Source organism: Colossoma macropomum, unplaced genomic scaffold (genome assembly GCF_904425465.1).
Source record: "Colossoma macropomum unplaced genomic scaffold, Colossoma_macropomum, whole genome shotgun sequence".
Lineage (NCBI taxonomy): Eukaryota > Metazoa > Chordata > Actinopteri > Characiformes > Serrasalmidae > Colossoma > Colossoma macropomum.
Window position 1 is genome coordinate 9,070,884 of NW_023494792.1, and position 143,463 is coordinate 9,214,346.

Consider the following 143,463-nt stretch of genomic DNA (forward strand, 5'->3'; position numbering starts at 1 on the left):
TCCTCCAGACCAAGGCCAAAAACAGAATGTAGTAAAAATTTTATATGCTCAAAAGCCTAAACCTGAGCTTTGTGCCCAAAAGAAACATGTTTGGTCTGACTGCACTTATCAAAAACATTTAAGGATAAGCTTAAATAGCGACACGCTATTCACTGTCAGATCCTAGAGTTCTGATGAGAAGCATAAATGTGTTTAGTTCCTGACTGGGCAACAGTGGCCTCTGTGGAATATGTGCTGTCTACATGGTAAATTGAATAAGAAACAGTCAAATTTGTACAGACCAAAATGTGAAAACACTACACAGATCTTTTCTCTCATGTTCCCTTCTGGTTTATAATGGCAAATGTCTTTTTAACGGCAAGGCAAAACATTGCAGAAAAACAGGCCTATTGTTTTAAAGGGTAAAACAGCCCTGTGGATTCCAACAGCAACAGAACACTCATCTGATTCTGTTAGTCCTTGGTCAGATACATAAATAACCTGCCAAGCCATTTATTCTGTTTAGCCTGAGCACCATATGATGTTTAATCACATTACAGATAGAGATCAGTTCTTTTTCATCTTTTTCCACACCCTCCAGGAGAAGTAGGTGGTAAGAAAGTATCAACAAGCTTATCTCACAGAATCGACAGACTGGTTATCTACATAGTGGTCTACATGTTCTAGACAGAACAGTCTACACACCTACAAACCAAGAGATCAAACAGCAAACTGTTTGGCTTCTTACAACACCAGGTCGAGGGCCTACAGAGAAAATAAAGGAACATTCACATGAACACAGGCCTCTGGAGAGAACAAGAATCCACTACCATCTCGATGTCAGAAACTTCTCAAAGCCCTCTTGAAATTCTCTCCATCATTTATTTTCCTTCAATGCCCCTGCATAAACCTCAACACATATTTATAGGCTTAGATATTTGGTGTGAGGTGCCAGATGACTTCTTCTTTCTTCCAGAGCCCTATTTTTGTGGGAACCTATCTCAAATTTAGACATTTCTTTTAACTCTATATGCTCAACAAAGAGAGGCATGAATGGAGATAATGCTGTCCTTGCCAGTGGTAGGCCAGATGTGATGTGCATCTTCCAGCCCTGAGCTTAATACATGAAATATTTACTCTCCTGATTAAAGAAAGGCATATTAAACAGATCAAACCCAGCAGTTTAAAGTTATTCTTGCCATTTCACATGTATGGTACTTGTTATGGCATATACTTTAAGGTAGGTATAGAACAATAGCTATCAGCTAAGTTAACAGGCTCCGGAACATATTTAAAGACAGGCTTTTTTATCTTTACTGAAAGAGTCAGAATAAATAATGTGTTACTTGAATACAAGCTTCAAATTTCTAAGTTTAATCTGGAGACCTGCTACAAAATGCAAATATTAACCACCGTTATCTTTATGCTAACATAACATTGAAATCTCCGTTATCTTAACACTTGGCAAAACAGATAAAACAGAGGTTTCTGTTTTAAACACTGCTGTGTAATCACATGCTCGGCTGGCACATGCTCAAGGTTTAGAGACTGTATCTGGCCCTCTCTGTAAACAAGTGTAAAAAGTTGAATGTATTTGGTCTCTCTAATACTAGCTCTGGTGCAGCCATTGTTGACCTCTTCAATACAGCGCAGTGACCACACTCTTTACCCTGCCCCCTTCCCTCAGACAGCCAATGAGAACAGTGGTCATTAGCATACAAAATCAACACTCAGAAAATTACTTTTTCTTGGCAGAGGAGAAAACGACAAGAAAAAACACATCAAACAATTGAATTGGTGTTAATTGCTCTATACTCTGCCCTGCGATGGACTGGCGACCTGTCCAGGGTGTATCCTGCCTTCCGCCCAATGACCACTGGGATAGGCTCCAGCACCCCCTCATGACCCAGAAGGATAAGTGTGTGTGTGTGTGTGTGTGTGTTCTGTACTCTTCCTGTTTTAACAAGAAGAACTATTTAATTGTATGCAAAAGTTTGGCCACGCCAGTCATAAAAAACTTTATTGTACATTTTACATTTCGTTTAATTTGCTCCAAATTATTAAGATTCAAATGAAGAGAAACTGTGCTCTTAAATTTGTTGAAAAGTGCCATATTTAAGTGTGTTCCCTGTAGAGGGTATGTACTTATTTTTACTAAGAAAAGTGTTGAGGTGTTCCTTTAAAGCACGAGTTTACACCTTTGGACTTCTATTCAGTCATTCATCTATTTTTCATAGGTATTATCTCAATACCAATACCAGCTTGAGAATATTAGGATAAGCAACCAGTAGAGGAGCAAGTCTGGAGCATGTTACACCAGATCAAATGATCTGAATCAGTACACCCTCTAGTGGCAAAATTGAGCAACAGGAGAGTGTTTGTGAATGAGCAATATCAGTCACTGGAAAATCAACCTATTAAATAATGCCTTCCAAAAAACTTAACACACACACATTCCTGGTCTGCGTGGTTGACGTAATTTCTGTCTGTGGGAAAACTGTGCCCCCCAAGCACAGCAGGACTAAATCCACAAGCAAGACGTTAACACAAGCCGACCTTCTCAGGACCCAGACAATAGCATACACGCACAAACCGGGTGACTTTACCCGAAAGAGCCTAAGGCAGACTGAGACTACTGACGATGATCTCATGCAGTCTGGGAAATGGCGGGTGTGCTGTGGTTAAGTGCGTAGGTTAACACAAGCTATTTCCACACTTCCTGTATGGCCTGCTCCATCGCTGGTGATAGCATCAGAGCACATGTTAAAACAGGCATTAGAAAGGGGCCTGTTGTCCCCTGAGGGAGCTCTACATGATTTTCGATAAGTTTTCAAGTCATGTAACACATATATGATATAGTAATGGTGTAAAATCATGAATGTTTTCCAGTTGAAGGCTTTTTCTGTTAGTTAAAACATATTTTACTAATGTAGTGTATACAGTAGTGTGCAAAAGTCAGAGACCACCCCTCATTTACTTAATTTCCAGTTGAAATGGCCATTAAGCCCAAGTTATTGATTTTGCATGAGCAAAATTAATATTAATCTTCTCTAGAGATCAGACATAAGTTAATCCACTTGCACAATGAAGGGGAAAGCCAAAGAAAAATGAGTGAAAAAACAGGAGTTTCCAAAACTGGAGTTTAATAACAAATAGACATAGAAAAGATGGGACTAAAATTTGTGCAAGAGCTGGTAGACCACCAAAACTGCCACCATCAGGTAAAAAGTACTTAAAGCGTTCATGTTTCAGATTTGAGAAAAGTGTTTCTGTCCATGCTTCCACTGAAATTACGGAGCCCCCGAGGGGACATGGTGATTATTTTTAATAAGGCCTGGCCATAAATTAATATATTGAGGCCACAAGTTAGGATTCTTGTGGCCATGAATTAATGTATTGGAGGCATAAGTTAAGTTTCTATTAATTTGTAGCCATGCCTTATTAAAAATAATCACCTTGTCACCTTATGGAAATAGACAAAAAAGAAAGAAAATGTATATATCAAACAAAGAAACTGCTTGTGTTTTCAAAACAAAGGACTGACCGTCACAGAGTACAGACCTCAACATCATTGAATGTGTTGTTTGTTTGTTTGCTTGTTTGTGGTTACGTGGATCAGAAAAAGCAGAAAATACAACTAACTTCTAAGACTGAACTTTGGAAATGTGGAAAAATATCCCTGCAGATTCCTTTGAAAATCTAAAAGCAAGTCTGCTGAAAAGAATGGAAGCTGTAATAAAGGTTAAAGGGTGGATACTGAACAATTTGACAATATATTTAGTTGTTGAGGTTTTTGTGTCATTTTCTGTAAATATATGTTTTTTTTTTAATAATGTGTACACAATGGCCGCTTTGAGTGCAAGTTAAATAACTGAAAGATGGTCTGTGGCTTTTTAGACAGTACTGTAAATGTAGTTCATATAAAACAGGGGTCATCAGTTTCAGTTCTGGACAGCTGAAGTCCAGGTCAATTTGGGGATTTTCCTGCTCAAATACAACTCATAAGCTAACCATGACAATTTGTGGATGTGTTTAAGCTCCAAAATGTGCAAAACTCTGCAGGACAGTTTTGTTTTTTGTTTCTGTTTCATAAGTTCACATCTAACAGTGAGTATCTGGCAAGTTCAAGTGGTTTGTCATAACAGATGTATAGAATGACTCTTTTGACTGTACAAGCTACAGCACTGTTACAACACTGAGACGGTGTAAAGATGACATACTGAGTCACATGAAACATTCTCTCTGTGCTACGTTTGACCAGATGGTGGTAGAACTGACCTGCTCAGTGAATCAGCGGGGAATTTATTAGCCCAGAGAGGCCATCCATTCAACACCCTGAGCCAGCACAGCCATTACAGCCAGCTATGAACACAGCTTACATTGCACTACTGTTTCTTTCCTTTATAAAAATGTCTCCCATGTTATTCAGGCTATGCCTGAATCCTTTGTGAACTTCAGTGTGTTTAATGTGTTGAAGACTTTAACATAATGATTCAGTGTAACAGCACCTCATAACTGCTGCTGCGCATGTACGTGTGTGCACGTCTGTAACGAGTGGGAGCAGATGTTTTGTTTTGCTAACGTTTATTTTCTCACACATTCAGGCTGAAAGAAGCCAGATTCTGCAGAGGGTCATGACATCATTGGTATAATAATGTGTTAGGCATTAGCAGGCCTGCCTGGCCACAAGAGCTGATTTATTATAACTCTTTTATTCCTTGAGATTTTTCAGTTACATCATTCCTCAAATATGGCACCTGGTGAAAAAAAATAGATATACATAGATTTTACTTTTTAGTGATAAAGAGTATATATGTAAATAATACTAATCCTACTACCAATTATAATACTAATATTTCTACTACCAATACTAATAATATATATATTATTTATTCAAATTAATAATTATATAAAGGATTTTATTCCAAAGTGTATCAAAAGCCAAAGATTTTTTTGTGGTATACATTGTTGAAAGTGGGCTTTGGACATACAAGAAATATCAATGCTATATTGTGATTAATAACACCTTTGTAAGAGAAATATAAATGTATTTTTGACAAAGTGTGTCATACATCAGCTGGTATTCCTTTCAAATGTCTTGTTAGATTGTTTAATTGTTCATACTAAACAAAAAATTTAAAAAATCAAATATTATTATGAATAAAAGTCAAAATTACATGTAATCAAAACAATCAAATGGGTACTATTAGATGATCATCCAAGATATAACAGTTTAATCGCTTTAGACCAATCAGAAGAAGTTCTGTTTTTGTGTCATCATACTAAATGTAGATGAATAGTTGAAAATTCACACTCAAACAAATTCACTCCTACAAAGTGGACACCACAGTTCCTTCACATTTCTAAAATGGCACCTCATCTATAACCTTGTTTTAAGGTTTGGTGAGTCTCAGTGCAAGTCTTGTGCTCCCAACATAGCTTGGTATCCTCTTGCATTCAGTGCTACAGGGTCAGGAGATATACTTAGCAGGTCAACTCATCTTGGTCCTACATTTGAGCTTCGAGAGGAAACCTAAGAGCGACAGACTCTGAACAAGTGGGCACAGCAGTGGCCATTAACTCCAGGCAACCCTCACCATACATGGAGGCGCCAGGTGTCTGAGTCCAATCGAGGGAGACTGACTGCCATGATGGGGTCTGAGAAAGTGTGTCTGGAATGGTTTTTACTTTCCGCAGTGAAAGGACTGGGTGTTTCTGGCACCAGGTTCAAACAGCTCATTTGGGAAGGACAGAGAATCACCATTTTCAGTACAGTGGAGGAAATGATTATGAGCAGAATCTGTGTAAATGAGGTCTTTTAAATATTCTGCACTCTGAAAGAGAGAACAATAGTTAAACTGACTTTTAAATAGTTTAAATAGCTTCTAATCCAACAAGATGCATGGTCTGGTGTCAGAAAATTTGATTCAGGCTGAACTAAGAAGTATTGTTCATGTTGAATTTAAAAGCAGAATATATGTTCTACTTTTTTCAGGAAGTAGACAAAGTATGACATCATCACGATTTTTTTGCTTCATTTCTGTCACTATGAAATGATAAATCCAGAAGATTAGCCCTAGCAGCAAAGACACACTTTCTTTATGATAAATCAGTTCTGAATAGACAGTCAAAAGGCACAGATTCGTATAACCATTAATGAATATATCATTAAAACATTGTAAATAGATTGCATATGCATGTTACATGAAGAAATTCACATAGTCAGAAGCGACAGGTACGTTTGCTCTCCTTTGATAGCTGCATTGCTTATTGATTCAACTTTAATGTGTAGTTGCATCATCAAATTATATGTATTCAGGCTGAGATAGGATGAAAATGGGCCTGCAAGATTAATGTTTATAAACCCCTTCACATTCAGGTTTAGTTTCCTTTTTCAAGAATATTTCTTAAATGATTAGTAAGTTCTTTATAGTAGAATTACAGAGAACTAAACACTAATTAGCTGTATTCACTTATGTCAAGGAAAATGGCACTAAATTTCACCTTGACAGAAAACTGTCATTATTTGATTAACCAGAATTGTATGTCTGGCTTGTCTTTGAAACATGTTTCTTTTCTTGAAATAGAAGGACTGATTCCATAGCTAGGGCTCTGTTTCTCTGAGTGCCTGCAAAATGAGGCTAAGCCCTACGTGTCACCAAAAACAGCTTCTCTAGAAGGATAAGCTGAAAAACCCAGAAAGATTCCAAGGATTTTAAAGATGTAGGCTACTTATGGTAAAGAGCAAGGACAGGAAGTTCTGTAGATGTATAAAATGTCATTGCCCTACAGACCATGACATCATGTTGTTGTTATTTTTGTTATGTAACCAACAGTCTCAGCCTCAGACTCTCCACAGAGGTAAGTCTGGCTTGTGAGACTATGTAACTGATGAACTGCAGTTTGTACTTGAGTGTTAGATATTTTTACAAATATGGAGTTTTCTAGAACTCCTGAGAGAAGAGGAGAATACAAGATATCCCTACTTGAAATGAATTCAAGCCATTCTAGTTTAGTGTAGGGTAGACTGACTGCAACGACAGCAGCGCATTTAAAAACTTTATACATCATTTGACAGATCATTAATTGTTGTTCTTTGACCACTTTTCAAAATTTTTGTCCTATTTTACTGAAATTTTACTGAAATATAAATAATGCTGGGATTTACTGAAATTGTGTTAGCAATATTTCTGAGTACATATCGCTGCTGTCGGAACAAAACCTTGTATTTCCATTTTTGTCATTTTTCAGTTTTTGACATAATTCAGTATTTGACATAAAAAGTCTGGTTACATTGAAGGTAAGGTGTTTTTTCCTTCTCCTGTAAAGTTACCATTTTGGAGAAATGAGGTTTTGTTCTGACAGCAGCGATTTAGTACTGTACAAACGTGTTTGTTTAAAAGCACTTACCTTGGCAATAAGTGTGTTTTTGTCAGTAAAACAACAAAAAACACTGTCACCAGAATAGATGCAAATAAGCAAAAAAAACAGTTAAGGACAACAAGAATTTCTTCTATCAACAAGAATTTCCTCTATCTATATTGATAAAAATAGTTGATATGAGATAGTTTAAAGAGCCAAGTTTGGTTCCAGATTTCTGCTGGATGCCCCAGCCATCACAGAGATTTGTCACATTCTATCACCAGCACACTTGAAATAACATAATCAAGCTCTGATTAGCCAAACCAGGTGTTGGATAGTAGCTATAAATACTACTGGGCTTCGTTGAGGAGAGGTTTGGCAAATATTAAAAACTTTGGCACATTGGCACACATAAAATTGCTATATATTGTATTTGTATTTATTCTAATTATTATGAGCAAATAAACACTCACTTTTGTCAGGAGTCTTATATACTAATAAACTGCACTTTATTTGTAACACTTCCTTGTTTATACACTCATTGTCTACATTTTTAGCTTCTCCTACTGTAGGTGCACTTTGTAGTTCTACAATTACAGCCTGTAGTCTGTTTCTCTGCATATTTTGTTAGCCTTCTTTTACCCTTTTCTATATAATAACATTGGAAAACAATGAAATATAAAATATAAAAGGTGAAATCTTAAGTGGATTTGATCTACTCATGACAGGCTTTTGCTTAAACTGGAGTAAAGCAAAAGAGGGGACATACCACATGTGTGTGTGTGTGTGTGTGCGTGTGTGCGTGCGTGCGTGCGTGTGTGTGTGTGTGTGTGTGTGTGTGTGTGTGTGTGTATAGAAGATGTGAATTTCAAAGAAGGGATATCTTCATCTTCTCAAATGCAGACTATATAATGTTTAGAAGCATTGCAAAAATTATGTTAAAGCTCAGTCTATGATGTACATTTTCTGTAAACTGACTTTAAGTGAACTAAATATATACTGCATTAAAATTCAGCCACATTCAGCTAATTCAACCAATTTAATAAATAATCATGATGTTATGTCTGCACCATTTTGTCCTGTAGAAACTTTAAGCTGTATTTAGTCATCTCACATGAGCCTTGTAGCATACAGCATTTCTAAAATATTCTACACGTCTTCTATTTTGGTCTAATCTAGTCAAATGCTTTTATCTGAAAGGTGTTTGTTTGAATATTTCATTTTTTTATTTCCATGGGCAAAAAAAATCATGTGCTTTGTATACAATATGCCATGACATTAAAGTGTGAAAAATATCCCAGAAAACCACCTTTATTGGAATGAGAGTGGGGGGCTAGGTTACAGAACTACTGCCAGAGAAAAATTAAGACCTATCAGAACACAATTGTCATCCATCTTAAGCCTCAGCCTCAAACATCTTCTTTCTGTCTGTCCTGTCCTCAATGTTCTTACGCCAGTCACCAACATCTGCAGTCTGTGGAAAATAAACCATGTGACACAAATGGAAAATTGTTAATGTTGTCAAAAGTAACAGATAATTTAACGTCCAAAGATGAAATGACCACATGTGATCAATACATGCTGCCTTGAAGCTTGACTTCATACACACCTCCTCTTTGACCTCCTTCTTCACTTGTTTCAGGTTAGCTCTCAGATCCAGAGACACCTTGTGCTTGGAGCCCAGCAGAGCCTGAAGCATCTGATCAGCAGACATACGCACTTTCCTCAACACAGGCTTCTTGAACTTGCCCTTCAGGTCCTGAACTTTAATCCTCAGGTCATCGATCTGTAAGGAAATGTCAAGTCAGAAACCATAGCTGATGTAAGATGATGTAATTAGATAATGTACCTTGTGAGTTATGGTCTTTACCTCCTTGTTTGTTTTAAGAACCTTGGCCTCCAAGTCATACCTTTCCTCATCAATCTTGTCGATGTTCTGTTGGAGCTTCTTCAGGTACTCCTAACAGAAGACCAGATATAGTTTTATATCCTTAGAGCATATATAGTACGATAACACAACATTATACATGTTCCATGCAAAACAAGCTACTAGAAATACTAGACAATGTAAAGACTCACTCAAAGAACCGTTTTTAAGTTTCTAGACAAATACAAATGCAGCACTATGTTTTAGTCCAGAGGTCTAAAAAGTCAGTGCTCATCTCTATAGTATTCAGGGATGTCTGCATGCTCTGTGCTTCCACTCTTTTTTTGTACAGACTTTAAAAGTCTGATATAGCTGTATCTTTTTGTCATCAACCAGCTTTGATGTCAGCTGTAAAGGAAAAGTAAAAAAAGAGCCTGCGTTGATGTCTTGGCACCTTAAAGTACAGGCTAAATTCTCAGAACAGCTCTGGATTATGTGTTTATCCTAGATTGAACTACGTTATGCTATTAGTGGGCCTATGGGTTAGGCTGGAGATGGACTAATTGTTCTTAAACCGATCTGGATCCATAACTAACTTTTGTTAATCCTGGGCTGAGCTTTGTTGGGTTCATACCTGCAGTTCCTGTGTGGATCCAGGGAGATCCAGGTCTGGGCAGTGCTCATTCATGTAAGCCTCCTTATCAGCCACAAGCTGCTTGGCTTCAGCCTCCAGCAATCCAGCAGCAATGGAGAGCAGCAAGCTCTGAAGAAGAGAGAAAGAGAGAGATGAGCAGGCATACACTTGTGGAAAGTGTATTTGGTTATGCTCCACTTTCACTACTTTACTTTCTCTTTTGATTCTTAAAATATTTCATTCATGCATTTTTAATTTGTTCCATTTCGGTCTTTTACCTTCAAGTTGTACCGGCGGGAGGATGTCATCTTTTTCCTGTTGGTGAAGGAATACGTAATATCACTTGCACTGAAGTAGTTAATCAATTGACACATTATATGTGAAAAATGGATCATTCAACTGATTAACTCAACTGAAAATAATAACAGATTAATTGCAAACCGAAGCAAAGTTAGAGCACTTACTCCGACATCTTGGCGGTTTATTGTGTCCACACCCTGTAAACCGAAAAGGAAAAAGGAAATATTAGCTTCGTTCCTATACAGTCTTGACTTCACACATAATGCGACACAGAGGTCTATTTTTCAAACCTTTACTATTTTTAAGGGTCTTTCTATATAAATCCCCACTGTCCCCCACCATAAGCTCGTACTGCACATGCCCCTAACATATGTCTGAGAAAGCCAAATTTAGCCAGGCAGTGTCAGATATCATCTTTTGCAAGAAGTAGCCTTCTCAAAGGTCAAAAACTTCTGAAACCATTCATAATAGATTATACAAAACAGTCCATCAAAACTAGAAATTTAAAGACGCTCAGAACTGATCATGAGCGTACGCTGATCTGTAGAAAGCAAAGGTTGCTCTGCAATAAAAAAAATATATATTTTCAGTAAAATGGTGAATTATTATTGAAAAATAAAATACATGTTAAGAACAATAAAAACAACAACAAAACTAAACAAATCTTTAGTTCAAGATTTCATTTCTTGAGATTTCTTGAGTTAAAGAGCAATTCTAAGGAGGTGGTTAGGGCTATTAAAACATTATTTTTTATAACTACTGAAGAGACTATTACATCAAAACATATTCACCATAAACAGAGAAGCCACTACAAAGATCATAGGTCAGTTTCATTTAAGGACTACTGTTGATAGTGCTTACTACTGTCAACATAGATGTCAAGCATTGCAGTAAAAATAATGGTGATAAATAAATATCTTAGATCTGCCATTGAAAAAGACTTGCAAGCTGTAGAACAGTTTCTTAAATGTGCAATCAACTAACTCCATTCAGTCAGAACTGTGAATGCACAACAACCAAGACTGTCTGTATACTAATGCCCAAAACTCTTAGAAGGCTCAGAATTGAGACATGATCAATGCCAAGAAATATAAATTACTTGTATGTCTTAACAACTTAATTGCCATACTGCATGGCAATTAATGAAGCAGCAAATCAGACAGTACTGGGCAGTAATTCAAATTTCCCAGTGACTCTTTTAGAATGGTACTGGTGTACCCCATGCAATGCTATAAGCAATAGGAAAGACACTTACCATAGGTGCAATAATGTTTTATTAATATAATTTATTTTTACATACCTGTGCACTGCTCCTTAAATCTCAAATACTTGCAAATACTTGCAGCAATGGTGTAATAAATGCTTTCTAAGTGTTCTTATCTTTATCTAATAAATTCTACAAGAGAGATGCTCACCTATACACGAGAACGAGGGCAGAACACCCTTGGCAAAAGGACAGGGAAGACTGGCAAGCCCCAGTGAGAGGAAAATTAAATAGGATATATATGGGTCCCTCTGATGGCTCAGCACAACCCAGTAGTCCTGTTTATGGAAGTGGATTCCTCCCCAGACCAATAGGCCAGCGAGCTCCTGAAATACTCCCAGCCCAACCTCGACACTCCTCGTAAATTTCCTTTCCTTGAGGAGGTGCTGGTGTCCTCCTTAAGCAGCACTGTCAAAAGAGTCAAAGCTCAATATACTAGGATGCAGTAAAACAATAAGAGAAAAGGGAAAGTCATCTTGAAATATGTTGTTTTTGCTTCTGCGTGAATGAAAAGTGCCAATAAAAAAATAATTTTAAGGAACCAATTTTCATGTTCAAGTAAAAAAAAAAAATAATTATATAATAATTGAAATTGGCTTACCCTTTTGTGTGTCAAAGCCAGTGGCCACCATTATAAGTCTAAAATACTTCTCGAACATGATTTAAAGAATGTTGGTGTCATTGTAAAGCAAAGCAGGATTCACACATGCATGATGAAAGAGGAGGTTTAAAGAGAGCCAGGAGTAAAGAAAAGGAGCGAAGATAAAGAAGATCGAAGTGGAAAGAAGCAAGGAATGTCTAGGATGGATCAGTAAGCTATGACCTCCAGAGGGCATGAGAGAGTTAATAAATGTTCAGACTGTTCCATAATAAACTTTACATGAGTCTTGTAGCCCAGAAGTGCAACCAAATGAAAGAAATGTAAACAAAACAAAACAAACATCATAACAGATTTCATCAAAAGTATTCATTTAATGGCAGTGACTCTGCAATAATATATACTGAATGAAACAAATGCAGCTATTAGGCATTGGCACCGGCATAAACAATGCAATTATTGCAAAAGGAGAGACACTACACAGCCCTGCAGCAGGATCAGAGTAAGTAATAAACAAGGAAATGTCCAGAGATTTAGGCCTCGCCCTCGAACATCTTCTTCTCTGCCATCGTGCCGGCCCTGTCCAATCGGCATCCATCTCAACCTTCAGTCTCAAACATCTTCTTTCTGTCTGTTCTGTCCTCAATGTTCTTACGCCAGTCACCAACATCAGTAGCCTAAAGGGAAACAGACAACGGCATGTGGTTGGGTCAAAAACTGTATGTCATATGAGGTCATACAGATGAGATATGTTAATGATATGTGATAATAAAAGTTCTGCAATACATTGAAAATGCTTTGCATTGAGTTTGAATTATCAACATTTTGCTGTCTTTCTGTCTGTCTTCCACAGTTATTACAGCGCTCACAAAATGGACTTGGAAAATGCAACATTTCTGTTCCCAGCTTTGTACAGTTTACATGTTATCCATTATGCAGTGTACACAAGACCCACCTCCTCTTTGACCTCCTTCTTCACTTGTTTCAGGTTGGCTCTCAGATCCAGAGACACCTTGTGCTTGGAGCCCAGCAGAGCTTGAAGCATTTGATCAGCAGACATACGCACTTTCCTCAGAGTGGGCTTCTTAAACTTGCCCTTCAGGTCCTGAACTTTAATCTTCAGATCCTCAATCTGCAGACACACAAACAAAGATGGGCTCAAACAAGGTTCGGGAGCCAGACATACCTACATAAACACATATACACAATCAAATTACCTCTTTGTCTGCCTTATGTACTTTGGCCTGCGTGTCGTATCTCTCCTCATCAGCCTTGTCAATGGTTTGATGCAGTTTCTTGCACAATTCCTACAGAAAAGTTTAATTAATCAGTTATTAAATTGTGAAAATGTAAATGAGAATATATGGTTCTTTATCATAGTCTAAGTGTTGCACTCCACTGTAACACTGTATGATTTCAACCGATGATTTCAATGATGACTTCAACACACTAATAGTTCTCCACACTGTACTCTAATTACTTAGACTAAACTCTGATAAACAGGATTTACAGAAGATGTGAAAAAGCGTATGAGAGTGTGGCATACCTGCAGTTCCTGCACTGAGCCAGGCAGGGACAGGGCAGGGCAGTGCTGTTCCAAGTGGGCAGCCTTGTCAGCTGCAACCTGAGCAGTCTCCTTCTCAAGCAAACTCTTAGCTATGCCCAGCATCAAACTCTGTGAGAAAGAAAACACACTCTAACTCAACTCACAATGACAATTTACTCAGACATCTGGTTTTAGGCATGTGAGACAATGAAAATTGAAAGATCTATTTATTTGGGCAAAAAGAATTTATTTACTCAGAAAGACACTGATAGCACAATAAATAAATTAAAATTAAATTATTATTTTTAGCTATCATCCAATACTGACTTTGGCTAAGCAATACTTTGTTAAGTTAATAGGCCCACATTATGGAAAAACAATGTTTCCCTGCTTGTTTGGAATAAAAGAGCTTGATGCAGCGCTGAAGTTTCAAAATGTATTAACTAAATTTTGAATTCACTGTTTTTGTGACGTCATGCAAAACCAAATTATTTACACATATCGACCTATTCGGCCTAACGACAATTTAGATGCGCCCATTCACAATGAAGTTATAAGATGTCTTTCAGCCTGGACTGATTTTTGAATAAGGCAAAATACAGGGCAGCCAATCAGAAGAGAGGTACAGTAACAAAAATGGCCCGTTTATTTCTAAGATATAAAGAGAAGTTGGAAAATGGTCATGTAAAAATGAATTAGGACAGTTTGTGGTACATAAGCCTTCACAAAACATGTGTGGAAAAAACAGATTGCAAGAAAAATGTAGGATATGGGCATGGAAATGAACAAATACATGCCTTGGGAAGAGGGCATTAAGGAGAATTCTGGAACCTGGAGTACTGTTCTTATAAGCATCTAAATAGCTCACAAGCTCAAAACAAAACAAAAAAAAAATCTTATATTTGAGATGATTACCTTGAGATGATGCTTCCGGCTTGAGGTCATCTTTTTTCTATATAAATCAAAATCAGAAACAGGCTTTACTAATCAAGTATGTTTGCACATTTAAGGAATTTGTCTTTGGTTACACAGGAGCTGAGTAGCTCACAGTTACTGAGCTAACTGACAGTATAAGTTTTACACTTGTACAGTAACATAGAAAAAATAATCCACAGATTAAAAAACAATGTAAGTTTGAAAACAGATTATGAATCAGAAAATGTAATAAAGAAAAACATTATACATACTCAGACATCTTGGTGGTTTCTTTTTATTCACCCCCTGTATATAACAAGAAAAAAAGGAATTTCACTTTATTAATATTTCAAGTGACCTGTTATTTTACTTGTTTATTTTAGTTAGTTTGTTGTTTTTTTTTGGTATAGTGGTCACTGTACTGACAAACTGAAAAGAATTAGATTTTGTTCACAGTGAAAGAATATGAGGTTATTCCTGATAGTCACTGATTGCTGTAAGTGATCTCTTTTGTTCACTAAAATCTAGTGGTAGATCTCACACAAGCAGTAGTCATATTCATTACTTCAGACATCCGTGTCTTCTTTAAAGGAATGAGAAGCAGCAATCTTAAATCAGCTGCTACAAGTCTTCCAAGTCTTCCGTTCGCCCCCCTGGCCCCCACCACCACCACCACCACCACCACACACACACACCCAAGCCAGGGAAATAAGTATGCATTTCACCTTCTGACATCTAATATCCCCCCTCAGCTTCTGGAACAATCTCTGGAAATGGCTACAACAGTGAAAGTATGACACCCCCACCCTACCTCCACCTCTATCACTATTACCAGCAGGCTAATGTTACTGTCCTACAAGTCATATTCAAGGAACATTTTCTGTGCCTTTCATATAGACTAAATACTTGTATGGTATCCACAGAGTTACAGGCAAATTGAACAGAACATCCAAAAACAGCTGAGAGTTCATATGCTGACACATTAGCAAGTCTGCGCAAATATGCATCACAAAATAATGTTAGAGAGTCATTCAAGCCCATTTTCACCCAGCAAGATATTCAGCATATACTGATAAGATTAAGCAAGACTGTAATCAATTAATGACAAAACAATTCTATTTATAATTCTTATTACTATGCAACTGTACAAATCTAAGCTAATGAATTGACACATTTTGTTCATGTAACACTGATAACACCACATTTTAAAAATTTACCACATTCAAACAGAATCTGATTAGAGGTGTGCTCAGTTTTTCTTTTTTTTTTTGACAGATGGGCAATCCTAAAGATTTTGTTGTTGTTCCACAAAAAAATATATCCAGAATTATTAGATCGAGAAAACAATATAGAAACCCAGAAAAACAACAACATTAGCAGGCCCTGATCTGAATAAAACTTCTTGTCTCATCGTTCTTTTGTATCCCCAAATAATCCATCAGCATAAGCAATGGCCACACAGCTTTTCAGAGCAAAGCAGTACAGAAAGCAAGCTTTGCAAAGTGCATAGTGACCCTTATTCTCACCTAAACGAGAAGTTGTGGCAGTGAGACTGGCTTGATGGAGGAATGGTTCAGGGAGGCGAGCCTCTGGCACCGAAACACTGGCCTTTAAGAGTTTATAAGGCTGGCATGGACCAGTAATAAAGAGTGCCTCCACCCCTGTTTATGGTCATGGTACCAAACACATTAGTCTGCCAGGCCCCAAAATATCTACTGCATCCAATCTCTTCCAATTACTTTGCTTTAAATAGATAAGACAGGGAAAATAAAATTTCCAGGTGTCTGCAAAATAAGATAATGATGTCTAGTGGGATGAATGTACATGAAGAGAATGGATTCCAACAACGATGGTATGGACCAAAAACAAGCTGTAAGGATATATTTTTAAAAAAAACACAGCTCATAAATCAGTTTGGCCTCATTGCGAATACATCTGCCTTCAGCACACTGTAGCCTACTGCCATGGCTAATATACCCCATGAGTGCACTACTTTTTATACAACCACGTACTATTGCTTTAAGGGAAGTATGTTTTAAAGTACATACACAGTGAGACCTTCATTTAAAAATTAATTTGGCACCCACTGAGTAATGCCTGGAATCCAACAAATCACTGACTGAGGCTTTAAAAAATGTTAGAGGGATGCCAGAGCATTTTATGGGTTTGTTGGAGTCAGAAAGCCTCAATGCAATGCTGCAAAAAATTCAATGCAATCTCAATGTAATTTTGCAAAAAAGTCCAAATAAAATGCAAAAACTGCAAAAACAAACAAACAAGTGAACAAATGGATGGATGGACGAATGGATGGACGAATGGATGGACGAATGGATGGACGAATGGATGGACAAATGGATGGACAAATGGATGGACAAATGGATGGACACTCTCCAACAATTCCTGAAAATGCTTCTAATATTAGTCTAGTACCGGATTGACATATGAGGCTCTCCTTTAAATGAACATATGTGCTCCTATTATGTGATTAGACAGTGTAATATTGTTCAATCACAGGGAGCACCTAGTGAAAGCATAAAACTGCCTATACAGGGGAATTAATTTACATTCTAGCTATTCACACATATTTATGCCTACATCCAGGGCTCAGTTTAAGAGGGCGATGAAAGTGGATGCGATCCTTAAAAATATTAAACTGCCAACCCATTTGAATTAGTCATTATATCATCTAGGATTTCCAATATCTATATATATAGTTCTAAATTCTATTCATATTTACACACCATTTTCCCTGTGATGAAATCCACTAAAAACACTCAAACTTATTGTTAAATTGTCATAATATGTTTAGATTCACAGTCAGCTGCTTAAGATAAAAAAAACACCTGATTATTGTCTAATCACAGTATAAAATGAGCAGTATTTGAAAAGGAATTTTCCTGCACTAAAAAAGAATATATATATATATATATATATATATATATATATATATATATATATATATATATATATATATATACCTACAGTTCATGACCACTACCCCACTATCCCCTCTGAATTTTTTTTTGGCCGCTGTCTACACCCTACACTCTACATGCCCACTCCTTTCCATGTCACTCACACGCATGCACGCCCACACATAAACACACACAGATGTACGCCCACACAGACTTGCCCACACAGACTTATCCACACACATACAAACACACACACATGCACAGATGAGTGGAAAGGAAGGTAAGAGTAAGTGAGACTGAGTGCTGCATGTTTTCTATAATGTTCTTCCAGTAGAACAGTCGAAGGTAGTAAAAGTCATATGTAATGCTGAATGTGGGAAAAGAGCTATAGGAGTAGTTAGAAAAAACAAAGTTAGAAAGCGAATCCACCAAACATTCTTAACAAGCGAAAACAACTAAATAAGCTTATTATTTTAGTGTTTTATTAAGACAGCTAGCTCGTTTTGTGAGGCTTGTGTTATTATGCTCCTGCCATTTTGGGTTATGCATGCTGGCTGCCCTCTTCCTGCCTGAGGTTTCCCTCTCTCTTGACCTGAAGAAGGCAATCCTCATGTTGCACTCAAAGGGTGAGTCTAAACCAGTGCACGGTAACCCAAAGCCAGTAAGTGTGGGGAGGTGGGAAGAGCTGTCTTTAAGGTGGGCCAAAACAGACCAAGCAAAGGAGCCTTGCAGTCACACGTTGATTTGTTTACCATGAATTTTCTTTGGGCCTGAACAATTGCTTCAAGCATGTTTCTTAAGCTGCTGTATTTGTGATCATTAGAATATAATAAATTTTTGTAACACTGTCAAAAAAATGTTTTAGAAAAAAGTGTTTTAAACTCAAATGTGAATCAAAAATCATAACACATTTTTTTCCATACTATGACATATTCCAGGCAGCATGCCCAACAGCAAGAAGGGCCTGGGTTCGATTCCCTGGCCGGGCAGCTAGGGTCCTTTCTGTGTGGAGTTTGCATGTTCTCCCTGTGTCTGCGTGGGTTTCCTCCCACAGTCCAATCACATACAGTCAGGCCAATTGTGTATGTCTGTGTGTCTGCCCTATGATGAACTGGCGACCTGTCAAGGGTGTTTACTGCCTTCCACCCAATGAGCACTGGGACAGGTTACAGCAACCCCTGCGACCCAGAAGGATAAGTGTCTTAGATAACACCTGTGTGTCCATATTTCCAAATGAAATGTGATACGAGGAGGGTCTATGACTTTGCTGAGTATTTTCTGTATTTTCACAGTGATAGGTAGGGACGTTGGGAGGGGAAAGTGAGACATGATATAATTGATTAATATTTTTTTTTCCCTGCCTCCTGATGCACTGTGCACTGTGTAATGTAATACAAACTCAGAGAATGTTTTCAATGTGGGCTAGAGTCATTGCACTTCAATCAAAAAATATGGGAAAATATCATTTTAAATGGTATTGAATTTTGTGTGTCCTGCTGAAGGCCAAAGTAGGCCGTAATGCATTCCCATGTGCTAATTTATACTTTTTATACTTCTTCAAAGACAGAGTGCCTAGGATTTGTCCTGGGACTTATTCTATATATCATTTTTTTCGGAATCTGCATCACCCCTGCCCAAGGAGCACCTGTCTTTTCATATTTTTTGTAACAAGGTCCAATTTTTTAAGGACAAGTGTTTGATTTTAGGTTTGACTTTAAAAATGCACCTGACAACTTCCACATAAGTACAACAATAAGTTGTACAATTTTGTGTTACAACCAGTGCATTATCTTATTTAACATAGGCAAAGTGGACAGTGGTTCTGTGGGCTTTGTGGGCACAAAAGGTATTTCATTTCATTTCTTCAATGACAGAAAACAACAAAAAAGATGCTGAGTTCATGTAATGCCGTGGAAGTATAGTGCAGTGAATAATACCTGCAGGTCCAGTGTTGACCAATAGATGTCAGAATTTCTCTGAATATCTTTGAATCTTCAAGCGTTGCATCATCAGCTTTTTTCCCAGATGTCTTCATCAGCTTCTGTGTAGGGATATCAAAACAGTGTGTTCATAAGACTTTTAAGACCAAACACCTTCTGAAAGTATATTTAGCTTCACTTGTGTTATCTGAGCTGCATGAAGTAGATGCTTCGTATAAGTGCTCCATCACAAGAAGACATTAGATTGATCGACGCTGGATTATGATCAGTAGTGTTAACATGCCATCAGTGATGACAGATGGGGGGGGACAGAGACAGAGAAGATGAACACAGACTCATAGCAAACTTACCTTGCAACTTGTTAAAATCTTCATTGAGTCTTCTTTAACTATGACACCATCTCAAAGTCATTGTGTATGATGTGTGACAAAGCAAACATAATTCTATAATAGGTTCAGGACACTGAATTTATCGCTACCCATGTTTTTCGCTGAATTTTGGTGAGACTGAGACTGAGAAAAGATCTACATGGATTACATTTACACTTAGTCCCCCTGCTGGACACACCTGCTTGTTTATTCTGGTCTGGTGCTGGTTTAGCTGGTCAACCACCACAACCATACCAGCATTCAAAACACAACATATGGGGTTTTGGTGGTGATAAGCATAACATCTTCTATTGCTGCTGACCAACATACCATCATCCAAATGTCCAGAAGAAACATTACTGCAAAAGGATAACTTTTCAGGAGAAGAAAAGAACATTCTTTACTTGTAATGGAAGTTTATTTAAAAGATTTTTTCCAAGTATTTTTGGACCTTTTCTGTTGGTCTGTTCCACATGAAATGTAAATCAAATGCAAAGAGTTATTGAAGCATTTAAACTGTGCAAAAAAAGTATGACAAAAATAAAGGCAAGGTTTGTGCACGACAGTGACGATGTGGTGGTTTTGCTGGTCTAATGCACTCTAATAACTCATAATCTGAGAACTTTCAAGCTAGGGCTGCAATGGGCTGTGATGATTAGAGCAGAAACACCCCGCTCAGAATAATATAAACACTAACAAAGAAGGGAAATATATGATTAAAAATCGATGGTCTAAAATCGAGAAAGGTGATAAGTTGGGGGGGGGTAGCCAGTAATTGATAAATGAAAAAGTAATATACAGTGTTGTTTTTTTCATATTATTAACTGTTTGGAGACTTTAGTATAATTTAAGCTTTCTTCTCTAACTATAATTTCTTGTATTCAGGTATACTTCTGACTCAGCAAGAGTTTTAACTGAGAAATAAACTGAACAGGAATTTAAACAAAAGCGAATTAATATTTCAATAGTGAATTTTCACATCAAGGTGCCAGGTACCATTATTTAAATATATTTCTCACAGAAACATATTTGAACAATCAAAACAAAGTTGATGGATTAACCGATTATAGAAAAATCGTTAGCTGCAGCCTTGGTTAGAATATGAAATCTGTTGCTTATATCAAAAACTCTGAAATGGCCGTAACACATTCAGACCCATCATACAGATTCAGACAAACTACGAGGATCATTAACATGCCTTTGATGTTTATTTAGATAAATTAATTTGATTCATGGTTGTACAATAATTGCTGCTCAGAGACAAAAATGAAACTGTTGTCTGTTTGCTTTGAAGAAAACTGACTTTAGTCAGAGAGTTAAAGGTCATAAACAAATCAATCATGACCTCTAATGTAAATGAAGTGCTATGACCAGGTGATTTAAGAGGAAGAGGACTGTCCTCTCTACCTTCAATTTGGAAACAAACAGCTGCATTATTCAGTGAGGTCATTTACGAGGTCTCAAACATCTTCTTCCTGCCACCCATGCCAGCCTTGTCATCAACAGTCTTACGCCAGTCACCCACAGTTTCCTTCATTCAAGGGAACAAAAACAGGAAAAAAAGAATAGAGAAACAGGTTTAACCAAAGGATCCAGATCCACAGGATCTTGCTTACCCCACTACACATAGATACAGCAAAACTTGTGTGTGAGCATCATGTATAAATGTATGAAAAGAGAAGTTTCATCTTGAATTTGCAAAAGATTTAATGTATTTGTTTTAAGTGGTGTTTATTCACCCCCTCTTTGACTTCTTTCTTCACCTGTTTGAGGTTGGCTCTTAAGTCTAAGCTCGCCTTCTGTGAGGAGCTCCACAAAGTTTGAAGCATTTGATCAGCAGACATTCACACTTTCTTCAAAGCTGGTTTCTTGAACTTGCCCTTCAGGTCAATCACTGACTTCTTCAGTTCCTCTATCTGTTACATGCAAACAGACCACAGAAGATATTTGCTACTGTAATAGCACTAATGCACAACAGCAGATTTTTCGAAAGTGCATTCTGTAACAGTATCCTACCGTACCTCCTGGTTATTTTTGGTCAGTTTGGCTGCCAAGTCATATCGTTCTTCATCTACTTTGTTGATCTTTGGGTGGAACTTTCTGCACAAATCCTGCAATTAATAATTTATGAAAATTACATATTCACAGGAACACTGACATCCCATGCAGTTTCACTCTACATTGGAGTTGAAGGTTTGCTTAGGTTTGACATGAGCCAGGAGACTCTCTAGCTGATTCAAAATGAAAATGTTCAGACAACAACAAAGACCATTTTACAAAGAATAATAATGCAAGTGCACCTGAAGATCTGCCATCGCTCCTGAGAGGTCAGGTTCAGGGCAATTTTCCTCTAAATAAGCCTTCTTTGCGGCCTCAGTTGCAGCTGTCTCAGCCTTCAGCAGCCTATCGCCAATGGACAGAATCAAGGTCTGCCAAACATGTATGAAACATTACAGTAATTTCATATAAATGGCCCTTAAAAGCACTGCAATTTTAGGGTGTAATGTGATAAAACGTTTACAATGCAAGCTGGTTAACCTTTATCTGATTCTTCCGACTCAAGGGCATCCTTTTCCTTATCAGTGGAGAAAACCAAAAGGAAATTTGTTAGAAAACAGCATATTGTGAAAAACACATTAAGCATCATGCCAGAAAGGCTACAGTCAGGGGCAAATAGAGGAAATGACTACCCAGGACCCCTAGATGGAGGAGGCCCTCAAGGGGCATGGACTAAAATGTTTGCCGCTCATGTAGAATATTGTACAATTAAGAGTTTCATTCTGAAATGCTGCATGTCTATTTGTCACAATTTCAGATGTAACAAGTTTGGAAAAGAATAACAGCTAGTGTTTGATGGAAAACAATCATAATACAGCACTGATTTCTATTGTGTAAATCTCACTCCCAGCAACATATATCATGAAAGAAGAAAACTGAAAGTGGTCTATAATGCATTTTGGAATGAAATCCTTCGATTTTAAATTTTTAACTAATTTGTGAAATAACCAATGTAACCAGTGTAACTAATATTGGCAAAATACATAGATCAAGCAACTAAGTATAAAAGAGTCAGACTTCAGTAATCAATAATGTATCCCACATAGAGTACTTACTCAGACATCTTGATTTCTTGTTTGCCTTAGATCCTGTAAAAAGGATGCACTTGTAAAAGCTCTAGAACTCACTGCACCACCACATATATTACACTTTCTGTTTTAGACACGTCTAGGTATTTAAGTATGGTTTGGAAAAAAGCTGTTGAAACAGACTACATAAAGGAAAAAATAATGACCAGGTAAGAACTTTATGGCTATTTTTGTTATCAGCAAATAGCTGCTCTAAAGATGTGTATGTTGAGATATTTGTCTTTTATTTCGGCAAATCACACTCTTCTTTTGATGAAACAACAAAACATGATGAACAACGTAGTTGCTCATTAAAAGGTATCATTATGTTTCACTCACAGGTACCCAATTAGATAAAGTCTAATGTTAGCGGTCTAAAGCATGTTTGTTCAAAACATAGTAACGAAGCACAAGAGTGGTCTAAAGAACTGAACTGGGGAAGGCGATATACACTACAGGAGGAAAGTCTTTTACAGACAGAAGGAAAATCACTTCTAAATTAAGTTAGGCAGTGTTAGGGGCCAGCTGTCCACTTTAAGTCTCTCTTCTGGGGATATGCTTGTCTTCAAGGACACATTACAAGCTAACGCCCCGGCATGTGCTACGAACCCTGATGTTTGAGATTCATCAGCCTTATTCAGGAGGCCACAAGAGACAAACACAAAGAAGCCTCAACCAACCCATGCAGGCATGGATTGTTTAGATTGGCTCTTGAAATAGCGCAAGATTGCTTTCATGAATGAACCTAACTGAAGGAAGACAGCTGTCTAAAACAACATATGAACTGCCATAGGAGAGTGGACATTGCAGATACTTTAACCATGTATTATATCTAGATCAATGTCACACTGCTATTTAAAACCTGTTAATGCTGTTAATAATTTCACTGTGAAGCATTAATCTATGGTTTTCCTTTCTCGATCTGGAAGATTCTCTGTAAACTGATAAGAAGCACATATGCTAAAAAGAACTTTTAAATAAGTACAACATGTAACATAAAGGGAACCATGTAATAACATTTGTCACGGAACTGTTCACACAGGAATTTCAGAACATCAAATCATCTCTTCACAAATCAAGGAGCGCAATGTCCTTCACGCTGCTACAGAACAACTTGTTGAACTGCAATGGTAAGGTGCTTTTAAAACATAAAAGTACCAATTCATATATTTTAAGTTACAGACAAAACCTCAAAACTATAGCTAAAGGGGAATTTTAATTAGAATGCATTTTTTTTTTACAAATTTCCACATTATTCAACTATTAAGATAAAAGTCATTCAGAGTGGCTTCATGTGAAATGTACCATTCTAGAATCAGAATTGTTAACAATAGCAGTGACAGGAAACAGACATTCAAAGTGTTTAATGGCTCTGAAAGCTCCCTTACAGGACGCTGTTACATGAAACCATTATAAATACATCATATATTTTTTTAAATGTCAAAATGGACATACATGGTTTTGTCCTGACAGTGACAAAATTATGCAAAAAAGTAAATTATTGTAATTCCTCTTTTAAAATAGCAGTGGTGTGTCACAAAATGTAACTCTTCACAGTGTCTACATCAGTAATTTCAGAAATTAAATACAGCCATTAATAAAAATCAGTCTCAGTAGTCATTAAACCAGCATCTCAAAGGCAATAATGGTCAATTAATTTGTACAAAGCTGGAACATCACACATGAGGATTTACAAGATTAACATTAGAAATGAACTGGCTTTGAATTATGTTCAAACTCTTGGCAATAATAAAGTTTCTAAATCTTCATTATTGCAGTGGCCACAACATAGTTACCAGATAACACCAGATAATGGAATATCAACTGGAATATAACATGTTTCCAGTATTAGACAAAACCCTGATATAAGGCACAATTTCTTTTCTTCTGCTACAGCAGAAGGAAAATCCTGACTGCAGGTGTTTGCCACAGATTCCGATCCATTAAAAAAGTGTCAAAAACCTTAAATTCCCTCTCTTGGAATCAGAGGAGACAGTTGAGTGGTTCTAACCTAGAAGAGAATGCAGCAAACAGGATCCAGATCCGAGACTCCCACAAGCTACTGAAATGTACTGAGAGGTTTAATATCATTCTGTGATGACTAAGCAAAACACTGCAATTCTCTTTATAGCGCTGGACCACCACACAGGATCTGAAACTCTACCCTCAGTACTGCTCCTCAATCTCTGTACAGACAAAAAGAAAGAACGAAAGGTCCCTGGCAAGTATTCAGTCATGAAATATTCTAATGCAGGACCTACCCTTATGCCAATAACCTACACCTGGACAGGATAAGGCCTACAAGAGCATCTAAATATTAGCACCAAGTATGTTGGATTATAACTGGAGCTAAATTATGGTGGGGAATAGATCTCCAGGAGCATGACTAGACACACCCTAGACGCAATAATATTGATGCATGCTGATGTATTACTCACCTCTGGTAAGCTGGAAAAGTTGTCTGAACATGAAGAAACATGCTCTGCATCTGTATAAAAATGGGAAAAAAGCCCTCAAATGATACATTAAACTGATCACAGATGTTGTTTCAGAAAGAAAATGGTGGATGTGGAACTTACCTTTCTCACAAAACCAACGACCAGCAAGCAAACAAGCAAAACAGATTTCGAGACATGCTGAAGGACTGTTAAATCTCCTGTTGCATTTAGAGTACGCCAGTGAAATCATTCACTAGTATTTTTTCATTGTCATAGAAGAGTATGTTTATTTGGTTAAGAAAATCACATCATCTTTGGGCTCATTTTAAAAAGGAGTGTCGTGAAAAGAACCACTGGATTCAGATGGTAATGCAACATTGGCTTGTACAGAGGCTAAAACATCTGCCTGAAGACAAATGGAAACTGTTCATGGTGTAGTTGACCTGTGAACAGTATAATAATAGGAAATCAATGGTGACAAGCCAACAGGCTCTGGTCCTTGCGCTCAAGCCTCTGACTCAAACATCTTTTTCCGTCCACCCATGCCAGCCTTGTCCTCAATGCTCTTACGCCAGTCACCAACATCGCGCAATTCCTTATCCTGTAAAGAAAGGAAAGGAATGATTACAGGTAGGTAGGACCACTGCAAAATAAAATAGATTCAGAACAGCTAACCAGCAAAGCAGGAATGTCTAAAGGCCAAAGCACACTCACAAACAACAAACACCAACAAACACCAACCTTCTAAAGTTATCTTAGAAACAGAACTGATAAACCAAATGAACTAGTGCTAAAGGGGGGGGGCTCTCTAGAACAATGGGAAAGAGGGAGAACATTCTAGAACAGAACTCCTAACTGAATAATCTTAAATACATTTTTTATCTAAAGACTTTTACTTAAATGCAAATGAAATTTGATTCTAAGACAAAAAAATTAATGTAGTTGAGCACTATGTACAAAATTATTTCCAAAACATTTTATATAAATAAATAAATAAATAAATAAATAAATTCAGACTGTTGTTGTGGTGTTGCTGTATTTTGTGTGTTGTGTATTTTTAAAAGTAAAGTGTTCCCTCTTGTAAATTGCATGATAAATTGAGGTTTAAGGGTCTGTCTGCATAAGCCAATCAGTGTAGCTGATGAATGTGGGCTAACCAATCAAAATTCATGTTTTACCCATGTGCTCATATTCAGCAATAAGCTGTTTAGAGGGCTAAGTAGCTTGGCTATGAAGGTCATTGTAGTGGTAAAAGGTAAGCTACGAAATGCAGCGATATGTTACTATTTGAAATGTGACCAACTAATTTAAAATAATGTGTTATGTGAGAAGCAGTTACTTACATTAACCTAGTGTTAATGTTAGCTAAAATCCCTCGCTAAAGTCACCTCTACAAAACAGAGAGCTAAGTAGGTTAACAAACTAAGAGCTGAGTTCAGGGAACACAGTTCATTGATTAGCTAATATGGTCACATTTGGAGGTTATTAGTTTGCTAATTTAGCCACATTGCTTATCTAGCTGGTGTTAGTTAGCCACCTAGCTAACTAATACAGGCTTAACTAGCTAGCTGTCTTGCCTAAACTGTGAAGCAACAAGCTAGTCTGCTACTTCAATAACAAAATTATCTCTGATTTAAGACGTGTGTATGTAGATCTTCATAATTCTTTGAAGTGCCAGTGATTTGACTATGTAATGATACCAACAAAAATGATACTTATTCAAAAGTCCAGTGCACATAAAAGTACATTTAAAACATTTCACTTCAAAAGTGCTGGGGGAACTAGAGTAAGACAGTCACAGTGAAGCAGAGGCACAAACAGCAGAGAGGAGAGGGCCACAACACAATATGTCTAATGTTAATATACTGCAGTCAGTACATTATTAAGAAATGAACATATTGAAGCCTCCCAACCCACACCCCCCAATGATGTAGCACAATATATTTATCCTGTCATCATCCTACTTCTCATATACATGTAGTGTACATAGTACAATAAATTAACTATCCCCATAGTACCAAATTTTCATACTGATGTTGTACAAAAGTCTCTCAGAACGTTGCAAGTTGTGAAGGATTTGTTTGAAACATTTCGCCTGTATAAGCTCATGAAGAAGAGGCAGATAAATAGATGTCAGGGTCGCCTGCGTAGTGTTGATGGAAGCTAAGTGGTGAGGTATTTTGTTAAGAAATTGGATCTTTCTGTGAGTCATGGGTCCAATAAAAATGTAAGAGGGTCTTGTTGCTGTAGGTCTCCTGGCCTGCGTCACGGGCCTCAGTGCAATGCATCCCCGTCTCCCCAGAACTGACACCCCTGAGTTCATCACATATTCTTCTGTCAGCACACACACCCAGAGCCATTAAGAGAACTCTTCAGAATAGACTTCTTATTTGAGCTAAAATTCAGGTGTGGGGGAGCTGGATCTGAGGATAATCTTTAAAAAAGACCCACCTCCTCTTTGACTTCTTTCTTCACTTGTTTCAGGTTGGCTCTCAGGTCCAGGTTCACCTTGTGCTTGGAGCCCAGCAGAGCCTGAAGCATAGCATCAGCCGACATGCGCACTTTCTTCAGAGGCGGTTTCTTGAACTTGCCCTTGAGATCCACAATCTTTATATTCAAGTCCTTAACCTGGAGACAGAGAAAAGCTATTCAAGAAGAGAAAAAGTGTATCAGTTAGGCAAGTGTCAAGTAAGAGAAAGCTTACCTCATCAACGACCATGTTGGCTTTGTGCTCAAGATTGTATCTCTCCTCATCAATTACAAAAATCTTTTCATGTAGTTCTCTGCAGAGTGCCTGATGGTATAAACATGTACACTCATAGTAAGACCAACTGTTCGCATTTAAATCTCAGCTATAGTGAAACTGTTAGTAATATGAATGGTGCTTTGACTAAATTTATGAATTCATGCATTTTGCTTAGTCTTTGTACACTAGACATTCAAAAGTTTGTAGACACCTGCTACAGTAACAGCCTCTATTCTTCTGGGAAGGCTTTACGCTATATTAGATTGTTGGAATATTGCTGTGAGATTAAGAACATTAATGAGGTAAAGTACTGATGTTGGATGATTAGTTCTGGATCACAAACCCCAGTACAACTCATTTCAAAGGTATTTCATGGTGTCATCAATTGCAATATGTGCACCTTAAAGTAGCTGAATTCACTAATTAGAAAGGGTGTCTGGATATATTTGGACATACTAGTGTATCACTAAACAAGAACAAGGTCATAGTGAGTTAGTGGCAAGTCTTTCTGTTCGGTTGATAAAGTTGCTGTGGGTTTTACCTGTAATTCGTCCTTGCTGCTGGGCAAAGAAAGAGGAGGGCAGTGCTCTTCCATGTACCTCTTCCTCTCCTGCACTTTCTCTATCTCCTCAGCCTCTAGCAACTCTTTTGCTACCTGGAGCATTAAGCTCTGAGGGCAGATATTGGAAAGTACATTAACAGTTTTGATTTATTCATGGGACAATGGGATAATCATCCCATTGTCAATGGAATGGCTACAACTATGTTTTAGCACATATACTATATTATTGCTGGATTATTATTATTCGTCTTTTTATTAGTTAAATTTTAATCTTTATTCAAAATATAAGATTTTTACACAGAGTTTTTACCTTCAGGTTGTGTTTTCGACTCATGGACATCCTTTTGCTTCTAATATAAATAAAAAAAGATGTTTGGTGTTTATTCATTCAATTTATTCTTTAGTTAAACAACTTTAAACTTATCTACATTCGATTTACTTTCTTGTAGTTCTAGTAATTCTAGTAGTTACATAATCATAAATTAAACAATGCTAATTATTAGCAAATGCTGAGAATCAGGCTCAGTTCTACTTACTCTGTCATGCTGGCGGTTTGTCTTTATTCCCTGGTGACAGTAACACAAAGAAGGAACCACATAAATGTTTGTGACATATTACTCTGGGTTTCTGTTAGTCAGAATGAAAGTTTTAAAGAAGGTATAGTGCTGTGTAAAAGTCACTGACCACCCTTCATGTATTTAATTTCTACTCAAAATGGCCTTAAAGTGCAAGTTATTCATTTTTTTAAGAGATATGTCTGAGGAAATTAGATTTAATTAGAAAGGGGAAAGTCCAAGAAAAATACACGAAAAACAGGAGTTTCCAAAACTGGAGTTCAAAAAATTATTAAAAGAAATACAGAAAATGAGACTCATAACACCCGTGCAAACCCCGGTAAAGCATCACTAGATAAACAATAATTAAAGCTTTCATCTTTGAGAGAGAGGAGAAAATCAAGCTCCACTCTTGCTTGAGATCTGAAAAATCCACAAGTGTTTCTGTCTGTTTTTCCAGTGTGAGAAGACAACTCAACACTGTGAGTCTGAAAGGATGTGTAGCTGTTAAAAAGCTGTTACTGAGAAATGAAAATGTGCAAAAAAAGAAAATTTGGAGATCAAACAAAGAAGCTGCTGGTGATCTTAGAACAACAGACAGGTCATGCAGAGTCCAGACTTAATCACTGAATGTGTTTGGGATTACTTCTATCATGAGAAGCAGAAAACGCAACCAACTTCCAAGATTGAACTTTGGAGGTGTGGAAAAATATTCACGTGCATTTCTTTGAAAAACTGAAATCAAGTCATTCAGCAAGAAAGGAAGCTGTAATAAATGGGTAAATAAAAGGGTAGATCCCTGCTCAGGCCAATTTGTTAGTCAGTGTAGTGACAAAATTTCTGAACTTGATCACAAAAAAACATAAAAATCATAAAATCTTCAACACTGTACTTGCAAAAGATAACGGAAAGTGAACAGTATATTCAAGATTATCTAACCTTGAACAAATTATAGCTTTAAATGTCACATGCAAATGACCAGAACAGTGATTCTAAATCTGAGTAGGCTATCTGCTCTCAAATCCCTTCTTGACCGACATCATAGGCTTTTCTCAGAGAGGTCAGTGCAACATGATACCACAAGTGGTAGACAAGCCCAAGAGACAAGCTAGCCTTATGGAACATCCCAAAGATGGCCAAGATGTTAGAGCACAGTTCTGAAATAACAACATGTCCTTTATTCCCTTCACAGCTGTGTACCATTACCAGACTTTCTTTATCCAGCTTGAGTTGTGCAGCAGACATACTGGCTAAGTGATAACCGAGTTACTAATTGACTGCTTTAGTGCCCTCAAACGCTCACCTCATTCCTTAACTACATGCTTAGAAAGCTGCGAAGACAGTTGCAAGGCTATACAAAGCCTTCCACTCCATTCTAAGAAGAAAATAGAGGCTATTCTTAGAAGCCTAAAGGTAGGCTGAGGAACATTAAGACATCATAAAATAAAACTAAAGCTATTACAAAACAGACATAGCTTAAAAATAAGGACAGCTTAAAAAACCCTCTGTCAGCTGTAGTCAGCTGGTTTAAGTTTATTAACAATCACTACACTTTACATGCCACTTTCCTGTCATTTTGATATTTTGTTTAAAGGTAAAGCAAGTCGTTTGGATGAGACACTATAGTAAACTGTCAATTACGCATGACTGGCTGTAGGTGTTGACAAGAAGAAAAACATTGGAGTATCATTTTCAAAATTTATTGGTGTAGGTGGTATTGCCTTTCAAGTGCCACATCGTCAGTTCATATGTCATGTAAGTGCTGTAGCCCTCCCTGACCACCATTCACTAAAGTAGCCAAATAGTTCCACTTCATCCCACCAATAAAGTTATGTTCCAAAAATCAGTTAAAAAACAACAAATATATGCACATAAGCCAATCCGTGCATTGCTGGTGCTGTGCACCCAAACATTGTTTGATTTAAAAAATCACTTAAAAACTCTACAATTTTGCAGTATTACAAGTACTAAGACCAGCAAACATAATTAATACACCTTCATACACAATTACTGTGTTTCTTAACCTGACAGCCTGACAGAATAAAGGAAGGAAAAGCTCTCACCTCACAGACAGAAGGAGGAACGAGGCTTTCTCTTGAAGATGGGCGACTCTTAGGCAGAGACACAGCTGAAGTGTAAAGAAGGTATATATTGCATTCTCTGATCGCTCTGTAAATCCTGCCTTTCTCTTTATGGAAATGGATTACTGACCAAACCAATGAGCTGACAAGGTCATGAAATACAGCACTATGGCTTCCTTCCCTGCTCCTCCAATATAAATAACCCATCCTTCAAGATAGTTGTTTAGGCTTTATTATCTTTTATTTAGCAGGCACTTTGGTCCTGCTTGGTGATAAAGGGCCCAACAGCTGCCTTAGAAATTGGCAAATAAACACCAATAAACAAAGGACAAACAGTAAAATCACATGAGTTCTCTGGAAATGATGTTTTTTTTAAATTATTTTTTCTGAATAATCATACAGACTGACTTCTCTTACCTTAGCCAGATGAATCTGTCCGAAGAGAAGTGGGGTGAAATGTCCAGAATGGCCATCTATCCGTTTAGTCATAATGAGTTATCTTGCAAAACATTAAAATGGAGTTAAAAACAGTATCATCACAACAAGGACTAACTTTGTATTGTTTCAATAAAGGAAGATCTTACCTTATACTGGAATTCAGAAGAATTATACAATCATTACATATGTATAGAGATAAATAATCTGCATTAAACAGGAATAAACATCAGGTTTGCTCACACTTTTACTCTGTTTATGCAGTTTTTTGGCTCCGCTATTTCATTTATTTCAGTAAGTGGTTATATATGGCTTTTAGATGTGGGTTTATATATGGCTATTTTGTCAGAGCTCTGAGCAAACAACTCCCTCAAACTTGGAGTGAATGAATGTCATATGTTATGTTTTGTCATTCAAAAAGAGAAGAATTAGGAACATGCTGTAAACCCATTGTAACCCCTGGACGGAAAAAAATATGAAAATAATGATGATATACCATAACTACTGTGTTTTCATACATTAAAATGGATTTCAATATAAATTAAGACACAAATAACACAAGTACTTTACATTTACATTGTTTATTCACACATTGGAAAAATACTTAAAACATACGTTGTGTGAAGTCCTTTATAAGCAGACAGAATATGACTGAAGATTTAGAATTCTAAACTTTTAACAGAAAATAATTGCAGTTTTGCTTGTACTTTCCTACATTTCTTATTGATGATTATGTCCATACGCTAAATTAAACTTGATGGTTTCATTCTGAGTATCTAGCAGCAGGCCACAATAGTGAATCCACAAAAGCACTGAAGAGTAGACTAAATCTGAATATTTAAGCCTCGGACTCAAACATCTTCTTCCTGCCATCCATACCAGCCTTGTCTTCAATGTTCTTGCGCCAGTCGCCAACATCACGCAGCTCCTTATCCTGTGACATAGAGAGAGAAACCATCATATCATGTCCAATAAATATGGGAATTTGGCTTATCACATCTGTCACTGGCAGTTTAGAGACCTGGTGAAGCCTGTTTTAATGATGGGTCAATGGCACCTGCCATTGCTATAAAGAAATATAGGAGGCTCACAAAAGGCCAAAGACAAGAAAAAGTGAAGTTTAGTGATGAAGATGTTGTAAAGATTAGATATCCAGCACCCACCTCCTCCTTGACCTCCTTCTTCACTTGTTTCAGGTTAGCTCTCAGATCCAGAGACACCTTGTGCTTGGAGCCCAGCAGAGCCTGAAGCATTTGATCAGCAGAGAGACGTACTTTCCTCAAAGCTGGCTTCTTAAACTTGCCCTTCAGGTCCTGAACTTTAATTTTCAGGTCCTCAATCTGGAGTGGACCAGAATAACAACCATTTCAACAGCAAATCAAGTCATGAATATTACACATTGAGGTGAGTTCACAGTTTGTTCATGTATAAGATCTTGGCTGTACCTCCTTTGAGCTTTTGCCGACTTTACTCTCCAAATCATATCTCTCCTCGTCAATCACATCAATCTTGTGGTGAAGCTCTCTGCACAGTTCCTGCAGACAAACATATAATTTCCACTTGACATTACAGAAAACAGGAATGTCTCTTCTACATACAGTACTGTACAAAAGTCAGAGCCCTTTCATTTATTTAATTTCCAGTCAAAAATCGCCATAAAGTACTTGTTATTCGTTTTTCCATGTCAGGAAAAAGCAGTAAACATATACAGTGGGGTTCAAAAGTCTGAGAGCACTAGTGAAAATAAAATGCATCTATTTTAAATGCACAGTTTTTCATTACACGTTATATTATCAGAAAAACACACATTTAAGCAAAAAGTACAATCTAACATGAATTTCTGTATTTCTTGTATAGTATGTCCCTCATTTGCTTTAATTTTTTAAGTGTGCACTCGAGCTAGCATAGACTCATCACACGTTTGTGCAAAAGCCTCTGATAAGTAGACAAAATCCACCTGACAGTCGTCTGAACACGAGCATCAAAGGAGGAGATAAGACTAAAGAAAATAACTGACCCTTTTGTACAAAGACCTTAACAAAACATGCTTCAGTTTCAAAAGTGCAGAATCTTGAATACTTCTTCTTTTTTTTTTTACTTGTCATATTTTTTTTTTAATTCTAAAACATTTAGTGTTTATTTCCTGACTTAAAAAATACAAGATTTTCAAGATGGTCTCAGACTTTGGGACCCCACTGTATTTTAACAGAAAATTATGTAGAAGCCTCAACAGCAATATATAGCAATATAATATAATTTGTGTCCGTATATAGTGTGTTCGCCTTTCGCTTATATTACAGTTTCCATTCTTTTCAGGAAACTTGTTTTGAGTTTTTCAAAGAAATTTGCAGGGGATATTTTTTATACTGGACCTCCAAAGTTCTTAGAAGTTGGTTGCAGTTGGTGCCAATCCAAGTAATCCCAATCACAAATTTAGACTCATCAGTCTATAAAACCTTACTCCACATGCCAAATGTCCAGTTTCAGTGTTCAGTGCAAATCCCTTTTTTCTCTCTTTCCTGTTCTCAGTAACAGCTTCTTGACAGCTACACATCCTTTCAGACTCAGAGTGTTGAGTTGTCTTCTCATAGTGGAAGGATGGAGAGAAACACCTGTGGGTTTTTTCTTAAGCAAGGGTGGAGCTTGATTTTCTCCTCTTTCTCAAAGATGAAAAATATTAGTCCTGTTTATATGATGGTAATAGTTGTGGTGGTCTGTCTGGTCTTGTTAGGAGTCACGTTTTCTCTTTTAATAATTTTTGAACTCCAGCTTTGGAGATGTCTACTCTTTTCCCCGCTTATTTGTTTTGGCTTTCTAGCGTCCTTAAAAATATCTCCAGAAAAAATAATACATTTTACAATATGGACATTTTGACTGAGGAGTGGTCTTTTGCTTTTGCACAGTACTGTGTGTGGCATGATAAAGCTAATACCAGATCAGAAGTTGTCTAACATTCTAATGTCAGTATTCTAAATTTGTATTATTGTAACATAAAAGGACACAATTAACCACAGTAACGTGTATTCTTGATCTACTTACTTATGTGTTATTTGTGCGTGTTTAAATCAGTACCTGTAAAGCTTGCATGCCTCCTGGCAGGGATAAAGCAGGGCATGTCTCTGCCATGTATCTTTTTCTCTCCTCCTCTCTCTCCCTTCCTTCCACCTCCAGTAAACCTTTAGCAATGGAGAGCATCAAGCTCTGCAGGAAAGACAGACTGAATTAGTTCCCAGAAAAGCTAGACAGTATCATAAAAAGTAGCGGACTCCTGCATCATAAAACACACAATTGTAAATCTCTTGATAATATGAAAATAAATAAATAAATAATAATAAATAAAAACAAATAAATGAATGAACGAAGGAATCAATGGAGAGAGAATTTAATATACCTTCAGATGATGCTTGCGACTCGATGACATCTTTTTCCTTAAGAGTTTGGATTGGAATGATGAGGAAATCCATGAAAATATCAGGTACATCATGTTTTACACATACACAGTGACAACTCAGACATTGCCTGTATTATAGTTTAATACATTTCCACTTACGCACACAAGGTAATGTAAACCCCTGCGAATTTGCTGTGTGAGATCCCATTATGAACATGCAACCACTGTTTATTTAAATTAACTGAGGGAACTGTAAAGCACACTTAGAACAGCATAAGTGTTTACTTACTCCGACATCTTGGCTGAGTTTTGTTTTCACACCCTGCAGTATAAAAGAACATGCAGTGAGTTCTACAGTAACGCCAATATGTAAAGAAATAAACATACGATAATGTACTGAAAAAGTAAATACAGAAAGGTAGCTTAGATGAGACAAAGTGTAACGGCAAGCCATCAAGCCTTATTAAAATGTTGCGTGACACTCGAAAAACCTGTATAGTCCTCGAGGCAGCTTCCCACAGATTGAGGCACCTTTTCACATCATGCATAAAGAATTTTGGGGAAAAAAACAAGTAGGAGCGATCGGTCATTACAAATTGCTTTTTAATTGATTCCTTAATTGTTACTGAATTATCCAAAATCTTCATGTTGTAATAGGGGAAACCTGGCAGTGGTGGTGTCAGGTCAAAGATAAGGGGCCAGGGCTGGGGGCTGAGACTGAGGGTTGGGGGCGGGGCTGAGACTAAGGGTTGGGGGGAATGGGGGGGCCAAATCAGCTTAAGAGAATCAGTGGCTATATTTGGGTGGGGGTGAAGTTCTTCAGCTGACAGGCTTGTGGGTCTCTGTTATGGTAAGCTTGTCACTGGATGATTATCAAAAAATATGACACCTCCTTAGTTTATGCCCACCCAGCCTTCTAGAACAGTCCCAACATGGTAAAGACATTACAGCGTATAGATCAGAAAGTGGCTTAAACTAAGAATTTATACAATAAGCCATTGTAAGTCTATGTGGTGTAGCGCAATATAATCTAACTGCATTTCATGCAGCTTTCTGCTAAGCAATCATTTTTAATCATTTCAAACATAGAAGAAAGATTTCTTATGTCAAAAAAGACAAAACCAAGTATGAAAAATTTGTCATATAAAAAAAGGAAACTGAGAAAGTAAGCCATGAACAAAAGGAAAATAAATGTAGAAAAGACTAGAAAAAACTTCTCTTCGTAATCCAAATTTGTAATGCGCAGAGAAAAAATCATCACCTCTCTCACAATGCCCCAAGGGAAAGAATCTAGCCAGCACAATGCACATGACAATGCCATGTCGTAAGTGTTTACTGGAATTAGTATGGTGATAATGTGGGCTAATCTTCTGTAATCTTCTTTTTCACTCTCACAAATCCCTTTGCACACACCTCTGCCTCGACCTATGATTCTGATGTCTTTGTGGCACTTTTAACATTACATACGTATCTGGAGTTCTATCTAAAACCCAACATTTACATATCAAGAATTTCACAGTGACAAGAAGATAAACATGGCCATATTACTTTTCAGAGCACCGCACCATGAGCAATTTAGGTTCAGTAAGTCATTTCAGTACGCAATCTATCAACCAGCAGAGATAGCAGGTATGAATATATATCTCTCACTACAGCCATTTGACCCTTGCAGTAAATATAAGGAATGTCTTTGGAACATCTATAAGGAACATCTTTGTATGGCATAAATGAGTCTATAAATGCAAATATGGTCAGAATTTGCAAATAATTAAATATTATAATTCAATATGTGTGTCAAAATAATAGTTCTCCAAGCAGGTTTCACAAATGCTAGCCTCTTCACATACATAGCACACCACAAATAGTGCCACACAGACACACAGAACATCTGTTTACTGCAAAGGACAACTTCAACACATTACAATCCTCCTCCTGTGCACAATAGACCAGACACAATTAGATCAGACAGGACAGTTCCCACTGCCAAGGTGCTAATCCAAAAGGTCAAACGCAGCACAAGGGCTTGGAAGACAGCAGCGACTGAGCAAAAAACAGAACAGAGGCTCTCACCTATGAGTGGAAGGAGGTGGAGTGGAGCGCACAGCCGGGAGAATGGGGGAAGACTGGGAGCGCTGCAGGCAGCTGGCATTATGTGAAGGTATATATTGCATTCCCCAATGGCCAAGGAAATCCCATCTTTCTCTTTATGGAAGTAGTTTCACTCCGAGGCCAATGGGCTAGCAAGCACCTGAAACATTATATCTTAGCCCCAACTCCTCCCTTCACCCCATCAATATAAATAACCCTTCCTTCAAGATTGTGATTCTTATTTTTAATTATTCACACAAACTGCATGCCTGTTATGGAGAGGGTGGGGCTGCACTGGGCCTACTAGGGCTGGTAGAAGTTGCTTTATTGCTGCAGGACTGTTGTTCTAGCTGGTTCTGATAGAAGAAGACATGAGCTGCAGCAGCTCTGGGTGGTGAAGTTGGGACACTGCTAAAGTAAACAGGGCAGTAGGTGCAGAGCTGTCATTGATGTGGCGGAGCACTAGGGACTTGGGGGACCGGCAGGAAGGAATCCAACTGCAGAAACAAGAGCTGAGGAGAGGACGAATGTGGATGTAATGGAATGGAAACTAAGAGCCTGATGGTATGCAGCAAAGGAAACAACCTGGGGAGCTGATTCAGAGCAACCCACCACAATGCATATCTCCAAAAACATGCAGCTTTCTTAAGCATGTAGCAAATTTAATGTTCTTTTGATTTTCTAGGCTTCTGGTGGTCCAGACATAAAGACAGCACAGACAGCATGATAACATGTTTTTTTTTCTGATGCTGATATTGAAACCTTGAGTATCAGCCAATACCACTGTAATATTTTTTTCAACTAAAACTACTGAGCTTTAAAATATGCCATTTTTAATTGAAGCACTTTACTCAAGATGAACGTCTAAAAATAGGCTATCATGCTTAAACTACTCAGTCCACTACCCCACAGGAAAAAAAATGTTTTCCCTTCGATATCCAATTCATATTCTAGATATCGGCCTGATAGCTGTTCTCATATGCCATCTCTAGTAGACAAGAAAAACGATCTCTCATCATTCCATCTGTTTTAAATGGATAGGGAAGAAAAGATGTTAGGGGTTTCTAGACTAACTGGAAGAACAGAAGCATTAGTGGAGATGGTACACTAAGCAAGAATTCTGAAGGGCATTAAGGGGGTGAAGCCTGAGAGTTATTATAACCTATGCACATACAAGTGCACACACGCAGAGTGTGCGTAATGGAGAGGGGAAAAGCTTTGGTTGGATTGGTCAGAGGTGTAAACTGTTGAATGACGACTCTCAACAGAGACACTTTAGCTGTTTCCTTAAAGAGAGGCAAGCAGTTAAGAATAAATAATGAAGTGCTGATATCTTGTCTGCAGTTACCTTTAAGGTCAACGTAACTGAAAAGGCTTGAGAACAACCCACTAATAATTAATTACTTGAAGCACCACGGCTTCCTGTAGTAAATGTTTTAATTACTGTTTAAGTACAAATAGAGTCACAAGTGAATTGATTTTTTTTCTTTAATATCTACATATACAAATGCATAAGACTTTAAAAACATGATACAGAAAATACATTGTCACATTATTGTGGTATCTAACTTAAACAGAGAGCATTATAGTCTAAGCCAATAAAGTTCACCTGAGATCAAGTTAGACCTTAAAAGTAGCATCCTTTAGAAATATACAACAACAGAAATCATTCTAGTTAAGCTCAATATAGTTTTAAATTTTGTTAATGTTTTTAGTGAACAGCAGACCTGTAGGGACTAAGAAATGACCACTCAGACTGAGATGCACTAGCCATCACCACACTGATTGAAAATACTGTCACTGTGCACGGAATGACCACTGCAACAAAACCTTTACGTAACTGTACAGAACTGTGCTCTGCCATACATCACAATGCGTTACTCACAGCAGAACAAAGAGTAGCATTTATACAGAACATTTCAGAGCGTAAAAAAATTGTCAGTGCCTGACAACTGCATACATAGTGTGTGAATGTCACAATACAATCACACGGGACGATTTTAAACAAAGGCACCAAAACCTCAGGAGCTTCTCTCCTCATCACACTGCTCACTAAATATCAAAATATAATAAGCACTGCTGACAAGTATAAGCAATACCACATAGTTCTGAGGGTTTGTTAGATTTTCCTAAAGGGCTAAGGAAAATACAATAGCAATCAATTAATCAGAACACAAGAACTATGTACCATAATAATCCAAAAAATAATGAATCTATTTGTGCTGAGCAATGAAGAACCAAAAGAAACGGGGTGTCATCTAATGAGCATTTCACTTGTGCAGTTTCTATACAACGTAGTGCAATACAAGGTCTTTGCAGTTGGACACTGCTTCACAATTCTGTCAAATCCATGAACACTAATGCTGACAATCCATCAAAGATACAGACGGGTCAGTTCCAGTTTTACTGCACACACAACAATACAACGATAGTCCACACTTCTCAAGCTCCAAAGCTAATTTTCGTCCAAAGACGATTTTCACATGACTGGAGAAGACAGTTGGTAAGTGACTGGGTTCCTCATGGAGGACAACTCTTACCTACATATTGTTTAGAATGTCCAATGACTCTGGAAAATGCAGAGATTTCAACATGTTTTAGACTATTAAACTGCAGGCAAAGTTTTTGTGTTTATGTTTACAATGGCAGCAGCCAATGACCTCACTAGACTGACACTCAATGAGTAGAGTCAGTGACCATTATTCACAGGCAGTCCAGTTGGAGAAGTTGAACACGTCTGCGTAGTAGTCGACCTCATCTCTGGTCAGCTTTATCATGTAGCCATGTTTGACATCATTGGGTCTCCTGAGATTTCCTTTCATGTTCCCCTGAAACATAAATTTATAGCTTGTGCTATGGCTGCAGACCCTCCCTCACACATACACACAAGACTTCAGCACCAAACTGAGAGTCTAATCATTAACCACAGGAGACATATCCTCAGAAAGCCCCCCATGTTTAGCAGCTATACAGTGCATTACTTCTGCTTGTTTTTTCCCCTCTCAAGTTTAGTCTGGAAGAGAACTGAGTTAAATTTTCAAGCTTTTTGAATTGGCCAGTGCACTGATAAAAAAATTAATTGTCAGAGCTAGAAGTTTTCTCCAACCTTGTAGCTCACTGCCGGATGCAAAAAGGCTGCCTTTCCCCAATCACAAAAGAAAACAAATGTATTAGATAGAAGCCAGAACATAAACGTGTAGTGTATTACAGTACAGTTAGGTCCATGCCACTTTGCGCGAGATGGCCTGTTTGAAGCACTCGGGGTCCGTGTTTCCCCCAGGCCGCAGGGCCCTCTCCAGGCTCACCAGCACATTCTGGTGGCACTCGCGAATGTTGACTGGGTGCTTGGCTCTCAGCAGCTCATAGGCAGCGATCAGCCTCATGTTCTGCTTGATCATGAGGTACTGGATGACGCAAGTGGGGGCGAGTGAGAAGCCATCACGGCAGTGCACCAGCACGCGTTTCCTCTTCTCTGTGGAGGCATCAATGCACTCGTTGATGTCCTCAAAGCAGCGCTGGCGCAGGGCCAGGCCATCCCGCGCCATGTCTGGCAGCTCGCTGATGTCCACCTTAAGTCGAGACCAACTGTGCTTGGCCCCCCGTGAGCAGGTGCAGGGAATCAAGCTTAAACAAGTTTCCCCCGGCAGGCTGCTCATGTCAATGATACTGTCAATGTTGTTGCGGCATAGTGTTCGACCGCTATAGGCCGCGTTTAGGTTCCCCACATAGATGTAGTCTGTCACCTTGGAGATAACAGGCTCTGAGTACTGGAAGTGCTCTGGGCCGCTCTGCTTGGGCTCCGGGGTCTCAGGTCCAGTCTTGACCCCGACAGGTCCTGCCCTGCGGCTGTAGTTGCGCAGTTTCTTGGACCCGGAGCGAGATGGGGGGTTGGAATCGGACTCCGAGCTACTGTTCCATGGCGGGGAAAAGAGAGAAAAGCGGCTCGACGACTTGCTTTTGGTGAGCAGTTCCACGGGGCTGGAGAGGCCCGAGCTGGAGGTGGTGGTGGAGCCAGAAGCACAAAAGAGTGATGCCCTCTCCAAAGAACCTGTGCTGCTGGCAGCCCCAGCACTGTGGGCCTGCTCCATCTGCAGAGCAAGCACATACACACACATAGCTGATGTAGCTGCCTCAGATCATAGTGCTCCAAATTTAACTGTCTTGATTCAGTATTGAACATACTGAAAAAAGCAATACCAAATAAAGACGTTATATGTGGTGCATTGGCTGGGTGAACTCTGGTGTAACACACCAGAGATGCGGACCCACTGCCCATACCTGAGCTTTGAGGTTGTTCTTCCATTCCTGGGTCTCCAGAGCTTTAAAGCGGCCATTGCTGTCAGAGGACACTGAAAGGCAGAGGGGGCGGTGGGTTCTGGGTGGCAGCTGTGGGGTCAGTGCCATGGGGACCGGTCGTGAGTCAGGCTGCTCATTCCTACTCATGATCAGATCTGGACAGGATCCTAACACAGGTAAGACAAGGAAAATAACAAGAAGGATAAGCAGTAGTATACAAGTTATCTATCTTTGTCTGACAGCGGATCAGACAAGCAAAAAATAGCCAGTGTCCCTAAGTGACTCTCCTTTATTGCTGTAGGCAGCGCTTTGGTTGGTTGGGGCTGCAACAGTTTCAAAAGACAAATATTTCAACACTGAATGCAGTTGTAAATGACTTGTTGCCTTGAAGGTTTACTCAAATTCTCACAATAATCAGGTAACTGTAGACAGCTAGTTACACAGATCCCATCCAAGAATGATGCCTCCTTAACATGAGCCAGCTAAATAGCTTATGACACACCACGTTTGAGCACAGGGAATTGCCCAAGAACCTAAAAATTTTGCATTATGCCTCATGAGGAAGAAATATGTTCAGGAACCTACATTAAAGTAATTGGTAAAGGTTAAACATTCTGAAAAAGAATGTTGGTGTGTTTGTGCTTCAGCTGAACTAAGCTTGCTTGGTCTTGTAAGATAAGATAATTCTAATGTCTAATGTCCCACAATGGGAAAATCACAAAAGTAAGAGCTCCCTCTTTATTCAAGCTCTGCCTTTCTTTTTAAAGCCAAGGCTCGTTTTTCATGTAAAAAAAAAAAACATAGGAACAGCAATTTAATTGCTAAAGCAAATTGAGTCCATGGACTGGTGAAAACACATACAATTTTCAACCAATTTACCCAGTTTTCCAATATTTCCAAATCTGATTCACCATTTTCCTTCAAAATAATGTAACTGAGCTGAGCCACCTCTCATTCTGAGAGGTGTTTCAGTCTAGACCCTTAGTGACAGGAATTAAAAGGCTAACTTGGAGCTGTTCTATGTGTATGTGTGTGAGCCACCTGTCTCAGAGGGGCCGTGGAAACCCTGTCTGCAGATCCTAGGAGGACACTCATTAAGGGAGTTGAAGGGTCTTTTTGATCCACTGCAACACGACGCAGGCATTAATACTCCCACATATCTCACTTCAGACTGCTGCTCAAACGCTTTATTGTTCAGCTGATTGACGACAAGCGCATTTGATAACAGAGTGCAATTTCAAATAGCTGTGGCAGCACAAAGCATTCGTGTCTGTGCACTCTTGTACATCAGCCTGTGCTGTACTAGGAAGTACACAAGACAGCCGCCCATATATCTTCAAGGAAAATTAGCTGGTTGTTTACTAGGAGAAATGGTGAAACAGCAAAACAAGTTCCACAGTTCCTCAGTTAGGGTATACATGGTATTTTATATACATTCTACACATTATGACAAATTCAAAATGGACTGACTTAATGGGTAAATACAGAAACACAGGAAAAGGTGTGTCTATGTCTGTGTTTGATAGTGTGCATCACTAAATGTAACTAATTAAAACACAGCTGAAAAAGCACCTTCTCAAAGCCTTTCATCAGACCATGTGGGAAATTCTTCAGCATGTGACTCGCCAAGCAAAATTGAAAAAAAGATTTCTTTTTAATAAGATGAGGAATACTGTCATGACAGTTTTGCAGCATCTTCTCTGCTATACAAAATACAGCTGACAATGCATTTGAAATCGCTGGAATTGACTGAAGTGGTTGCTATTACTTACCAGTAGCACATGCTGAACGAGAAATGGGCTGGAGCTGTAAATGGTTACGGATCTTGAGAGTGTTGAGGAGATTCTTGGCAATCATGCCTAGAAAACCAAAAGTTGAAATAAGTACTGAGATTCCTCAGACGTCAGCTATCAGTAGCTTACGTTCTGCAGTTCTCCAAGTGACAACGTCAGAGTACTTCTTACTTTGTATTCAAATTCTATTAGACACAAAATCTCTGCACTGTACAAAAAAAAAAACATTATAGATCACTTTCAAGATTTTTTTAAAATGATCTACATTGTTGGGAGTGGACTTTACACAAACCAGAAACACCAACGCTATTTTATAATCAACAAAATCAGTTGTCGGAGAAATAAAATGTGTTTTCCATTATAGGCCAACTGTTATTCTTTAAAAAAACTTCCAAAGCATCCAAAATTCCAACAAATGGATACACAGCATTTTGGAATAAAACTCCGCAAATATAGGTAGGCATAAGGGCCATCCTTCCTGAGTTATCACTGTGATATAATAGAAGCAAGTATGTGACAATGCCAATACATGTGTCAAGAAGATAGATTTAACATAAGGCCAAAATCTTAATTTGTGAACTAACATTAAAGAGCTTATCATATTTGTCCTCTTGTGACCAAATACTAGGCTTGATGATGAGGTTTTAAGCTATCTTACCATTTTGTTTGGAGTGGATTTTCTTATCCAGCTGGTTAAGTGAAATAAAATCATGGTTCCATGTTTTCACGGTTTCCATCTTCTGCCTCCTGTTGATAACACATGAATTACAACTGGATCCTATACTCTGTATGTGTGAGATTATATATATATATATATATATATATATATATATATATATTATATATATATATATAACGCATAGCTAGAAAGGACCTCTCTCTCTCTTTCCTTCTTTCTGCATACACAATAACTAACTTGATGGTAAGGAAGGGGAACACCCCCGCAACCCGCAACGTTGCATTCCATAACTGAGCGGTTGGGAAACACCAAAGTCTGAGCAGAAATATCACGTTAAACACAGCTCCTGCATCGTCCTACTGCGCCTGCATTTCAACTAATCCTTACGTAACTATCTAGTGCCGCAGACTGCGATCTGCTGGCTCGGGTAAAATCATTTGGAGCTCACTGCGGACCACCAATGTCCGTGTCTTGAGAGAGAGAAAGAGAGAGAGCACCTTTATCATCAACTGGCTGATTTCTGGCAGGCTGGCTGGCTGATGCAGCTGCCGTTATTTCCTGAGCCATGCATGCAAAATACTCCAAGAAACACGTTAAGAGGGTCGCGGAACAGCACAAGAAGACCACATCAAGCACGCTACGACGCATTATCTGCTGGAAATACCATTAAAGTGAGAAGGTTAGTGCACGAACCCGAGCCATTCACTCAGCCTTTACAGCGCTCAGCTGAATGGAGCTCACGTGGAAACGTGAGCTCACACAAGCGACGAGAGAGCACGACGGGAAATGTAGTACGACCTGTTTGTAGGCTCTCTGCAGTGGACTACCGCGCGCTGCTTATCGTTTGCTCCGCTTTCTAATACATTTCTTGTGTAATTTAAATCATACAATGAAATTGATACAGAATATTAATTTGGAGCCTCTCTACGATAAGTTTAGCAGAAAAGTACAAGTACTGGAAATATTATTTGACAGCTCTGAAATTATGTATAATCTTAGTCAAATACTTTTTATTGCTATTTTTCTTTACATTTATTTATTTTTTTATCAAAAAGCATAATTGAAAACTATGTCTTATAAAAGGAGCCAGCAAAAAAGAAACATGCAGTTGTTTTCGATCTTTTTCCAAATCTAAACGGTCACAGATGCTCACTTACCTGGTGATATTTACTTTCTTGCTGATGATGTGGGCCAAAGCTGTCAGGTGGCTGAGGGAGCTTAGCACTGTTTGTTATCTGCGTTAGGGACAATCAGACAGTGCAATCACTTCTGAGGCCCCTCTGCCTCCTATCACTGTTTGATTGGACTGCTTCAGCGCTCTCTGGGTTTCCAGGAAACCCTGCCTGACGATGATGTCACGCTCTGCTCTGTGGTGACTCTGCCCCAGCAATAACCTGCTCAAGCCTCCTCCAGTCCACATCCTACCTCTGACTTATTTGCTCACAGGGTAAACCTACAATGCGTGGAGGTAAATGGACCATATCCTGCATTTTGCTTGTATTGTATTTCTTCTTCAAGTCCATATTTGTCTGCATCATAATTCATTTTAACAGTATATTCTCTAACTATAAGAATAACTATTGACTATTAAGAATTAGCTATTTTTCTTTTGAAGGGGAATTCCACCATTTTTTAAAAGTTCTGCATAATTCAGTGGCTGAGATGTAAACAGATTCATTCAGAGTGGTTTGATGTGAAACGATTATTATAGAGAAACTTAAAGACTCAAATTTCTTTGCAGTGAGGGTGACAGGAACCAGGGGTCACAATGTCTACAACATCAATACAGCCATTTTATTTACTATCCAAAACCAGCAGTGAACCTATGCGTGTCTTCTGAGTTTTTATATGTAATGTTGATGATGGTAAAATAGCCATAAATCTGAAAAAAAAAAATTCTTTGGGGACTGTTTCGCCTTACAGCACCCTGCATGTACCCCTCCACCATGAATGAATTAAATTAAATTTGATTTAAATTTTAAGCCAAAACCTCATCACAAAACTGCCTCATCAGTTTTGTGATGTTATTAGGCAGTGTATTCATAACCATTTCATGTATTAACTTTCTGTGAAGGATCTTTTAGAGGTGGACGGCTGGTTGCTATCACCACCACTGTGAACAGTTCGGACTCAGTAGGTTTTCTAGAACAGAGCATTTCACACCAAACCACTCTGAATGACTTTGTTTACATCTCAACTATTTCATCATGTAGAATTTTTAAAAAATCAGTTTAAATAGGCTGTTTACATTAGTGACCTTTTAAAATATGTATGTAAATGACCTCTGTTCTGATTGTATTGCCTCATTTAAAAAGCACTCCAGGCTAAAACAGTCTTTTTAGCTTCATCATGAACAAGCAAGCCTAAACTTCTGTAGGCTGAATAGGTGGGTAAATGTGAATGTGATGTTTTTGTGACATTACAAAAACAGTGAATTCACAGCGGACTGTTCTTGCAGTTTACTTCCCATATGGACTGTGGAGTGAACAGTACATTTTTAAACTTTAACAACGTGTATATATTACATTAAACTCTTTTATTAAAAAAAAATGTACAGGCCCTTAAATGGGAGATTTGTATTATTGCACCATTAAAATACATCTTCATGGGTTCTGCAAAATAAGAGAATGAAATTTAATTAAACTAATAATTTCATAAACTAAAACTAAAACTGAGCTGTTGACACACAGGCTATGCTTTTTGATTTGAAGATTTTATTAATGCTAAATACAGAAAGGTTACAACACAAACTGCATATGATGTTAAGTAGACGTAGCGTTAATGGACCCTTACAGATGCATCATAAAGATGAAGATGTGGTCCACACCAGTGGGTTGTATGATTTACATTTCAAAGAGCTTTCCCTTGCTCTCTCGCATTCAGCTGCAGACAAGATGTGAATATCTTAAAACCACCACTCTCATAGGCCTGAGCACAATGAAGACAGTGGACAAACACACACACACACACACACACACACACACACACACACACACACACACGCACAAGTTTTCTGAACAGACAAGTGTGATTACCAGCATGTAAATAAGATTTACTTCATAAATTAGTGTGGGAGATAAATTAGATTAGATTAAAAACTCCTCACTCTGTGTTCCATCCATTTATGGTCATGCTGAAACACAAAGATCTGTAAAAGGGCAAAATGAAAAAAAACTTTCCATATATAGCAGAGAGATTACATCTATGTGAATAAATGAAGTCATCTTCAGTGATCGGCTGAAAGTCTAATATATTAGACTAGACTGCACGCAGGAAGGATATGTTACTCCCTAGATCATCCAAGCTTTGATTTGGTCTGCAGCCCCTATAGGCAGCTCAGTTGGACTTGTGTCAGCCTGTCAGTAGCCCTCTTAGCTGTCCATTTATCAGTGCTGTCCCTCTCTGAGGATCACAGCTCTGCAGTGTTCACAGCAGGGATAAGAAACGGCCTGAAGGTCACGCCTGCCGGATGGCTCTGATGCTACAGGGTACCCTTTTCTGTGCAGCTGAGAATGTTTTTATGGCGTTCATGGTTTCTCTTATGGTCAGCAAATACATATGGAGGTTCTGTGTGTTACTAATGTATCTCCACTAAAAATACTTTTGGACTCACATTCAGAAAATAGAGTGCTTAAATGTTAAGATTGGGATAGGGCTTCCAAAAAAGAAAAAAAAATAGTACCCGACCAACACACACGGCCTAATTAAGACCTATTTTCCATAAAATAATACACAGTTTGCTTGTCAACAAACTTTTATCAGCTCCACATAACTGTTTTAATTCCAGAGCTTAGAAAATGTCAGCTAAAGTAATAAATGATTGCTTTTACCATCACTTTAATGTATTATTAAAGTGAGCAATGGTAAGCAAACACGTATGTAGAACAACAAATTCTTCACTCTATATTAATCAGTGTGAAATTTCGTCAATGTTGTAGTTGTGTGCAGCCACAGAGGAGTTGAAATCTCATTAAAATGGCCTAATTAAACCAGATGTGTGCTGACACTGTGCATACAGACCCTAATCTATTATTGCCACCAGAGAAATCTGTTTGCGTGTGTGTACTGCCACCAGAGAAATCAACATGTATAGTGTACTGGAGAACATTCCCCAGGCTGATGCTGTGGTCTTTCCTGTAGAACCTACTAGAAGGTAACATGGAGGCAGAACAAGTTTTAAGTAAGATGTAAGTGGGATTTCTGTTTACCAAGGTTAGGGATTTATTTAATAGCAAAAAGACAATCAACCAGTCATCATCTGTATTAATATATGCAAAAACCTGGAATGTACATTTCAGGGTTTAGTGAATAACATAGTCTAAAACTTTAACCCGTGTGTCAGTGTTCACTCTCTTGGAGTGCACAATTTCATAAAACTGAAAAATGTTCTTTATAGTGATTGTTCTTACTCTATAAAATCGTAGTCTTATTTGTTCCTTCTTATTTGTTAATTACATGATAATTTACACTAGTCAAAAGCAGTCAAGACAAGACTGCTTCTGATATGTATTAGAGAAATTGCACATTTGTAACAAGTTTTAAAAAAGTGGCAACAGAGCACTGCTCAGCAAGCTGAAGACTGGAGAAGCGCAGTACTGTAGTGCAGCACTTTCAGAAAGTCTTATTGATGAATGGAATTTTCAATGTGCGTCTTAAGGCCAGTGTTGAGTCCACCTGATCAGCTGAGAGCAGTGTATGCCACTGAGCCATTGGCCTACGTGGGTTTGACAGCATGTCCGCCCAGTGGCGCAGCTGATTACCCGTAGCATCGCAGCCTAAGAAAATCTTCCCAATGGCGTCATTCCTGCTCATTTTGTCGTGGTCCCACACAGAGATTACCAGCTGCACTTTCTGTTTAGACAGAATCAATGTAAAAGACACCTATAGTTTAATGCATGGAAATGGCTAAGTGTGTACAATTTATGTCCAATAAAGCTGAGGATATGTTTTGAATATTGAGAGATCTCTATAGGAGTTTCCAGAATGTCACATATAAGATTAAACTTAGCTTATTTGGAGTGCTAAACAGTAAACATATGACTCACCTGAATTTGTTCAAAGGACACCTCAAAGGTAAACGATTCATTGAAATAAGGATTCAGTGTCTGCTTCTTCACTGTTGTCTTCCTTTTCTTCCACTTCTTCTTATCCAGAATCAACTGGACTTTAACATATGGGTCTATAACATGGTCAAAACCAGAATGAGAAATCTGAATCATAAGTGTATGGATTAATTTCATCATAATCACTGAACTAAAATCTGGCAATTCAGGCTCAATTTACCACTTAAGGAAAGGACTTTATAACTAACCTGAAGATCCCCCATGGTCCATTTCCTTCAAGTTCTTTGCCTCTAGAATCACTACAGTGAGCTTACTTGCAGTAGGAACGTATCGCAGAGAGAAACAAATCTCTCCCAGATGCTCTTGCTGTGAAGGTACAACTTGCAATATTAAAAAGTGCACTTTGACTTGGTCGTGACTCATGAGTGTTGGTGAACTCAAATAACAAGCTTAACCTTGGCCTAATTTTCTTCATATTAACTGATTTTGTTTGACTAGGAATCATTTGCTGCTGTGATCACTACTGCATAAATGCACTATAAGACAGTTCAGTATTGCTCTCTTGAACTTATAACTGAGGCTTTGAGGGTTGGCTATGACATATTTACAGTTCATATAACCAAATCCTTGAGAGAAGAAGGTCAAATCTGTACCTCATTTTTTGAGGGCTCGCTCAGGTCTTTCCACTCCTCGATCACATGGTTCCAGTCCACAGCAGAAAGCTCAAGCCTCAGCTCACCAATCACATCATGCTTGGAGAATCTATTGAAATCGTAGACCTGCATCACGAGTGTAGACTCACTGAGCTCCTTTTGACTCATCTTAACACAGAACGAACAGCCATGAGAAAAATGACCTATGAGAAGAATCTTAAGAAGAATTAAAGGTCATGTTTAGGAACTAAAAAATCTCTAAAATATCAAATTGGAATCAACAACAATCACAAATTCATTATGGCCCACTGCCATTTTGCTGCCAATAAAGAGCTGTAGAATTATTAAATTTACCTGATATTTAAAGTGTTCATTGAACACTGGGTTGAGAGTTTTTCTGAACACTTTGGTCTCAAAGGTTTTGGACTTGTAGGGTAGGATGTAAACTTTTACATAAGGGTCAGATGTTCCTCCATGGTCCATAGCCTTTAACTCTGCAGCCTCCTTTATTCCAACAGTCATCTAAAAGAAAAGACAGCCATAGCAATCAAATGTTAACTAAGAAATGAAGAGCTTAATTTCAAAATGCAATAGCATTTGTAGCAATTTTGGACGTATAATAGAAAATACTTTTTTTTTTTCTAACAAAGGTAATATTCACCATAATATAGCACTAATATTTCTTACCCACTAAAAGCCCTCTTCCAACAATGTATATCATGAACAAAAAAAGTAATAATAATTGTAAAGTGGTCTGTCATGTATTTTGGAACAAAACCCTTTGTATTGTAAATAACTGGATGTGGTGTGAAATTTGTATTGATCATCAAGAGCAACACATGGAACAGCTGTTCCTGAATATAAATAAATGAATGAATGAATGAATTAATGAACGAATGAATGGATGAATGAATTATGTGGAATACGTGAAATCTAACAATACTAATTCAGTATCTTGCAACTCATACATTTTGCAGTTCCAGTTTGGAAAAACACTTATTCGCATATTAAGTAGACTTAAAAGTGAACCTCTGAGCGTGCTGTATTGTACTCTAGGGAATAAAGTAGTTTCCCTCTCCTCTCGTCAACTGATCCATACTCTGCATCCTCTGTCTCAGGCTGCACCTGTCAATCACATTAGTCATCCAGTCAGAGAAGACTCCACCTTTAAGTCCACCAATGAGAATCTGCACAGAGTTAAAATGCCTAATATCTCACCAGTGCTGTTGTAGTGCTTCCATTTAGCCCCTTCAGGTTGATCTTCTGATCTGGCTTCTTTTTCTTCTTCTTTTTCCCTTTGCAGCAGCACTTTACACAGCAGCACAGCACACAAATTAATATCACCAGGAGGATGAGGGCAATGATAGCATAGATGGCCCATCTTGGCACTGTGAGAGGGGGTATAAAAAGAGAAGTTTATCCCCAATATTGTAGAAACAGACCGGCAAGGCTGGTGTAGCTGTAGCCAGCACTATGGCACACATCTGAAGTATTAGGCAAGAGCACAGCCAGCAGGATTAAAGAGAGATAAACTTGTAACAAGTGAAAAGTGAGAGGTAAGAAATGTGCGCTGGGAGTGGAATTAGATACGCTGCATGGAACAGGTGTCAGCAGTACTCCATCCTGGGGCAAGGGGTGAACAGGGCAGGCAGGGGGGCGGGGAGCCAAAGGGGGCAAGCGTTGTAGATACTTACATGGAATCTTGTCTAGCAGAGAGGGCCAAAAGCCAGGAGCTGCAGTGGTGGAGTTGGAGGGGCTGGTAGTTACTTTGGTGACAGTGAGAGCAATGGAAGTTGAAGCTACAGTGATCGAAGTGTTAGTGCTTGTGTGGTTTAATGTAGAATTGGATGCCATGGCTGATGCGTTGAGATGGTCAGAGGCTCACTGCGAATACATATAAAAAGAGAAGCAGTCTTGTGTTTAGCAGCTGGAAAGAACTGTTGCTCAATATCACTCTCTACTGGACAGAATAGTAACTACACTTCTTCGAACAGGGATGAAATTCCTTAGGTTCATTTATTAAGAGAAACAATAATTAAAAAGGACTAATGAGTGAGCATGTGTGTAATGAGATTCACTGGGAGCTAAAAAAAAAACCCTCCATTTACTCCATGACCTAAATGCACCAGGTATATAGAATACTTGACAAAGAGCGGATATTTAGCCACCACCATAGTTAAACAACTGCAAAGAATGTTGACATCTGCTGCAACAGTCCATTAAACAGGGTGTGCTTCTGTGGTGATAACATTCTTTTACTATGAAACATGTCCCTATTAAACAGAGCACCGGGGCTATGAAGATAGAACAGAAACACACAGAAATCACTGCAAATATGTTACATTTACACACAACCATGAAGGGAACTTCAAACTTGGTACATAGTGTTACAGAGTAGATATCTGTTGCCTTGACATTGCATATCAGAGCTGTTTCAGTCAACTGATGCAAAAAGAAACAAAATACGAGAACTCACTGTGAATGTTCCCAACACGCTAAAGCTTACAGTTACAAGAAAATGAAATTATATGTGTATATAGCAACTCCAAGACTTCACATCATTATAACACTCACTGTTGCAGAATCGTACTTTAGTAGCAGTCTTCAGTTGTGGTCCTAGCCCCCCGGTTAAAACACTGTGCTCCTATTGTGTTACAAAGATTTTACACTACACAACAGCTAATGGAGAGGGGAAGGAAGTTACTTCCCAAAGCAAAGGCCAATCAAGTCAGAGATGAAACAAAGGCTTTTAGCTTGTCTGTGCTGTCACCATTTTTTCTTATTTTAGCCCTCTGTTTTGCAAGGAGACTTAAAGAGGAACTCCACCTTTATGTCAAAATTTATAATTAAATAGTTAAGATGTAAACAAAGTCATTCAGAGTGGTTGGATGAGAAGAGAAGAGAAGAGAAGAGAAGAGAAGAGAAGAGAAGAGAAGAGAAGAGAAACTTGGTGAATCATAATTGATCACAGTGGAGGTAATAGGAACTGGACATCTAAAATTTAAAAAAGGGAAATTCCACCAATTTTTCGAAATTCCACCTAGATTAAATGGTTAAGGTGTAAACAGTCATTCAGAGTTGTCTGAAGTGAAATGCTCTGTTCCAGAGAAACTAATTGATTTGGAATAGTTCACAGCAGTGATAGGAACCAGATATCTGGAACACTTAAAGCCTCTTAAAACTACCTCACAGAAAGCTATTGCATGAAATGGTTAGAAATATGCTGTCTGATGCCTAAAACATTGTTTCACGATAGTTTATAGATACGTTTTTGAAATATATCGGCAGAGAAGTACATGCAGGGTGTTGTAAGGCAAAACAGCCGCTGAAGAAAATTCGGGTTACTTTGCATATATAAAACTATATGTATATATATATATATATATATATATATATATATATATATATATATATATATATATATATATATATATAAAAGCTATATTCACGTTCTAGACACCCCCTGGTTCCTATCACCACCACTGTAAACAAATCTGAGTCAGTAAGTGTATCTACAACTACCTATTTCACATCAAACCTCTCTGAATGACTTGCTCTCAACAAGTGAATTATGCAGAAATTTTGAAAACTCTGAATGTCTTTGAAAACTACCTCACAGAAGTCATTGTGCAAAATGGTTACAAATATACATGTCTGGGACATTGATTTAAGTTTTTGTAACTGGTGCAATTCTTCTTTAAGCTCGTTACAATGATCTGTAGGATTTGCTCAGTCATGTATTTGTTTAGAGGGTGTATTTAATTTATCAACAATATATACAATTTATACATACCTTTTAATACTGTCTCACTTAAGCCTATATTTCCTTTTCATTCCTTTAATTCCATCAAGGTTGTTTATTCTGTAGGCCTCAGTCTTCGTGCCACTTTGTGCACGCTGAAGAAAGTGGAGAAACATAAGCTGGCCATGGAGGCAGCTTTCCTCACAGTGCACCAAACTCTCTTGCACAGTTACCTGCCACACCTCATCTTCACACAGTGTGCCTTAAAGGAACAGAAATAGTTCAAGGTATGTGAGGTGGAACCTTTCGGGAAAAAAGTCAGTACAGATAAGGTGACAAATACAGTAAAAAAAAATACAGCTCTAAGAGGAAGTCTTCCAAGTGCTAAAGATGGTGGACTTATATAATGCAGCCTCTATCATTTGTCAGTGTCTTCACTTTAACAGTGTACAAGGGTGTTGACAAAAAGAGCATACAAATATATTTGCATTTGAGGTGGAAGTAAGGATAGAAACCAGTTCTGTGTAAATATTGTTTGTTAGTCATGACACTGTGTAACCAGAAACTATCTGAGCCTTGCTTTGACTCAGACTTCAGGAGTTAGTTCGGTTAGTTTTAGAAACTGTTTTCTTATGCATATGTGGACAATTGATATCATATGGGCTTACAACAAAAGAACAAGGAGACACAAAAAATGAAAGGAAGCTCAAAAACAGTAGTTTTGCCTTTGTAAATACATGTTTCCCTTATTTAGGACTTGAATGAACACAACTTGCTAATAAGTGCACTGCTACAATGTGCTATACTGCCCTATTACACATTTTATTATAACATTGCATATACAGTATTACCTTAATCTGAATAGACACTCACTTTACTGACTATGTTATTTGACGCAGTGAAATATGTTTATTGTGGGCACTGTGTACTGTATGTATGTAGTTAATGTTGCCCTATCTTGTGTTTAATCCAGTTTAGTTACTGCTTATTGTATTGCATTTATACTGTGGTACACTGTTGAAATCTGTAGGAAACAAAATGCAAGTAAAGAATTCAATGCACATATTAAGTATTTGATGTTTGTCTCCAGCACACAAGGAAAAATGTTTTCTGTAACTGAATTAAACCTATTTTATCATTAAGGATGGATTCAGTTTTAGGATTTTGCTTGCTTTCTGTCAGAATTACCTGATATAATTTCTGTGAGCACTCATTTAGCACCAAATAGATCTTTAATTTAGTTTAGCATTAATTTACCTCAACATACACATCAGAACACCTCATGAATTAGCCACAAAATGACTTGTTAGAAGGAAGCATGGAACAGAAAAGCTAGCCAGCAGTTCTTCAATTTATAAACATCACAGAACCAGGAAAAATTCTCTTCATAAACACCAAATGAGGTTACTAACCTACTAATGTTGCTAGCCTACTAATTAGGAATGTAGCATTGTGACTGAGCATTACTGCCACAACCTGGATAACCTTACAGACTAACAAATAAAGTATAAGATAAAACTAATTCTAATTCCTGCTAGCTGGTCAGCACCATATGATTCAAACAAGATTATCAAGTAAAAAAGAAAAAAAAACTGACAGACTAAAGTGAATGTGAGAAGCTGTGAAGCCAGGTCACCACAGAGGACTGAGCTAGCAAGTGTCACACCAACACCAACAAATCTAAGAATAGAACAGAAAATTAATCCGATTGGTAAAAAAGCTGATTGGTCAGATCTTGGTAGGGATCTGCGCTGTGATTGGCGCGAGGTTTCCATTCTTTGTAGATTCACGGTGGAGGGCCGTGATTTGATTGGTTAACGCTGCCAAGAATTACGTGCTTGCTCGTTCGTGTTGATCTCCGAGGTAAATGTAACTTTTATCATCACTATATACAAATTTAAACGCCCCTCTTCCAGCAACCAGCCTCTAATCGCTGAGCCAGCTGATTGGTCAAATCTTGATAGGAATCTGCGATGTGATTGGCTCGAGGCTCCCATTCTTGGTAGATTTGTGGTATGAGCTGTGATTTGATTGGCTGTTAATAGTACCAGCTCGTGGTACGTCGTCTGTTCGAGCGAGGATCGAATCCTGCCTCTGCTGCAGTGACACTGATTAATAATTAAGAAAAGGCAGCATCAGTCAAATGTTTAATTATATAGCATATTTCATACAAGTAACCGTAATTCAAAGTGCTGAACACAGTGACACAAGAGCTATAGGGGTAAAGAGAACAAACTAAAATATAGTTTCATTATATCATTACTATTTATATGCAAATAAAATATAATAAATTAAAACTAACATATAGAACAGATGAATCTCTACTGTGTTTGTTGATTCCCCAGAGGGATCCCACTGCCTGGCACAGCTGGGGCTTGGTAATAATTGATGAGTTTGATCAGGAGCGCACGGAATAATAGTTCAAACTTTGCAGGGCAGGTGTCAGGAGTAGAATCAGGAAGCAGCTGAGTAACGTAAGGGTTAAAATGAAAACATCCGTTTCATTCAGAATTGTCCCATCACAGTGGGACCATGAGCCCATTTGAAATCCGTTGGCAGGACTTATACACCTTCATCAATGAGCTTTACACCTAAACAGCTGGCAGAATCGCCCGTTTGTGGCTCTGACATCTCGTAATTGTGATGCATAAAATGCGTGTCATCTGAAAATGGTGAAGGGCGCTTTATATTCCCAATATAACGTTAAATACACACCCAAACAGCCGAGTCTGAGTACGAAATGGCAACATCGTTTTGTCAGACCATCGTTGGCTGTTCATACTTTATACTTGGTGTTTGTTCACTCTAATCAGTCAATACGTCCAGAAAGTGTTATCTTTTGTTTGCAGCCAGTTAGCTAACTTACATGTATCTGTCTCTGTAAGTTACTCGGCTTAAAGTCTGAGAGTTTGTCACACGTGGTTTCAACATTAGCTCACTGCTGGGGGCAACAATGCAGGAATCCCCACTCATAGGACTCTCTGACGGCCCCATTGAGAAGAAGAAAGGCACGTTTTATTACACTAATAAAATTGGAGGTAAACCGGTAAGAGGAACATGTTCTCATCCAGCTGTATTGTCAAGAGTTTAAAACAGTGCTACATGCTATTTGAGCCGTCTACGTGCTAGCTAGCTAGTTAGCTACACATTTCATGGTTGTTGGCTGAACTTTACGTAGCTAACAGACGGTAAACTGCCTGTTTACCTCAGTAACAGAGGTGATGACTGACGCTATTTGATTGATTGGAGATATTACAGTGTAGCCGAACAAGCTAATAACCGGTTGTTGCTGACTAGTAGCTAGCTGGACAGCTAGCTTAGCTTAGCTTGGTTAGCCAGATAGTTAGCTATCTAAACAGGGGATTAACGTTAGGGAGCTAGATAACCCTTGAGAACATAGCTAGTTTTGCGAGTCCAGTTGGTCCCAGGACACTCAAATAAAAGTTTAAAGTAAAAAATTAATACAGTAATTTGCCATTTATAGAATGGGCGAAAGTGGAAGTCCGTATCGGGCCAGTGGCGCAATGGATAACGCGTCTGACTACGGATCAGAAGATTCTAGGTTCGACTCCTGGCTGGCTCGAAACTTTTCGAGTCTTTTAAAAACAGAAGTAACGTCACTTTTTCCGCTCCCAGAAACTTCAGAATCAGAACCGGAGCCGGAGTCGTTTGTTAGCCGTTCGTTTATAAGTACATTTTAACATAGAGCTCTCATAAGAGCTCTCAAAGAGTTCTCACAAAAAAAATAAATAAATAAAAAATACTATAATAATGATACTAATAGAAATGTCTAAAATTAGTAAATGTATCTACAAGACAAAAAGTTAAATACTGTATAGTCAGGTGGAATACCTAGTTTTAAGTAGGGGCCATAGGACAGACTGTGATATATAAAACAAATCAAGGACGCAGCACAATATGTAAAACAAGGACTCAGCTTAGTGTCACTAGGTCATGAAGCGCGTGAGCTATAAAAAAAAAGTCACGGTATTAAGGTACCACAAAGAATATCTTTTCAATTATGTCTTCTCGAATGCATTTTCTTTTTTATGATTGTAGGACCTGATTCCTGGTATATCTGATGCATATAACCAATGCACTGTATGTGATGGGATCCTCGGTCATGTTGTGCAGATCTACTGCCCCCTTGCGGCATCTCCATATCACCGCACCATTAATGTGTTTGCCTGCCCTAATCCACAGTGTAGTGGCAAGCCAGAAAGGTAAATAATAGTTTCCAAATTCATTGGCACATCAGTTCATTTTATTCACGCTGTTTCACAATATTCATCCTGTTGGCTTCTCCTGTGTCTAGCTGGAAGGCTCTGCGTTCACAGTTCTTGGAATCAGAGATGAAACAACCTTTAGCGCACCAGGATACGAATAGTTTACAAGTAAAACAAGCTGCAATGTCCACAACGGACTGGTGCGCTGAAGCTGATGACTGGGGGATGGAGGCTGAGGACAGTGAACCTGAGAGCAGGTCACAGGCTCATACAGACACAGCCCAGCCAGTGATGGACAGCCTTACAGCTGGACTGGATGTCAGCAGTAGGCTTCAAGGCCTTTGTTTAAATGGGCCAGGGGACCATGGAGGTGCTGTACATCCCACTGCTGTGCCCACTTTTCAGCCCTTTTACATCAGTGTTGTGGAGGAGACAGACTTCGTGGGCCATGACGACCTGCAACATGCCAATAGACTGTTGAGGGAATATGAGGAGAGAGAGGGAGTGGCTGTTGGGGAGATTGGAATGTGAGGATAACTTTGTTTTTTTTTTTTTTTATTCTAATAGTTTATTTTACTGGAGATCAAGCTGTTAATAGAGAGTGAACACTAATGAAAAATATGGATGTTTTTTTTGACTGTAGAGGTAGAAAGTTGGTGGCCTAAGCAGCTATATACAAATATGCAACTATCAGCAATCAAGCCAACCTACATTGATGTGTCCTTATATAAGCATACGGACAAATTTTCGGACAAACTTTTTTAAGGAGTGCAACTAATGCACTCATTAAAAAGAATTATTTTGAGCTTATTGTCTACTTCCCGTCAAAAGTTTATGAATAAAATTCAAGTTGTCGTTGTAGCGATCGCCTATTCACAAGTAAACACAGCAATGCTGCCTGGCTCTTCTTACCACATCTGTTCACAGTTTGCCTCCTGTGTGATCTCTGCCAATTAAATCAAAGTGAAGAGCTAATTGAAATGTCTTGATATCCTAAAAACATATGCTCCCAATTCACCGCTGGGCCATTGTCTGCCAGATCATTTCAAGTGAAGAGGTAATTTCAAGCAGGTGAAGTAAAAGCACAGGCCAATGGTGTTGATGGCTGTGAGTGAGAAATCATCATAAATTATTATAAAGATTAAGTACACAATTAGTAAAAATTATGTTTATGGAAAATGCATCAATCAGAGAGACATAAATATGAAGTCTAGAGGTGTTTAGTGTGTTATGACGTTTGTGAATTTCCTTTAGCCAAGCTGCAGGATCTGCATTGAGCTGAATCATCAGAAAATGTTCAGCTCTTTTAGATTTATTGTAAGATACAAGTACACAAGAGTAAGAATAGCATGATTATGCACTATGAGGTACACTGACAAGAAAAGTCTATATACTAAATAAATGATAGAATGGTGCAAAATGTATCTGACTTTGGAATGAGAGTCTGTTTTCCAGCAGGGGTTCATGAAATGAGTAAAGAGAAAAATATATAGAATAATGTTGTATGTTAAACTGCTTGCTTTGATACAAAATGTTGTTTGGATACTAGTCATAATCTATTTCACTTATGGTGTCATGGTCACATTTTGTCTTTGTCAAGATAGGAACAACTCATCTTGTATATGATTTTTTTTTTTCTGTTATGATTGTGTTGTTCAGTTGTGAAGGTGAAGGGGCCGAGGAGAAGTATGAGAAAGCAGAAGCCAAACATGGAGATGCAGTCTTCTCAAGTTTCATGAAAAGAATCTCTCTCTGTCCAGAACAAGTTCTTCGGTGAGTAGACTACACGGTACTGTTAGTGTAACAAAGCTAAACATATGTTTTATGTCAAGAGTACATTTGATTCAATACTTACCACTTTAGCCTCAAAGAAATTCAGAAAGCTGTCACATACATCATCTGAGGAGCCAGATGGTTCTGGATAGGCCAGTCACAGTTATTACATAATCGCCTGATCGCAGTTATTTGAACCAATTGCTATTATTTTCCACAGTTGTTAGCTTTCACAATCATATGTTTGCTTCACAACTAACAGAACCTGAATTGGGTGTGTTTTCATCAGTTGGGCCGAGGCAAATGAAGATAAATAGTAGATAGCAGAATTTATGCATTTAATAAGATCTTACAAAAACAACAAAAGTTCTAACTTCTGTCTGGTGCTAGATAGATATTAGTGTTACTGATTATCCTGATACTCTGCCCGAATTCTCATATTTGTGTTGAATACATTTTAAGTTCTGAAAACATAGTCCATTTGGCCTATGGTACGGCTTTTTGTATGAGTTGGATCACTGATACTTTAAGGTCTTAGTTCCCCGCAGACTCCATGAGGGTGCAAAAAAGCAAGCCAGCACCTAATAAACAGTTATATTGGACAATTCTGTGATAGTGTTTATGCATGAAAGACAGTGTAGGAGAATAATGATTTCCAGACCAGAGCATTGAAATGCCTGTATCCTTCGGTCAAGGTATTAGCACTACAGAGCTTTGGGATAGCAATTAGCACTAAATTGATTTAACATTCTTGTAGCTCATTATTGTGGATATAATGTTTTATGCATTATTCTTGTGCCTTGCAGATACAGTTGGAGTGGGTCACCGTTATTTTTAGCTGAACCTCCTTCAAACGTAAATCAGATGGTGCCAACCTGTGCACAGTGTGGCAGTCCGAGAGTTTTTGAATTTCAGCTTATGCCCGCACTCGTCAGCTTGCTCCACAGTACAGACTTAAGTTCAGGTTTGTCTGAATTTTGGAAATTTTTTGGTAAATCTTTAGATTACGGTATTTTCTGTCAGGGTTTTTAAACACTACACATTGTCTATTGCAGTATATTTTTCATATCAGAATTAGTTTTGCTACTTTTACTTGTTTCTTGAAATGGATTACAGTTTTTGTTTGCGGTTTTAGTAGATAAGTGTGTAATTTATGTAATATAAATATGTATTATAAAGGTTTTACTACAACTTTATTCCTTTTCCAGGATAATTAAACATTGTGATGCAAAGCACAGTAGATTAAAGTCAAATAAATAAATAAATGAATAGATAGATATATAGCATCTGGTGCTTATCTCTTTCTGTACTTTTTCAGAGCTTGTATTGGAGTTTGGAACAGTTCTGGTCTACACCTGCAGAGACAGCTGCTGGACGTCTGGATCAAATGCTCCTGTCGAGGAATTCCTCTTTGTGCAAGCCGACCCAGATCAAAAGCTGTTTAAGTGACATTAATAACTGATAGACAATAAAGAGCAAATCAACATACTATGTTTCTCTTTTTTATCTTTTAATGTTGTTATTTAGCATGGACCAATCACTGCAATGTTTCCATGAGTTCTGATTTATAGTAGGAGTCAGCAAAGGCTACTGGACTTGAAATATAACCTTGAAGACATTTCACTACCCCCTTTCAGGCTTTCTCAAGATTATCCCGCTACTGCTGCTAGACCATTCAGTAACTTCAAGACTGAAAACCTTCATTAACAGGTCTATGGAGCACTGCTCTTCTTGAAGATGTTTCACCACTCATTCCAAAAAGGTCCTTATTGGTGAAGCCCTTTGAAAGAGCGGCAGACTCTCTTCCAGATTACCTGAATACCCAACTGAAAAATCCAAAGTAGCCATATTTGGTCTAACCCAAAATATAGTCCATTGGCAAATGCATGTTTGGTGTCTGAAGTTTGCTTCTTTAGTTTTGCATTTGGGCCACGAAGGTAATGTCACTACAAAGTAGGGATGCACAAATGTTATCAGAATCATATTGATACCAGCAGATACTTGCTTTAAAAAAAATAAAAAATCAGCATTGGACAGATGTTTAGATTTGACTGATATTTTGAACTGATATTTTTGAACTGAATGTTTGAGCGATGCTGGGCTGCTAAGATAAAATATCTGTATTTTATTAATTTTACTGCAAATGTAACCCTACAGAAAGAGAAAGAGTAAAAGTTATATTTCTGTGTAATGCTAATCCAGATGCAGTCCCAATTTATATGTTCTATAAAAGTTTTTATATCATATTGACATCAGCAGATATGTACATAAGGTATATCAGACATCAGCACTGGCACACAATTTCCATATTGGTGCAGTCCTACTAAAAGTATTGAGGTCTTAAGTCAAAAATCTGTTTATGTCACAGATTTAGCCTTACAGCTTCAATGCAAAACCAAAGAAACAGGTAATGCAAGTATATCGTCTCATCAAGTACATTTGGGATAAGAGGAATATGATCTAAGTTTTTTTTTCCATTTATTCGAAACCGCTTAACACCTCCATGCAGTTTGATTCTAAGAGTATATGAATGAATTTTGGTCCTAAGAGTGCCAGAGTGAATAAGTTGGCTATGAAGTAAAGCAGGAGTGAGCGTTTTGCTACTAAGGCTTGTAAGGCTGCAATGCCCGGTTTGTCCTGTGCGACGCAGGAGCGCAGAGGAAAAGCGGAGAGTTGTGAAGCCTTCATCTCTCGCGAGGAAGGACGCCATTATCGGAATCCCTACAAACAACACGAGAATTCATCCTTCACACGGTAATATAACCCGCCGTGGCGCGGCACACCGCCAGTGCAGCGGTCGGCTCCGTGCTGTTCGCGTATTTAACGCTTTTCATGGAAGGAAATGCTCATTTCTGCTGCTTTCTTTTGTCCCTTATACGTGTTGTGCCGGGGTCCACTAAGGCTGTAGCTACAAGGCCCGGACCTGTTTCCTTGCTCTCTTTCGATATTGTTGCACATTGGTGCAAGTTAGCAGGCGCTAGGCTAGCTGTGTTTATTAGCGAGATTAGCTAGCGGGGTGTCGTCTTCAGGGGTTTCGGGGTTATTATGGGGCACAGACCCCACGGTGATGATTTAAACGTCTTCTGTTATGTTTAACCGGCTACCAGTGTTGCTAGCCACGACGTTTAGGAGTAAAACATTGATAAGAGGAAGGACGTAGCTAGCTAGCTAGCTAGCTGACTAGCTAGCATAGCGTTAAGGTTAGCTCAGGGAAAGCAAAGCACAGCGTGTGACCTTGCTACCGCTAACATTAGTTACGCCTTAACTGGCTTTTGAGAGTAAGATAAATAATAGTTAGCTTTGTGAACCTTATGCAGACCGTTATTTACACTGAGCCTGCAGTCTTATCAGCAGGTACCTATCGAGCCTCCCCACACTGCGGCTCCCAGAGTCTTGTATTTGCCTCTGCTGGTCGTTCATCAAATACAGTGAAAACAACGTTCAACAACATCAGTACTGTTCAAATGTACAGAATGTACATTTCAAATGTACAAAAGACGTGTGTTGCGGATACGTATAAAAGAGCTGTTCTAATACAGCACAGTGCAAAATACGTTTCATATAAGTTAAGTAGTCAGAAAACAAATAAATGTTAAATGTGTCCATGAAGGTTGAATGGAGCTGCGGCGGACTCGTGTTTACGAAGTTGTAATCAAATCCTTTTCTTGCAGTGCTGAATGAAATACCTAAAAATGTAATGCTCCAGTTGTAGTGTAGTATATGATTAAATCTGTACTCTATGCGTTGTCACAGAATAATAAAAAAGGATGCAGTTTGAGTGCAAGTGCAACTTGTGTGAGATGCAAAATAACCTTTTACAGTTCTACATCATGTGTTGTGAATTCACCTCAGTTTAGTCACTACCCTTAATCCTGTAGAAATATTATTATTATAATACATATCATCAAAGGGCCTGTACCATAGAAAACAACAACTAAGAGTTGAATAAAGTGTGTGAACACTGGTAAGGTTTCCAAACGCACCGTTCACTGCCTGGTCTACACAGTCCATAGTTTCAATTCATGTGTTTTTGTGATGTCATAAATCCATCTATTCGGCCTACAGCAGTTTAGCTCCACCCACTTACGTTTTAAGGAGTGTTTCTGCTTGGACAGCTTTTTTTAGGGAGGCACAATAGGAGGCAGCCAATCAGAAACAGCTCATTTACATCTCCCAGTTTTAAAGGCACAGTAACTAAAACAGCCCATTTAATTCTAAGGGATAAAGACAGGTTGGAAAATGGTCATATAAAAATTAATTATGATCAGTTTGGGAGTTTACCGAAGGGGCTCTGCTGTCTCCAAAGTAGCTTGAATTTTCTATGATAAATATATACACCTGACAGTTGTAAGTAACAAAGTATGCAAATTTAAGCAGTTCCTGTTTTCTTGTTGCACTTTGAAACTGCACTTTGAGAGTATTTTTAATTGTAAACAGTATTGATCAGAATTGATCACTTAAAAAAAATCACAGTGCATTCATTTAGTTACCCGTTTGCATGCCAGCCTATACTAGCATGGCCTAGAGTTCACAGCTGCACAGTTTTACAGAGATAATTTGTCCTTAAATTATTATGTTGGGCAGCAGTCATACACAATTACTTCTCATTTTCCTGCTTCTCAGGCTTGAATGATGTCAGAGCAGGATCTAGTGGAGATAGTCCAAATAGCTGTAGCAGACTTAAATCATGAGGATCATGACGGAGGTAAGAGATGATTTAAACTGCCTCTAGCGTGTGTAATATTTATAAATATTGTGTGGGAAATTGCTCAGCAGGCTTGGTCAGCGTTGAAAGCTTCATCCATTTGAGGCTGCCAGATGTTGTCTCGAGGACTGCTGCTGAGTACTTTTGTCCACCCACGTGCACACTTTTTTGTTTTTAACTGAACCTTCTGAGTGAGATAATGAACTGTTAACAAAAATGGATTTTCAGATCCTGGATTATGTTTTCTATCTTTGCATTGATCAGTGATCTGGGCTGGCTTTTCTGGAAGCCTGATAGTAAAAAGATGATTCCTAAATGGTAGAACGAGCATCACACTCAACACTGTCTGACAGTAAAGATGTTCTTAACACTAAGATGCTTTTGTGAACTCCTGCCCATTTGATAGATTGCAGTATTCCAAGATTAAAGCAGTATTTTTTCTGTAGTAATTAATTTTGTAAATATTGTTACTATTTTAATAATTTTCCATTTTTATTAACCTAGTTTTTGATGTAATGATTATATGCCCTAAGGGTAATTCCTTTTTTTTATGTTTTTCTTACTCAGAGTTTGTTACTCAGAGTTTGTTGTCTGTTTCCTCAGCACTTTATTTAATGCATTATGAGATTTATTTGAAAAACTTCATTAATGATGGTGTGTGCGCATTTGCTATGTAAAACATGTTCTCTGTGTGGGGATGCTGGGATTGGTTTAGACGTGCTGGAGAACCATGAGGAGGCCGATAAGCCTGAGCGGAAGCGGGCGAGGATGGAAAGCAGTAATCAGGATGCAACTCTTAAGGTGAGAACAATGCTGGAGTCTCTCTGTTTATTACTAGGTTTAGTAACATGATACTTGTTTTGTTTTGATGATTTATTTTTTTTTTTACATATTTATCTCTCTGGCACTGCTAAATTTCCTTCGGGATCAATAAAGTGTCTATCTATCTATCTATCTATCTATCTATCTATCTGTCTATCTATCTGTCTATGTATCTATCCATCCATCCATCCATCCATCTATCCATCTACCTATCTATCTGTCTCTCTCTAGACGATGCTGGTGTCCATCAGCCAGGCCATCTGCCAGAGGCTGGACAGCATGGAGACCAAACTGCAGGTACTGGAGGCTACATGTCGAGCTCTAGAAGAGAAGCTTGACACAGTAATGGGCAAAAACCATGGGCCTATCCAGGTCCCGATGGTGGCTGGATCTCCTTTCGGTGCAACACAAACCTGTGACAAAGTTCGCTGGTGAGTGTAACAGGAGACAGTTTATTATGGCACTTACGCTAGTCTGTTTTTCCTTCCCATAAACATTTTCTTGTGTTCTGCTGAGTCAAGCATGGGCACATTTACCAACTGACTCACTCAAAATGAACCTAAAAAGATGTTACTAGTTTCATGTCATGCTGGTTCTAATGTCATTAACTGATTCCGGATTGTTGCGTGTTCTCAGTATGGTGCCACAGACCAATGTGGTGGTGAGTAGTGAACGCTCTAAAGCTGGCCAGGAAGAGACAATACCCCGCGCAACAGACTCTCTGGAGAACCTACTCAGCAAGTGAGTTCTGCGTATGTCTCAGTTCTGTGAAAAGTTCTGTGAAAACTGTGTTAAGATAGTTTTTAATTGTTTTTAGTCTTTAAGTGTAGTTGTGAACACACAGGATGCACAATTACATTAATTTGCCAGCTACTCCCAGATTCTGTGGCTTCAGTTTTTTGTTTTTTTTTTAACAGATGCTATGTGTATTTCTGATTGTGCCCAGAACTCTTGATTTACACGGATGTCAGCCTTTTGAGTTTGAAGCCAAAAAGTCTTATGCTAGTGACTGTGAGCCATTAACAGTTGACTGTTCGGCTGGCAGCACGGTAGGCAGAGGAAGGCAAAAAACAATCGTGCTGAAGGTCCCGGGGCCAGAACAGAGCCAGGAAGAACAGGACAGTGGCTCAGAGGCCAGCGACTCTGTGTCCAACAGCGGCCAATCCTCAGGCCAAAACACCAACAACGTCACACTCATCACTCTCAACTCAGAAGGTGAGAGACCACTTAAATTTTATCATTTCCAGAAATTAAATATCAGGGGTTGACATTTGTGACAGCCAGCTTCCAACAGAAAGTACCTTGTAAATGATGATTTTGTATGAAAAAAAAGTTAAGGCCCTGTGCGAAATGTAAATAAAAAAGCAATGCAATAATCTGCAAATCATTTAAACAGAATATTTAATTGAAATTGGCCCAATTTAATGCCAGCAACACGTTTCAAAAAAGTTGGGACAGGGGCAACAAAATACTCATAAACTTGAGTAATGTTAAAAAAGGCACCTGGGGGAACATCTGACAACTAACAAGGTTAACTGGCAACAGGTCAGGAACATGATTGGGCATGAAAAGAGCATGTCAGAGAGTCTGAGTCTTTCAGAAGTAAAGATGTGGAGGGGTCCACCGCTCTGTAAAAGTCTGCCCGGGCATATAGTGGGACAATTCAAGAATAACATTTCTCAATTGTAAAATGGCAAAGAACTTGGGGATTTCATCATCTGTGGTACATAATATCATTAAAGATTCAAAGAATCCGGGGAAATCTCTGTGTGCAAGGGACAAGGCAAAAGATCATTATTGGCTGGCTACGATCTTCGGGCCCTCAGGCGGCACTGCATTAAAAACAGACACAATTCTCTTGTGGAAATCACTACATAGACTTAGGAGCGCTTCTAAAAAACCACTGTCTGTGAACACAGTTTGTCGCTGCATCCACAAATGCAGGTCGTAACTCTGCCACCGGAGCTCATTTAAGATGGACTGAGGCAAAGTGGAAAAGTGTCTTGTGTTCCGCCAAACCAAAATTTGAAATTCTTTTTGGAATTGATGACGCTGCGTAAATGACGATGCTAAAGAGGAGAGGGACCATCCAGCTTGTTAATAGTGCACAGTTCAAAAGCTAGCATTTGTGATGGTACATCAGTACACATCATGGGTGATTTGCACACCTGTGAAGGCACCATTAATGCTGAACGATAAATGAAGTTATTGTAGCAATATATACAGCCATCCAGGTGACATTTTCAGGGAAGGCCTTGCTTATTTCAGTGAGACATTGCCAAACCATATTCTGCACATATAACAGCAGCATGGCTCCGTAGTAAGAATCTGGGTGCTAAACTGGCCTGCCTGTTCCCAAGCACTTACAGAGAAACAAATGTATGTATTTAGATTATTACTCAGTTAATTAACTCAGTTAATGCCTTGGGTTTAAATAGGTTTGAATATTTAAATTATTATTTTTTAAAGTCTTTATTATTTTTTTCGTGTAGTTTTTTTTGTAGGACCACAATTTGAATAAATGCAGTACAATTGTCCATATAGGACTTATAGGATCCATATAGGATCCGTGGGCTTTGATCAGGTTCTGATCAGAAAGTCTCTGCCTTTGCTTGTTTCATTTGTTGTCAGAGTTGTGGTTCAGAGGGTGGCCTCAAAACGATTCCTCTGCATATATCCACATATTTGGAGCTGTAAATTTCAATGACAGTTTGTTTTAGTCAGCAAATTGCTGCAGGGCAGCATGTGACTTTTAAATCCTTTTGTTTTTCTCTGCATGTCTTTCCCTCTCTCCAGTTTTGTCATTTTCAATCCTATCTTATAGCGCCTGCTATTGACAGGATTTTTTCCATTCAGCTCCCTCTGTCAACTCAGTCTGGAACATATTACTCATGATCAAACCCATCATCTCCTATGTATTTGTCTCTGTCAACATTACCTGTTTTTGTTATGGGGTTTTCCCTGATATTCTTCTGGACATGCTAAAAAAGCTGCACCCACTGCTATGATAATTTCACTCCACACCTGTATGGTGAGCTCTAACAGATGGTTTAAAAGAGAAAAGTTTGTGTAAAACTTGTGTTGAATATAAAATCATAGACGGTTTAAACAAATATGATATAATAGAGTGAGCACGGCCTTTGAGTATTAAGTCCGTCTCAAGTCAACTTCTAGCCTAAACAAAGTTCACGTTTCAATTTGAAAGAAGTAGTGATGCTTTTATTTTTTTTGTCTGTCATACATTTATTTAATAAGAATGTTATAGTAGTCACTGAACGTGTGGAAAGAAACTTCTGATATTATTCTCAAAATGTGTAGTATGTCAGGAAATGTTTTGTGTTTGAGCTCGTTTCTCTTTTTAGGTATTTACAGTGACCACCAGGGGTCAGTTTTGTATCAAGTGAGAACACTATGTTAAGACAAGTAGTGGTGGGTTAAAGTGGTTATTTCTTGCCCACCTATTTTCAAAAGTATTTCGCCTTCATAGTCTGCAGATTTTTTAGACCTAGAGACATCTGCTGTCTATGAGAGCATGAGGTTTTACACACAGATTCTGTTTTTTCTCAGGCTTGTTGCTTCAAAGATGCACACTCATCTGGTGTGCATAGCAGTCCCCTACTTTGTATTGGTTTAGTGGTTCTTTTCTGCATACACTCTCATCTTGCTCACTGAATATTTACCCAATTCTTGATCTCACTTTCAAGATTTATTTATTTTTTTCAATAAATATATAAATAGAGCGAGACATAACGTAAACAGAAATACTGCTGTTTTTATACAACAGAAAAAAGGACTTACGATTACACCATGTAATCCAAAAGACACAAACTAGTTGAAAAGTAAACAAAACCATCTAATCCATAACTGAATAAATCTTTCCTTCTCTCTTCTCTCACATGCGTGTCTGCAGAAGACTACCCGTCAGGAACATGGCTGGGGGATGAGAATAATCCGGAAATGCGTGTGCGCTGCCCTGTGTCAGCGGCTGACATGTTGCACATCAGCAGCAACTGTCGCACACCAGAGAAGATGGCCCTCACGCTGCTGGACTACCTGTTCCACCGTGAAGTGCAGGCTGTCTCCAACCTATCCGGCCAGGGCAAGCATGGCAAGAAGCAGCTGGACCCGCTCATGATCTACGGCATCCGCTGTGAGTCAGTCCCAAAGCACTCCACTGATTTCATTTTAGTCTAATCACTTGAAACAGTGAACTTCACAAAAGTTAATATGTGGCCACAACTATGTCATGAGTTTATCTCTGAAATGTCATATAACATCCCTAATTTAGACTGTTAGAGGAAAGTTGTTGTGTGCGTGAGACTGCAGAAAAAGCATTCTGAAGAATCATAGAATACAGTTTTTGTTTGTAGAAGGCCCTTTTCTTAACCTGATATGTTTTGGCATCTTCTAGCTATGGTGCTCTGTCTGTTCTAATAGAAAAGGCAAAGCCCAGAGGTCCCGTTTTAACATGGGTGGTGACCCATCCTATGTACAAAATTATGATGAACTCAAGAGGAAACTTCTGTCTTTTTTCCCAGGGCAGGTTAAAACAAGTTAAAGTCATTCTTCGTTACATATTTTCTTCAATGATACGGAACAGACTGAATACCAAAGGAAATCCTAAATGGCATGCACGTGGGTCATTCAGTTCACGTTCCATGCAAGAACTAATGCTCTAATGATTTTCAATGGGTGACTATGATGATTGACGAGAGCATTATTAAGGCACCACTTCAGCCATGACCTTTCAGGCAAAATGCTTCAGTGTAGTGCTGTTCACTCAAGTGAAGTTGCTGTTTAATGATTAATTACTCTTAATTTCACTACTAGAGGCTATTTTAAATAGGTAAAAATCATGATGGTTTAACAAGGAAGAGTATTTTCTTTACCAGCAAGAAGCTGGTAAGCTGAGGCTACATATAGAGCACCTGTTGTACTTGTCTGTACTTGAAGACATGCACACACGCACATGGTCATGTTGTAGATTATAGCGGCGATAGCCACTTTTATCTCAATTGCGCTATTGAATGTGCAAAGCAGTCCCACACCCAATGCCTCCCGCCCTCTGTCCGCTTGACCATTCATGCGCCTGCCCCGTTAGTGTGACCTTTTCCTCAGCTCTGAAATCTCTCTAAACAAACCCGACTCAGTTTACAGCAACACACTCCCTTACAGTTAGCATGGTACACAGGGTTGCTGTTTACTCTTCACAGGTTGATTGGCGCAGTTAAGGTCTTATTTGCAGCAAACAGGTTTACAACTGGAATGATGATGAATGTAACATTATAGGCTTCATGCACTTTGTCTTTAGGCAGTTTAAAGCGATAGTTAGTTCAGTATATATATATATATTATTGTATATATATATATATATGATATGTATGTATGTATGTATATATATATATATATATATATATGGTTGTACTCACATATTATGGATTCCCAAAAGCAACAAATGTCAGATAGCGACACACAGAATACAGGCTTAGCATACATACATGGACATGTATACACTCGCAATGCTATAAACATATATGCATACAAATGTGCATATATGAGAATATGAGTATTAAAAGCTCTGTGACAAAATATGCAATGTTTTACCCTGTGTTCCTGAAATGCAAATCACTGTAAATTTACATTGTGTGCAGATTGTGTTTATTTTTATAACTCTTAAAATTATCATGTTAATACTGGAATAGCGCTGCTCTTCTAAACTGGCGTGCATTGTAATGGGTGTCAGAAATAGCTAGTAAACATTATTATAACCTATTGTTACCATATCATTTATCATGATTTTTGTTGGCTTTAGAATAAGAATAGAGCAAGATCATATTTTTGTGCCCTGGAACATAATTTGGGTATGAAAGGATACAATGCTTTGGCACTATTTGACATCGTAGGCTAATCACTGAACAGAACTAGATTACAGAGAGACTGTAAACAAAAAACAAAGCTTTAGTTGTCCATGTTAGAGAGAGAACCTGTTAAAAGAATGAGACACACTTGTTAGCTTGATGCTAATATTACATGGGAATTCCCCTATATGGGCTAATGGAAATTAGCATTATGCTAGCAGTAGAAAGAGTGCTACTTATAAAGCAAATTAAAAACAGTTTCTAGATTAAACATTGCATTTTTAGGCTGGGTATAAATGGCTGGCATACTCACGATTTTATGCTTGTATATTTTACAGACATTGAGTGTTGACACAGACAAGTTAATCATCCCTGAAGCTCCCCAAAGTAGTTTAAACATCGTCCTGGGATGATGGGATAGCATTAGTCTGGAGCCTTGATACAGTGTCAGTAACCAAGAGCAAGTTCTAAAAGTAAAATACTACTTTAATGGGAGAACTCATGAATGTTTTTGCCCCATGTGTGTATAGGTCATCTGTTTCACAAGTTCACGATCACAGAGTCTGACTGGTACCGCATCAAGCAGAGCATTGATTCGAAGTGCCGCACAGCATGGAGGCGGAAACAGCGAGGACAGAGCCTAGCCGTCAAGAGCTTTTCTCGCAGAGCGCCTGCTGCCCGCACCAGTGGAGGTAACCATGGCAACAGTCCTGCCAAGTACCCGGCACCCCTTGGTCTCCTGTTTGATTTTGATGCTGTGTGTGGGGCCCAGTTGCTTTAAAGAGAAGGTTTAACTTCTTACTTCTAGTGTGTGAGACAGCAGGGTTTTTGACTGGTGTGCTAGCATGCAGCAGATGGTTGTAATCTCGGCATAACGCCTCCTGTCCCGTTCCTTCCTCTTCAAGATCTGTGGGCCACCACCTCTGACCTGCTGGCACACATCCAAATATCCTGTATAAGCCCACCGCAGTGTCCTATAAACACACGCACTGGAGTGCTGTGATATGCGCACACACGCCCTACAATGCTGCAGTGTACACACACACCCTGTGGGGCTAGATCTCTGTGTTCCTGTGGTCCAGCGGAAACAGTGCTCTCTGGCCATTAGTTTAAACTGTTATTTCGTAATGACGGAGAGGACAAGCAAGGCGAAGTGCTCGCCTCTAGAAGCCACCTGGCACACAGCCTATGCAGAAATCAAGAGCGCTACAGAGCAAGGAAAAACAAGCTAGCAGTTTTTGCTAAGCATGGCACAATGTGTAGAGAGTCATGCATTTCTTAGTCCGGTTTTTAAAAAACATTGCGTGCAAATTGAATCAAAATGGCCTTTAAGTACACGTTTTATTTATTTTTTTTATATTTCTGCACATGCACATAGTTTTCTAAAAAGGAGTTCAAACATTGTTTGAAAGATGTAGAGAAAATGGGACAGTGCAAGGGCTGACAGGCCACCCAAATTTTCATCAGACAAACAATTCTTGAAGCTTTGAGAAAGAGGAGAAAATCAAGCTCCAGTCTTGCTTCAGATCTGAAAAAATCCACAGGTGTTTTTGTCCATTCTTCCTCTGTGAAAAGACAGCTGAACACTGTGGGTCTGAAAAAAATCTTTATCTATCATAAATCTGTTACTGTGAAAAGGAAATTAGCAAAAAAGAAGCAAATTTGTAAGTCAAACAAAGAACCTGCTGTTGTTCTCAGAACAATAGGCTGATCACCCTAGAGTCACTGAATGTGTTTGGGATTACTTGAATTGTGAGAAGCAAAAAAAAGTTCTAAGATTGAATTTTAGAGGTGTGGAAAAATTTCCCTGCAGATTTTTCTTGAAAAACTAAAGAAAACAAGTCTTCTAAAAAGCCTGGAAGGTGTAATAAAGGTTAAACGTGAACACACACACACACACACACACACACACACACACACACACACACATCATCTAAACCACTTATCCCTCTAGGTCGCGGGGGGGTGCTGGAGACTAGCCCAGATGTCATTGGGCAGAAGGCAGGATGTGAACGCACTAAATACTAAAGTAGTAGTTATAGGCCTTAGATACCATCGCTGATTCTGAAATATTTGGTTCCATTGCTCCCAGTCACAACAGTAGTGTTTTGTTTTTCTCAAAGGACTCAAGCCCCCTCATCAAAGTCTGACTTGCTCTGTCTCATTAGTGAAAGAATACCACTGTGAGTGACATCTAAAAGAGTGTAGGTGTATTGTGTTTATGTGCGATTCTCTACAAGCATGTAACATTTTATCTGTGTGCATTGGCAGCCTGTAAGGCATATGTGTGGTGCTGGTCAGTAGTGTGCATCACCCCGGCTGGGTGTGACTGCTGCAGTGATGATAGTGAGTGTTTAGACTGTGGGCCTGCGTTTACTTTTTGCTGCAGGGGTACGAGTGTGTTTGGACTGCTCACTGGAGAGTCCGTGTTGTGTTTTTGGAGATGGTTTATGCTGTATAAACAAGCTGTAATCTGGACTTTTTCCAAGTGTTTTGAGAATTGGGGTATGGGACATTCCTCTGGTTTGAAGTATGTGTATGCTTGTGTGTTTGCTAAAATGTACATGTGCAGTATGTGTAGCCCATATGTATATATGCTTGCTAAAGGCCAAATGGTAATGCAGAATGTAGCCTATCCCTGAGTGTGAGTGAAGTAGTGTTTGTGAGAGAATAAACATGTGGCACATATTCAGACAGTGCTGGACATCAGCTTGTCCTTCCCTTTTTGAATGTTTAATGATTGCAGTCCCTCTTTTCCTGCCTCATCCGGAACCACCCAGTTGACATAGATAACTGTTTTGACCTGCCAGCTATGTGCAGTGATGTGATATGTGTATGTGTGTGTTTTTCTTTTTTGTGCAGAGGGAGTCTCTGTAACAGAAACAGCATCTATAGACTCTTCTACCCAGCAGGCTTTGCAGTATGCACTGGCTGGTGCTGCCCAGCAGGTTCAGATCCACCGCATAGGAGAGGATGGACAGGTGCAGGTGGTAAGTACTCATCATTCGGAGGCTTGTGGACACACATCTGAACATTTATGCACTGTTTCTCATCCTCCTTGTTAAACAGTCGAGCACACATGCTCACACATACCCGTTATCTCCACAGGAGAGCATCTGTGTGTGGCCCTGCCCTGAGTGTGTTAGTGTTTAATCAAGCTGAGCTTTGTCAGCTTACAGCTTCCTCTGTGCCCTCTCCTATAGTTTCCTTCATGAGCCTTTCCATGACTCCTGAACCATACAGCTGCTTCTGGTCACCTCCTCCCACATGCACACACACACAGCACATGTGCGTAGAAGCCTAAAAAAAGAATAATTTTCATCCATCCAGCCTATAACATTTCCTCAATGTTGGTACGATCATTGGAGCGTTAGTGAAAAAAGGTAACTATCTATCTATAAAGGAAAAAATCTAACCTATTGGTAACTAGCGAAGACACTTTCTCTGGATAGACAAAGCACTTTTTGTAAGTCACTCTGGATAAGAGCGTCTGCTAAATGATGTAAATGTAAATGTAAGCATTATAGCAACTACATATGTACTTTGGCAATGCATATAAATGATAGATTTTTTTTTTTAGTCTAAAAAAATGTTTCTCCCCATGATCATGATGATGCAGGATGTGAGAGAAACCTTTTTAGAACTCACCCCGATTTTTTTTTTTTTTTTATTCATCCACAGATGTTTTGGTAGGTTTAGTTTTATGTTCTTCACAGTGAATTCGCAAACTGCTTGTCTTTTAGCAGCTGGGACTCGCCTCCTCAGTCAGAACTTCCAGATCTTCTAGAAAGAATTTTATCTTCATTTATCCTAAGCTTCAGTCATGTTATATTAATCAAATAATCTTTAAATAGGTTCAGTGTTGTTGTAGATTCGTAATGTATTAGTTGTTAAAGAATGCTGTGGATGACTGTCAAAACCGCTATACTTAAAGAAAGTTGGTGATGTAACTTTTCTGTTGTATTACCGACAGGTGGAGGAGAGGTTGAAATCAGAGAGAGAGAGGGAGAGGTTGAATGAGCAGCCAAGGCCTACTGTTCAACAGTTGTTACACTCCTGATATTATACAGGGGATTAGTGGGAGCAGCTAAGCCTGAAGTTTACAAGCACTGTTAATGCACTGGAGGAAATGTAAAGCACATACACTGGCAGGGCAAGGCCTTCCTGTGCCACCACGCGAGTGCTGGCTCTACAGAACACCAGAGAAGCAAGAGCTCACTTTCACCCTGTAGCACAGCTGCCAGGACACACACATATACACTTGTTCTATTTTAATCTCTCCAGATTCCACAGGGACACCTCCACATCGCTCAGGTGCCACAGGGAGAGCAGGTGCAGATCACACAGGACAGTGAGGTAAGAATGTCTGCTTACAAATTCATTTTCTTCTTCTGCTTCTCTCTCTCAATCTCTTTTTTTTCATTCTTCTCCCCCACTTCATGATTCCATTACTCTGTAGATGTCGGTGATATCAGAACTTCTAAATGTGGCACACCCATTCCATTTTACAATAAGCCAACTTTTTGAAGGTTCCAAGTTTATTTCTCAACTCCAGTTTTAAACAATGGCACCCTGTTCTCCTTGGCCTGTTGAGATGTTGAGAAATTTGAGTGCTTTTTGCTCAACATACACATCCTGACAGATTCATAATAGCTTTTCGTTTAAAGGAATGGAAGCACCAGCATTCCCAAGCACCTGAAGCTTATTAACATGCAATTATGAATCACTGAATTTTTGTTCCCCAAGTGTCATTCAACAAGAATAATGATCATTCAGTGAGGATGACTGGCTCCTTCAATGTGGTCTAGTGTCTTTCATATCTTGAAGCTTTGGAATCATACACATAAGCAGTAATTCTATGTGAATTGCATAATATCCATCTGGGGCAGAAATATCTGTGTCAGCCATGTGTTAGCCCCAACAAAGCCAGTTGTACATAACAGTATTAAGATGATCTCTGAGGAAAAAGAATAAAGCTAGTAGAATTCCTATAAGTTCAAAGGCTGCGATTGGACAGATGCTATAAGGACCCATTTTCACAAGATCTGCTCACTTCTTTCACATCTCTTTCATCATCAACCAGTCCTGTTTCCATTCTCCTTTTTCATTCCTCCTACTCACTTTTATCCTTTCATCTTCACAGCTCCTCTTCCCTGTTTTGTCATCCTTCTTCCTTCTGCTTTCCTTTCCTTTCCTTTCCTTACTGCCTGTTTTTCCTGTAGTACCCTCTCAACAGCCCTCCTTATTCCATTCCCCTTATTGTTTTCTACTGCTTATCTTTTTAAGTATTTGCCTTATGGTTATAGCTTTTTGGTCAGGGCTCATATTAACGAAACTATTAAAGCAATAGAGTGGAGGAAGAGCATTGGTCTGTAGTTGTTTTTGCTTTTCATATCATTATTAATTAATTTGATTTGGTGGCTTGAATGAAGGGTTAAAGCTGTGTAAAGAACTGCCTTCCTGTTTCTCATAAGTGATTGCTTATGGCAGTGAGATGTAATCTCTCTGAGCTGCACTTTACTAGTTGTGTGCTCTGATCTCAATAGCAAACTTGAACAACTTTTGCTGACTCTGTTTATTAAGAATCATATATATATATATATATATATATATATATATATATATATATATCATTCTTAGGTGTTGTAAGCAGCTTTTCTGTACATCTTGTTTTATATTTAAAACCTTTAAACCATCATACCATTAAAACCTGTGGAGATTCCTGATTTAAAAAAAAGTAGAGGTTTTAAATGTATCATGAATCTCTGGAGGGGCAGAAATATCAATGTCACACTGTTTCAGTGAAATCTGACCTTACTACACTTACGTAATCAACCCCTTTTGATCATCATTTTCAAAACTCTCCCATTTATAATTGTAGTTGAAAATGTTTTTTTATTTACACACATTTTATTAACCAATATATGTGTTGAGAAATCAAAAATCAGTCACAGTCTTTTTTGAGAAATCAAAAATAAGTCACAGAATTGAAGGCTTTTTTACTTACAATTCTGCAAAGAAAATAATGCCCCGTAAATTCCTTGTTCCATCGTTAAGTCAAAATGTAGCATCCCCATGAGCGATATGTCAAAGTGAAAGGTTAGTTTAGTGTTAAATGTCTTCCCCAGTGCTTCATATAGCTCTGTTCAGAAGAGTCTTGTTGCTGGACATTCCCAGAAAATATGCTGGTGGCTGCCTTCCTGAAAAAATATATGGTTTTCATGGCCTCTCAGAAATATGTTTGTTTCCATTCAGTAGCCAGATGGTTCTTTTTCTGGCTGAGCTGAAAGGCACTTTAAACAATAATTTGGCTCACTTTGGAAATGGAAGTCTAAAATGTATAACATATCTGTTAATAGTTCTAACATCAGCCTTCTAGTTTATATTTACAGAGGAAGTTCTTGTGAGTAACGGAGAGACTGCCATTGATGTTGATTGCTCAAACTGAACTAAGCAAATTCCTGAGATAAAACTTTCTCATTTAGTCTGTGCTCTTGTGGCTGTTGAAATACAACCCCATTTTCAAGTTGAGATGCTGTCCAAAATGTAAATAAAAATAGAATGCAATGATATGCAAATCATGTAAACCATATATTTGAAAGAAAATAGTACAAAGATAACATATCAAATATTGAAACTGAGAAATTTTATTGTTTTTTGAAAAATATATGCCCATTTTGAATTTGATGCCAACAACACGTTCCAAAAAAGTTGGGACGGGGGCATGTTTACCACTCTGTTATGTCACCTCGTCTTTTTTAAACAAACTTTGTAAGCGTTTGGGAACTGAGGAGACCAACTGCTGTACTTTAGAAAGTGATATGTTTTCCCATTCTTGCTTAACATAGGATTTCAGCTGCTCATCAGTTTGAGGTCTCCTTTGTCGTATTTTTCATTTCATAACCCTCCAAATTTTATCAGTGGGTGACAGGTCTGGACTACAGGCAGGCCAGTTTAGCACCCAAACTCTTTTAATATGGAGCAATGCTGTTGTAATACATGCAGAATGTGGTTTGACATTGTCTTGCTGAAATAAGCAAGGCCTTCCCTGAAAAACTAACTTGCATTTGTGGATGCAGTGATGAACTGTTTTCACAGACAGTGTTCAGAAGTGTTTCTGAGCCCATGCAGTGATTTCCACTGCAGAATCATGTCTGTTTTTAATGCAGTGCTGCCTGAGGGCCCAGAGATCAAGGCCAACAAATACTGTTTTTTGGCCTTGTCCCTTGTGTACAGAGATTTCTCCGGATTCTCATATTATGTACTGTAGATGAAGAAGTTCTTTACCATTTTATGTTGAGAAACGTTATTCTGGAATTGTCCCACTGTTTGCCCGCGCAGTCTTTCACAGAGTGGTGAACCCCTTTTAGATCTTTACTTCTGAAAGATTCAGCCTCTCTGGGATGCTTTTTTTATATCCAGTCATGTTCCTGACCTGTTGTCAATCAACAACCAGGTGTTTTTTTAGCGTTATAAAACTTTACCAGCAACTTTTTTGGAACATGTTATTGGCAACAAATTCAAAATGGGCATATATTTAAAAAGAAAAATTCTCAGTTTCAACATTTGATGTGTTGTCTGTACTATTTTCAATTAAATATAGGGTTTAAATGATTTGCACATGATTGCATTTTGTTTTTTTTTGTTTTGTTTTTTTTTACATTTTGCACAGCGTCCCAACTTTTTTGGAAATGGGGTTGTAAAAAATGCATTGCATTGTAATTGCTAGATTGCTGGAAAGCTAATGTGGAAAGAAGCAGTTGATCTGGAGTGACTCCTTAATTAGTGGCATTATAACTTCCATCCATTAACAAAATTAATGCCAGTTGGTTTATCCAACATGTGGCAGTATTACAGTGATAATTACATTAACTGTAGATACTCAAAGATATGGAACCAATAGAGTTTAAAGCCATTGTAAATACATGCAAATGTAAACATGCATGTCATTAATACAGATTCAGTAACGAAACAGAGCAAGAGAGAAAGAAAAAAGACAGGAAATGTGTATAGCTCTTCCCAGTTAGTTAGAAGGATGCCAGAAAAAGCCTTTTCCCCTCTTTTAACTTCAGCGTTATTGTTTGTTGTTAAAGTTCAAAGCTTAGCAACAAAATCCCACTTCTTCCAACTGCCATTCACAAAGAGTGTTTTCATTAGAAACTGGGCCTGTCTCATCAAAGCCATTTGTTTAAGAGAGTTTGAAAAGGAAATGAGCCATTCTGAGGTTATTCCCACTGCCCACATCTCCACTGTGTGTGAGAGAGGAAGTCTTTGTGCATGCATGTGTGTGAATATCCATGTTGTGTACTCTTGTGTGTATGCAGATTTGCATGTGCTCCATACCTGCCAGCATTCAGTTGAGAAAATACGGGGGATCCCCCAACTCCCAATTCTTCCCAAAATAGACACACAAACTGGCCAAGCCTTCCACATCAGTCCTTGTTATGAATGTTAAGGCTGTGCCTTTCTGTACTGCCACTGTGTATTGTCCTCATTTGACCAACCTTTGTTTTTTTCTTGTCGATACTACTCAGTCATGGCATGCAGTCAAAACCAAAACAAAGTTTACGTGTATACAGATGACCTAATCCATTGGGCTGGCCCACAATATTTGTCAAAATGAATTTTTAAATCGTTGCTTTCTGTTTTTATTTGTATTCGTCTTTTTTGGAATTGAAGTTTGTGTAACAATTAAGCTTTAAAATGTTCAGATGAAGCATCTCACTTCAGATGACCATATAAATGTACCATGGTTAAACTGAAGAAATACATAGCCAACATCATGACTTATTTAGGTAAACCTTTTTCAAAAAAGTAAAGAAAATGACCTACTATGCAGATATGTGGCTGTTTCAGGCTATATTTGGTACAGGATTGAAATTGATTTGTTTTTCTTTTCCAACAATATCCAATCTGGCATTTTCAGCTGGTATCAGCCCAATATGGACATTGGGTATCACACTGTGAGTGTTAAATATTGTCCAGATTGTAAAAGTGTTGTGGATGACCGGAGGTACTCTCTGTGTGTTCTGCAGGGCAATCTGCAAATTCACCAGGTTCATGTTGGACAGGATGGACAGGTAAGACCTAACCCCTATTCTCTCTCTCTCTGTGGTTCTGTCTTTCTGTCTGTTTCTCTCTGTGTCCCTGTCTCTGTCTCTCTCCTCTCTCTGAATTCTAAGAATAATTAGGACACACTGTTCTTCTTGTGTCTTAACTCTGTGTCCACTCACATCAAAGGGGCCTCAAAGGGCTGCAGGCTTGTGTGAACGTCAAACACACTCATAAACACTCCCACACACACAGCCAGAGTCTCTGCTCGCATCACACCCTGTATGTTTGCCTGTGATCGTGTGTGTGTAAAAGAAAGAGAGCAGGTGTGGATCTGTTTTTGGTGTGGCATTTCTGTTTATACATGTTAAAAAGCCTGCTTTATCTTGCTAGTGTATAAGTATTTTGTAAAATGACACACATGTGTACACACTTTGATACAGCATACACAGGCTTAATAGCTATATTTCTACATTCCAATCTTTTAAGCTTAATCTTTTTGCAAACATATTACCTAATCCAGCCTAGCAGAATCTGTATATCAGTCTGCCCACTTAGGAACAGATTAATTTCCACTTCACAAAATTAAATTATAGAAATCAGGAAATCAGTGTATAATATATTTTATGTCTGATTTCCTGAAATGCATGTTTGTGAGGTTTTCAGTTCTTTTTTTTTTTATTCTATTCAAGAAATTTAGTGTACTTCATTTTTGTGACTTTACTGCTCTGTGATTACACCTCTTTTGTTACTCCTAACAAAAGGCATGTGAAATGGAAGCATATTTATGTGTCCAGGTCTTTAGCAACATACCAGCTTATTTGTGTGTAAAAACCCACAACCACAATCTTTATTCCCACTGACAGTCTGTGAGAGCACCCTCAGCTAGGTGTATCTTTTCCTTCTTTCCTTTCTTCCTATCTGTTTTTAATGTCTCTGTCCATAAGAAATTGAACAGTGACACACTTTGTTGTTTTGGCTCTGAACTCTGTAACTGAATTTGAAATACATCAACAACTATGACTTTAAAGTGCAGAATGACAGCTTAAAGGATGCTTGCATCAATGTTGTTAAAGGAATCACAGCCCTTTTTACACAGCCACATTTTGGGGTCAGTAAATAATAGGACAGTTGGCTGCTTTTTTGTTTCTTGTCATTAGTCTAGATACAAGAAAGCTAACAAAAGGTCTAGAGTTGTTTCTAGATTAGATAGTAACATTTGCAAGTGAAGTCTTTTGCTGTTGCCTATATAGGAGAACTATGTATAAAAATATTCCTGTATTTCCTCATTTTGTGTTTTATCTTCATAGTCTTTGTTTTATTTCTAATTGAATATGCTGGACTACAGAGCCAAAACAAGTAAAATTGTGTCACTGTCCAATTACTTGGACAGAAATTGGAGTGTATTTTGGTTGTGTCTGTAAAATGATGTGCTGTCCAGGCCAAGACAAACACACAGGGACTTATTTATCTAACCTTGTGTTCCAGGTCTGGCTTCATACACACACACACTGACATGCATACACTACGGGGCCATTTCTTTTCTGAGTGTGATTCCCATGGAGAGAAATCTGAATAGCAGATAGAAATGACGGTATTATTCTGGTGGCAGCGCCATTGCTGCCTTATTGTTGTTAGAGCTTTGAGGTTGTGAGGGCTCTGGGGCAATGGGGATTGGGTACAAGACAGTACAAGAGAGCGCAGAGCAGGCTGTGTCTTCTGCCTTCTGTGCGTGTGTGTTGGATGGAGAAAGAGCTGGGTTGTTAGCCTGGAATCTGACTGCGGTTTATTTCATTGGACCTGTTCCACATCTTGCTCTGCATCAGGTCTCTTTGTCCTGGCCAAGGATTTCTCCTTGCCCCTTCTTTGTCCTCATCTTTTCTTTTCATCTCTGGGTGCTATAGATAGACTCTTTCTCATTTCCTCTCTGGAGACCTCTCCCTCACTGTTTTCCCTGTGTCCAGCTGCACACAGCCCTGTATGGCAGCATGGACCTGCCATGCTGCTTTTACCACTGACATTTCACTCCTTTATGGATTGGACTTTATCTGTATCTTGAGTAAGAGTATATTCACTCATGGTCATGGTCATAGCTTTCAGTGTGCAGTTAAGCCACAATTGCACATTCAGTAGAGTTAGTAATAGTTAAGTAGAGCTGAATATGCAAAAGTCACAGAGAGACAGGCTTTGACATGGGGGCCAGTGCTGATTTATTACAAGAGATTGTATTTGGCATTGAGCTCTTGTGATTATTGCATGAACGTCTAGGCTGTAGGGATAAAAGGTTTTGTAAAGATGGAGGGATAATGTTTGTAGACTGCCCTTCATGCTCCTCCTCCTGCCTGCCTTTTTCCTATCACTGAATGGGTTGAGATTTACAGCCTGCCAGCTTGCAGCAGTGCAGGGCATTGCGCACTTTCTTGTCCAATTTCTACAATTAACACAAATCCAGCAGCCGCCTCATGTAAAAGCTTTCTGCTGTTACTGAGAGAAACAAAAAATCCTTTGCCCTTTGTGACCTCTCCAAGCTCTCTTATCTGATGTTTCCAACTCCTGCTCTCTGATCCCTCCGCCACAGAGCCAGCGGATGCGTCCAAATGGAGAGATAAGAGCAAAAGACTGATGAGGAGGCAGAGAGGAGACTGGTGGGAAGGAACAAATGTGTCCCTAGAGTTGCTTAGCGGAGGCTGAGAGAGCAGACTGAAAAGCTTCTCTGAGTTTTGCTCTCTCCCGCGCACACGGCATTAGGCTCTAGAGATGCACTTCATTATGGGTTATGTCTCATCACTCTCTCGTAACTGCAGCCACCGACAATGACCTTGTCTCTGGCAGGCTGATGCTCCATTCGCTGGCCGAGAGATTCCATTAGGATGGGGCGAGTGCAGCTGAATAGTCTGCCCCTCTTAAAGCTGTCAGAGGCTGCTATTGCACCTAGGCCTCATCCGAACACACAGTGCAGACAACTTTGCCTCCCAGAACACACACTGGAACAAGGACCTGTTCATCACAAATCTCTCCTTTCGAGGGGCCAGGTCCATTTCCTTGTCCCACATGCTGGTTGAACAGAGAGTGAGATGTTCGCTCTTTTCTCCCCACTGGGGCGCGAGTCCTGATTTACTTGCTTTCCTGCTGGGACGAATGTGCTGAGGAGCATGATGCTGAGGTCGAGTACTGTACTGACACTTATTACTCCCTTCAGAGCTGGCTGGGAGAAGGAGGGAAAGATGGAAGGAAAGTGAGAGAAAGCAAGAGCGGAAGAGGGAGGGAGGATTGGGCAACACCTCCACGATGAACCAGGTGCAGTGCTGGAAAGATTTGAGTACTTTTAGGCCAAGAGCTGTCAGGCTTTGTTTGTCCCAAACCGGACACAGACAGTGCCTTTAAGCTGAGGTCTCCACAGACCAGTGCATCTTGGGTCTTGGGCCTTGCAGTCGAGTAGTATGAGCCTGTAAAGCAATGTTTGAGCAGGATTAGTTTAACCGGAGGAAGTTCCATAATGCATTTTGTTAGGGATTTGACTTGCCGATTCATATGGGGTAAAGTATCTGTGAAATTTCCCGAAATTAGCCCAGATAGACCTTAATGAAAACACCATAACCCAGACATAAACTGTAGCGATTTATTCAGTAACAATAAAAACACAGTGCATGACCATGTCTGTTTGAAGCTTGTTTTATTACATTTCTGTGAGGTTGATTTAAAGTTAATTCCCTCTGGAATTATTATTTGTCGACTCTGTTAGAGCTGAGGACATTTTATATTTGTACAGATCTCATTAGTAATCACTTAAATTTCTACTGTCCTTCAAGTTTAATCTAGTGCAAATAGGCCCTAAGGCTACTGCATGGATATTTTTGCTCATGTTTGCTATAGGTGAAATGTTGTATTTTAGGAAAACTATGTATGTTTGTAATTATGAGCCAAAGAAGGCCTTGGAGCTTCACTTTCAGTCTGCATCTGTTTGTTTTCATTGTTTGTGTGTGGTATGGTGATTTTTTTCATACTGAATGAGGCAGCATTTACCTCCTGTTCCTGTTATACAGCACCTTAAAAGTATGTCTGTATGTGTTCTGTTCTGTGAATCCGTGTCCAATCGCACTGATGTCACTTCCTCTTACTGCTGTGCTTGTGTTTGAATGCAGTGTGTGTGCGTTTGTGCATATGTGTGCGTGTTTGTGAGACAGAGCTTCAGGTTTCCTGAATGTTAGCATTAAAACCAGATGCTTTCAGTCTTAGTAGGCTAAGTACCTGCTTAAGAACTTAAATTCTCCAGGATTTAACTTGTGATCCAGTGGCTGCCATAACTGAACCTCTGGAGCTTTACCTTTTAGACCCTCAGTTAATTTGCCCATCTTACCAATAGCATCATGACAGAAAGAGTAAGAGTGTTAATTTATTTTTTTTTCCAAACGTAAGAAAAAATTTAACTGGCGACAGGAGAGCGAAGGTACAGTGTAGAGTGTGTGTGATGTTTATCTCCTAATGGAACAGCTCGTATTTCACTTGTGGATCCAGGTTGCTGATGGGATCAGAGGTTTTGTCCAGAAATTCTCAGACTTGAGAATTCATAGGAGTTTGTGGAAGAGACTGTTCAGTGTACTTTGTCATGGCTTAATGATAGTATAAGTTGAATTCTTAAAGAGAGTGACTGTGAATGAGCTTACTTTTGTACATACATACTATGCAAATGTTTTAAGCACCTGAGAAAATTACATTTTATATATATCATTATTTACTTTTAACCATTTTTAATAGGAGTTAATTTAGGAGATAATTTTTTTGGGGTCAATACCGATATTAGTAACCAAGGACATCATTAACCAATATTGGGGCTGATTTCACCGTTCTGTGAAAGACTGCGCAGGCAAATAGTGCAATTCAGGAATAACGTTTCTTAGTGGAAAATAGCAAAGAACTTAGGGATTTCATCATCTACGGTACATAATATCATTAAAAGATTCAGAGAATCTGGAGAAATGTCTGTATGCAAAGGACAAGGCCGAAAGACAACATTGGCTGGCCGTGATCTTCGGGCCCTCAGGCGGCACTGCATTAAAAACAGACACAGTTCTGTAGTGGAAATCACTGCATGGGCTCAGGAACACTTCTGAAAAACACTCATTGTGAACACAGCTCGTTGCTGCATCCACAAATGTAAGTTAAAATTCCATGCAAAGAAGAAACCATATATAAAGAGGATCCAGAAACGCCACCGCCTTCTCTGGGCCTGAGCTCATTTAGCAACTAAGGAGATGTAGACCTGTGGTGAATTAAAATTTGAAATTATTTTTGGAAATCATGGACGCCGCATCCTATGGGCTAAGGAAGAGAAGCACCATCTGGCTTGTTATCAGTGCACAGTTCAAAAGCCAGCATGAGTGATGGTATAGGGCAGGGGTATTTAATTAAAATTCAGTAAGGTCCAATTAGAGAAATTTCCTCAAGCAAAGGTCCGGAACATCATACTGTCTAATTGCATGATTCAGTGGCATATACCGTATACTGATGTAGCCTAGTAAGTATATTAACATTTTATGTAGTCAGCAACTGAATGTCAAATCAAATAAAATACAATTCAGTAATATTTCAACAATATTTATTATTGTTTTATCTTTTTAGAGCACGCCATGTGAAATAACTTCCCTCTGACTCACTTTCTTCTTCGACTGCTGTTTTTTGCCTTGTCCCTCCCCTGTGTGTGCGTTACTTGTGTGTCAGTGCTCATCGTAATGCACAGATCTGATTGGCTAAGTAGCGTCATGTGTGATATTTACAATCCATATGATTGGTGTGTAAGTTTCCTGGGACACTAAAGCGGTACCGTAAATGGCTAGAAAAGTTACAACGATTAAAATAGGACCACTCCGTCAAAATGTAATGGTTCTCCAAAATTAATCGGTTATAGGTCCAGTTCCGCAGAAGACAGCGTCTGGGTCCAGACTCGTACAGCGGTCCGCCTATTAGTGGCCTCTGGTATAGGGGTTCATTAGTCCACATGCCATGGGTGACTTGCACATCTGTGAAAGCACCATTAATGCTTGAGAAAAGCAACAGTGAGGGTATATGAAGTTTATTTCAATTTCTCATTCAAACAAAAATTTTCATGCAGTAACAAGCAGTAGTTGGATGTGTTTGTGTGTATCAGACATATTCTGATTGGCTCTTGAAAATGCACTGCATGATTCCATTGAAATGGCCTGTTTAGATTAAGCAGTGGAGTCTTTGCAAGTAAGCAGCTGTCTGTACTTAACAAGTGAAAATAGAAATGAAAATGACCAGAAATTGTGTATAACTTGTTTATTATATATATGAAATAATAAATTATGGTTTTACAAATAACTAACTGCTTTCTGGCGGCTTGTCTGCATAGTTGGCCATGGGTGCATGGCACCCATTGAAGCTTCTCTACAGACACACATATTCCAAATGCGTTCAGATTACTAAAGCACCAGTGTGGGTCCACACACTGTGTTTCCTTGTACAGAAACCTCACTCTCACCAAACGAATGTGATGAGTCATGCTTGTTTGGCTAAAGTGTACTTGTGTATCGGAAAAGAAAACTGTGCGAAAAGCATACTGACGAGAGTTGTCATCTCAAGGTGCGTGTGAGAGTGAGTGAAATTATATGACAGGACATTATACTCTTTGCCAACTGCATTGTTCAACCTCAACATGTTCTCACCTTTCCTTGCTGTGGAAACTAATGCAGGCCCTCGTTTACTCCTGTGTTTCTCACAAACACCGAAAAACATGTTTGATTGGAAACATTAGGCCAGACTACAGATTTTTTTTCTCATGGTTGCCTCAGATGTGCGCATACAAAAACATAACAAAAAACATTTTTTTGGCAAGGATACAAGTTCAAGTGGTGATTCCGATAATTGGAAAAATGCTGAATATCGGCTACGATTATCGGTCGCCCTCTAATTTCCACACCTCTCCGTGAGGAAGGCAGTATTATTTGTAGTTTACATCCAATACCTGGTTTGACTAATGAGTACTTCATGAATTTAAATTCGATGTCCTGGTGATGAAATTTAATAAATCCATGTGATGATTTGGTCTGTCCTTGAGAAATCTGGAAACCCGGAAACCCAAACCTGTGTTCCTTTAAATAGCTTAAAAGATTTTAACTTTGTTTTGAAAACAAGAAATTCTTGTTACTTTTTAATGTGTTAATGTTTGCTTGCATTTATTCGAATGTTAAAAAGTGTTTTTAGTGATAGAATCACCCTTACTGCCCAGTTTGTTTAGGTGCTGAGACTTTTTGCATGGTGCTGTATACAGATTTTGGCAGTTGTGCTGTTGGGCGGATAGGTACACATACGCCTTATCACTTTTTTTACCAAGCCATCCCTGTATACTGATTTCTGGTGTTTTTGAGTGTACACATACTTTTTATTCCAAGACACCTCACACATCAGGGAGAAGAAAAACACTACATGCAAGTTTCATGTGTGGTGAGGGGAATTGCCGCTCAATAATGTCTTGGAGGGTTGTAAGACACTGGAGGAACACTAGGATCCTATAGAGCTTTTGTGCAAAAACACAGTTTGTAAAGGTTTGATTATTTTTTTATGTAGAAAAATCTACTATTTTTCTGAACACAGAACAGCATAAAAATTTCAACACTGATTGCATTTTGAGAGCTTTTGAACTCCAACTGCAGGACATTCTAACAGTGCCTCATGTACGTTCATGACATCACTGAGTGCAAATCACTTCACTCAGCTTGCCAACCAGTCAACAGTAGCAGTATAGGTAGCGTCCTACTATCCTACTTGCTGTGGAAAAATGAAAAAATATTGGAAAATTTTTCTTTGATTTTTAATAGAGTACATCCTTCTACTTTTCAGAAAAGGAAGCAGCGAAGTTTATATACAAGAGGGCTATTATTATTGACTGTCAGGTGTTTTTTTGTTGTTTAAGAAAGAGGTTGTAAACAATAAAATTTATTCATTTATTAAGTTCATTTGTTGACCATGTATGCTGGACTGGCACAGATATGTCGTATACCCACTTTTTTTATTAGGACTACGCCACTGGATTTTGGATCTTGAAAATTCATGAGTGTTGCTCAAGATGTGGGTGTGGGTGTGCCTGTGCTCCACATGGATTTGTCTATGCACTCATGCTTGTGTTTGCTTGGTGGAGCCAGGGAACTGAAAGAACCTGATGCCCTTGCTGGAGTGTGCTGCTTCAGGCAGGCGATTGGAGTCTGGCTCCCTGGGCTTGTGGGTAAGGGACTCCAGATGTCTCTAGTAGCATTTCTGTGTGTGTCTGCTCCAGAGGGCCAATCAGCCAGCTGGCCCTTTAGCTACACACTAGTGGGAGCCAAGGAGCTAGACACATGCATTCTCTCTCTCCTCTCTTTCTCTATCTCTCGCTCTCGCTCTCTCTATCTCTCTCTCTCTCTCTCTCTCTCTGCTTCGTTAACAACACCACGGACTGGCTGTCTCTGCCTGTTGACATGAGTGGAGAGCGAGATGGAAGCAGTGCTTGACAAGCTTCTCATCTTTTGTTTTGCTTCCAGTTGGAGGGAGCAGTAAGTATTGGAGCAAAAAGCTGTAAAATCATCCACTGTTGCAAAAATGACAAAGGCACTTATTGTTTACTTACGTCGCCATCCAACGTCTTCCATGGGAAACGTGCAACACTGTTGTGCACAGAGGTGAGGTGAGGCACTGTCTCAGACAAATACAGCTCAAATGATTTGAATGGAACCATGCATCGTTAAAGATCCCCTTCGGAGCAGTACTGATATTACAGCACACTAAAATATATTGAGTTGTTTCGACCAGGGGTGTGCATTCTGAATTACTTTGATATCCATAAAAGTCAGTGAACGGGGATACAATGGGAGTTTTGGGGTACAAACACTGTTACTGGTACATCTTCACAACCTTTCTTTAAAAACATAATTCAGTATATTTTGTTAGAAAACACAATTGTACCATATTCTGTTGCAGTCATATTTGCATTTTCGCATTGACTCTATACACCCTGTGTTGACTATTTAATTTATTTTTCTACTTTGAAAAAGTGAGGTTATGAAAAGATAATACGCCGCTTTTGCCTGGGAAAATGAATATAGTATACCTTTAAAATATTTACATTGTTTGTACCTTGGGAAACAAAAATTAACCCGGACAGTATACTTTTTTTCTGACAGTGTAGGCATACTTTTTAGGTGATACCCTAGAGGCTGAAAAAAAACACAAAACTTTAGCAGCATGCAGAGGAATAGATTTGAAAACGTTTATATATTCAAAAATAGCTAATGTAAATTGGCAGGTTTTCAAGCTGGATGATTAAGAAGCTGCCTCTTAAAATACTGAGTTAACACAGGGCAAATTGGTACGACACCAGATGCTGACAAGGACTTGTCTTTTGCATTAGGTACCTCTCTTCAAGGGACAATATGGCAGCATGTTAGTTTGTCAAAAAAATCTTTTCATTGTTTCCTGCCTTAGCTAACATCAGCTGCTTTATATGGTGAAAAACCCTTGGCAGAGCTGGTCACTCTGCAGATGCTGTGAATATGAAACTATGAACAGTTTTCAGACTCGTTCGGCCTCATCTGTCTTGTCCATAATGCATCCTTGGAAACGCACGTTTTGTTGCGGCAAAATGCAGTATAATACATTTACTTACAAACACAAGCAAAACTGTTACTTTCTCCAATCCTGTCCGAACATAAGATCTGTGTTTCACTGAATTTTTAGCTTTTATATTTTCTTCCCATAATGAAACGCAGTGAACACCTGAATAGTGATTTCAGTGCTCAGATACTAAAAACTTGAGTACCCGAGTGCCAGTGCACACCTATAGTTTTGGCTTGTATATCATTGCAAACAAATACATCTAAAACCACAAGTTAATTAGAAACATGACAGAGTTGACATTATGCACAGAAAGGTCCAAATTTGATAAAAGACTCTTTGACAAACAATATCAAGCTTGATTGTTTTGGTCTTGAGAGCACACATGGCTGCTTGCCGTAGTTGTATTGTTAAATTTGTAGTAAATTATAGTCATTATTTTTGTCAGCTGGATGCTTGCCTGAGCTTGATTGGCTGCTGTTTAGCTGATGTTGGTTTTATCATAAAACCAGGCTGGGTCTGTTTGGAGACTTCTTTGCAGACAGACCCCGGACTGATGTTTACAGGCTAATGGTATCCCTGAAAAACTTGACCTTCATTGATCATTGAACTTTCATCCTGATTGAGGCAGAACTTTACATGGTTGGATCCTAAAGGGGAATTCTTCAGAGAACTGTGGAGTGCATGTGAAGAAGCAGTCCAGCAAAAGAGTTCAGGGCTGCTGAAAGATTCAGTCAGGGCTTTACGTTCCTTGCCCTCTATAGCCGCTGAAGAGCTTTTATTGATGCCTGTGGGTGGATTGAAAGTGGGAGTTTGCACAGCACTGGGAACAATCTGTTTTAACAGGTTTATAGCTGCAGATTAGGGAGAGATATTTAGAGAAGGTGTGGGGTGTTTTAAGCTGAAAGCTGGCATGGATTTATAGAGGAAGAAAGGATGTTGTAGAAGTGAGTTGGGAGTGGAGATGAATTTACTCACACATTTTGCCAGATACCCAGTGTGTGTTTATGTAATTCAAAGGTTTTAACCCCTTAAACTCTAAAGGGGTTAATTCTATTGCATATAAGGAATATATGGCATATATGTAGGCCTGCGTATAGATGTTTTATAGTAGTTACCAAATAATTTAGTGTAGTGACTTAATAATTAGAAAGATTAATAACTGAACAGTAAGCCTGCAGTTTAAAAAATTGATACACTAAATGTCCAAAAGTATCCAGACACCCCTTCTAATTACACAGCTGTCACAAGTGTTCAGTTGCCCACACACAGCTTATATAGAAAAGCACTGGCAATAGAAAGTGATGCTCTGTAGCAGCCACACATGAGCTCTTGTTGTTGAGTGCAATCAAATCCTCACAGCAATGTTCTGGCATCTAGTGTAAAGACTTTGCAGAAGAGTAGATGCTGTTACTGCAGCAAAGGAGGGATAAGCTGGAAACAATTAAACCTCAAGTTACACTTTGTGATATACTTGCAAGAGTCAGAAGTGATATCCTTTTCTTCCAGGTGGCCCAGTCAGAGAAAAAGTTTAATGAGTGTGTTCTCACTCAACTTTTGTTTGGCCTGTGCAGCAAAGCATGCTTTCAGACATGCTCTGGAGTTTATCAGATGGATTGTAGATTATTTTCAGATTATCTGAGAGTTTGCTTGTTTTGTGCTGTGACCTCTAGGTCTTTTCTTTCTTGCTTGCTTTCTTTCTCTCTTTCATGCTTTTTCCCTGTCTGTGTTTTATTCATTCTGCCTTTCTATCTGTTTTTGATTCCCCTCTCTCTTTTTCTCTCTCTCTCTCTTTCTCTCTCTTTCTTTCTTTCTCTCTCTCTCTCCTCTCTCTCTCCTCTCTCTCTCTCTCTCTCTATCTCTCTCTCTCTCTCTCAGCTTCTCCCCATCTGTTCTGGCTCTGGTTTGCCTACTGCAGATGTTGTTGACTGTTGATGGCTGTAGAAACAGGGAGGAAGCTCTTTTTTGTAACTTTGCAAACTTGTGGTGCTGAAGGGAGCTGTAAATGATGATTGGGACGTAGCCCTTTGTTTTGTAAGAACCTTAAATTTTAAGGAAGAAAATAAGAAACTGAAAGGGAAAAACTGATGTACTAGTAACTGATCAGTCACCCTGCTGTGATGTTACACTGAAAAAATGATGCAATGAATTTCTCTTGACTCAAATGTGTTCCTAATTACCAAGTGAATAAAATATTACAACATAGTTGTCTTTCAGTTTACTTACTTTTGGCAATAATTATGTTGATGTTATATGTATTATTCATTTGGAAATGACGTAAACATTTCAATGCATTGCTTTTTCAATGTACAGATGAACTTTGTTTTTTCTGTTATATTCTGGTAATGCCCACACTTCACATGCTGGCCCACTGTTAGCTTTCTCAACATCGTGCATTAGAAGGGATTCATCTGACCTAATTCTAAAATAAAGTGCACTGTTTCGTCTACATACACTGCAGCCTAATGCTAAAGTTCGGATAGCAAAGTTTGCATGTTCATGCAGCGCTCAAGTTCACAACGTTCCCGGTTTTATCACTTTCAATCTGTTTTGGGGTGTATCTCATGTTTTTATTTATCTTTCATAATTGCATTTAGTGAGATTCATGTGTAGCAAAGACATTGGAACACAGATAAAGAGAAAAGAAGCTTGGGAAGAGGCTTGTTTGCACAGTTGGTTATTGTGTTTCGATGCAGGACCCTGGCTGAATGTTTTTTGCATTAAGCTGCTGTTGTTTTTTTCTCCGTCGTCTTTGCTCCAGTTGCTCGATGTGTTTGGTGTCCTGTGTTACTGCTGAAAGCATTACTGCATAACCGAAAGATTTATTCAAACCCCGTTCTCTTTTGTTTGTTTTTGGTCCTAGCAACCAACTTACTCTGTGTGTGGGTCTCAGCTCACTCGATTATTCAGTGTACTTGACTCATCCTGTACCCAGTGGCTGGACTAAATAGATAAAGCAGACCTGATGATCTAACTTTGTCTCTATTTGAAAAGTTGTAGTCTTTAACCACAACAGTTTCTTGGGCCATCCTCCTAGCAGTCTCTCATGGTTGGCAACAGGTTAATGACAGACTGGAATAATGCCGTAGAATGAGGGTACCAGCCATTTGGATTTTCAAATCTATTTAGTCTTCAGGATAGGAAGAGTAAGTATATTTCTATATCAGTAATCATGAATCATACAGGAAATTACAGAAACTGAACTAGATATAGTATATATCTAGTTCATATAGTATATATCCCTTAACCACTTTTAAGAATATATTTGGTATTTTTGTTATCCTTTGTTAGAACAGGTTGTATGGAAATCGCATATTGCAAATTGCATATACTCAAAAGACACGTATAGATTCATTGGTGGTTTGGATAGTAAATAAAATGGCTATAGTTGCATTGTAGACATCGCAACCCCCAGTCCTCACCACCTTTGGAAAGAACTCTGAGTTGGTAAGTTTCTTTGTGTGAAGCAGTTCAGATCAAAACACTTTTATTACATCTTGATGACTAAATTATGAAGAAAATTTAGAAAATGTTGTTGGAATACCCCTTTAACCTTTCTGGTACAGAAAAGTTGATTTGAAATCTTTCTTACCAGTTAGCCATGTGTTTTGGTGGCTCACCACTTAATAAATAATCAGACAGGAAATGAGAAAAACTGACCTGCAACTCCTGGGTGTTGCATCACTGTTTTTTGTTGTTGCTGCTGGTGGTATTGTGCCATTTATTTTATTTTTTTGTTTGCCGTAATAAATTTTCCTGATTATACTTGGCATGTTTGTTGTACTGTGTCAGAACAGGTTGTCTGGAAACTGTATATTACTCTTCATATTTTACTATCTCTTGTGTGCTTGTGTGTTGTGGCCATTGCGTTTTTTTCTGTACTTGCCTATCTGGACCTATAATTACTTAAACGGATGAGCTTAAATTTGTTGTGTTGGTTGGATGACATTGCGAGCAGAAGTGCATCTCTGTTGGATGTGTGTTTTGAATTAGCCTGTCTCTCTTTAAAAGTGTGGGAACTTTGTCCTCATGATCTCTAGGCTGGAGCTGGGGAGAGAGTGAGGAACGTTGAGCTGATTTGGGAACAGTCTTGGGACCGGAAGTCTGTTGTCGAGAGCGGCTTTCAATGCTCAGAAATCGCAAACATGCTTCCAAGGCTCATAAAATCCTCATTGTGTTGAACCCTTGCAGCTGAACATGCAACAGGGTCTCAATCATGGGTTTATAGTTCCTGCTGGTTTTAGTGTGCTTGCTCAGAGAACTGTTTGTCAAATACATGCACACACACAAAGGCAGATGCATAGGAGATGACACACACAAACACACATTTGGACAACAGACTGAGAGAGAGAGAGGGAGAGAGAGAGAGAGAGAGAGAGAGCATTCTAGGTCCGGGCCTTGGATAGGGTCACACAGGGTGTGTGTGAGTGTCTGTGTTAGTTTCTCAGTGTTATTGTTTTTCAGGCGTTGCCTCATTGAAACCCTGAGGACCAGATTAGTGGTGGAATTTGAAATGGGAAATGTAAAAACAAATCCTCCAGGCTGTGTGTGCATGAGCTTTCGTGTGTGATCTCTGCTGAATTGGACAGAGGGCTTGCTGTTCTCCCACCTTCTCCCTGAATATGCTCCTCATTAGAGTGACCTCTGAAACTCATCTGTTAACATTAATTTTATGCACACACATTTGGACCAAGTTTTCTTACCTGAACCCCCTAACCTTAAACTAGTCAGAGGCTTAAGGAGAGATAACTGAAGTGTATCATGCCTAGCTTGTGTCAGACATATCTCAAAAACCTCATAACTACACAGATGAAATGTCCACCATCAACATTGGAACAGTCACATGTAGAGATTCACAGGTATGAATATTTGCCAAAGATCGGCACTCCAAGCCAGTTTTAGGAGCAAAAATGTACCTGGAATAGTAATCATCCTTAAAGAGGAAATCTATCAATTTTTTAAAAAAGTTTAAATAATTAAATCGTTCATATGTAAACAAAGTCATTTAAGTTTGATTTGAAATGTGTTATTCTAGAGAAACTTACTGAGTCAGAATTGTTCACATTGGTGGTGATAGGAACCAGACATGTGAAGACTTTAATGCCTCTAAAAGCTCCCTCACAGAAAGTTATTGCATTAAGTGATTATGAGACTCTGAGACATTATTTCACAATAGTTTTGAGATAAGATTTTGCCCTAAAATATATTTTTTAAATCCATTCATGGTGGAGAGGTACATACAGGGTACGACGGCATTTTAGGGCCACTGTTAATAAAAATAAAAATAGTAGACTTTGAGAATAAAGTCATGAAAAAAGTCGTGAAAAAAGTTGTAATATTTCAAGGAAAAATTCATACTATTTCAAGAAAAAAGTCATAATATTTTGAGAAAAAAATATTTCGAGGATAAATTGGGCTAACTGTACGGGGGCTGCCATAACGCGTTGGGGTCTCAGTTGTTTTACTGGCGCGCAAGAGTTCCACACACTCCTGTCTCTTTGCGGATCAATCATTTTGATTATCATTCTCACTGTCTGTGAAACTTCATGCCCTCTTTGAATGGCACGGAGACATAGCCTCCGATAGCCGTGTAGACGACCCTGCCTGCGATTCTCCTTCAACAAAACAGACAGACAGTTTCCTCTGAGTCTGTAGATGAAATTTCTTTCATCTAAATAAACACAGTTTCCTGCACAGCCGTTTCAGCCGTTTCTTATACTAATAACACTCTGGTGCTGATGTGCCAGGAGAGACAGGGAGACTGAGTATTTCTTTATGGGTAAAATTGATGTGAAAGTGTACCTCAACCAACTCGTAAACGCCCCTCATTTTAACACAACACACTTTTTTTTACCGCTTCCCTTTGCAAAGCCTTTGGCCACAATATTGCGACCTTTCCTGGTGTTACTGCCACTTTAATGTCGTAATTCTCTGACTTTTTTTCTCAAAATATTACAACTTTTTTCTTGAAATATTATAACTTTTTTCTGGAAATATTATGACATTTTTCCTTGAAATATTATGACTTTTTTTTTTTTAAAATATTACAAATTTATTCTCAAAGTCTACTATTTTTATTTTTATTAACAGTGGCCCTAAAACACTGTTGTATACAGGGTGCTGCTGTAAAGCAAAATAACATCACATTTCAGATTTACCACTATTTTACTATTATCAACATATAAAAACTCAAAAGATGCATGTAGGTTCACTGGTGGTTTAAAAAGAATAAAATGGCTATCGTTGCATCGTTGACATCACGACCCCTGGATCCCATCACCACCACTGTAAAGAAATCTGACTTGGTAAATGTCTCTACAGTGAAGCATTTCACATGAAAACACTCTAAAATAGCTTGGTTTACATCTTAATGACTTTTTTGTAGCTCAAAACAAAAAAGCTATTTAAAACTTGTATTATGTATTACTTTTGTTTTACCTTAGAAGTCTCACTTGTCCACTGGTCCATCGGTCTTTGTATCAACAGTCTCATGTGCTTTCATTCAGTGTATTATTTTATGCACAGTGTGCAGCACGTTGAGAGCTGACTGACAATGACTGAATGAGGTAGCTAGAGCTTGTTATTACACCTTCAGCCTCTTTACGTGCCATCACTACAAGCATAAACCAAGGCAAACAGAGCTTACTGTAAACCTTTTCTCAAAAAACTATAATGAATATGCAGTGGACACAGTACGCAGTAGACAGTGCTGCACTCGTTAAGGCTATCTATACCAGCATTACAATTTCTGGTAAATAATCATGAGCTGTTGTGGACTTAATACACAAACAGTAAGTTTCCTTACTCTATGTGTGTGAATATGTCATTATCATTAAAAACTGCTAGAGCTGAGAACTTTTCAAACATACTATTTAATTATATTAGGCATACCTAAAGCCTATGTAAAAGGAACAGAATTAAACTTTTTATGTTGTTTTATGTTGTTTGATTTAATTTAAAAGCTGCACTTTGGGGAAATTGCTCCATTTTGCAGATTAACTATGCCTGATCTGGAAGCAGCACATTGTCACCAGCAGAGCGGCAAAACATGGGGTGCAAGAAGGAATCACTATCAGTCCTTGGATCTGAACTACAATATGAGCATCTAAAAATAGACTATCATTCTCACACTACTCAAAACTATTACCACACAGGACGAAATACACAGCTAATAGCATCACATCACACAGTGTTGGTGTGTGTCATTTCAGTCTAGACTTGTTACAGCACTGAAATCTTTTTTTCTATCTGAATCCAATCCAGCAATTCCTGCTGAAAATGGTACAGGATCGTTACCTAGTATGAGATTGTACCATTTCTACCTCTTATTTCTGATTTCTTATAAATATATGGGGTGCACCAAAAATAATATGCTGCTCTATACAACTAATACATTAGCTAAGCTGTGCTGTTTGAATATTATTTTTTTATGTGCTTTTTAAATGTACAGTCAGAAAAAAAAACAATAGGTTAAAAGATTAATAGGTTAAAATTAAGACTGAAAATGTAACACCTGTGATTACATGTTTAAACTTGAATTGCAGAAGGATGCGGCTGTAATTAATGCATGTGTTGTTTCTCCTAGGAGTATAGATATACTGCATAACTGGCCCTTTTGATGGCCTGCTAATGCAGTGCAGAATAGTTTTCTTTTTCTTAACAGTTGGTGCAAAAATATACTACTGCAACATTTATTTTCTTACTCCAATTAAAAAGTAGACCTGTTTCACAAGAATGACTCCTGAGCTGTGTAATTCTGGCCTCTGTACCTTTATAATACTTTGATTCTTTTTTGATTAGATTTTTGATTTTTGGTTTCTTTGGTGATTTTCAGAAATGACCGGTTATAATACCAAAAATGCACATTCTCAAGAGTTTTCCAAGTTGTAACATGCATGTGTGAAAATGGTCTCAGTGTCTCTGTACAGTTTTAGATGTAGATTTTTTTTCTGCTGCTGTTTTGTATGTAGCACACAGAAAATCCTGTGGTCTAGGGTTAATGGAAAAAGAGCCACAACATCAGAGGCACTCAAGACACTCAGACCAGTAAATCTCTTACATTGGTGAAAGGCTGTCCAGTCCATCCAGCTGTTTTTTGCTGTGTTTTTTTGCCCAGCTATCTCTCTTTTTATGAACATTAATATTTTTGTAGCTGTATGATCATTTCTTTATAAGGCTATAGGGTTGTTTGGAGGGCTGTGTTATGGGTCTTACTGAAGAGCTCAATGACTTTCAATCTAGCACATATCCAGCATGCCAGTCTTTCATATGTCTACCCTGCTAGAACTGCCCCAGTCAACTGTATGTGCTGTTATTTTTCTGGACGGTCTAGGAACAGCAGCACTTCAGCAGTAAGCAGTAAGCTATACAGGCTCCTAGAACGTGACCGCTGGGTGCTGAAGAGTCATGTGTTCTCTGGAGTGACGAATCATGTGTCAGCATCTGGCAGTCAAATAGACAAATTTGGGTTTGGATGACATCAGGAGAATGCTAACCGTCCAAGTACCAACTGTAAAGTTTGCTGGGAGAAGAATAATTGTCTGGGACTGTTTTCATGGTTTGACCTGGGTCTCCTCGTTCTAGTCAAGGAAAACTACACTACACTACACTACAGCTACACTTACAGTTATTTTCTGGAGAACTATATGCTTCCACTTTGTGGCAACAGTTGGGGAAAGGCCTTTTCCTATTTCAGCATGATAATGCCCCTCTTGCACAGTCGAGATCTAGCAGGGCATATACATATATACAAATTACAGGTAATTTTGATTTATATACATTTAAACTGGCAGATATCAGAAAATATAAGTTACCAGACTTCCTATATACATTTATGTTCAAATATTTTTGTTGTGGACCACTCCGCGCCTCACTGCCTGCATTTTAATTCAGCTAGCATAGTTTGCTTACCCTAATTGTTACCATAGGGGTCTGACTGGTCGTGCCGTGGTTTGGTTAAGGAACAGGAGACACTGTGGTGAAGCTGGCAGCTTTTCTCTGTACCATTGGAGACACATTGGGCACTGCGAGGGTTCGGCACAACCTCGAAACATGCCAGTGACTCACAGCTTCAAAGCCAAGGTTGGGGGTGCAGTGGGAGGGGGAGCCCGGGCCTGCACTGCGTCTTTAATTGAGGTTAGTGTGGGATTTTGTGCTGAGAAACAGATTCCCTCTTCTCCTAATTGGGACTGGATGGCAGTTCTATGCCCAGCTGGTGAGACTAGCATCACACTATCTGTTGTCATCAAAAAAAAAAGACAGAGAGGTGTGACAGTTTAGGCGCTACAGGAGGCTGATAATAATGACTGCCCCATAGGACCTCCTGTAGTGACCTCATTGAGCTGTTAGTCATGTTACTCAGCTGTTGTCCTACCTTTGGATAAATGACCAGTCTTTGAGCAAATGTTCTTAATTGTCAGTCACAGGACGTGCACTCATGCTGTTGTCTGTGAGATGATGAGCCAGAGCCTACTATTATTGTGGCCCACATGTGCATACTTCTGTGTAAAATCAAAAACAGAGCTAGCAGTCACTATTTAAGTGTGTGTGTGTTTGTGTGCCCTTATTAATTACGTGTGTCTCTTGCACTCACGTACTCTGTGTGTGTGTTTGTGTGCGTGCATGTGTGTCAGCTCTCTAGGATGTGAGACTTGAGCTGTATGACACAGGTCATGCGCGCACACACACACACACACACACAACTCCCATCTCGCGGCACAGTGTCTGATGTGCTAATTCATTGTTCTGTTACTGATTTCACACAAGTCATAAACAAGATCCGCTATTTAGTAAGGAATTCGCCATTGTGTAATTTTATAAATATGAAGGCCCTCTCAGCAGCAGTCAGGGCCTCTTTTGTTAACTATTCAGTGAAATGCTCTTGATTTTGGTGGAGTTACTTTGGATATTCATTTTGTTTTTTTCTGAGTTGCTCTGTTCATCAAGTAACTCATGATCGAGCTATCATCGTTAAGTAACTCATGCAATAAAATATTTGATACTAAAGAGCTCAGTGACTTTTAGTGTAGCATATTTCCAGCATGTCAGTGTTTTCAGATGTCTGCACTGCTACAGCTGCCCCAGTCAACTGTAAGTGCTGTTATTTTGGAACTTTGATATAGATCAAGAATACACAGTTTAAAGGTTTGCTTAGGTGCTTTTAGCATAAATGGCCCTATATGTAGCATAGGGGTGTTAAAAATCCTTTACGAGCATTAGCATAGATAATCTGAACAGACGAAATATATGTTTTAAATGCATCTTGCATGATTAATATTGGTGTCGCATAGAGAAATATAAGTTGTGCAAGTAACATAGTTCTCATTAAGTCAGTAACTGTAATGTGATCACAAGACTTTACATTACACTTCAAAAGTACTTACATTAATGTAAAACTGCCTGTATGCGCTGTCATTCTGGCTGCTGATACTCCTCTTTGCTTTGGAGGTGCACTTTTTTTGTCATGTGTGCTTTAAAATCCAGGTCCTGACCTCATTTAACTCTGTTGTTTTCTCCTGAACTATTCGATCTACCAAATCAGATCAACTGCTTTGGACAAAGTAGATTACATGTGAGGCCCCATTGACATGGCAGGGTAATAAGCAAGTTTTCCAAAACAATAACATAAAACACTGAAAATGGCAAACTATTACATTCAGAGATCCTTTCCTGCCAGCAGCAAAATCACTGTCTTAATTTATCAAGTTAAGGCTACATGCACCCTGTCAACAGCTTGTGCTAATGCAAGCCATACTTATAAATGCACACAAGCACTTTTTTTAGTTTCCATCGTTACTGTAATCATTGCCTGGTCTCCTGTGTATGTATGCATCTGTTTCTCTGAGTGCGTGTGGATAAGGAAAGGAGAGAGGGCCTGCACACCTGTGTACTTGCATATGCTCTGTAAATTTTTTGGTAAAGGAGGTAAACATGCATCAGCGGTTTCTTTTGAATTTCTCTGTTTGTGTGTGTGTGTGATGTGTATGGATGAAGTACAGATAATTAGAGAGCACAGTAGATGTAGGCAGTAAACTCTGATTTAGAGTTGCTGGCTGCTGGCTTTATAGCTTTTGTGTTTCTCTCTCAGATATACTCCAAGCATACTTGGCAGGATGTGAGAGGTGAAGCTAATGGAGGTGTATTTGATTGCGCCAGGAAGTGTGGGCCATATTTGAATTTGGGCAAGTTGAGTGTACACATAGTGCTTTGTGAGCCTCTTGGACAAGCATTAACTGAAACACATCATGAGAAATGTGTGAAGGCTTCGACTTTGTGCATTTCTTTGTTATAATGGTGAAGTACCACTCTACACAAAGTACTCCATTAAAGCATCAGTCAGATTATCTCCACTGTAAGTTATTCATTTCTTCCTCTATGTGTCCTCTCTCTCTCTCTCTCTCTCTGTCTCTAGGTGTTACGAGGGCCTCAGCTCATTGCTGTTGCGTCTGCTGATGGGACAGGAGCAGTGGAGGCATCTCCCCTGCAAGGCAATGACATCCAGGTTCAGTATGTCCAGCTGGGGCCTGTCACTGACCACACTGCTGTCCAGGTAAGGAAATGTACACATGTACCTTTTCATAGACAGCACCGTGGCTGTCAGTCATCCATATCCACATTACATATACACACCTCAGTCCAAAAAAGTTGAGACAGTATGTGAAATGCTAATAAAAACAAAAAGCAGTAATTAGGAAAGTTGGTGCCTGCAGCACGTTCCACAAAATGCACAGGAGCACATTAACCAGTGTGTTACATCATCTTTCCTTTTCACAAAATTTTATGATTGATTGGGGATTGAAGACAAAAACAAGAACTGATCCAGTTTTGGCTTTTTGGCCTTTCTTCCGTTATACAAGTGTTCAGCTGCGCAACTGTACTTGTAAATTACTTGTAAATATTGTCATATTTTGCACTTCACATTGCATCATACATTTCCAAGGGGAGAGAGTTCTAGACTGCAAGCAGGCCAGTCTAGCACCTGCAAGCTCTGATTACAGAGCCATGCTGTTGTAACACTTGTAGAATGTAGCTTGCTGTTTTTAAAAAAGACATTGTCTGGAAGGCTGCATATGGTGCTCCAAAATGTGCCTATATTTTTCAGTCAGTGGTGCCTTCACACACACACACACACACACACACACAAGTTACCCATGCACCCCCATACCGTGACAGACCCTGGCTTTTAAACTTTATGCTGGTAACAATCTGGATGGTCCTTTTCTCCTTTGGCCTGGAGAACATGATATCCATTATTTCAATAAACTATGTGAAAGCTTTTCTACTGCGCATTAGCTCCTTTTCCATAAGCTTGAGCCCAGAGAAATCACCGTTTTTGGAAATTCTTAACAAATGTACAATAAAACTGATAAGGTAAAACATTAAATAATTAAATATCTTGTCTTTGTACTGTTATTGTTTCATTAGAGGTCAAAATGTATTTACAAATCACTACTTAATGCTTTCATTTGCTTTTCACATACTGTACCAACTTTTTTGTAACTGAGGTTTGTACACTGTCTAAAATTGTCTGGATGCCCTTTTTAATTCTAGAATTCAGCTACTTTAATGCAATAAAAAGAAAGAAAGCAGTTAAAAATCTATTTGCAATCATTTTCAAGCAACCAACACAGATGAGAAAACTGCCGTGAATATTCACTCAGAGGCTCCAAACCTAACCATTGCAGCAGTGAGCAGCAGCCTTGGTCAATATTCATGGATTTTGTCATGTTAGTTATTGTTTGCTTTTCATTGTTCTATGACTGCAAATGTCATTTGTGTGTGAATTTGGACATGACTCGCAGCATGGTGGGAAAAGTTGAGCTGGCTTCAACGTTATGCAAATTACACATGGCAGCCATGCGGTGCTGACCAATCAAAAGCAGCAAAATAAAGTAAGAAGTAAAAGCAGCTTTCTGTTGGCTGTGCACACCGAGGATGTGCCTGAATGGTTCAGTTTGGATGACATGGATGAAAAGTTAATAACGGCTATGTGCGACAGAATGGAAACATTGCTAGCACATATAGAGCACAGCCACTGCTTTATTGATGCATGGCTTAATCTCCATATGTATAGCCAGCAACTGCTTTTTTCCGATGCATAGTTTAATCGCCAGTTTTGTAACAGAGCACAGTTGTTTTTTTTTAAGAAAAAAACATATTTCAGGATGAATGCACATCATTGGATGCCATTGTAAAAAAGACAAAACATAAGCAAGGAACTACACAACTCTGTCATACTTCAAAGAAATATTTGATTCAAAAAGGCCTTAGAACTAGTAGCCTACTTGAAAAGAGAATTTATTTGAAATTTATTTGAAATCAAGCAGCAAGGCACTGGTGAAGCGCAGTGGACACATACTGTGAGGATTATATTTTGCTCTCATTGGCTCTTTCTCATTTCTCAATATGCTCTAAAATATCGGGACACCTGCGCCTTGCAAAGTGAGAAAATGGTGTTGCTGCACTGTTCGCACTACACAAGCTTGTCACGCTTGTCACTGTTTTGTTGCCATGGTTTGTTGCCGTTCCCAAAAAATTGGACTGGAAAATCTAGGATAAATCTAGACTGCACACAGTTTGTATAATCTCCATAGAAAAGCATTGCAGATAGAGTGGGAATCTCTGGAACAGCCACAGAAAAGCCTAAAGTCACCATGCCCAATGTCAAGCATCAGCTAGAGGGGTATGTAGGTCCCCAGCATTTGGTCTGTGGAGCAGTGGAATTGCAAAACCTCTACAAACCTCTGTACATGTATTGTACACACATACAATTGGAAATCAATCATTACAAAGATTTTTTTTTTTAGATTGAGTTTTCATATGAAAGGCTAGAGCAACATGTGGAAGATCTGGTCTTTGTACCTCTTATAAAGCCTGCAGCCCTGGCTGTCTCCTTGCCGTGTGGTTTCCAGAGCTGCTCTGAACCGGGAGGTGAACTGCTCCTACACTCGGCTCTGCTAATCAGCACATCACATCAGTTTGTTTTTGCAAGGAATAATAAATAGCCTCCAGTTTGCCTCTCTCTCTCTCTGCACATACCCTGCCCCTGTATCTGTGAAAGTGCTCTAATCATTTCCTCATGATGCCATTATCATATTTCAAAGATGCTAGGACCACGTTTACACACATACAAAAGCTTCACAGGGTTTAATGATTGTTGTAAGGTGAGTTCAGAGGTGAATATTCAGAATGCGCGGGTTGATGTGGCTTAGACTTGACGCTGTTTTTGCGTATGTACTGCATATTTCTACACTTACGCAAAGACCAATACATTCTTCTCGATGTCAAAAAAGATGCAGTGAAAGTTCTACTTCTATCCTTCTCCTTCCTCATTACGTACATATTTAACAATGCAATACACTACAAGCATGTAAAACTTGGAATGTTAGAAGAAGGAAAAGTAGTAATCAGTACATGAGCTTCAGAATCCCTTGGTATGATGATGGAGCAGAGAGTAATGCAGGCCATGTTAGGAGAGGGAGGGAGAGCACTCCTCCTCCAGTGCAGCCTTTAAAGTGGCCAGGCTGGCAAGAGCAAAACAACTGGTTAGACCTTTGGGTTGCACTATGGTCTAAATGATCTTAAATGTCATTTCATTGTTACTCTTTCTCTGGCAGTTGTTTTATGTGAGTATGCAGCCCCCACTTATTGCGGGTAACATGGGGCATTTTTCTGAAGCGATGGCATTATAAAACTGTACTAACAGCTTTTCCCTTTTGATGATTCATGGCAATGATAGTCAGCTGGAATTCAGTGATAGGACACAGGCTAGCAATACATTAACCTTGCTCTCTGTCTCACAACTTTCTCATTTGCTTTACTTCACTTTGCTCAGTTTGTTTTGCTATCTACCTTTCTATATCTGTCTGCTCTATATCTGTATATGTGTGCTTGAATATATACCAGTCTGATTTTACTTTACTTCATCTCTCTTTCTCCTGTCCTGTTCTTCAGTGCAGTGTACTAGATTTTTTTTATTTCATGGTCTTGTTTTCTCTCATACACACATCCCCTGTGGATGCGCATGTACAAACTAATGTACAGTCGATATGTGCTCTCAGTGGGCTATTGTGCAAGCGCTAAGCCTGGATATTTAACTGTCCCAGCGTCTTCTTAAATTCTTTTCAAAATCTTTCCTACCCTCTTTTTCATAGTCCACACACACACACACACACACATACTTTGGCTGGCCTTCAGCATGTCTCTCATCTTCTCTCAGTGCACTGTGCCAAGCCCAGAGAGCTAGTGTGTGAGAGAGGCTACGCGATTGGCCTCGCTCCCCTGCAGAGTTCCCCAGACCAGACCCCACCCGCAGGCCCAGGCTTTAGTCACAGCCCTCCTGGAACGGATACCCCTGCATTCTCAGCTCTGAATTTCTGTGTTTGGGCAGTGCCTCAGTTCCTCAGTGTTAGAGACTCATTTGGAGTGTTTTATGATGACATGGGTACACTAGCGAGAGTGTGTTCGCTGTTACCCCATGCATTGAGCCATGCTGTGTTGGGTCGTCTGGCTTTCATTGGAGACATTGCTGCAATCATGTTTGTTTATGCGTTGGAGCGATCTGGAAATGTATTTAATAGTTGAGGATTATCAGGTTGAACAGACTATTGTATACAAAGCGTTTGACAGAAATCAACAAAGGGAAAATGGAACAGACATTCACAGACTGCTGCTCTACTGTGAGATACCATGTGCTGACCTCAAAGGAGGGAAAAAGGAATCGAACAAGCAGCTGTGGATAGATGACTCTAGAAATCATGACAGAGCGGCCCTCTTCAACAGCCTTCTGAATTCATTTCAAGAGCCTACTTAAACTGTCTGCTTGACTTACAAAACATTTATTACTAAGGAATTGCGCATACTTATGTTTGAAGGTGATATCCATGGATTTAAATGAGACTGGAAAAAGCCTCACAGTGAGATAGAACGCCATCGGTAGACAGTAGCATTACAGAATAGGCGTAGAACAGTTCAATAAATGGGTTCATATTTCTTCAGTTGAACCTTTCAGGTTTTAAATCATACAAAGTCTAGAGAACATTTGGAGGATTTTAAGGTTATGGGATCTCTGCGGGTTGATATTTGCCTTTAGAAACACTTAGAAACCATTTCTCAGTGTTGGCAGAATGTACCTGAAACAGTGCTTCAGATATCCCCTTACTGGCTCCTTTTCCTGAGGTCATAAGGTTAGCATGGCCATGCAGTTCTCCCCAGTGTATGAAGTGCAGAAGTATGAGAATCGCTCTCATCTGTCTCAAAAAACATGTGGTAGCGTTTACATGAGCACTTGAAAAATTACTCGATTTTTCTTTATTTATTTACCCCGACATTTTTTGCCATTCTTTATTTAATAGTTTCCATAACACAAACTGGATCACAAAAGAACAAAATGGATACAAGTAAAGGAACGTTTCCGGGCAGAAAGCACCGTTCCCTGTACAGCTCGGATGGATCTTGACATGCTGAATGCTGTTGAAAGCTCTTACATTGTCCTGATGCTGGGTCAGCAGTGGGTCATGTTTCAACACTGGACAGCACAGCTGGCCGCGGACCCACTGGAGCTAAATTGAGAGATTTGTGTGTGTGTGTGTGTGTGTGTGTGTGTGTGTGTGTGTGTGACTGTGTGACTGTGTCAGTGTGCCAGACTGGAGACAAGGTCTGATTGTCACTCGTTGGCATTGTGGAGTGCTTGAGACAAGCTTTCTGTTGGATTCCAGATGTTACTGCTGTTCTCAGAGAACCAATTTATAGTTTGATTTCTCTTCTGAGACTTAATCTCATATGTTCGTAATAGAACACAGGGAGAGTACTACCATAACTATTGGGCTATATGAAAACTCATTTCACATCTAATGCTTTAGCAGAAATTCTCCTGACCGCCCTCTTGTGGACCAGGCAGAATTCAAAATGTAAAGTATTTGAGGACTTGGCACAGAACACAGAGCACACAAATCACACCCATTGTGTGCATAATGTCAAAACATCCAGGTTTTAAGACTATAGCACTTCGGGGACTGATGTAGTGTGGGCTGTGCTGAAGCAGAGCCATGTTGCAGTCACAGCTGTGAGAGAGAGAGAGAGAAAGAGAGGGAGAGAGTAAGAAACAGAGGCTTTAGCAGGAGGCTGTGCATGGGCCATGTCCTCAACTGCAGACTCTCTATGCTGTGCAGGTGTGCATTCGAGTCCCCTGGCGAATGTGTGAGGAAGGAATGAGTCACTCAACACACTCCACTCTCAGATGTGACTCATCCTCGTCCCTCTTGCTCTACCTCACACACTCTGTTTTTATTGGGCTGACAGAGATAAAGCATAGCCTTAATCCAACCTCTCTTCAGTTCAGTTCAGTTCAGTTCAGTGGAGCTTTACTGGTATGGCTCTCAAACAATACAATATTGATAAGAGTTCAGATGAATTGAGTTCAAAATGATGATGATTAAAGTCAATGAACATTGTGGTAATACTTTGTGCAAACAGTAATACTCAGTTCAAAGAACGCATGTGTTGACAGTATTGTTACGTGACCATATACAGTACTGTCATTCTGCTTGTAGGCTTTTCATTCTGTGTTCTTTCTCTCTTTTTCGTTTTACTTTGCTTCACTTCACTTGTATTCATCTTATCTCTACCTGTCATTTGTACCTGTCTGGTTTTATCACAACGTCCATTCATCATACCTCGCTGATTCTTGTTCTCTCTCTCAGGCAGAGGCACTAGGTCCAGCGCTGCAAGCAGAGATGGAGGTGAAGGAGGCCATTCAGATCCAGCAGAGTGAAAACGGAGAAATGGTCCAGATCCAGATGCCCGTCAACACTGTCGGCACCTGAGAGACCGGCGCATGAGTTCTCTCTCACAAGCCACAATACTTCTACACACACATACACACACAAACGTACACATACTCTACCATGATTCTACAACAGAACTTTCTAAAAGGGGAGAGAGAGAACCTGAGACTGAGAGTTGTGGATGCTTACTTAAACAAAATCAGTGACTTGAGTCTGCAACCATGAGCTAAACCCAGGCAAAGAGTGTTAGTTCAGATAAACACTGCACAAATTCCTTTTGTGTCAACCTGTCTGTCAATCTCCTGAAAATCACAGCCTGTTAAAACGGCCGTTTAGATTAGCAACACACTAGCAGTGTTGCTTGTGCAGTAGGCTCGTGAGTGCTGCCTGTGTTACAGGCTCTGGCCCAGAAGTGGACAGGAGAAAGGCGTTTTAATCCCCCACCTCTCCATCTGCGGTAAATCACTCCAACACCTCTGCTGAGCAGGATGGGTTTATTTAACTAGAGCTTTGAGGAGCATGCCTAGCTATTAGGCCTTAAGTATTTCATCTAATCTCCCTCCAAATAGGACAAAAGCGCTGTTCTGTAAAAACTGAAGCTTGCTAATGAGAGCTTTACTTCTTATGTTTCTCAGAGGTTTTGGTTTCCGGTTAACTTGGGCCTTTAGCGTGAACACACTTTAGTTTTATTTAATTCTTTAATTTTGTATTTTTGTTGTTTGTTGTCAATTATTTTGGCTCCTATGTGGGCCTGCCCTCCATCTATCCTTACTCTTCAGCTTGTTTTCATGATGATTATCCCACAAAAGTGGTTTATTTGTTATATTTTATTTTAACAAGTGGAAATATTTGTGGTCCTCTTTTAAGAGGCAGATGATGAATACTGAATACTGTACATAGAAAATATGATAAAGGTGTATTTGGCAGTGACAGTATGTGTACATAGAGTATGAAATGCTTTTTCATTTTGTGTGTGTGTGTATATATATGTATGTGTGAGCGCGTGTGAATAAATAAATACTGTCGTCACATACTGGTACTGCAGTCGTCTCGTCTCGAGTGTCAGCGAGTACAACAGTAGCTGTCAGACTGCATTCAGTAGACAACAGGCACACTATCAGGAAAATTGTTTTCTTTCTACATATTACTGTGGGTGATGCTGTAATGGGTTGAGTTATGAGAGTGTTGTGCTGTATATGAGGGATTTTTTGAGTTTGGTGCCAGTGCTGTCATTGAGTATTTAGGGATATGATGTATTGTAAAAATCAGAAGGCAGTGGCATGCTGGGTTGGAGTGTTGTGGCTGTGTGAATGCTGTTAAACAGGCTGTCTGTTTTCTGTTAATTTCATTTTTCAGGGGACTGGGTGCGCTGAAACAAAATGGTTTGGGAAGGATCAAGAACTTCCGCTAGGTCACCACGCATTTTCTCAGCTAAGCTCAAGACACTGTGACCGGACTACTCACTTAGGAATCCACTCCTGTTGTAATGCTTCCTCTGTGTGAAAGAGAGAGGGAGAAAGAGAGAGAGAGAGAAAGTGTGTATATTCCAGATGAAGGAGTGGGTCTCTGGTGATGGGTATCAGAATGGCTGGGGGAGAGAGAGATAAAGAGTCTTTTTGGAGCTTCGGCGAGAGTTCCCACGCACTCTGTGATGTAATGGTGTATTTTGGAATGCTTGCAAGAAACAGTTCGTATGAAGGTTGATAAAACCATCTCCTCTCTATTTCCTTTTGTTTTCTCTTTGTCTCTGTGTGTCTTTTTACCACTCTGTGAGGCTTCCTATGTCTATCTTTCCAGGACCTTCACTGAACCGCTCTTTCTTTCTCAGATTTCTGTTCTCTGTTTCTCTCTCTTTCGCTCTCATCCTGTCTGTGTCTCCTTCTCTTCCTCTTTCCTCGTCTCTCTGTATCAGGGCACTCTTGGCAGAGTTGAAGCAGCAGTCTCCCCACTGCCCCATCCTGTTTTTTTGCCTGACTCCCCCTTCCCTAATGGGACCTGGCCGTCCTCTCTCCTCCTTCTTTAAAAAACAAAAAAAAAAATGGGAAACATCCCAGAATGGAACGGCCGGTGTTCTTCAGCTTTTACAACCTGGGCCCAAGGCCAGACACTGCTGATCCGAGGGCCTGAGGCTGCAGTGCTGATAAACTGCTAGGAAAAAAAAACCAAAAAAAAAAACCACACAATCATAATGGAAGAACGGACGACTAATGAGTATGGAAGGTTGTCCAGATGCAAAGAGAAGGTGGAGAGTGGTCTATCATCTCTCAGGTCTGTCTCCCACACTCGCTCAGACCCCTCACACCTCTGCAGCAGCTTGGCTCCAGCACACAACTCTTCCCTCTCTCGCTGGCTCTCCACTTCCAGCTTGGGTTCCCCTATGCTGTTCATCCATCCCTCTCCCTCTTCTCACAGTATGAGCTTGGAAGGGATATCTAGGGGATACGTTAAGTGCAGGGGAACGGTTTTGGAATTGGAACAAAAAAACGGTCAAAAGGTCCAAACAAGAAAACCATTTTAAAAATATCCCAGTGGTTTGTTTCCAGGGATGATAAATCAACACTTCTTAATCTCCTAAAAACAAAAGCAGCCAAGGGAGTCTTGGGGTGCTGCGAGGACACAGTAAGACTAGAGCGTTTACTATGCCACTGTTTCTCAACGTTTCACACTCATGCCCTCTGTTATGGTAGATGCAGCTATGAGAGCAGTCGAAAAACTTAGATTTGGTGGTTTATAAAAACATGACAGAGTTTAAATTTATAACAGCAAATTACATCATTTGCTCCTTGTAACTAATTCTCATAGGTCTGCCTCCCTGCTACACCCTCATAAAAAGCCATTGCCTAATGGATCTTTTATCACTTTATAATTCATAAACATAAGAAACAGATCTCCCGTGGTTATTGCAGGAAAGGATGGATGAGGCACAATAGGGCCAGGAGTTCAGTAGCAAAGAAGCTGTATTTTCCACAAAGCTCAGTGCTCTATACACCATGTCTCTTTATTTCAGTGTGGTATTCTTTTCAGTCCTTTTGAAAGGTTCCGTGCAGACAGTTTTAACAGACTTTCCAATGTTATTATAGGAACAGCGTCACAGATCCTGCTTTTTGCCTCGTAGCCCTTTTGGTGTTTCAGAGTTTGCCACTCTTTCCCCCTTGTGTTCTTTCCGCAGACATTATTCAAGACTCGAGGTGCCTATAACTTCTCACATTCCCCCAGTTATATGTAAATAAAATTGTGATGGATTTGTACTTAGATGGGTAGATGTACCTATGCTTAAGCTGAAGTGTATTTGTGAAGAAAGGAACCTGCCTAATTCATAATTCTCTTAGTTTCATCAATTTTTGTTCAGCACTTGGAATGCTATTGGTCATAGTTCTTACTTTTATTGAATTTTAGCGTCTCCAGTGTACATGACGCCTGTGTAATGTACAGCAATACTCAAAAATGAACTACCTCATTTCACCTGAACTAAAACCAAAAGCCATAAGTACTTTTACTTCCATAAAATAATATCTCAAAGAGATACAGTCGCCTAATACAGTGGTTCTTAACTCCAATCCTGGGGACTCCATATCCAGCTCGTCAGCTAATTATCTAGCCCTTTGTGAGTTGTATCAGATATATTGCCACCACTTTTTGAAATGCACAAATCTAGGACCAAGCAGGGGAAGTGTCTTCTCTTCTTAGTTTGAGAACTGTGTAACTTGACTATTTACTCTGAGGAGTTTGAGCAAATCGAGGAATTCTAGTTTTGCACGTCATGAACAACATTAGCCTGATTGACTGCTGATGCTCCTGTGTTGTGACCCACAGTGAGGACATAAAAACCAAATGTCTTATTTGCATTAAATGCAACAGAATCCAGAAATAAAGCACTGACCTGCACTGCTTTTATAATTCAAACTGTTTGCAACATTTGTATTGAAAGAAACACAAAGGTGCAAAGTTACAGGCAGATTAAGACTGCCACAAGCGTGTGCCATACTCCACAAGCAAGTGTGGATACTCTAAAGCCCCCCCATTCCCTCCAGAGTCACCCCGCCAGACATGCACATACACACATTACAAACATCCACTGCCACTAGTATGTGCCCATAAACATGTGACTGCTTGTGACAGGCACAACTTTTACCCCTGCCTAATGAAAACTACATAACCAAGTTGGGATGGGACAGTTGATACATACATAAATTGAGGAAAAACAGCACCACCAAACTTAAAAACCTAAACTACCAGTGACAATAGGCCAAGTATATCGCCACAGCCGGCATGAAAAATGTCCTTTACCTGAGCTTTGATGACTTTGTGTGCAGAAGCAGATATTTGCTTTGATATAGCCTTGCAATTTATGTAAAAGCCTTGTCAAGTTTTAAAATTTGTTTTTGTTTTAGAAAATAGGTAGAAAGAAACACTACACCATCAAGGTCTGTGGCAAAGGCACACTGCTAAATCTGGACTGGGGTAAAGGCTAATAGCAACGAATGCTAAGCAATGATTGAAGAGTTACGATGATAAGGCAGGTCTTGGGACCAGTCAGCTGGACTGTTTCACTCATCCAGGAATGACATGAGGAGTGTCAGATTTTCATTGGCCACAATACAGTGATAACTCAAAGACAATGAATCAAATGTTTTTTCTCTTTGTAAGTCCAATTAAAAAAACAGTTTTCTCAGTCTGATTGAGTATGCCTGTAATCAGTCTGGGTCTACTCGTGGTTATGTGCTGGGGAGACAGGTATAGGACTTAGCATATTGCTGTGAGAGCAACACACTGCCTTTCCTACTTACTATGGCAGCATATTCCAGACTTTTTTCAAATTCAAATGCAAATTTGCAAATGCTAATTCAACTGTGCATTTACAAGTGTATCTCCCTTGTGAGTGCGGGTTATTAAAGACAATTCAAATGCATTTGTATTTCTGTATATATTGGCTGGAAGTTAATATGGAAAAGCAAATGTTTTTGACATTTAATTATCATTGTCTTAGTGGTCTGACTGTGACGTATTAAAACTGGAATAACAACCCCCAATTTGCAATTGCATTTCCTCATCGTCATGTTTCAGCCCTGCCAAAATTAAAATGTATTTGCAATCCTGTTTGCTTTTGCATTTTCACTGTCACTGAGGCTCTCCTGTCAATCAAACACCGTGGACGGGATGTAGGGAGAGACTTTTTAATGCGTGTTTCAAGAGGAAGTGACTTAAAAGTGTACACTTTGGCAGTACTGGCACAGAGCTAGGTGCTTGTTTATAATACAGAGCTAGCAATAGCAACAGCTGTTTTAACAATTGCTAACCTGGCTAACTTTCACTGTTTTTACACACCCATTAGTAAGTAGGCAGGGGCCGCTAATGAGCTGGGTGGCCTAGTTTTCCAAAATCATCTTTTGGTGACCTTTTACTGATTTTCAACAAAAAGTTGAAAGTTTTGAGTTATTAGTATGAAAATTACATGTAATCAAAACTAATCTAACTGGTACCATTATGATGATGTTCATCCAAGGTAAAACTATTCAAAACTGCATCCCGTCAACCCCTTCAGAACAATTCTGTGGCATTTTTCCTCATCAGATTCCAAAATTTATCGGTCAGATAGGGTCATTCTACAGAATGGATGCCATTTCCACTATGTTTTTCTCTATTTTCATCAAGAGCGAACTTTTCTTTTTTAAATCCACAACATGAAAGATATGTTAATCCTCCAAAAAAATTATTGTACCAACACGTCACAGACAACACTGAGTTGTAATACATGAAATAAATTTTAAAAATCTAATAGTAAAAATGTCCTTTTTTGGAAGGTATCAATAGAAAGTATGTAATTTCATGTGTTTTTTTTTTCATTTTTAGATTCTTAATCTTGAAATATGAATTTGACATATCAGTGGCCTCAATGTTTGTACAAAAAAATACTAATTCACTTCAAAATTTCAAATAGAAGTTAAATTTATTTGATTAGTACACATTATTAATACAACAGCAAGCAAGGAAAAAGTTCAAATATACATTCTTGTATTAAACTAAACAAATACTTAATGGAACCATGATGGAGACAGATCTATCTGCAAATGTTATGAAATGTAACATTCTTCTTTAAACCCAGGAGAGTGAGTGAGTGATAGATAGTAAGTGAGTGAGTGAGTGAAAGATAGTGAGTGAGGGAGTGATGATAGTGGGTGAGTGAGTGAAAAAGAGATGGTGAGTGAGGGAGTGATGATAATGGGTGAGTGAGTGAAAAAGAGATAGTGGGTGAAGGAGTGATGATAATGGGTGAGTGAGTGAAAAAGATAGTGGGTGAAGGAGTGATGATAGTGGGTGAGTGTGTGAAAAAGAGATACTGAGTGAGTGAGTGAGAGATAGTGAGTGAGATACTGAGTGGGTGAGTGAGTGACAGAGATAGTAAGTGAATGAGTAAATGAGTGAGTGAGTGAGTTAACAGAAAATAAAGTGATTAGCCTTCATCAGAAACACTGATCTTGTAATACTCATCCTTGAGCTTTCCTACTCAAAGCACACATTTTAACCTATTCATTGGTAAAAGCTCCAATTAATTTAATTTTCACATTCAAATGGGAAGCAGAAGCACCCGTCACATCCCTTCCCACCCTGTCAAAATAAAACGTGACGTGATGGTATATGACAGGCAAATGGCGAATTTCATCCTGAAAAGGCTGCAGTTCTTCATGTAGTCAAGTTCCAAGTTCAATTTCCTTTCTTTGCATTGATAAATCTTTTTTGCATGACGTGATTGTGTTGGGCTTGACGGACCCCGTCTAACATGAAAAAGCAACAAATAAAAAATGAATACAGAACGTCAGAACTTGCCTGCTTTTGTTCCTGGCTGTTCAAAAGGCTCAAATGATGCCACTTCCTCATTTAATGCAACAGCATATTATTTATAGACAAAACAAGTTAGTGTGATGAGGTGGTAAGTCACAAAAAAAAGTGACAAAAGTTTCAAATAAAATAACAAAATCCACAAGTAAAATATTTTATTAGAAGAGGGCGCTAACCTGCACTCTCTATTGGTCAACTGATTTGGAGTGACAGGTCTATGAACACATAGCCACTCAGCATGAACTGTCCTCAACATGGCGGAACATGTTGTACTGAGTTCTGCAGTTGGTCCAGCTTTGTATGGGCATATCTGCCATCATGTTTGTGATATTCCTTTAAAATTATTAATGTAACATGTATGCATCCTGTGTCGACCTGTATAACAGGATAGTACTGTTATTTTGGGCATTGATGAACATAAACTTGTTGTTTATGAATTAACTAAGCTGCGCCACATTTCCAGTATCTGTAGTACAGATGTTAGCGTTAGCTAACCTTGCAGCGTCCGAGCCATACTGGCAACGGGACTAAACTGCTTAAATATCTAAAATTAGTTACTGCATTAATATGAAGACAGTGATTTGGAGCAGCACATTCTGTAAACTAGCGTGCTGAAATAGGAAGCCTGTTTCAGTGACTGACATGGAAGAATTCTGTGGCTAGAAACAAGAAAAGCTGACAGAAAAGCCTCCATAACCCCCAGAACATAAACACAGGTGAACTTTATTTATTTATTTGACTTCTGAAATGAACACTGAGGACATTTCCAGTTCAGTGGTCAATATATCATTGAAATATCCAATGTTTTTATCTATTAAATGAAAAAGGAGAGACAGTTCAATTTTTATGTATTTTGACCATGGTACCTTTTGTACTGTAATAAACAATGGTGAAGGCCAATTGATGAAACTGGGGACTAACTAACTTTGTAAACCGTGCCAGAAAATTAGACATTCACCTACCATACCATGTGTCATACACAGATGGCAGAAAAAGTGACGCAGTTTAAAAAAATGATGTGCTATTTATATATATAGATATATACATTTGTGTTGATGTTGTGGACTAATTTGACACTCGTTAGTTTCTGGTGGAGTTTTACACAACAGTATTCTCTAAAACTAGGCGAGCAAATGGTAAAACAAAGCAATTAGCTTACTGCTTTTCTAAAATCGCAGCCAACATAAAATATGATAAAATACACTAATTTTTAGAAAATAATTTAATTCATTAATAACAATTATAGATGTAAACAAGTATTCTGCCAAGAAATGTAGTTTCTTTAGAGCAGGAGTGTCAAACTCAACTACTAAAAGGGTCATATTAAAAAATCTAAACAAATCCGTGGGTCAGACAACATCATGTTTTATTTCACTTTTAATGAACATTTTGGTATAAACCGAACTGACCACTGTTTATTCAAAATATGCACAAACTTCAGCAGTAAAATATAGGCACTTCTAGTAGACCTTGAAATATTACATGAATACTTGAAATATTAAAAAATTAAGTGTTTATGTTGGTTGAACTGCACCTGAAATGCAGCCAGTGTGTTCGGTGACATGAATGGTGTATGAGATGAGGTGTAACTGCTGTTCCATAGATTGTTGTTGGGGTAGGAGAGTCAGAGCGTGCATTACGTTGTGGTGCATGCTGGGGATTGTAGTGCAGTGCATTGTGAATCGGTCTATTATTAATAAAAAATTAAAATACTTTTGCGGGCCGGAGAAGATTGTGGACCTTATGTTTGACACATGGGCTTTACAGTGTGGTATTGTTGCCAAGTAACTATGGACTTTCAATAGAAGTCATTTCATTAACATTTTAACGTTTTGTCATATAACAATGAACATATCATAACACAGCAAAAACCTTCACTTTATAAGTACTTTTTGGTCACCAAATTACCACTCTCATATAACACCACTCTCATATAGCACCAACCCAACGGCAGCCCTCATCCCAAGCTGGGGCTCAGTCTTGAACAGCTGCCTGCTCCCTGCATAGTTCACTACACAGGAATTTAAATACTGACCCCTGCATCCCAACAGTGCATAATATAGCTAAAAACAGTTATTTGGGATTTAGCCACATCCATACTCGACAAATAGGGCACTACTTGGCTGTGGAAGCTAGAATATCAAAACTTCCCTAGCCCACTACATAGGGAGTATGACGCTGTGTGAGATTTAGCCTGTGTTTGATGCTACCTCTGACTGTAACACAGACATTTGAAGCGTGTAAGCCATTCAAGTGACATTCTTTAGCCTTTTATATTGCTGTTTTACATTGAATTGTATTATAGGTACTGTAATTCAAGCCTGTAATATTAATGATGACATTATTTATTATCTTTTAGCCTGTTAGCTAGCTGAGCAGCCTAGTTCTAGTTAAGAAAATAAGCTGTCAGCTCCTCAGTTTAATCAGAAGCGGATCCTTACTTCATCAGTACGCTCGGTGGTCCATGAGAGCAGCATTAGAGTCAAGGATTATTCATCAACAGCACAAGGATTTTTCATGTCGTGGCGCAAAAATAAAGAGTTCAGTTGTTGTGATGTCACAGCTGTGCGTATATCATTTATTTTAAAATAGCTTCGATCGTGGCACAGCCAATCAAACTTTAGGACCAGAACTATCCGTTTTATAAGAGGTTAGTGGATAGCGGCAGCCAGCCCCCTCTGTTGGCCAAAACAAGCACAATGCATGTAGTCTGCCCAACTGCAGGTCATTCTTAAGACTTTCCGGTGTGTTTTTATTTCACAGTTAAAAACTGGGACATTTCTGGGGACAGCCCACCAATAGCGGGGGACGTCTGGTCAACTTAACTTTATCCCCTTTTGTAATAATTAAACATGACCCTTTATTCACTGTCTCGCGGCAGCAGTAACTCATAGCTGGCAGTAATCAGTGGTATTTTCTGCTCGATACTGCATTCATGCCAGTGCTACGTTATTTCCCTCAATCACAGCAGATTCAATGATTTCCTGAGCCAACACACCTGATCAGCTCATGAAGGGCTCGGTAATCAGTTGATGAGCTGATCAGGTGTTTTAAGGCAAGGGATACTTGAAACCGTGCGGAGCTACAGTTCAGTAGAAGTAGGGCTAATAAACTGCAGCAAAGCTTGCCTAGTTAGCCCTTTAGCAGACGCTACTAGGCTAGTTAGCATCTAGAAACCTGAAAGGTGGTAAAACTTTGTTCAACAGCTGTTCACCAAATATACTTCGACTTCCAAAATATATATTTTACACAGCTTGACACAGGACCTGAGCACTGTGTAACAATAAATATGACAAAACACTCATCATGTCAGCGCTATGCTGTCCGGCAATACTACTTTCAGTACTTAGTGCTCCATGTTTGTGGCAGATTATGGCTCACAGAGTGGCCCTGGCTGCCTGTTCATAAGACCTGCCACTCCAAATCAGTTGACCAACAGAAAGTGCAGGTGAGCACCCTTTTCTAAAACCACCAACTGTTGAAAAAGTGCCAAAAGTCAAAAGCAAAAGAAAGATTTAAGTAGCAAAAAAATATATCAGCAAAATCAGCAAACAGAAAAAAATCAAGAAGCAAAAACTGGCAAAAGAAAATGAAAAATCATTCTGAAAAGTTAAGGTTGACCTAACTCTCATTATTTGTATTTGCAACATTTTTTGGACACTCTGATACTCAATATTTTGCTTTTAGATTTTATAATTTTAATTGAAAACTGACTCCATATAAATGGCAACCGTTTCTTAGAATGACTTAACTAACTTACCGCGCGCGCAGTCAGCCCCTGAAATTTAAATCTCAACGGATCAGCAGGACACAGATCCAAGAGTCAACTGAAAACGCACAGTTCGGCAGACCCTCAAGGGTCGTCTGACACAGGACAGGTGAGGAATATTATTATGTCTGGGTCTTACTCGCATAATTTTGGTGACTCAGCAACGTTAACGTATCTTGGGCCTTGTGAATTTAACCAGTTAGGCCAACCTAAAGCTAGCTAGTTAGTTAAGATAAATGAGGTAAAGTTAGATGCCCACCGACGGTAATACACTTATTTTGTATTATTTTTCAATATAATTATCAGCTAACTTAACTATCTACTATATATATATATATATATATATATATATATATATATAATATATATATATATATACACAGTCCACTACAAAAGTTTGTGCGCTTCTGGTCAAATTAACCTAGTTAGCTAACTAGCTAACGCTAGCATCCTCTACAGGCATCACACTTCTGCACGTTTTAACACACAGTTGCCGTTTATTTGCTGAATTTAAAATTTAACGTTACTGCACATTTTATGTTTTTTTCTCCAATATGTTAGACTGAGTAACGTTAAATAAATAGCTAGAATGTGTGCACTGCAGTTAACCTACGTTAGCAGAAAAATGTCAGTTTGTTCCCTGTAGAGGAAGTTTTAACTAATTTTCAAATAAACCAAACATGTCATTTAACTTGTACGTACGACTGCATTCTGTCTTCTTTAGGTTTAGAACAAAATTTAACATGCTTTGTAACGTCCAGAATGAAGGGTAACCGCCTGTGTAAATTTATCTGACGTGGTGAATCAGCTTTTCAATGATACCTACTCAGTTACTGTTCTTTTCTTTTGTTGTCAGAAGAAAGAGACACGTTGCTGTATCTGCTTCAGTCATGCTTTTACCTGAGGATGGTTTAAGGCTGTCTGTCCCCTGTGCCGAGGTGATGTGAGGTGAGCAAGTCCCTCTCTGTCGTTGGGGCTGTTAACTTTTCAGCCAGTGGGAGGGGGGCTTGCGGAGAGGGAGCTCGCGCAGCGGCCATGGAGGAGCTTTTCCGCTGCGCTCGTCAACAACGGCTGCACGGTTTCACTGAGGCTGCCTTTCTAAAGCGGAGAACAAGGGTGAGTGCACCTCTGCCGCTACACTGCTCTTTGCGTAGTCCGGAGAAATACGGGGGGCAAACGGGCAACTTCACATAAAAACCCCGCGCGCGTCCTTACGGTGAACTCGGGAGGCGATGACGTGAGAATTGAACAACTTTGACAGGTTCAGTCGACCAGTGTTCATTTAGCATCATCAAACGGCCGAGTGAAGGCTACGCTACTTTTAATAACGCTCTTCCAGCTCGCTGTGGCACAAGGCTAACAGATTGCTCTTAAAGTCGACGAAAGAATAGCAGCATTAGCTACTTTGATGAGGTGAAACACTGTGCATTGACTTATTTTGTCAGAGGAACCTCTTCATGTGAGGATGTTGGATGGCATCTGTGAGGTCATATGAATTGAATTAACCCTACTTCTTTAAACTTCTCTTCGCTAGCCTCCAAATACTTAGAAAAAAGATAAAACTTTACAGAACTACAATGACTGCAGATCTAAACTAGTGGACCTCTCTTCCCTTCCTCACACAGACAGTATCAGCCATTTTTCTTTAGCAGCAGTAAGTAAACCTTTGCAAGATGTTATAATGAAAAGTTATAAGTGGCTTTGATATCTGTAGTTAGATAGGAGGATGTGGGGGAAGTGTGAGGGAGGAGGAAGAAGATGCTCACTCTGTTCTCTCAGAGTTTGAGACACACCAGCTGCACCTTGCACGCTGAGAAACAGCTTGGACATGTGGGATTCAGCCAGTGTTACTGTCAAGGTCACCACCCACCACCATATCCTACTTGTATCTGTATTTGTCTAGTATATAAACAGTTGTTTCCAGGCCTAACAGTGTTCTAGTTCGATGCTCTTATGATTGTTCATATTTAGCCTCTCATTTTGGCAAGAAGTTAGCATTGCCGTAAATGAATGTAGCTGGACATACACAGAAGTGGCTAATTATCCTGTTTAGCGTGGAGTTGTGGTCATGCTAGCAGCACTCGTTGGATGCAATAGTGAATTCATGAAGGTTACAGGGTAAAAGATAAATATGCTGTAGGTACAGCCAAATCAGTATATTTTGCATGTATGTGTAGTGGCTTATGATTGCTCAGTTTAAAATAATAGTAGCATTAATATCAATAATAATAATAATAAACAGTTCTGCTTCCCCCTCCCTTTTAGCCCATTGCTGGTTTAATATGTATATGAAGGATGTATTGACACTGTGGTTTCACTCACTCTCACCTCACTTATACTGTTTAATGAGTTTGGTGTCTTGTCTTCAAATAAACAATACTTTGGTTAAGAGCGATATTGGACTCCCAACTTACACAGTATGATTGTTTATCTCAGATCAAATCCAAATAGTTACAGTGTGTCTGCAGTTTTCAGATATTTGTCCAATGACTTATAAATATTGTGCAGGCGCAGATAATCATCTTGCTTGCAGTTCCAAACCTTCCACAGGTCTGTAAGCATTCAGAATAACCCAAATTAGAGAAAGACAGTGGCAGTGTCCAAGCAAGGAAAGAGACAGTCCAAGCCAAATCGCTTTAGTTGCTTTTTACAAATGGGGCAAATAATCATCATTTGTGAGCGAGGTCTGGGCTGTGCGGTCTGAGTGGGTGTACACATACTAATATTAAGGAATGTGTTAACCAAACTGGCATTGCAAAGTCAAATAAAGGCTAACAGTTACAGCTTTGGCAGTGAAAGTGTCATTTCAGCATGGCCATTATTCATAATGTTTCATTTTAATTGGAAAGGCATCAAATCAAACAATTATATTTAAAGAAAACAGATTTTGGATCCACTTTTCAAATGGTTCACTTCTGGTTTGGCCTGGGCCTGGTTATTTTTGAGTGCAACATATCGTTGCTCAATAGAACATATATGAGCTGATCTTTGAGTGCTGGCCTTTGCAATTAGGTAATAGCATAATTAATGCTGTTTCTATTGAATGTGCTCTAACTGTACAGTCATTGATAGATTTTAGCAATCCCATTCACAGTATTACGCAAAATAATCACAATCAAAATGAAACGCATGGGTAGTGGCCCTTGGCTTTTGTAAACTTTTTACTCCAGTTCTGTGAGGGAACGTCCAAAATATACTTGTGGACATGTGAAAAGTTAGCATTCTTTAACACACAAGAGGCTGCCACAACTTAGTCTGAGTTCAAATGGTGAAATGTGATTATTGTCATAGTTTATTGACTTAAATCATGTTAGTCATGAGAAAACCTATTAAATAGATGTTTATGAAACATACATCCATGATGGATTATTTGTGACATCTGACAAATCTGGACTCAGAAGTAAGAACGCTGAATGATGCAAATTACACTTAAACTGGATTGCAGTCTATCTGATTTTAGTAAGGCAGTAGAGTGAACCCTTTTATTAAATGTGACAAATACTGAATAGTCTTTTGTTTTCTGAGTGGGACTAGACCCTGGGTGCCTGTTTGGAATAACATGTTCTTATTCCATGGGAGAAAGAGCTCTTTTTGTTAATGCATGAGAACTCTCACGTGATGAAAGTAAATCCTTTTTTTTTCTCTCCCAACACAAAGTTTGACTTGCTTGAGAAAAGCTGCCTTTGATTTTCCTCCTCATATCTTTGTTATGGTTACAAATATGATCATTCCAGATGGAGCACTCATGTCGTGCTGCAGTTGCAGCCAAAAATGTTTGATAATTTTTGACTCTTTCGACAGCAAAGCACACAAGTGCCAAAAGCAAGCATTTAGAAAATACTTATTATCAAAGCTGTCATGTGGTCTTAATTGTTTCTGTATTTATAACTTGCACCACTTATTTTATTATTACATAAAAGTCTTTTAGGTCAAATGGTTGGGATTTTTGTGTACACGGGTGCGACTGGGACTCGTATGGGAAGTAGAAAGCCAGCAGCAGCGCTCACACGCTGTCTCAGCACACCATGTTCCAGACAGACGCACTAGGTCATGCCCTGTGAGTAAGTGTAAAGTCCCGGGCTAAATTGCTGACGGCTCCTTTCCCCCCATAGCCCTCCCTTAGTCTAGTTTCCCTCTGCCTGCCTTTGATAGATCTCAATATGTAAGGGGTAATTAGCAGTTTGGGACTGTGGCGTGTGTTAAATTGTACAGTAATTGGCAGGCATGTGGTGATAGGTGGCATTCTTGCCCAGACTATGACTGATAATGTTAGGGTGACAGTCTTGAATCAAGAATGCTTAAAAAAAAGAAAAAACGAACATGAAAAGGAAACAAAGAGTAAGCAAGACTAATTAAGGGGAGCTTACTTCAAGGCAGACAATGAGCTGAGATGTTGGCAGCCATGTTTCTTCATGCTTGTCCCTAGTAATGAGATGGTAAAGGTCATGATGAACTTCGATGATCAGCTTTCAGCTCTGACATTATTGATTATTGCTGGTGAAAGAGCAGAAGAAATGTTGGATGAGTGCTTGGTATTTATGGCTACACTGGTCCAGTAGGATGTCCCATTTTGGATTCCTGACCCCATTCCCTTCAGCCTGGCCCTGAGTTGCTGACATGAGCCTTTGCCAAACCTGCCTCATGTCTCCCATCATGTGTGAGGGCTTCTTCTCTCTCAGTGAACCATGTTTTAATCTCTACAATAACTTTTTGCATTTCAGACTGTAAATTTCATTAAAAGGCCTCATTGAAAACAGAGATTGCATGTCTCTTTGTTGCTTAAGTTTTTTTTTGTTTTATTGAATATTTTACTCTAAAATAGAGCCCTGTGACCCCAAAAAAACTGTGACTTGTAGAGTTGTGCACTCACCAAACACTTTATTAGGAACACCTGTACACCTGTACACATGCGATTATCTAATCAGCCAATCAGTGTGTGTAACTCAGTCAGTGTGGTAGCAGTACAGTCTGGTTTGAGTATTTCTGTAACTTTTGATCTGGTGGAGGTGCTGTAATGGTGTGGGGAATGTTATCTTGGCACACTTTGGGCCTATTAAAACCAATCAATCATTGCTTGAGTGCCATAATCTATTTGAGTATTGTTGTTGACCATGTACATCCCTTAATGGCCACAATTTACCCATCTTCTAATGGCTGCTTCCAGTATGATGATGCACCATATCACAAAGCAAAAGTCATCTCCATCTAGCTTAATGAACGTGACAGTGAGTTCAGTGTTCTTTAGTGGCCTTTCCTGTCACTGGATCTGAATCCAATTGGGATGTGGTAGAATACCTTTGGGATGTGGTAGAATGGGAGATTTGCAGCATGAAATGAATCTCAAGGGAATGTTTCCATGCTTGTGGAATCCGTGAAGTTGTTTTGAGAGCAAAGGGAGGCCCTACCCCGTATTAGTATAGTGTTCTTAATAAAATGCTTATCGAGTGCGTCATAAAATGTTTCAAAGTCGTTCTCTTAAGAGAGAGTATTTTCAAAGTAAATATGTATCTCCAGTTGTTGTGGAATGAGAGGAAATACAGTTCAGTCCTTTGAATGAAGCCCATAAACCTCTACTGCAGTCCATGTCAGTCGAGGGCTGGCGAATGAGCTCATTTGTGCCCAGGAGGCACAGTCTAAAGCATAAGATGCAATTCACTTAATCTCTGTACAAGCACCACAGCCTATCAGGTCCTGTCATTGTCTTCATCTCCACTTAATGCACTCCAGAGTGTGTGGCAAAGAGCGAGGGAGGAAAATGAGAAGCAGGAGGTCCATTAAATCTCACACACCAAAATAAATCACATACAATACTTTAAATACACTGTGTGGTTGTTTAGAGTTGAGGCAGCCTCTTGGCTAATTCAGCTGTAGTCCCAGTCTCGTCCATTCAGCATGCTTTGATTTTGAGTGAGACAGCAGGTCAGGCCTGAACCAGAGTTCTGATGTGACTAGAAAGAAGACAGCGGGTTTGCCTTGTTGGGTTTCTGATAATCCATCCAGCATTCAGTGCTGAACAAAAAGCTTTTGTTCTGTTCAAGCTTGTAGTCTCAGTTCAGAGACATCACATCTAGTAGAAGTGTTGATCTACTTTTTTGAATAATTATTTATTTTTCATTGAGGTAGATTAACAAGAGGGAAAATTTCTTATTTTCTTGAGATTAGTAAAAGCTGTAGATAAGCTGCTGTGCTATATTTCTGCTGGTTAAGTGTGCATGTCAAATCCAGGTCAAGAGTGCTGTGATTAGTGAGTGCATTAATTGCACTTCAACCTATTAAAGTGCACTTCAACCTAATTAGTGATTTCTAATGAGGTTGCAGTGTGATTGTGTATAACTGTTGGTGGAAGTACTACATGGACGTTGGTATTCTCACATGCAAGTGTTTGTGTGTGAGTGCATGAGAGAAAAAGGTGTTTGCTCTGAGGTACATCTGGTGCTGCTCTGTTAGTGGTTAGATTAGTGGACCAAGAGAAAATAGTTGTACTCTTACACATACACACACAGTATCCCAAAGCTGCAGTGATCTATTTGCCATCGTTATATCAGTGTTTTTTGGCTCTGGTGTGCTTGTCCTAATTGAAACACAGCCCAACATGTTTTCAGATCTGTTTCCTCACAAGTGTTGTATATGTCATTTCAGTCCCAGTGAGACTTGAAAGTTCTCAGCACTAGTTAACAGATGAGTTAATAGATACAAGCTTCACACAGTTGCAGTATGAAGATAAGTGATTAATTTAGCTAAATTTTTGTTATGAATTGATGTCTTTCACACATAATGGCATATGCTGCTAAATGAATGTTTCTTAGCTTGGATATTGGGAGCCCGTGTGAAGATCAAGATACTTTTATTTCCATTTACGCCATAAGTGCTTTGGATTTCTTATAGTTTCTTAGTCAGAACTGTAGTGCAGATGATACCTAAAAGTTGGAGAGGCAGAGCATGTAAATATTGCAGACATTCCTCATTCTGAACGTTGCATGAGGGAACAAAAACTACATTAATACAGAATACAGAGATTTTATGTTGTAAACTGTTATAAACTATAAAAAAAATGGTTCTTTAAAGTCCTTAAACTTTCATCTTTTGAAAGGTTCTTTAGGGCATCAAAAGTGGTTCTTCTATGGCATCACTCCAAGGAACCTGTATTTTTAAGAATGTAGGTTCCCACTTTTGGCTCCACTGATCACAGACAGACTCACCAGATTTCTGAATGTGCACTATGGCCTAGGAAAAATCCCACAGGTGTTGATCACTTAAACAAATTGCACCAAAGTGTCCCTTACTGAGTAGCTTCTGCTGTGGAGAAACTGAAAGATATGGCGTAGATATAGATCACTTCTTATGGGAGACTAGTTTGTCATGAGAGGGTGTACACAAGCATTGTTTGTGATGGGCCTAATATTTATTCATGTGGATGGTTTGGCAGATGAAAAGAGAAAGTAAATCTGTCTTTCAGTTGAGGTACAGCAGGTTGAGCTACTGCTTTTACTTGTCAAAAGACAAAAGCTTAAGAAAGCATCCAAGGCTGATGTATACAGGATCTGTGCGCATGTGTCCAAGAGCGTGCAACCCTGTATTTCTCTCTATGTGGCCTAGATGTTTCATGTCTCTGCAGGCAGTATAAGATAGCTGCCTGATATCTAGCCATTTTTTCCTCATGAAGGGATGTTGTAAGAAAAGCAAAATATTTACCCCAGAGCATTTCACTTTGCAGGGTGGCTGTTGCTCAGAGGGCAAATGGTTCACACAGTGATTCTTCATCTCTGTCATACGGACTCAGAGAAGCTTCAGACTGCTTCTGCTTTTTTGAAGGTTTAAAATTGATCTTCCTTGATCTATATGTGTAATGTGCTATGAAGGAGTCCTTCATATTTACAACTGTAAAGAGAATGATTAATATTTTGTTGTAGTGATAGCTCTTCAAACAATACAAGCTGTTTGAATCATTGAAAGAAATCCATTTGTCTTCATATTGCTTCCTGTTATGACCAACTGGAAAAATATGCAGGCATTATCCATGCGTCACTTTGATATGAGTTAAAAATTCTTTTTCATTAGTCTGTTTACTTTCTGAAGACTGAGAGAAATGAGAATGAGAGAAAACGACATTTTGACAGCAGTGGTGCAAATGGTGCAGCATTCTTTAGGTCCTTAAATGTTGGCTCAAATAATTATGGTGTTAAATACATAAGAGGATAAACAAAGGTTCTACCGCTCCAGTGTTCTTCTGGAATACCTTAGTCTCTTTGTTTACAATAGTGCAGGCCTCATATTGATTTAGCTTCTTCAGCAATTGTCTTGGAGCTATCCATAAAAGATGGTAATAGCGATTATAGTGAATATGAAACTAGATGGTATTTCTAGAGGAACTGGTGAAAACCCATCAGTGTTTACTGCTGCAGGGGACAATATGGAAAGCAGCTACAGTTGCTCTGTACTTGGCACTCACACCAACATTATGCAAATGCATGACAGCTTTAGTCAGAAGCATGCTCTTTGATAACCAGCAATGCACACACACAGACTGATGGAAGTGGTAGCCTTAGCCACAGGTGGTGGGAATATGTGCAGATGATGATGGCATTACAGTGTCACAGATCTGGACTGAGCTCAGTGGAGGTGAAAGATTTCTGTTGACTCTTAAGCTATTGGTGGGGGAATATGTGAGTCAGTAGTATATCATAAGCACAAGAGACTAATATGGCTGTAATAATAAAATGTGCAGACAAGGTCTTTATCTGGTTAATAAGTGAAAAAGTAGGCCTAAATCAGCATAAGCTTAAGATTGAACACATAAGTCTTATTCCTAAGACTTTAATAATAAGCTTAGACACATGCTTAAACTCTCAGATTCTAACCTAAACCTTTAAATTACTTTGTCAGCACTTTAACAATTTCTCATGCTAGAGTGACTCGGTGCTAAACAACAGATCTGAAAAAGTAGTCTGCAGTGAAATGAGCGTGCCGACATTTCATCATGCCAGAACCAAACCGCCAAATCTTCCCTCAGAACAGATGACCAAAATACAGACTGCTCTCCATTAGACCTAAGACTTGATATGGCACAGGATGCAGCCACAACACCCTTGAAGTGTCCACAGATGGTGCGTGCTTGCCGTATGATGCCAGAAACCAAAAGCAGTCACAGGCACACTATGGCAATAACACTGGCATGACAGTAAACACAAAAAACAAATGCACAGTGAACATTGGCCCTGGTTGCTTTTTTGTCTTGACTAGAAGTTACAGAAAAGGCAAAAAGGTAAATGCAGTTTGCAAGTGTGTTTGTTTATAAACCAGGTATAGCAATAAAATTCTGGTCTATAAATATCTCTATAAATATCTCTTCCTCTTGAACAATTTTTAAACACTTAATGACCAATCCTAGCCTTAAGCAATGTTAATTGCTTGTTTACATGACACCATCACCTCATTGTCCCTGTGTATGTGTGTATTTGTTTGTGTCTGACACCTGTTTACTATCAAAGTGTAATGTCTCCCAAATGCTCACACACACACACATACACCCACGTGCAGTGCTCTTTCAGTGCCACCCCTTTATTCTCATGTGTATGAGCTCTGTGTACTCCACAATTTTGTGGTTTTTGTGTGTGCATATTGCTTGTATAAGTAACTTGACTACTGTACTGTAATTGCTTGCAATGTCTTCCATATGCTGCTGCAGTGACATTGTCAGCTTCTGTACAGGAATTTTTCTCAGCTTTGAGCATATTTACAACTCACTGTAATGAAGAAGCATGCAGAGTGTATTCTTCTGATCCACTCTCATTTCAGTATTTCCTGGCTTGCCCGGCCAAACTCGTGTAACATCAGCTTGTAGAAAAAACAAACATAGGTGTAGTAGGGCTACTATTCTGTTAACTCTGTGCATCGGCACAATTCATAGTTATGTTCTGTAAAAGTAATGCTGTGCTATGCCATTGATGGCATTAGAATGCTGCCCGGTACTGAGGGATTAAAAGCACATTGACTTCAGCTTGTTTGCTGATTATTTCCATGCACGTTTTCTTCAAACTCTGCACAAGATCTCATAAATGCACACGTCACCAGTCACAAATTGCATTGCAAATACATGAAGTAAAAGGCCCATATCCATACTAAACACACTCTACATGAGAATGTAGCTTTGTTTAGCAAAGCTTTGTTAAAAATAATGATGGGGTTTCACCATTATGGTATTTCAAAATTATGACAATGTCAAATTTCTATATATCTAGTAAAACGCTACATAAACACATTCAGCTCGTTCACGTTTTAGTCGGGGTTTGGGGGGTGGGGACTAGATTTGCCTGGAAACCGTCATATCCAGGCATAGAAATGCATCCAGCGTGCCTTCGTATCTGTACATTAAACATCCTCTAATCATTTTGCAAATTATGTCATCTTCCAATAGAGAGCCAAATTTAGACTGACAGCTCTTACATTTTCTTTAGCCCAACTGGGATAGGCTATATTGGGTTGGTTAGGCAAGTTTCCTTTTTTCTTTTTCTATAAAGTATTAATAATTAGTAGTACAAAATACTTTTAAGAAGAAAATACACTGTTTCCTATTTTACATACTGACCATGTTGCCTAATTGCACATTGGCCCTATTTGCACAAGGGTACTACTCTTTATGCTCACTATTGTAGGTCATAGATGTGTATTTGTTGCCAGTCGTGAATGCAATTGCATAGAAATGGTTAATACAGAACAGGGCTGTCCTGAATATCTTTTTCTGGGCTCTGGTGCTTCGGCAGTAATCAACAATGAATACTCACAGCTTTGGCCTGCATTGGGGTGGGGGGGTGGGGTTTGGGAGAGAGGGGCAAAGCGTTTAGAAACTCTGCGTCTGACGCCTGTGTTAAAAGCACATCTACGGCTTCATCTACTGTAAAGTCTGAATCTCCAGGCTAGCTGCTTTCCTTGCAGTGTGCTGTGTAACAGGCCTTCTAGTGGCAGGCTAGGGGGTAATAGCACAGTGCATGCACAGGTTAACTAGCGCTTTATGGAGGTCGTGAAGCACTCTAAATCTGCGTTCGGGTATTCTGTGCTGTGAGTGGGTTGTCGTATGTGGTATATGAGGTGGTATATATTTCCACATTTTAACAGTACAATTAAAAAGTATAAATACGGTACAAGAATGTGCTGACAAATTCTATTGTGGTGTCGTAGTTTTTTTTTAAGAGAAGAAATTTTAGGCTGTTCTAGGTTCATTCAACTTTTGTGTTGAAGAGCCGGAATACAGGTGGAGTGGTGTGTTTTCTGGAGTAGAGCAGAGGTCTGTGTTTTCAGCTGTTAGCACAGGAGAGGCTGTGTTTCCTCTCGCCATGTTTGGCGCTGTTTTTAGCAAGTTAAAAATAAAGCTGCGTCATCCATCGTAACCTTGAGTCATCTAAGTTTCTCTCGAGAGCCCTGAGGGTTACAGTATTTTGCACTTTGCTTTTATTGATAACCTACATTTATTTAAAAAAAAAACCCTAAATATCTAAATCCCAAAATTAAAAACTGAACAACTCCCCAATTAACGAATATCAGAATAGTTGAATATTCTGTATTAGGGTCTGTTCCTACTACAGAAATGTTTACATTTACTCTAAGTCATTTCGTGAGAGTCATTTGGGTCAACAACATTTGACTTGTTTAAGAATGTGACGATTTTAAAATGTCTGTAGAAACAGCCACTGAAGTTCCATCTCAGATATAACAAAAAAATAGTTAGATTTGATACTTAATTCAGTAAGCTCAAATCTGCTATGTTGTCACATCAACACTACATATATGTAATATAAAACCATTAATTTTTAGTAAAATATATATATCTAACTTACTCATAAAATGATGTTCTGTCATGTAAAGTGACTTGATAAAAATGACATTTAAGCCTTCAGAAGAGCTAAGATTGAAAGCTGGTAAGTTCTGTTCTAATTGAGTATTGATCATTTGCTGTTAGCTCTTCTCTGACTAACCTACTTTAATGAGGATACTGAGAATACATAGTGTAGCTTAATTGAAAAGAATTGGTTAACAGTAATCAGCAGTGCAGCACTGTCCAATTCTTCATCAGTTGCAATTGATAGACATTTATTTTAAAGGTAACTGCACAACAAAAATGATCGAGTATAGCCTGCTTTTAGCATCGAAGTTAAACCTTTGCATTTTGCACCATAACTTGTGCTGCTATTTGTAGTCACGAACATTGCTCTTGCTCTTATCATTTTATTTATGAATTGTCTTATTATTGGTCATGTTTTGTTTAATGGCACCTGAGCTCTGTGGAACTCCAAATCACTGCTGAGATGTGTGGACTGAATACAGTTCACACATCTCAGGAGTGAGTTGGAGTTACACGGAGATCACAAGTTGATGTGGCTATTAGCCTTGTGGCGATAAACGATATTATCGAATATCGCGATAATTTCAACCAGTGACGATATGAAGTAAATTACCGTTTTATTTTTAATCATGTATCCTTGCCACGTGACTTTTTTTTTTCTTTTGTCGTTCTTCTTATTTAACCATTGACTTTGTACAAGCATTCTAATCTATGGTAGGTTAAAAAATTTAAACCTAAGCTATAACAGAAAATGTGGCATTGAAAGTATAGACCATGCAAACATAACTAATTAATTACAAATATACGTTTTTAAAACACCACTTGAAAAGAGTAGAATGTAGCGTTTCAGTCTGGCAAAGAATGCTGGGTATAAGAAAATGAAACACTCCGCTGCGTGTGACCTTCTCCCTATACGGTGAAAAATGGATGAGTTTGTACAGAAGAAGGGTGTTACCACACCCGTTTGGCAATATTTTGGTTTCCAACCAGTCGAACAGGGAGAACCGTTAGATGTTAACAGTGTTACATGCCGTCTATGCAGAAAACTGATCATCACCAAACGCGGCAATACAGACCTTGAATCCACTGTATGAGCTGCCAAGCCGTAAGTACTTCAGCAAGACAGCGGCACCTGAGATGTATAATAATGTTAATTGTGCATGAAACAATCTATGTTGTTAAACACTATAACTCTAATAATATTAATAACAATCTGTAGCACGTTGTGGCATGCGCCCGCCCCCCGGGCCCCGACGATGACGGCCGCGAGAGCCGGCAGGAAGGCGGGGCCCGAACAACCAGCGGCGACGAACCTCGGCCAGGACGGCAGGGAGAGAGCCGCGAGTGGGGAGGGGGCGGAGCGCAAAGCCCGCGCTCCTACGAGTAACCCGATTGACGCGAGTGATGGCGGGAGGAGGAGGAAGACGACGACGGCGCCGGCAACGAGAGGCACCAGGGCAAGGAGCGAGTCCCGAGCTCCGCCGCCTGGGCCCCGCCCCCTGTTACGCAGCGAGGCCGCTCCATTACACCTCACGTTCGACCCGGGCGGCTGAGCTGCCAGCTGGGGGCGGTGACAAGGAGGTGGAGCAGCGAGCTCTCGTTCCCTCTCGGCTCAGGTGCTCACGCTGCCCTTAATGAGAGCCAGCTGATGCTGATCTGGCTGGCAGCGTGAGCGCCTTTTAAAGAGCTGAGAGAGAGAGAGAGAGAGAGAGAGAGAGAGAGAGAGAGAGAGAGGGCCCGCAGCAGAAACAAGGACTGAAGAGCTGAAAAGCTGAGGATAAAGGAATGAAAAGCCTAGCCAGCTTAAGCCACTGAAAAGTGGCCAGCATAGTTTGGGTGTTTTGAGTTGTGTTTATTTTGTGGTGTGAATAAAAGAAATATGGCTGCTGTGACACTGAACCCTGCCTCCAGCGTCCTCCTTGAGCCCGGGGTAGCACATGCCGTGCTACACACGTCATGCGCTACCCCGGCCTCAGGTTTTTCCTGCCTCCAGGAGAACGCTGGAGGCAGGAAAAACTTTCGCAGCAGCCAATCCTTTAATATTTGCTTCAAACTCACACAAAATAAACTTAACAAAACCAACGCTATGCTTGGCACTTTTCCGTGGCTTTCATTAGCCAAACTTCAGTCTTTTTCTTACTCAAGCTTTTAAGCTCGTCAGTCTCTCTCTCTCTCTCTCTCTCTCTCTCTCTCTCTCTCTCTCTCTCTCTCTTTCTTTCTTTCTTTCTTTCTTTCTTTCTTTCTTTCTTTCTTTCTCTCTCTCTTTAAGCTCGGCCGCCCGGGTCGAACGTGAGGTGTAGTGGAGCAGCCTCGCTGCAGAGGGAGCGGGGCCCGGGCAGCGGAGCTCGGGACTCGCACCTTGCTCTTGTGCCTCTCGTGTCCGGCACCATCGTCCTCCTCCTCCCACCGTCACTCGCGTGACTCGATTCCCTCGGAGCTCGGGCTTTGCGTCCCCGTTTATCGTTTTAGATCATTTGTCTAAATTTACATGATCGCCCAAGCCTAGTTGCTATGGATATTGTTTTCACCCCCACTGATCCAAAAACACGCATGGACTGGCACACTGCTGTATTGTGCCAGTTAGAGTTTATTTTTCTGTCTGAAGTGCTGTTAAATCAGCCGACACCAGCTACTTGACTGTGTGCTGTCAGATACGAGTCTTTATTTTCTGAACATATGTCATTTGTAACTTGTCCAGTTAGCCCAGAACCAAGGCTGTACTGAGTTTTGTGGCACTTTTATTAATGGAGCTATTGTTAGCTTAACATTAGCTAATATGCTACAGCTCCAAACACCACAAAAGAGGTTCGATTTCAACTTTGTCACTCTAACACCAGTCACTCAACTTTGCTCTTTCAGTCATCTGTTTTTATGACTACACTTATGTCACTTGTCAGAATCTAACCTGTACTGTGGTGTGTAGCGCTGATTGGATCTGGAGCCTGCTCACTTAGGCCTTGGATAGAGTACACAACAGACTGTAAAAGACTGGATATTTCACACTTTCTGACTGATTTTTGCAGAACATTAGGTTAGCTAGTAGGGTATAGATCCAAACACCACGCCTTTCTGTCCCTCTAACGCCAGCCATCCAGTTTCACTCCTTTAGATTTTAGTTATTACTGTCTAAGTCTGAATCAGTGGTGCTTCAGTTGACTAGAAGCAAACCTGTTCTGTGGTGAGCAGAGCTGTTGTCATGCTAGCTAAGCTAATGCTAACCAGCTCCTCTGTCTTATTAAGCAGCACTAGGAGAGCACAGCAACAATTACTGAATGATCAATTAAAAATTGTGTACTACATTCACATAAATGCTTGCATGTTGCTTACTGTGCTTTCATGCATTTTATGCGTTATGCTTTTTTTTACTTGCTAGTGTTACTGTATACTACAGTAGTATTTGGAGTAGGAGTGGGAGACTATTCATCATTACATTATATATTATTTAAAGACAATTTTATTACGTATATCATGATATTTTGACACAGACAAGAGTGCATAATTTACATACTGTGTTGAACTAAATCAATTTAAAAAGGACTAATTATGCTCTCTGTTAATAAAACATACAGTTGTTCATTATGTAAGATATCCATGTTGTGCTCAAAGAACAATATTGTTTATCATGGTAATACTATAATATCATAACATTGCCCACTAATTTGGAGTCAGTTTGACTACATGGAAAAAGTGGATATTGCCCAGCTCTGGCTGAGAGGCTAACAGGTTCCTCCAGAAATATTTAGGTTTTAAAGTGCCCATATCTTATATCTTTGTGGTGTTTCTTTCTTTACCTGAGGTTGACCATTTGTGTAGATTCACAGTTTCAACGTTAGTTGTGGTGTGTGATCGGATGGCTACCCCATTGATGACTTTTTGAAAATACAGATAAAAATGCATTTCTGTTTATTGCTGTTAGAGAGTAAAGAAATTGTTCGAAACTGATTATCAAGTATGATTGCGGTGTAATATGTTAAATTAAATGCATGCGCCAGTGGTGATTTATATTTTTGTTTTAAATTCCTTAAATTTTTACCACCTTCTTGTTTGTTTTTGAATGATTCCTTAATTCCATGGTACCATAAACCTGTAATATTTTATGACTTGGTTATCAAGCCAGGAAAAGGTCAAGCTGTAACACTACGATGGCAAAGTAGACAACTGAACTTGAATTTGAATGTGTCAGTAACTGAATTGGGAACTCTCCCTTTATAAAAAACAGCTTTTTCCTGAGCATTTTGAGCAAAGAAAATAAATGTATAGGAATATACTTAAGACTTCAATCACCTCTTATTGTTTCTCTGCGCAAATATTTCCTGCATCTACAGTAAGCTGTTAACAATTTGAGTTCCAGTCTGAATGTATGCTTTTGTTTGTAGACTAATTGCCACGCTAGATAGGACAACAATGGCAGAGGCAGCACTGTGCAGCTCTGGCAGTATTATCGCTGCTACCTTTTGACACATTTGATACATAAAGCTCTTTGCATCACAGCCACTAGCAAGGTCTGATAAGTTAAATACGTTAACTGGTGAAATAAAGTGGCAGAGGAATTAGAGCTTTCCATTTGTCTGAAATATTTGTCTGTGAACATATTTACCCTGATTTATCTCACATTATCAAATGCAAGATTCTGTCTGTCTCTCTTTCTGTTGTCATGCATTCTCTCTTTCCTACTGTCTCTGAAGCCAGTAGCACCAATTTGGCTTAATCCTCAGTGTCTCCTTTAAGACGGGCTGGTTTCTGTAAATGCGTTGCTGTTTATAGAGTGCAGTAAAAACATTGGCGTCTAATATTGTATGCCTCTTTATTGCTCTGCTGGCTGATGTAAAAAAGATAAATTAAGACATGGCTCTAAATTTAGTTATGGAGACACGTCAGTCTCAACCCTGCTATGACTTAAGAATAAGTCTTGTGGTTTATAGTAAAATGGCATCGACTACTAGTCTGGAACTTGCTCTGTGATGGGTTCTATTGGACTGCTTTAAAGGGCCTTTACTGGGACTTTTATGTGTCTTTAATTTGAATATGTTTATTACTTTATCTTATGGTAGACTCATACACATACACTCGTACGCATACAGGTGAGTGATAGATTGAAATAAAAATCCAATATAAAGCATCTTAGTAAGATGATGACTGTCATTTAGAGCAACTTGGTGTAGATTCTACAAGATTTTCCCCCAATCAGTGTTTTGATCATGGTGATGTTGATGATAGAGTGCTGTCTAACACATCGTCCACAATCTCCCATTAATATTTAGAGGGGTTGAGATCTGGTGACTGTGAAAGCCATAACATATACATATATGTAACAACATAGTTTTTGTACTCATCAAACCATTCAGTGGCATGTTGTGTCCTGCGGATGGGGGCACTGTCATCCTGGAGGAGACCAAGATAGAAATGTTTGATCATAGAGTGAAGGTGATCAGTCAGAATAACTTTGTATTGATTTGCGTAGAGACTTCCCTCTAAGGGAAGAAGTAAATTCATAACTTGTCTGCAAAATACCTCCCACATCATAACAGAGCCACTGGGCCCCCTCACTGTAGGAGTGAAGTATTTAGGCCTGTACTGTTCTTTTAGCGTACGCCACATATGTACTCGCTCACTCGTGGAAGATACGGTGAAGGATGACACATCTATAGCACTTTTTTCCACAGACCAGTGCCTATGCTTTTTGCACTACTGAATTAAAAATGTGTATTTGTCTTTGTAATGAGGGGTTTTTGCACGGGAACCTTAATATAATATTCCCCTCTGTGTAGTTGTTGATGGGCTGTCTTTGCTAATAAAGTCTGATCACATTATGTGTTGGCATCTTGGTCACTTGAAGAACAGTTGCTTTTCTGTTATTCCTCACATATTGTACTAATGCATCTTCACTCCGATTGAATGTTTGCTTTTCGATCCAGATTTCTGGCTTTATTTTTTGATCTAAATGCAGTTGCCCCAGTGTCCTGATACCCTCTTGTAGAGTCAATTAGATCCTTTTCCTCTTGCCATACTGATCTAAAACAAGGTGTTCTGGGCATGCTCAGCATATTTATGCCACAATTGTATCATGCAGTACACCTGCCTAGAAGTATCTGCCCTCGTTATGTGTCCTCACTTATTTAATCCAATTTTTTCCTTTGTCTGGTTGGAAATGTGGTACTTTCCTTTTTTCAAGCAGTACTTTATGGGTCTTTCTAGCCAATTATTGGGCATTTCCTGTAAGTTTTCCTGAAGTTGGGTTCTTGGGCTGGGTCCAGCTCCAGGGTGTGGAGCCCAGCTGTTACGCCTGGGAATGAGGCCTCCTTCCTCCAGCACTACAGCAAATTAATGAGGCGCTAAAGCCATTGATGTGTTTAGGTGATTGATGTGTGTTTGTTTGGCAGGAGCTGTGACTGACTGCAGAAGTGGAGGGGCAACCACGCACAGCAGCAGTGCTCCGTCTCTCTCTTGCACAGGTATGTGAGAGGCCTCCAAGGCTGTGCTTCATTCTGTTGGAGCACTGGGAGATAAATACAAATCTCATAGACATTTTCATGACTACACAATGTTAGAAATAGAAAATGCTTTATGGATTTTCTGATTTTCTCATGCAGTACAAAATTTAAGTGTCTTCTTTTGTAATGAAGCAGTGACACAGTGTTTGTTCCTCCAGGGTCCCAAAAGCTCTCCCAAATGTTTTGATCATTTCAAACATGTTTTGGCACTGCTTATATAGTCTGGTTTGTCCTTTTGCAGTTCAGGGCTATCAGTAGCCAATAAGGATGTTCTATTACCCTTTACAACTATCTGAATATCTGAGGAATGTCAGTTGATTTTCAAAATAAAGAAGTTCTGTTAGTGGTTTATAGATAAAAGAACTAAGTATTAGTCTTCATTACTGATGCAAAACTAATATCTCAGTGGTGAATCTCCGATTGATTTTGATGCTTCTTGGGGCATCTTAGATATTGATTATTTTGGATTTATGAGATAGTATGCAATTAGGCCTATAGCATAATAAAAAATAGAAATCTCTGTGAATGGGTAATCTTGGATGTTAATGACAACAAGAGAACAAAAAAGGAACAAGTTGAGCTCTGGGGAGAAGCACAAACCACCACTTGTTCCTACTTGTTGACAAGGAGCATAAATTGCTTGAACATCAGTGGTGAGAGGAGCAACTGCATTATACTTTGTTCTCTCATCTCCACTGTTTGGGATGGATTCCAGAGGTAAAGTGTATGAAGCTTTCACGACTTGCTCATTGAGTTTGTACTAACACCAACGAGGCCTTTAGGTGTCACATAGGATTAAGGAGTGCTAATGTTAGCTTTGAGCTGCAAGGACCATTGCTCACTGTCATCACACCCTTACAGTGAACTCCTCACTTTCAGAAAGTTGAGATAATAATGATAAGCACTGTTGAGCACCTTGTCTTACACAAGCAGGATTTGCCCAATATTACAGGCTCACTGGTTCTTCAGAAAGTTCTGGCCTAATTCCTCACACTTAAAACACTTTTACCAAAACTCAAAAATTACTTCTGCAAGCTCAGCTGAAGTCCCAAAGCTTCCTTAAATTGCACATTGGATACAGGTGATGGGCAAAATTACAGAAACACCACATGAAAAAGGACATTAACTTTGAAGTAACAGTACCATAATTACTAAGGGAGATACACAGGTGAGCCATAGGTTGAATGTCAGTTAGTACTGTTTATCAGCTATAAAGGAGGTCAGACAATCAGTACTTTGATATATGAGATTTCAAAGTTACACAAGGAGTCCAAAGAGGCCAAGTTATCAGTGCATTTGCAGATTACAGGTTCATTGGGCATAAACACTGCAAAATTACTTAATCTTTCAAGGGATAAAGTCTTTTCCAAACCTGCTGTCATATCAAAACCTTAGGTTTTTTGTTTTGTTGCACCTTTAGAAAACGCCAGCTTTCCTTTATCTTGTGTAAACATGTACCACACAAATGTACCAATAGAATTGGTACAAATTATGGACTTAAATCCTGCCAAAGCTGAAGCAAGGTACAGTTCAGGACTTGCCTAAGACGAATTTATTAATGAAATGGCACAAAATATACCATTGCTGTTGGACAAACATGAGTACGACACAGTGCAAAGTTTGTTGCTGTATTGTCTCTTGTTGCAAAGCTCTGACAAGAAGGCAAAAAACATGTTTCCCACACTGGTTTAGCAAAAATCATAGCAATGTAAAGGATCGCATGCATGCAAGTTCATTGATATTTATCTTTGCATAGAATATTTTTTACTAGCAAATGCGTGCAAAACTGTTGCACTGTACAACCCTGATCAGCACCTGTTTGATCTTGTTTAATCAGGAACTGCATGTCAAAAGCATCACAAAGCTGGATTACATGGTAAAGGCACCATTTGCCCTACATGTTTTAAGACCTATGCACAAAAATGATGTAAGAAGCACAAAACCTGGAGCTTCAAGCAATGGAAAAAAATAATGTGGTCTGATGAGTCATGTTTCACCCTTTTCCTACATCCAGATGTGTTTACATTTGGACAAAGGCAAAAGTTGTCTGCAACGCATGCCTGTAGCAACCATTAACTTGGTGGTAAACCAAAATCATATGAGCAGCCATCTCATGGTAGTCCTGAGGTCCAGTGATTGGTCTTTGTCGTGTATATTAACCAAAGAATATAAGGCCATTTTACAGGACCAGCAAACATTATTCCCTGATGATGTTTACTTGTATCAAGATAATAATGCCACCATGCAAACTGCTGAAAATATGTGAGTAGTTTTGTGAGCACCAGGATGAAATCATATGTCTTTACTGGCCTTTCAAAGAACTGGAGGCTTTTTTATCTTGAAGAGTAGTCCACTATGCCAAGTTTAGGACTTGCCTAACAGCATTCCAATGTTCTGAAGACAAAGAGTGACCCTACTCCTTAATATGTATTTGAATTAATGGATTATTTAGTATTGCTATAACCATGTCTGTTCCTTTAGTTCCCTCCATAGTGTGCATGTATTCAAACAGCTAGTGACACAACTCACTGTCGCTGTCATTGTCTCATTGCATCGACAGCTGTGCAGTTGTTTACTTGTGTTTGTATACACCTTTGGTTGGGCTATTGTGCTCTCTTCTTTCGTCCCTGAGGACAGGGAGGGGGGTTGGAGTTGGACCATGAAGGCTGGTCTCAGGCCCAGGCTGAAACAAGTGTAAATGATTCCGGCCATGTGTTGTGACTTCACTGTGATGAGAAGTCGTCAACCCGAGCATCCACCAGCACTCAGGATGAGGAGAGCACGAATTCTGTAAAAAAAAATCCACAATGGTAAGGACAGAAAAACTAGTGGGAAAGAACACAAATGTAGCTGCGCTTTTCCAAAGGGGAGTCAGAATCATCAAGAGACAAAGGCTCAACCTTTTGCATTCTGTGGGGATGCCATTGGCACACTCTGTTGTGAGAGAATGTGTGTGTGTCACACATTTTCCTGCTTTGCGTGAGAAGCCTTCCCTACACTTTATCTGGACTGTAGTACATCCACCCAGACTAGCTCATGTTTATTCCCCATGCTTATTGTAGCTTATGGTTTGCCAAGAAGCATGCCTTTAGCTGAGTTGGGTTAGTTTCCATCTTTTGGAAATCACCACAAAGTGATGTTGTTCCTGTACTGTTGTCCAAAGTGAAGACAGCACTCAAATTGATACCAGGAAATCACGCCATTGAAGACATTTGAAAGCCTGACGCTTTGTGAAAAACACACTGTAGCTCCAAGCACTTAGACTTGCTTCATTTAACGTGTCTCTGATTAAGAGCTTCATCGGTTGCCACAGCTGAGAGCTGAGGTAATTCTGTTAGTGACACAGTGCCGCGACAGCAGCTACAGCCATTAGGACTGGATCTCTACTATCGAATGAATCATGAAAAGCCCTTACTGTGCTAAGTGCTCTTTCATGTGTCCTCCTCAATGCATCATTACCTAAAACACACAGTGATTAACAAGGTGCATTACCAAGGCTGGGAGCAAAAACAGTTCGCTCTCATGCATACACATGGTCACACGCCCCCTCACACCATTAGTTGAGAGACTGTTTGGGCTAGTTTGTGATTTGCTGTTATTGCTTTGTGGCTCATTTTTGTGGATACATTTCACTGATTCCTGTCTTGAGTTTTGGCCACCTGCCTTGGCCTATTATGAAATAAACAATTAGTAACTCTTAGCAGAGCTCTGTGTGACAACATCTAAACTGATGTTATTAGAAAATGTCTGAAATGCAGACAAGCATCAACAGTTGATGTGGTCAGATGATCTGTCGACGTTCCGGCACCAGTAAATGCTGCAAACTTTATGAATGACCTTGAATGGCAGCTGAACTGAGTGTGAACTCAGTTCAGCCTGTGTCCTCTCGTTCTGGCTACCACTTGTTTTCCTCAGATGCTCCGCTTTTGGGTCGCTCTCAGCTGCAACCTGCTTATCTTGGGTGGAGCAGTGCATTCTTGCAGCTTGGACAGGTCTGCTTTCTACTGGATCCATGTGGCCACATGCCAGCATTAGGCCTAAGGCACCTATGCACACACATCCCTGTACATATATCTTGCTTTACATTATTTGCACTGCATAGTGTGTGTTTGTTTTGCCATGTATATTTTGGATCACCGAATTGTGTATATAACGTGTATTGCTATTATATGAGGCAGTGGTTGTTTTAAGGATTTATAGGCTTGTTTGTGCTTGTTTTTTAGTTCATTCATTAGTGGGCAGGAACATCTGGGCTGCCTGCAAGCTGTTCAGATGAGTATGTTTACATGTTTACATGTTTGTTTTTGCTTGCACCTCTGGTAAGCATGTTGTCTGTCAGATCTGAACTTTCCCTATTTTAATAAGATTCGCAGTTGTTGGATCTCCTGTCTTGCATCTGTTTATTGTGCAGATGGGAAAGCAGCCTTGTTAGTGAGTTGTTTGGATGTGTGTGTGTGTGTGTGTGTGTGAGTGTGTGTTTGCTCGTTAAGTGTGTCGACCACCCAGAGACTTGAGTTCATAACAATAACACTTGCACTTCCTCTCTCTGATATCACTGTTTCTATGGCTGAAAGATCCTAGACAGGTCAGACCCCTTCAGTCCACATCAGAGAACTAACTTTTTTTGTTTGGAATTGACTAGTCAGGCCTACCCACTAAGATTTCCTCCCTTCTACCCGAATCTAAACATTGCAATCCTGCTGTAAACCCACAGTATACCTACTGTTCTTTTCCATGTAAATACAAAAGAGATTATTTAACCTTCTTGTCAATCTGGCCCCAACGGTATATAAAATAGCTCATACCAAGAAGTAAATAGATATGCATTACAATTGTATTCAAGCCTTGCTTTTAAATTTTTTTTCCAAAGAATAATCAAAGGTGCCATAAAATGGAAAACTGTATTTATATTGGCATAGTTGAATAAGGAGAGTTCAGTATGTAGAACTGACATACTGTGAACCTCAAACCCTGCTGTCTACCCCTTAAAATGAAAATCCAGCATTTGTAAAGGAGGCAGTAAACCGGGTTGATTCCAAAACAGTCTTGAGTAATATTTATGCTCTCAAAACTTACATATACCTGCCCATGTGACGAAACGACAAAGCAACAACAATGAAAATGGAGGCTATGTGCAGAAATGTACCGTTGCAGGCTATGAAAGGAATGTTGGTAATTTATTTTACCTTTTGCCCAGTTTCTTAATTGAATGTTCCATTTCATCTTAAATGCTACACCTTGTACATGTAACTGTGGCACTATTTAAGGTGTAATGGATTCTCAAAATAAGCTTAATTCAAACTTGTTAGTCTGGTCTGCATATTTCACTCTGGACAGTTTCTCAAACCTTGGACAATACTGAGCTGGCTTCAAGAGAGGGCAGTTCTAATTTTATTAGCATCACAACCCTAACCACAACCTGTAGGTAGCAGTCATGCTGTGTGATTTTATCTACTTTTTGACAGTTGAAGCCAGATCATCTTAAATTGAAAGTTTCAAAGTACACTAACAACTTTAATTTTCTTTGTGTTGTTGTTGGGGTCGAACACAAGTTAGCTAGTATAGGTGAGGTTAGCTACTTGCAAGCTCCAAACAACTAGCATAGCTAATTAAATAGTATAACGACCTAACATTAGGCATCAGAGAGCAATTTAAAATTCTGAATAAATACATTCTATGGCACCTTTAACGCATGTTAGTGCATACATTCATACTTTACCCGTGTAATGTACTGAGGCTTTAAAACAGTTATGAACATTGCAGTAGGAGACATGCATACTCTAAAAAAGCTCAAGACATGATGGAAGGAAATGTAAAAAAAAAAATTATAGCACAAAAAATCCCCCTTCTCTTGTACGATGCATATATGTACCCCTTTAGATGAATGACTTAAGGTATATCTGGCGACTGGCTGCATTAAATCTTTTAACGCTTTTGTTAGGGTAGTGTTTATGAGTGATTTATGATGCTAAATGATAGTGTTCTTATGTGGTTAACCAGGGAGAGATAGTGCTGTGTTGTACACTGTCAATGCCCCTGGTGGGTAATTTAACCCTCTTCAGTCTAGACTGCATAAATTAAGGCTATGTGCATGTGTTGACTGACAGACTCTATAGCATATGAAGGCAGATTTGCATGGATATTTGTAATCTTGCATGTCAGTCAGATGTCCTGTCACAGTAGGCAGTTCTTGGTCACAATGAGGGACAAGAAACACTCTCTGAAAACAGGCAGAAGTTCATCCTCATCTGTCTTGTGAGACTGTCCTTGCTTTAGAAAAGGTAGTCCTGCGGTCTTTAGTGCGGTTGTTAGTAGCAGTCATACGATGGTTCTGGGTATGTGTATGTTAGCTACATCATTAAGCTCTGCTATATTAAGCAGCAACTGGTCAATTAAAACCAAATTAAAAAGTCAGATTTAAAGTAGTAATGAGCGTTATACCTGTTTATTCTTCCTCAGGTACGAGTTTTGTCGCGTCTTGACACTGGGAAACAATTATTTGTTATCGAGCCTGTTCTCTGCTACATGCTGAATAATATTAAGAGATTTTTTTTTTATAATTCAGTGTCCAGTATACTGGGCATTTGGCGCATGAAATGTTTTATCACCATCATAACAAGACACACATCAAGCACCAAACTTTTTCTGTGTTTACTGTATGTACAGCTGCATGAAAAAGTTTCTGAACTCTTAAAACTACCTGGACTTCTGCATGAATTGTTCCTAAAATATTAAACAATTTTCGTCAAAATTTTAATATAGTAATTATAAGCAAAGAACTTCTTAACACATGGCATATACACTGATTTACATTAATATATCTAAAATGAGCAAATGCTTGAAACAATCAAGATCTCGGATGAAAAAGTTGGAAAACATTATAAGCTATATTACATAGATTTAAATATATTGTTATACATACTACACACATTTTATATGCTAGCCCAATGTCATAGACAGAAAGAACCTTTCCGAAACACAAGAGGTGTTCAGTTTTGGTTTGTTATCCCAGTGATGATAAATATGTTCGTTTTTCAAAATGTCATTAGCCTAATTCCAATGTCCAGTATACTGGAGAGTGAAATGCACTGATATCATTAAGAAAAAACAGTATTATCCCCAAATTCATAAATCATCATCTACTGTCACTCCTAAATAAACATCCTAAATAAAGATTTTATTTTTGACAAAATAAACAAAAATCTGGAGTGATTGCATTTTGTAATGCATGAGTCTGTTATTCCAATCCAAATGTCCAGATTCCTGTAGCCAGTTGCACCAGGTGAATGTAAGTTCTATTTAAACTAGGCTGAATGTAGCCTAGTTTGAACATAAACTGCCACTTCTTTCAAGTTTACAAGCTACTAGAATTTAA

General features: G+C 39.1%; 8 protein-coding genes, 1 non-coding gene and 1 pseudogene across 13 annotated transcripts; 3 read left to right on the top strand and 7 right to left on the bottom strand.

Annotated features, from left to right (window-relative positions):
- Nucleotides 1-8,625: 8,625 nt before the first annotated feature.
- LOC118811559 (troponin I, fast skeletal muscle-like) lies at nt 8,626-11,654 on the bottom strand. Its single transcript, XM_036575853.1, has 7 exons — nt 11,558-11,654; nt 10,307-10,339; nt 10,121-10,157; nt 9,843-9,971; nt 9,212-9,301; nt 8,951-9,127; nt 8,626-8,815 (listed from the first exon to the last, which is right to left on the bottom strand). The coding sequence occupies exons 2-7, from the start codon at nt 10,312-10,314 to the stop codon at nt 8,738-8,740; spliced, it is 519 nt and encodes a 172-aa protein (XP_036431746.1). The 5' UTR covers nt 10,315-10,339; nt 11,558-11,654; the 3' UTR covers nt 8,626-8,737.
- Nucleotides 11,655-12,357: 703 nt separating this feature from the next.
- Nucleotides 12,358-16,097, bottom strand: LOC118811560 (troponin I, fast skeletal muscle-like). Its single transcript, XM_036575854.1, has 7 exons — nt 15,992-16,097; nt 14,738-14,771; nt 14,466-14,502; nt 13,551-13,679; nt 13,222-13,311; nt 12,960-13,136; nt 12,358-12,681 (listed from the first exon to the last, which is right to left on the bottom strand). The coding sequence occupies exons 2-7, from the start codon at nt 14,743-14,745 to the stop codon at nt 12,604-12,606; spliced, it is 519 nt and encodes a 172-aa protein (XP_036431747.1). The 5' UTR covers nt 14,746-14,771; nt 15,992-16,097; the 3' UTR covers nt 12,358-12,603.
- A 4,551-nt stretch (nt 16,098-20,648) lies between these two features.
- Nucleotides 20,649-25,390, bottom strand: LOC118811563 (annotated as a pseudogene).
- A 118-nt stretch (nt 25,391-25,508) lies between these two features.
- tnni2a.2 (troponin I type 2a (skeletal, fast), tandem duplicate 2) lies at nt 25,509-31,278 on the bottom strand. Its single transcript, XM_036575855.1, has 7 exons — nt 31,177-31,278; nt 29,096-29,125; nt 28,870-28,909; nt 28,539-28,667; nt 27,956-28,045; nt 27,703-27,879; nt 25,509-25,852 (listed from the first exon to the last, which is right to left on the bottom strand). The coding sequence occupies exons 2-7, from the start codon at nt 29,101-29,103 to the stop codon at nt 25,757-25,759; spliced, it is 540 nt and encodes a 179-aa protein (XP_036431748.1). The 5' UTR covers nt 29,104-29,125; nt 31,177-31,278; the 3' UTR covers nt 25,509-25,756.
- A 913-nt stretch (nt 31,279-32,191) lies between these two features.
- On the bottom strand, nt 32,192-37,175 carry LOC118811562 (troponin I, fast skeletal muscle-like). The gene is made up of 7 exons (XM_036575856.1): nt 37,091-37,175; nt 35,310-35,342; nt 35,021-35,057; nt 34,702-34,830; nt 33,075-33,164; nt 32,793-32,969; nt 32,192-32,563 (listed from the first exon to the last, which is right to left on the bottom strand). The coding sequence occupies exons 2-7, from the start codon at nt 35,315-35,317 to the stop codon at nt 32,468-32,470; spliced, it is 537 nt and encodes a 178-aa protein (XP_036431749.1). The 5' UTR covers nt 35,318-35,342; nt 37,091-37,175; the 3' UTR covers nt 32,192-32,467.
- A 1,447-nt stretch (nt 37,176-38,622) lies between these two features.
- LOC118811289 lies at nt 38,623-44,576 on the bottom strand. The gene is made up of 5 exons (XM_036575445.1): nt 44,570-44,576; nt 43,856-43,944; nt 43,177-43,263; nt 41,387-41,571; nt 38,623-41,196 (listed from the first exon to the last, which is right to left on the bottom strand). The coding sequence occupies exons 2-5, from the start codon at nt 43,932-43,934 to the stop codon at nt 40,324-40,326; spliced, it is 1,224 nt and encodes a 407-aa protein (XP_036431338.1). The 5' UTR covers nt 43,935-43,944; nt 44,570-44,576; the 3' UTR covers nt 38,623-40,323.
- A 3,719-nt stretch (nt 44,577-48,295) lies between these two features.
- On the bottom strand, nt 48,296-53,656 carry syt8 (synaptotagmin VIII). 3 transcript variants are annotated; one of them, XM_036575857.1, is made up of 9 exons: nt 53,386-53,656; nt 51,287-51,476; nt 50,811-50,980; nt 50,622-50,717; nt 49,947-50,114; nt 49,593-49,760; nt 49,188-49,305; nt 48,922-49,055; nt 48,296-48,727 (listed from the first exon to the last, which is right to left on the bottom strand). In XM_036575857.1, the coding sequence occupies exons 2-9, from the start codon at nt 51,444-51,446 to the stop codon at nt 48,488-48,490; spliced, it is 1,254 nt and encodes a 417-aa protein (XP_036431750.1). In that variant the 5' UTR covers nt 51,447-51,476; nt 53,386-53,656; the 3' UTR covers nt 48,296-48,487. The 3 variants fall into 3 exon arrangements, with proteins under 3 accessions (XP_036431750.1, XP_036431751.1, XP_036431752.1); XM_036575858.1 differs by lacking the exon at nt 53,386-53,656 and adding an exon at nt 52,167-52,260; XM_036575859.1 differs by lacking the exons at nt 51,287-51,476; nt 53,386-53,656 and adding an exon at nt 52,167-52,257.
- Nucleotides 53,657-55,836: 2,180 nt separating this feature from the next.
- On the top strand, nt 55,837-60,822 carry pdcd2l (programmed cell death 2-like). The gene is made up of 6 exons (XM_036575860.1): nt 55,837-56,380; nt 57,394-57,557; nt 57,650-58,087; nt 59,220-59,333; nt 60,140-60,297; nt 60,652-60,822. The coding sequence occupies exons 1-6, from the start codon at nt 56,288-56,290 to the stop codon at nt 60,780-60,782; spliced, it is 1,098 nt and encodes a 365-aa protein (XP_036431753.1). The 5' UTR covers nt 55,837-56,287; the 3' UTR covers nt 60,783-60,822.
- On the top strand, nt 56,845-56,917 carry trnar-acg. Its single transcript has one exon. It is a non-coding gene; the product is annotated as a tRNA-Arg (tRNA).
- A 1,164-nt stretch (nt 60,823-61,986) lies between the features above and the next one.
- Nucleotides 61,987-107,583, top strand: LOC118811567 (BTG3 associated nuclear protein). 3 transcript variants are annotated; one of them, XM_036575862.1, is made up of 13 exons: nt 61,987-62,087; nt 63,957-64,038; nt 64,754-64,839; nt 65,092-65,291; nt 65,497-65,601; nt 65,807-66,075; nt 68,771-69,010; nt 71,249-71,410; nt 73,581-73,708; nt 75,003-75,074; nt 79,754-79,798; nt 100,783-100,920; nt 107,072-107,583. In XM_036575862.1, exons 2-13 carry the CDS (start codon nt 63,963-63,965, stop codon nt 107,192-107,194), a joined length of 1,644 nt encoding a protein of 547 aa, XP_036431755.1. In that variant the 5' UTR covers nt 61,987-62,087; nt 63,957-63,962; the 3' UTR covers nt 107,195-107,583. The 3 variants fall into 3 exon arrangements, with proteins under 3 accessions (XP_036431755.1, XP_036431756.1, XP_036431757.1); XM_036575863.1 differs by having other exon boundaries at nt 65,906-66,075; XM_036575864.1 differs by lacking the exons at nt 100,783-100,920; nt 107,072-107,583 and adding an exon at nt 82,969-84,721.
- Nucleotides 107,584-143,463: the final 35,880 nt, after the last annotated feature.

What these genes read in the sequence shown, in the direction of transcription:
- LOC118811562 (XM_036575856.1), bottom strand. An exon ending in GTCGCAAGCATCATCTGAAG is followed by an intron (nt 34,831 to 35,020) that starts GTATATTAAATT and finishes TCTTTCCTGCAG; the next exon opens with AGCTTGATGCTCTCCATTGC. An exon ending in GAGGCATGCAAGCTTTACAG is followed by an intron (nt 33,165 to 34,701) that starts GTACTGATTTAA and finishes GTTTGTCTGCAG; the next exon opens with GAACTGTGCAGAGAGCTTCA.
- pdcd2l (XM_036575860.1), top strand. Translation starts at nt 56,288, where the DNA reads ATGCAGGAATCCCCACTCATAGGACTCTCTGACGGCCCCATTGAGAAG. An exon ending in ATAAAATTGGAGGTAAACCG is followed by an intron (nt 56,381 to 57,393) that starts GTAAGAGGAACA and finishes TTATGATTGTAG; the next exon opens with GACCTGATTCCTGGTATATC. An exon ending in CAGTACAGACTTAAGTTCAG is followed by an intron (nt 60,298 to 60,651) that starts GTTTGTCTGAAT and finishes GTACTTTTTCAG; the next exon opens with AGCTTGTATTGGAGTTTGGA.
- LOC118811567 (XM_036575862.1), top strand. Translation starts at nt 63,963, where the DNA reads ATGATGTCAGAGCAGGATCTAGTGGAGATAGTCCAAATAGCTGTAGCA. An exon ending in CATGATCTACGGCATCCGCT is followed by an intron (nt 69,011 to 71,248) that starts GTGAGTCAGTCC and finishes ATGTGTGTATAG; the next exon opens with GTCATCTGTTTCACAAGTTC. An exon ending in CTGACCACACTGCTGTCCAG is followed by an intron (nt 100,921 to 107,071) that starts GTAAGGAAATGT and finishes TCTCTCTCTCAG; the next exon opens with GCAGAGGCACTAGGTCCAGC.
- LOC118811289 (XM_036575445.1), bottom strand. Translation starts at nt 43,934, where the DNA reads ATGGAAACCGTGAAAACATGGAACCATGATTTTATTTCACTTAACCAG. An exon ending in AATCCACTCCAAACAAAATG is followed by an intron (nt 43,264 to 43,855) that starts GTAAGATAGCTT and finishes TTGGTTTTCTAG; the next exon opens with GCATGATTGCCAAGAATCTC. An exon ending in AGAACAACCTCAAAGCTCAG is followed by an intron (nt 41,197 to 41,386) that starts GTATGGGCAGTG and finishes CTTGCTCTGCAG; the next exon opens with ATGGAGCAGGCCCACAGTGC.
- LOC118811559 (XM_036575853.1), bottom strand. An exon ending in TTCTTAAAACAAACAAGGAG is followed by an intron (nt 9,128 to 9,211) that starts GTAAAGACCATA and finishes ATTTCCTTACAG; the next exon opens with ATCGATGACCTGAGGATTAA. An exon ending in AGAAGGAGGTCAAAGAGGAG is followed by an intron (nt 8,816 to 8,950) that starts GTGTGTATGAAG and finishes TATTTTCCACAG; the next exon opens with ACTGCAGATGTTGGTGACTG.
- tnni2a.2 (XM_036575855.1), bottom strand. An exon ending in GTCGAAAACACAACCTGAAG is followed by an intron (nt 28,668 to 28,869) that starts GTAAAAACTCTG and finishes ATCTGCCCTCAG; the next exon opens with AGCTTAATGCTCCAGGTAGC. An exon ending in AGAAAGAAGTCAAAGAGGAG is followed by an intron (nt 25,853 to 27,702) that starts GTGGGTCTTTTT and finishes CTTTCTTTACAG; the next exon opens with GATAAGGAATTGCGCGATGT.
- syt8 (XM_036575857.1), bottom strand. Translation starts at nt 51,446, where the DNA reads ATGGCATCCAATTCTACATTAAACCACACAAGCACTAACACTTCGATC. An exon ending in ACAATACAGCACGCTCAGAG is followed by an intron (nt 50,115 to 50,621) that starts GTTCACTTTTAA and finishes CTTTTCTTTTAG; the next exon opens with ATGACTGTTGGAATAAAGGA. An exon ending in GCGAGCCCTCAAAAAATGAG is followed by an intron (nt 49,306 to 49,592) that starts GTACAGATTTGA and finishes GTACCTTCACAG; the next exon opens with CAAGAGCATCTGGGAGAGAT.
- LOC118811560 (XM_036575854.1), bottom strand. An exon ending in GCCGGAAGCATCATCTCAAG is followed by an intron (nt 13,680 to 14,465) that starts GTAATCATCTCA and finishes TCTTTCTCACAG; the next exon opens with AGTTTGATGCTGGGCATAGC. An exon ending in TACATAAGGCAGACAAAGAG is followed by an intron (nt 13,137 to 13,221) that starts GTAATTTGATTG and finishes GTGTGTCTGCAG; the next exon opens with ATTGAGGATCTGAAGATTAA.